General features: G+C 42.0%; 1 protein-coding gene across 3 annotated transcripts; it reads right to left on the bottom strand.

The window, feature by feature from the left end:
- Positions 1-11,163: 11,163 nt before the first annotated feature.
- On the bottom strand, positions 11,164-124,846 carry PCYT1B (phosphate cytidylyltransferase 1B, choline). 3 transcript variants are annotated; one of them, XM_049871803.1, is made up of 8 exons: positions 124,526-124,846; positions 64,147-64,246; positions 54,173-54,289; positions 42,653-42,804; positions 39,773-39,851; positions 33,086-33,228; positions 29,710-29,898; positions 11,164-11,442 (listed from the first exon to the last, which is right to left on the bottom strand). In XM_049871803.1, exons 1-8 carry the CDS (start codon positions 124,595-124,597, stop codon positions 11,230-11,232), a joined length of 1,065 nt encoding a protein of 354 aa, XP_049727760.1. In that variant the 5' UTR covers positions 124,598-124,846; the 3' UTR covers positions 11,164-11,229. The 3 variants fall into 3 exon arrangements, with proteins under 3 accessions (XP_049727760.1, XP_049727759.1, XP_049727761.1); XM_049871802.1 differs by lacking the exon at positions 124,526-124,846 and adding an exon at positions 98,664-98,992; XM_049871804.1 differs by lacking the exons at positions 54,173-54,289; positions 124,526-124,846 and adding an exon at positions 98,664-98,992.
- Positions 124,847-131,846: the final 7,000 nt, after the last annotated feature.

Raw genomic sequence — 131,846 nt, 5'->3', positions numbered from 1 at the left:
CCCGCCCGTTAAGTGTGGTGTTTTCTCATCGCTCCCACCTGCAAGCTTTGTCTTCTGCTCTCTCAGGTTCTGAAATTTAATAAATTAACGGCACCAAAGCACCTTTGTGAGTTGCTGGAAATGGACAAGGATGCTTAAATTCTTATTATCAATTGAAGGAGAAATCGGTTTTTAGATGCTCTATATCAGGACATTGTGCTCACCTTTTTTTGGAACCTGTTGTGGGCAAAATATAGGTGTTGCTTAACGGTAAACCCTTATAGGTATATTTTTCAAACTGTGATAGGGGAAAGTGGACCTGTATCGTCCAAACCAGGACACTTTTGAAAGTAAAAAGGAGCACTATTAATAACTATGCTGGGACAATGGGTGTAAACTGGGACCGTCCTGGGCACAATAGTCTAGCTGTGGTCCACCGACACCAGAGTTACCTGAAATGCTGGTGAAATGCAGATTCTGTTGTTGTTGTTAGGTGCCGTCCCCTAGGAATCAATAATCTATAATAAATACCCCAGAGGAATTCTTATAAATGTGTGGGTTTGGGAACTGCTACCATACAGAATATGCACAAGAGGAAACTATTTGCATTTTTCACGTAAGGGCTCCTGGGCCCATGACCTCTTATGAGAAACTGGGGCAGCACCAACCCCAGAATCCACTGCCTCCGAGGACATTTGGCTACTCTTAGGCGCTTCCCGAATGATTAAGAGATATTAATCTTCATGTTATTCAGCAATGTGTCATACTTTTACAAAACATTTAATGGTGTGAGGGCGTCTTTATTATTATTTCGCGTAAGAGTCACATAGCTGCTACTTGCATATTTACCATTTAAAAAGTTCTAGAAACTTTCAGGCAAAAAACTTGGCTTTGAATGATTCTGGGGAGGGCTAGTGTCAAGAAAATCAGCATGTTTGCCTTTGTTCTACCAACCAGCGCTGTTAACAGAGCCTCACTTCCCTCATCTATAAAATTAGGGTGTTGGGCTACATGAATTCCAAGGTTCTTTCCAGGTCTAACATTTTGTGAAGCTTTCTCAAGCCTAAAATGAGAAGCAATTACTAATGAGCTGCTTTCACGTTGTGATATATTTTGCCCAAAGAATACAAAACCAGTGATTCTTGAAAGTGACAGTGGTTTTAGTCAGCATTTAAAAATGATCCATCAGTCTTTTACCAGAAGTCAGCCACTGTGCTACCATGTGATCCACGATTTGGGAATGGCCTTTTTGTAGCAGTTGCTCCTGCCCTGCTTTGATATTTGTAGAGTAGGTCCAGATTAGACTTTAAAGGGGCCTCCAGCCCAGATCCCCTGACTCCAGGAAGCTGCTGTAGAGCGTCACACTTCAGTGTACTTTTTTACTTCCTTGACTCTTTCCAAATGACTTAAGAATCCATGTTTCCCAATGATTATCTGCTGATAATATTTTCAGATGTTTACTTCATCATGGCATGTTGATGTATGCTGTGATCACATGAATAAATCATAAGGCAGCGAGCTGGAGGGGCTGCCCTCTGGAAAGGGCGTCTGTAGACCACCACCCTCCACTAGAACTGTCCCAGATGAAAGAGGTGTTCCATGGCTGCTGACCAGTATGGTTGCCACTAGGCGCCTGAACATTTGAAATGTGGCTAGTGCAGCCGAGGGATGAGATTTTTCATTTAATTGTTATTAAGTAGCTGCAAGTGGCTCCCATTAAACCCTTGCTGTCGAGTTGATTCGGACTCATAGCGACCCTATAGGACAGAGTAGAACTGCCCCATAGGGTTTCCAAGGCTGTCATCTTTATGGAAGCAGGCTGTCTTTCTCCCTCGGAGAGACTGGTGGATTTGAACCACTGACCTTTTGGTTAGCAGCTGAACACTTAAACACTGGGCCGCCAGGGTCCCTTCACATGTGGCTAATGCCAACTACATTGGGCAGCACAGCTATGTACAGCCATTTCACTCTGTTGGATGTTTCTTTGTTAAAGAACATTGAGCGCCCATGTTAAACAACACTGAGTACCCATTTTCACCAATCGCAGAGCTGGGTGCTTAACAGCAACCTTGTCATTTCGAAATGTTGGTCTGAAAATGAATCCTTTGCCCTCTGCCCATTGATCACACTTTCATCAATGTAATAGTCTCTCTTTGGATAAGGAAATAAAATGATACGTAGACCTGTTGTGGCCACGTGGCAGATCAATTCTTGTCTCCTCCGTGCTACACAAGCCATTGACCATTAACACTTTTGAATCCAGTTACTCTCCAAGCCACACTTGGTTCCCTGTGTTGGAGTATTACTATAGCCCAGAGGGGCTCAACCTGGCTCTACATCGAAATCTCCAAGTCCTGGGCTTCACTTCACAGCCATTCATTCCATCAGAGGGCCTCTGGAAGGTATTTAAGAGTTCACTAGGTGATTCTAACATGTGACAAGGTTGAAGACCCCTGATAAAGGCCAAACTATGCACTAGTCTTTGAGAAAAAGCTAGAGAGTAGGAAGCAGCAAATCCTGTCTCCCTGGCACAAAGTGGGCCTAGAATCCTTGCAATTTTATTGAAGTTCTGTTGAACGGGTAAATGGAAAACACTCCAAAAGGAAAAAAGGCCTTGTCGGTTTGGATTTGGGGCAGCCAGGCAGCCTTGCTGTTTCCTTCTGTGCAAGAAACTCTAAGCTAAGCTAATGCTACTCATATTATTCCCTGGCATTCTTGTCCAAACAGAATTTGCCAGTCCTCAAACACAATAAACATGTTAATGATTTCCACAACAGTGATGGGTGCAGAAGCTCTCGACAGTTCCTTGGTAACAGCCTAATATAATAGTGTAATTATTTCTTAAGTTAGAGATAATTATTGTCACCTTAGCACAATAATTGGAGCAGAGCTTCCTATATGACAACTCTTCTCCTAGAGCTTAAACTGGTAATGAAGTAACAGTTTATGAGAACAAATAAATGCCCCGTTATTCAGGTGAGAGAGGCCAGTCAGCTACCGTGCAACCAAAAAATCTAGGGTGAGACCTAGAACTACTATCTCATCCATAAAACAGCTTCTGTCCAATTGTTGTTGGGTACTGTCGAGTCTATTCTGACTAACAGTGACCTCCTGTGACAGAGTAGAACTGCCCCATAGGGTTTCCTACGCTGGAATCTAATGAAGGAGCCCTGGCAGTGCAGTGATGAAGCATTCAGCTGCTAACTTGGCAGTTGGAACCCGCCAGCTACTTCTAGGGAGAGAAATGTAGCAGTCTGCTTCCATAAAGATTACAGCCTTGGAAACCCTATGGGGGCAGGTCTACGCTGTCTTGTAGGATCGCTGTGAGTCAGAATTAACTCAATGGCACACAGCCACAGATCTTTCCGGAAGCAGATCACGAGATAGTTCTATCACGAGATATTTCTACCACGGAGCTGCTGAATGGATTTGAACTGCCAACCTTTCGGTTAGCAGCCGAGTGCTTAACCATTGCACATCCAGGCCTCCTTTTCTGTCCAATTAGGAGAGTTTAAACTCTACTGTGTGAAGCCCCAAGCCTATTTGTCAAGGCCCTCGAGGACAGAGTATGTGTCCATGACTTTGATAGCTCACCCAGAGCCTTACTATCGTTCACTGGTCTAGCTAAGGGGTGACATCGTCAATCTCTTCTGTTCAGCACATCCAAAGAGTGGTTTCTAATAAATAGAAAATCTACTTTTTTTTTCATCTGATTATTCCATTTTCTCCCACTCTGAGTAAGAGATGGCAATCTTTGCACTCTGAAAAAGTCAGAGCACTCTTCCCCCAAAAGATTAGTAAAATAATTGTAAAATTCTGTTTGATGAAATCAGAAGTGTCTGTGGCCAGAAATACGGACTTTTTACCAAGAGTTTAGTATAGTCAAAGGTAGGACCAGTCGGGAGAGACCAGAGCTGAGAGTCAGGCTATTCAACTGAAATGGGGGGTTGGAGGGGGAGTTGTGTCCTCCTTAGTCTTTATCTCCAGCACCTAGTGACTCACTCAAATGTTTATTGGATACTTTAGACAGGAATGTATGGCAGACCTTAAATTATAATGAAGATTCAAGCGTATGACAGGAAAATAAGTTACTCTACAAAGGAGCATGGTTTACCTTGATACTGGATGGCTGGAAGTGAGCCCAGCTTCAACTGGCTGTGGTCAGCATCCAAAGAACGAGGGGGAAAAAAAAAGCCAGGAGGAGAATAGGCAAGAAACAGATTGTGCCTATTAGCCAGAAACAATATCCCTGGCCTTGTTTCAGTAGGAACTTCAAGTACCAAGGACTTTGGTCAGCTGCCCTTACACTTGTCTTCTTGGAATGGCCAAGTGTGGATTGGCAGATAGGTACAGGGAATGGGATAAGGGGGTTATTAAACTTCCTTCCCTATCGGCCATAGCTCCATATTCATGAGTTGAGGATTCAACACTTTCTTCCCTCGCAAAGCAATCAGCATTTTTATTTGGGTCAGACATTTCCCATTATCTTGTGCTTCTCTTGTGGGGATCAAGACTCTAGAGAAACGTTTGAGCACATTCATCACTAGTAGATGTAGGAATGTTAAAAAGGACATCAGTCTTTCTATTTGCATGAAGGTTACTCTTCCTCAACTCTGTCAGGACCTGGAAAAGAATTCAAGGGCTGTGGCCGTTGTCCCCAATCACCTTGTGGTAGACAGAATAAATGACCCTCCTCCTTTTCTTTTTCCCAAAGATGTCCGTGTCCTAATCCCCAAACCAAAAAAACCCAGTGCCGCCGAGTCGATTCCGACTCATAGCGACCCTATAGGACAGAGTAGAACTGCCCCCATAGAGTTTCCAAGGAGCGCCTGGCAGATTCAAACTGCCGACCCTTTGGTTAGCAGCCAAAGCACTTAACCACTATGCCACCAGGGTTTCCAACCTCCTAATCCCCAGAACCTGGGAATATGCTCTGTTACATGGCAAGGGGGGATTAAGGTTGCTGATGGAATTAAGGTTGCGAATCAGCTGACCTTAAAATAGGAAGATTATCCTGGATTATCCAGATGAGCCCACTGTAATCACAAGGGTCCTTATATGTGGAAGAGGGAGGCAGAAGAGTGTCAGAGTGATGTAATATGAGAAAGACTGGATCAGCCATTGCTGGCTTTGAAGATGGAAGGGGCCACAAGCCAAAGAATGCGGACAGCCTCTAGAAGCTGGAAAAGCAAGAAAATGAATTTTCGCCTGGAGTCTCCAGAAGGAAAACAGCCCTGCCGACACCTTGACCTTAGCCCAGTGAGGCTCGTTTCAAACCTCTGACCTCCAGAACTATAAAATAATAAATTTGTTTTTAAGCCACTAAGCTTGTCATAATTTGTTACAGCAATTGGAAGCTAATACATACCTCTTCAACATCTTTCCTCTATCATTCATCCCTGGGTACCAGATAACAGAAACAAATGGAAAAAGAAGCAGTGCCTCAGTTGTGTTAATGTCAATTTGTGAGCAGGCATCTTGTCAACATGTGTCTGGTGGGACATGACTACCAAACCAGTAAGAAAGACTGGTTATCTCCTCAAGCTGTCTAATGGGTCATGTCCTGCTCCATGCGTGGCAAGTGATGCCCATAGGTTTTCTTTTGGACTTGGAAATTTTAGGGTGACAGGTCATTTGCAAGTGTAGTAAGTTGAAAAGTTCCCTGTAAAAAAGTTTAAGTATCCCAACTCTTCCTGGAGGTATGGATTCACTAATTCTTTTAAAATGGAAGGTTACATAGCAAATCTTACAGTTGTGTCAAATCCCTTCATCAGAACTCTGCTTTTATGAATAGAGTAACCTTGAAGATAAACTCACCCCTCCCCAAAAGAAAAAAGATTGTGAAAGTGAGAAGACTAGAGATGGCATGTAGGAGACAGTACAAGTCAACCCTGCTTTGACCATTTCTCCTCTAGTTTCCCATATTTGGTCAACTGCAGCTGAGATTCAGCAGTATGGGTGTCTCTTCTAGAATACAAGTTATGGCAGTGCAGAAGAGCCTAGCATAAGGGTCAGTTAGCACCCACAGATATTTATGCTTTTAATGATACTTTCAGATTTTGTTGGTAATTTACTGGTTTTTACTTGATGTTTTCTTAAAGAATTTGATCACCGGGTATACTTTGGTGCTTAGGGACTGTCCAGCTCTGTCTGAAAAGCATCTCTGTGAGTCTTTCTATCTAATAGGCTGGTAAATACCTGGAATACCTGCTGAATATCTGGAGAAGTCACTTAGACATTTAACTCCAATAACCAATAAGGACTTCAGTACAAGTGTGTATGTGTGTGTAAACACTATTGATATTGTACCTTTTTTCTGGGGCTCTGTTTATTAACAAAGGCTAATTCTCCTTGGGGGCAAATATCAGCGTCCTTAAATATTACACCTTGTTTTATTACTCATTGGGGCTGATTGTTTTTCCCTTGAGAATACTTCCTGAGGTATCATGGAAGTCAAGAAGAAATCTGTTAACTGTTGCTCTAAATACAACCTGTCAAGAATGTGTTTGATCTGTGTGGCAAAGCCAAGTAATGTGGTACTCCGTTTCTAAATTAATGCCCCTGCTGACTACGGGCCTGGCTCTATTTCTTCTAGAGTTTAGGCTAACGTCAGAACTGTTACCATTTCAAAGAGCTATACCACTCCAGATGGAGTTAATGGAAGCTCCTACACTCCGCTAGTGGAGGCTTGAGTGCAGTGATTCTACAGCTCTCAAGTCGTCGGCAGCTGCCTTCACTGTTGACATTTGGGATCCTGATTGAGCATCTCCACCTCCATCTCCCTCTCTGCCTCCAGCTGATCAGAAGAGCTTTTCCCAAGGATGGAAAAGTGGCCAAAATGGCTCCTTCCCAAAGTTTAAGTACGTTTGAAAAGCATTCTGTCAGGTAGCAAAAGTAGAAGGTGAATGGAACCCAAGAGGCTTGCATCTTGATGCTTGAGACGTGGAGGTTGAGGCATGAAACCAGTCACTGATCATGTCAGTTGTGGCAGCTCCAAGAGGTGAGAGACTCTCCAGCTTCCCACTTAGTGAGAGTTGAGCACTTTTCCTGGTTGCTCAGTGACAGCTTTAAGGCTGGGAGAAGCTTGGGGGAAATGCAGGCTACCTCAGAAAATCAGAGTCCTTCACAGGCAAAGGAGACCTCCGAAACCATTCAACCCGTCATTTTACAAAAGCAGCCACTAAGGCCAGAGACGTGGAGTGTTCTGTCTAAGGTCACAGAGCAAGTTCACGGTAGAGCCTATAGTTCAGTTTTCCTGACTGGCTACCACATGATCCCTAGTTAGTTTTTACCTCATGTGTAGATCCTTTGGCAACTCCAAGACTTTGGCCAGTTTGCACAGCACAGAGTCGGATCCTTCGGAAGTGCTAGGGCCATAGCTGTCAGAGCCATGGGCAGGGACAGCCAGTGGGCCGGAACAGCTGCTATAATGCCTGTGGTTTTCCATGACGTGCTAGAGCTTATAAATAGGAACACACAGAAGCACACTTTGAAGAAACACGACAAGCAAAAGTGCAATTCTGCATCCCTTTATTTATAAACAAGTTGGGAATGTTCCATTTGAGAGCAGGAGTAGGGTCGGAGTGGGGAGGGGGCTGATTCCAGTAGTTTGCATTATTCAGCACCAGAGCAAATGCTTGGGTATAAGGTCGTGCTTTAACCCAGACACAGGGTTGTATTCTTGTCTTATATGTACAGCATATCTTTATGAATATATGCACTTTTATGGCTTTGTCCCTGGACACATCGCAGTGACACAACAAAAAACTCAAGTTTAGAGAGTAGGATAAGTTGCAAATGCCTCATGACCTAATTCTTCTTCCAAAATCTGACAGCCAAGACTAGTGCTGAATGGATGCCTGAGAAACGGGAACATCTCTGCTAGACAGGAGCTCATCCGACTCAAGTGAGCCAGTGACGCCGTCTTGCACCTCTCCCTGGGATATGACTGGGGGCTAAAATCAACCTGTGCTCCTCCTGTCCCTCCCTCAAAAGATGAAATCATAGTAACTAGTAGCCTAAGGCATGGAGCTCTGGCTCTTCCACCCAGAGCAAGTCAGAAGCCAGATTTGTGTCTTGCTCCTCTTAAGGTTGTCTTTCCCTGGCCTTTGTAAGGTCCCAGCACACAGGAGTGGGGCTTGCCAAAATTAGGGCGTTCAATGTGACTATGACATTCCAATGCCACCCTCGTTTCTTAACTGGTAGTGGGGCGAACATTTGCTTTCAGGGTCCCCCTAAGGAGTATGTGGCAGCTAACGCTGAAGTGCTGAAATGAGGAAGCTAGAGAGGCAGGGAACCCTCATCCTGCAACCCTACCCACTAACCTTAAGTATAAAAAAAAAACCCCAGTGCCTATAACCATAAGTATAGGTGATAGGAATCCTTCCTTCACTTGTTAGCCCTGCAGTGTTGATACTTAAAAAGGGAGCAGAAAACAGCTCCTCACCTACAGCCCACACGTGCTTCAGCCCCATTTTTCTCCCATCTTCATGACCTGCTCCCTTCCACAATCTTAAATTGCTGTCCTCTAGCCCTCCTTAGTCTGAAGCTTCCTTGCCTTTCCATGGCAAAAAGAATCTCTTTTCCATGCTTTTCATTTCTGTTTACCTCTCCAAGCTTGTATCATACTTTCTACATCTCCCATTCCAGCCTTAACTCTCGGCCATTACAATTGATTGACCAACCCAAACAAAGAGCAATCTTATCTCCTCCTGGGAACTGGGGGGGGGGTGGTGGTAGGCGATCAGAGAAACTGGGAAATGACCAAGAAGTATCAAAAGTTGGGTTGGAGAATCCCCCCTGTTCCTTTTCAGTAAACTTGTAGCCTTAAGAGAGTGGGGAGGTATTGTTGGAGGTTGGGAAAGGATGGAGGGTGAGATTTAGAACTCACTTGCGGGTTGTTCTGGCTCATCCTCGGAATATCCCAGGTGTTGGTCATTTTCCATAATTGGCAACAATGGTGGCACTGAATCTGATAAGTCATGTAGGTGGCACCTGTCAGTATGGTATGTAAGGCCTGCGAATATTTAATCAGTCTGATACATAAACCCACACTATTTGCTCTAGAGCAAGAATCAGGTAAAAGTGGGTCTGTCTGCCCTGGGCCATGGAGTAAGGGCATAAAAGGCCTCCCCAAGAAAGAGTTTGATCTACAAAGTGAGGTCCTGAAATGGCTTAAGAGAGAAGATTTTCTTTATCTCTCTTTCCTCTCTTCAGGCACCTCTTTTCTCTTCCTTTGTTCTTACCACCTTCCCTTGCCTACTGGCCACCTCATCCTTTTACTGCTACAAGTGTAAACCAGCTAAAATGGGAGGCATATGTGCCCATTCATCCTGGATGCATAATAGAAGACAGAGACCAAATGGGCACAATAGAAGAATAGGGTTCTTGCCTCTCTCTGGAGAGAGACTGCATTCTGGGCCTTGACTGCAAAAAAGTTTCTTCTCACATGCCAAGTTCCTGCCAGTCCTCTGCCCTGCATGAGTGCTATACAGAGGTCTGGAGAAAGTGCCAGGAACAAGGGGATTACAAGCCAACTTAACCTCACAGTTTTGCTTCCCAACAAACACCATTCATCTCCAGGTGGGCAGGGAGGTAGTTTGACCCCAACGCAAGGGGGAAAGATATGCCACCTTCCTTCACTGGGTGCCCCTCTTGTCACCTAGAAGGTTGGTTCCCAAAGCTTCTGAAAAGGGTGTTGCTGTCATAAGAGATGCTGGGCTCTGCCTACAAGTTGTTGCTTTGGGCCTGTGCTCAGGCCCCAGCTCTGTCTCTGGCTTTGCTAGGATAACCAGCCAATGCCTGTTTCTACCCAAGAGTCTGGCTCTAAACCTTGACTCACGTGAAAAGAAAGTCTTGCTCATTTCCTACATTAAGGAGGAGTAACTTCAAAATAACTCAGTAGGAATGCTTACAGTCTTCATCCCATTTGGCAAACCTGGGGCTGGGGAATAACTACAATACCACCTAGACTACTGAAATGCTGAGATTGTAACTGGTGTTCTCACAGTTCTGTGTAAAACTCTTCAGAGCCTCCTTTCACCCACAAGCGTTATGGGGAGGCCACGAGAACAACATACTAAACATTTCTATGGGAATCCAGGATGAGCTTTTGATAAAGTGCCCAAGTCACAAGGGAACCAGGTAGTTCACGGGTTTCAGCTGGGTATTAGGATGGAGAGCAGGAGAGGAGCATATCGTAAAATGCCATCACCATATATTCATATTGCATATTGTATACACCCCGGATGGCGTGTTTGGAGCATATATAGAACAGATACGTGCAGGTAGCACCCCCTATTGGCATACTATGTTGTTTGGTATGTCAAACTGTTACTTGAGGTCTATGAAACTGTTAAGTGATCAGAAATGGGAAAAGCCATCCCATAATAGCATCCTTTAAGGAGTAGCTTCAGGAGACATTTACCATTGGCCAAACTTGGGGCCAAAGCAAAGCAGCTCCTGTTTTTAAAATAGATATAGGCTGTTTTTCTTGGTTGCGTTTCCCAGAGATTACTTTCTGGGAAACAGTGATGTCAAACCCATGACGAAAACGTACAACTAGGAGTGCATTAGGCCTTATGTAGAGTCCTCCTTGACAAAACTGTCCTGTGACTAAGAAGTGAAGCTTCACACTAGGTGACCTTTTATACCTGGCTGAAAGCAAGGCTTTTTGTCTACAGGCAACATTCCTGGAATTGGAAAGAGCTGATGCATTGAGACAGCAGGTCTCAGTGGCTCAACTGAGAAGGCTGGAATTTGTCTTTCACTTGACTATTTCAGAAGCACTTTGCCACCTGTATTAGAAAAAACTTTATTCTGGCAGAGCTGGGGTGGTGGGAGGCAACGTGCAGGGCCTTTATGTAGCCTGAAGTAGCAGGTTGAGGGAACAGCCGCTTCCACTGCTGGTTTACTTGGTGTGGATGGGTGTAAGGATCAAAGCAGAGAACACCCTACTTAGTGCATGGCTCCCTGTGGCACTCTTCTGCTTTTCTTAACAAGGTTAAAGTAGAGCGATTCTAGATGATGCTAAGAACGTTAGCATCACCTAGAACGGCGCTAGCTGGAGCCCTCCATGCTGAGCCCAAGTCTTGGGTTGTATGGAGAACTTCCTCACCAGAGTGGCCAGGATCTCCCTGCTGAGCTGCAGCTTCTGTGACTATTACCTTCCCAACACCACCCAGGCATCCCGCGTAACCCCACCCTCCTCCCACCCTGTGTGGCGTGCCTCTTGTCATCTGCCAGCAGCCTTTACTTCTCATCCTCGTCCCCCTCACTCATGCTGCTGATGGAGGCTGAGGCTGCTTTGGGTGAGGAGGGGGGCGAGGTTTTGTTTGGGAGCCACGGGAAGGTGGGTGATGGGGAGCGCGAAGGGGAGCGGCTCCTGGTTGGGCTGTTCATAGGGCTCTGCTTCGGGGATAAGGCCTGAAGCATCCGGCTACTCCGCTCCTGGAACATCTGCTTCTAGAGAGACATTGGAGAGAAGGTGCCTGTTAACAATCTGAGGTAACAGAGAAACAAAGTGGAAAGGCAGGAAGGTGAGCCACTACCCCAGAACAGTTCTAGAAGGGTGCGCGTGCACACCTGTGCCCACAAACACAGACCTGTATGACATTCCACATCTTCTAAGACCATCTATGCTGAGCAATTGAGTGAAATTCAGGGGCAGTGGGATGTCAATACGTTAAGATTACCGTCACTGCTGATTCTTGAGGCCCTTTCCTTCCCTTCTTTTCTTCCATCTATAAAATTTAACTGAGTGTCTATTATTTGCCAGGCAAATAATACTATACTAGGTACTGGAGGGGTACCAGTTGCTGTCAAGTTGATTCTGACTCACTGTGACCCCTGGTGCGTCAAAGTAGAGCTGTGCCCCATAGGGTTTTCAATGGCTGATTTTTCAGAAGTAGGTCACCAGGCCTTTCTTCCAAGGCGCCTCTGGGTGGACTCAAACCATCAACCTTTGGGTTAGCAGCCAAGCATGTTAACTGTTTGCACCACCCAGGGATGCCACTGGAGGGTTAGTAGCAAATAAAACAAAAACCCTTGTTCTCATGGATATGAGGAAGAATCAGACAACAAACTAAATCAATAAAATATGTGGTAGGGCAGGTGGAGACATGGAGATGTGAGAAAAATAAAACAAGGAGAGAGGAGAGTGAGTGGGGGCGTGAAGGTGGGTGGCAGGTGGGCTGCAATTAAAATAGGATGCTCAGGGAAGGCCTCATTGAGAAAATGCTATTTGAGCAGACCTGAAAGTGAAGAGGGAGGGGACCAGGTGAATGGGAATCAGGAGGAAGGGCATTCTAGACAGAGGGCCTCAAGGAAGGAACATGCAAGGAAGAGCAAGGAGGCCACTGTGGCTGGGGTAGAGCAGGTGGGTAGGGAGAGAGCATTAGGAGATTACCAGAGAGGGAACTGTGTCATGTAGGTCTTGGCAGCTGTTTTGAGAACTTTGCCTTTTCCTCTGAGGAGAACGAGCGTGGCATGTTCAAGGAAGAGCCAGGAGGCCGTTGTGGCTGCAGTGGAGTGAAATGGTGGTGAGAGGAGTGTGGGACATATTAGGAGGAGGTCAGGCCAGAGAAATAACGGAAGGCTGTTTCACGTAGGGTCTTGGTGAACATGTAGGAATTTTGGCTTTTACGCTGAGGAGAAGCAAAACCTCTGGAGAATTCTGAGCAAAGGAGTAACACAATCTGAAAAAAATTTTTTTTAAAGAACCACTCTGGCTGCTGCACTGGGAACAGGCTACAGTGAAGCAAGGGCAGGAACAGGGAAAACAGTGAAGAGCCCACTGCAATCAGAAGCCAGGATTATGACAGCAGCTTGGATGAGGTTGACAGCAGTGAAGATGGTGAGAAATTTTTGGATTCTGGGTTTATTTTTATCAAAAACCAAACCCATTGCCATCGAGTCAATTCTGACTCACATCGACCCTAAAGGACAGAGTAGAACTGCCCCATAGGGTTTCCAAGGAGTGGCTGGTGGATTCAAACTGCCAACCTTTTGGTTAGCAGGCATAGCTCTTAACCACCGTGCCACCAGGGCTCCATGTTTTTATTAAGGTGTGATTTAAAAGGTGTGATTTACTTACAGTAAAGTTTGCCCTTTTTAGTGGACAGTTCTGTGAGTTTTGACAAACACAGTTGTGTAACCATTACCATACTCAAGGTATAGGAGAGTTCCATCAGCCCCCAGATTCCTTCAGGACCCTTTGTAGTCACCCCTTCCTCAGCCTCTGGCAACAGATCTGATTACTGCCCCTACAGTCTTGCCTTTTCCAGAATGTCATACAAATGGAATCATGCAGTGTGTGGTCTGGCTGTATTTTGAAGGCAGAGCTAACAGGCCTCACTGGCAGATGGGATGTGGGGGGAAGAGGAATCAAGTGATTCTAGGAGAAGGACTTAAGTGAGTCTAGTTTCTGGCCTAGGAAACTGGAAAGCCCACAATGCCATTCACTGGTGTGGGGAAGGCTGCCAGGGATGGGGGTGGAGGTGGCAGGCGGTTCTGATGGTAAAATTAGTTTTCCTGTTTGGGACCTCAGGTGACTGTTGCCCTGTGCTATCAGAAATAAGCCCTTCCCTGACGCTGCCCTTCACCTTCTGCGAAACCCTCATTCAGGCCCTGAGTCCCCAGCTACCAGGCCTCCCAGCTGACAGGGTCTTCTGCTCTTTGCTGGTTGCTTGGCTCCCAGATGCTCTGGTCCACCACTTCAGAGCACTCTGCCTTGGGGCTCAGCCCTCAATTCTTTTGATTTCTCAGTCCCCGGCAACTTGGTCCAGTCTTCTGATCCTAAACTGGTCCTAAGAGTCAATTCTAATACTAGCCATTTTGGACTTGGCTTGTTGTCTGGGTTATTTATTTTACAAACCATTACAGAGACTCTCTGGGTATCAGGTGCTGAGCAGGAGGGAGGGAAAGAAGAGGATCAAAGAGATGGTGATGTCTGAGCTGAGTATTCCATATGCACAGGAGCAGGGAGTGGGAGATGGTGCGTGGGCCCACGCCAGCTGGTAGGGGACTTGCTTTCCAAGGAGGTGGACCTGAGTACAGAGTCCTAAGTGCAAGCAGCTTGGTGTGACTAGAACCTCGGGTGACTGTGGGGTTTCCAAGAGCCCTGGGAGGATTTTAATCAAAGGAAGAGTGTGACCAGATTTGTGTTTTAGAGGTATCTTTGGATAAGAGCATAAAAACAGAGAAAGAGACCATTAAGGAAAAGAATGATGTTTGGCTACATAAAAATTTAAAACTCCTGCACCTCAAAAAATATCATAAGATAAAAGGCAAAAAAAAAAGGGGGAGGTAAGTTTTACATTTAACTATAAATTATGGATCTTAGTATATAAACAGAGCTTATAAATTAAATAGGTAAAAAAGATGGAAACAACCTAAGTGCCTATCAAGAGATTAATGGATAAACAAAATGCGGTACCTAAATACAATGGAATACTACAAAACCGTAAAGAATAATGATGAGTTCTCAAAATATATTATAATGTGGATGAATCTGGAGGACATTATGCTGAGTTAAATAAGTCAATTATGAAAGGACAAATACTATATGATCTCATTTTTATAAAAAAGACAAGAATAGATATACATACAGAAATCAACATTAATTGGTGGTTACCAGGGATGGGAGGAGGAATCACTTTCTAGATAGTAGACACTTGTTATATTCAGTAATGGAAAAGATAACACCAAATGTGGGTGAAGTGTGCACAGCTTGAGCAAACTAAACGATGTCACTAAGAAGTACACAAGAATAAGGGACTTTTTTGGTAAATGTTATAACATACAATTTTGAAACAACAGCAACAACAACCAAAAAATATGTGCATGGTTACATAGGTAGGTAGGTATATGTATGTATATGCGTGTGCATGTATAGGCTGCTAACCAAAAGATCGACAGTTCACGGCAGCATGTTGTCAAAAGATCGACAGTTCATGGCAGCATGTTGTCTGCTTCCCACTTTTGCCTTTTTGAACATAAGGCGAATAAGACTTTCTTTTTGCTTTAAAAAAGAAAAAAAAATAACAAAAGATCGACAGTTCAAATTCACCGGCTGCTCCTCGGAAACCCTATCAGGCAGTTCTACTCTGTCCTATAGGGTCGCTCTGGGTCAGAATCAACTTGATAGCAACAAGTAATGGGTATAACCAAACCAGACCCTTTGCCGTCAAGTCAATTTCAACTTAGAGCGACCCTATAGGACAGAGTAGAACTGCCCCGTAGAGTTTCCAAAGAGCGCCTGGCGAATTCGAACTGCCGACCTTTTGGTTAGCAGCCTTAGCACTTAATCACTACACCACCAGCGTTTCCGGTAATGGGTGTAGGCATATGTATATACATGTTTCTATGTGTTTTTTTTTTTCATGTGTTGCATATAATTCATGTATAAGAAAGCACATAGGTGACACAGTTACGGATACTCCTTAAAAAAACTCCTTAGACATAATCAAATACCTCTCGGGATTGATTTACTGGGTTTTTAGGCTTAGGACCATAGTCTCGTGGGACAACTCAGTCATTTGGCATAATATAGTTAATAAATTTTATGTTCTACACCCTAGTTGTGTGAGTAGCATCTGGGGTCTTAAAAGCCTGTGAGTGGCCATCTAATATACAACTATTGGTCTCTACTCATCTGGAGCAAAAGAGAAGAAGGAAACCAAAAGCTCAAAGAAGAAACTACGCTGTAGGACTAATAGCCTGCAGCAACCACAGCCTCATCCACCCTGAGACCAGAAGAGCTAGATGGTGCCCGGCTACCACTACTGACCATTCTGATTAGGGACACAGTAGATAGACCCTGATAGAACAGGAGAAAAATGTAGAACAAAATTCAAATTCTGAAGAAGTCCAGACTTACTGGGCTGGTTGAGACTAGAGGAATCCTCAAGACTATCACCCTGAGAGACCCTTGAAACTCTGAATTGAAACTACTCCCAGAGGTCACAATTCAGCCAAAGTAACAGATTGGCTCATAAAATAAACAGTATCACCCATAAGTGCTGTGCTCCTTTAAAAAATTATCTATATGAGCCAAGTGTTCAATATTTATTCTAAAACAAAGGTGAGAAGCGGGGGGAGGGAAGCTAGATTAATGGAAATAGAACAAACAGCAGGCACAGAAATGAGAATGTTGACACACTGTGAAAAATGTAACCAATGTCACTGAACAATTTGTACAGAAATGGTTAAATGGGACCCTAATTTGCTGTGTAAGCTTTCACTGAAAACACAATAAAATATTATTTAAAAAAAATAAAAAGGTAAGAAAACCTTCATAGAAAGTGGGCTATGAGTGATAGCTAAAGGACAAACAAACAACAACAACAAAAACCAAACCAGTTGCCATCGAGTAGGTTCTGACTCATGGTGACCCCATGTGTGCAGAGTAGAAATGTGCTCTACAGGGTTTTCAGTGGTTGATTTTTCAGAAGTAGATTGCCAGGCCTTTCTTCCAAGACAACGCTTGATGGACTCAACTACCAACCTTTCAGTTAGCAGCTGAGTGTGTTAACCATTGGCACCACTCAGGGACTCCAGCTGAAGGACACAGGGTTTCTTTTTGACATGATGAAAATATTCTGCAATGACTGTGGTGACAGTTGCACATGTCTGGAATTATACTAAAAATCATTGAATCATACACTTTAAATGGGTGGATTGTATGCAATGTGAATTAAATATCAATAAAACAGTTTTTAAAAAAGTACTATCCAAAGAAATGTTTTCCTGCTATTCATATTCATATACCAAAAAGAATTGGTCAATGTTCAACCATTTCAAAAGGTGGCATATGATCAGGAACCAATAGTACTGAAGGAAGAAGTCCAAGCTGCACTGAAGGCATTGGCAAAAAACAAGGCTCCGGGAATTGACAGAATATCAATTCAGATGTTTCAACAACCGGATGCAGCGCTGAAGGTGCTCACTCGTCCATGCCAAGAAATATGGAAGACAGCTAACTGGCCAACTGACTGGAAGAGATCCGTATTTATGCCTATTCCCAAGAAAGGTGATCCAACCAAATGTGGAAATTATAGAACAATATCATTAATATCACACGCAAGCAAAATTTTGCTGAAGATCATTCAAAAACGGCAGCAGCAGTATATCGACAGGGAACTGCCAGAAATTCAGGCCAGTTTCAGAAGGGGACGTGGAACCAGGGATATCATTGCTGACGTCAGATGGATCCTGGCTGAAAGCAGAGAATACCAGAAGGATGTTTACCTGTGTTTTATTGACTATGCAAAGGCATTCAACTGTGTGGATCATAACAAACTATGGGTAACGTTGCGAAGGATGGGAATTCCGGAACACTTAATTGTGCTCATGAGGAACCTTTACATAGATCAATAGGCAGTTGTTCGGACAGAACAAGAGGATACTGCGTGGTTTAAAGTCAGGAAAGGTGTGCATCAGGGTTGTATTCTTTCACCATACCTATTCAATCTGTATGCTGAGTAAATAATCCGAGAAGCTGTACTATATGAAGAAGAACAGGGCATCAGGATTGGAGGAAGACTCATTAACAACCTGTGTTATGCAGACGACACAACCTTGCTTGCTGAAAATAAAGAGGACCAACGAGCAACATCATGATAAATGGAGAAAAGAATGAAGTTGTCCAGGATTTCATTTTACTTGGATCCACAATCAATACCCATGGAAGCAGCAGTCAAAAAATCAAAAGACGCGTTGCATTAGGCAAATTGGCTGCAAAGGACCTCTTTAAAGTGCTGAAGAGCAAAGATGTCACCTTGAAGACTAAGGTGTGCCTGACCCAAGCCATGGTATTTTCAATTGCATCATATGCATGGGAAACCTGGACAATAAATAAGGAAGACCAAAGAAGAATTGATGCCTTTGAATTGTTCTGTTGGTGAAGAATATTGAATATACTGTGGCCTGCCAAAAGAATGAACAAATCTGTCTTGGAAGAAGTACAACCAGAATGCTCCTTAGAACCAAGGATGACGAAACTGTGTCTTACATATTTTGGACATGTTGTCAGGAGGGATCAGTCCCTGGAGAAGGACATCATACTTGGTAAAGTAGAGGGTCAGCGGAAAAAAGGAAGACCCTCAACGAGATGGACTGACACAGTGGCTCCAGCAATGGGCTCAGGCATAACAATGATTGTGAGCGTGACACAGGACCAGGCAGTGTTTCGTTCTGTGGTACATAGGGTCTCTATGAGACGGAGCTGACTCGAAGGCACCTAACAACAACAACAACATCCAAAGAAAAGTGGGCATGTGACATACAGGCAATTCACAAACACAGATATATAAATCAACTACAAAAAGTGTTCAGTACCTGAACATTTTGATCAAATAGTCTATAGAAGAATTCTGATCAAAAGGGGGAAAATGTAGAACAGAATTTAAAATTCTCATGCACCCCAGACTTCCTGGAGCCATGAAGCTTGGATGAACCCCTGAAACTACTGTCCTGAGATGATCTTTAAACTTTAAACCCAAAATATCCCCTGAAGTCTTCTTAAAACCACACAATAGTTTAGCTTAACTAGTAAAAAAGGTCTGCCTTGAGCATTATGCTCTTTTAAGAACTATCTATATGGGATCAAAGTGACAACAGCAACTCGAAAGATTACGTAAGAACCTTAGGGGGCAGTGAATTTATGTTAATGGGGGAGGAATAACTCAGCAAAGGAGGGTGAGAATGGTTGCACAACTCAAAGAATGTAATCAACGTCACTTGTACATGTAGAAACTGTTGGATTGGTGTATGTTTTGCTATATATATTCTCAACAACAACAAAATAAATAGAGAGAGAAGCTTTGGGTTGTGTATTACTCATCTATATTTTCTATTTAGCCAAATTTGTGGAATCTAAATGAGTAACACAGAGGTATGTACTGCCAGTCAGGATTCAGCATTATTCTTATTCTATAGAGTGTTGAGAAACCCCGATGGCATAGTGGTTAAGTGCTATGGCTGCTAACCAGCAGTTCAAATGCACCAGGTGCTCCCTGGAAACTCTATGGAACAGTTCTACTCTGGCCTATAGTGTCGCTATGAGTCGGAATCGACTTGACAGCAACGGGTTTGGTTTGGTTTTTTAATAGAGTGTTTCATTCTGTTGTACATAGGATCACTATGAGTCGGAACCAACTGGACGGCACCTAACAACAACAACAACATAGAGCCATACTTCTGAAATGGTATTCATTAAAAAAAGAATTCGCCTACAAAAAAAAGTGTTCAATACCAGTAGTAAACAAATGCAAATGATGGAAATGACGTAACTGTGTTATCAATCACATTGCTAAAGTCATTTTTTGTTTTTTAATTTGTAATGGCCAGTGTTGATGAGGGTGAAGAAAAAGGATCACACTCATGTACTGCTGGGAGGGGGAGATGGTAAAATAGTAGCACATTTGGTAAAAGGTGCAAAAGCTGCTTTATGGAGGAGATAATCAGCAATGTGAGTAAATATTTATTATGTCCACGGATGTTCATTGTACTGTCGTGACAGACGAAACTGCAAACTCCTGAAATAGGTTTGAGAAATCTTGTACGACTCCGAGACAATATAATACGCAGCTGATGAAAATCAGGTTCTTCAAGAATATTTAATAATGTGAGAAAATGCTCACGAGCTATTGCGAAGTAAAAATGATTTCTGAAAATGTTCTGCAGGGTCCCAATTTTGTAAGAGGAGCATATGACAATGAGGACGGAAAACAGTTTGGGGCGAGACCCCAAAATATTAACAGGGGCTGCTCTGAGCCATGAGGCTGCAGGTGATTTTTTATTCTTTTACTCACTTTCTAATATTTCTATCATGAACGTATATTACTTTTATCATCATAAAAGAGAAAGAAAGATAACTCGGGTAACCAAGGCAAGGAGATCAGGTGAGAAAATATTAAGGCCTGAGGTACGTCATCAACCCCCTCCTCCCAACATCCCACTCCACCCCCCACACCGCACTCATTTTCCGTTTACAAGCTCTGTTGTTGTCGTTAGTTCCTGTTGGATCGATTCGGACTCACGGTGACTCATAATGCGTCCACGTGTGCAGAGTAGAACTGCTGCATAAGGTTTTCAAGGCCATGATCTTTCAGAAGCAGATCACCAGGCCTTTCTTCCGAGGTGCCTCTGGGTGGGCTTAAACCAATATCCATTTGTGCCACCCAGCCACCTTAATTCACAAGCTCTAGCCCATGACTTTGTAAAAGAGTCCCAAGCTTCCTCTAGCAGGTATAATAATATAGAGATGAGTTTCTGATCGTGAAGACTCTTTCCAGATTTAAAATTCCATAATTCTACAGGTACACCAATTATTTGCTTTCCATTAAGGGTACTGATAATTCTGCCAATAGACATCCAATCTTCCCCCAAAATCAAAAAAAAAAAAAAGTACAGTACAACAGCATTACCTTAGATTGAGCCCATTTATGAGACAAAATCAGACAGCAAAAGGATCAGGCGGCCTATTATTAACAGCCACATTTAAAAAAAATCCTTGAACTTCTAGCAGGGACTTTAAAATATGCGTTTTTATGACTGTAATCTTTGCATCTATTTTTAGTGGCAGCCATTATAGCCCTCCTGTTGTTAATCGTCAGCATTTCCATTAGAAGCCCACTTTCTAAGGAATCTACAACTCATCTATTGTAGTTGGGCTCAAGCTCTGTTGTTGTCGTTAGTTCCTGTTGGATCGATTCGGACTCACGGTGACTCATAATGCGTCCACGTGTGCAGAATATTTTGCCAAAGGGGATGAAAGGATTTGAATCTTTAATGATAAACAATGGTGTCACACTTCAGAAAATGTGATATCTATCCCAAACACCTCTGCCTGGGTTGGCAGCTCTCTGGTCTGTTTCTGGTGTCATTTGAAGGGTGGTTCCCCAGCAAAGAAGCTGAATTGAATAAGGTCAGGAGACAGTTTGTAATGAGCTTCCTGGGAAGAAAAGCACTTTAGAAATATAATAAATAATGAAGACCACGGCCTGGCATTTCCAAAGAGAAAATGTATTTAAAGTCCGTCTTTTCCCGTATTAAGGGGTTTCCATTTAGAAAGTTCCCCCCTCCCAAGAAAATAATCCCATTTATAGTCCTGTCCATATGAAAGTGATTTTCTATTTCCCTCCTACAAAGTTTTCCCTTTTAAGAAGTTTTTAATATTGAGCGAGGCAGTAAATGTCTTGACAGATGCCTTTGAAAGGTTTCAGTATTTGAGATATATTTTGGCATGTCTGCCAAAAGAAAAATGAAAAAAAAATCCTAATTTCATCTGGTTTGGGCCTCTGGTAAGCAAGATGTAAGGCAAGGGAGAATTTCTGTTTCTGTTCCGGCCATATCGATAACCAACAACAACTAACCCTTACACAGTGCCTGAAGCCTGCCAGAGTGCTTGTTCTAGGAGCTTTGAAACCGAGTTGTCAGAGAGTTGACTCTGACTCATGGTGACCCTGTGTGTGTCGGAGTACCACTGTGCTCCACAGGGTTTTCAATGGCTGATTTTTTTTTTAGACGTACATCAGCAGGCCTTTCTTCTGAGGCACCTCTGGGTAGACTTGAACTTCCAAACTTTCAGTTAGCAGTCAAGCATGTTAACTTTTTGTACCACCCAGGGACTCAAGGGCTTTAAAGTATGAATCAATTTAATCCTCCCAACAACTGTAGGTGACAGCTATTCTTATCAACCGCCTTTACAGATGCCCTGACTGAGGACCAGAGGTGAAGGAACTTGCCCAAGGTCACCCAGCTAGGAAGTAAGCCCCTGGCCATGACCACCTCTCTCATAATTGCCCACTTTCACAGTAAGACGCTTTTCCTGCTTGCTCACATTTTACTTGTGCATTTGTTTAAAGACAAATTTCTGAACCCACTGCCAAGATGTCTCAAGTGGAAAGTCTAATTGAGATTCACAAACTTACATATCTTTTCTCAAAATCAAAACAGTCTTAAAATTGGGAGTGGACCTCACATTATGTAAATCTGTTCTTTCAAAAAACGAGCATACCGTATGGTTTTTTCAAAAAGGTAATCTCATATTGTTGCTGTTGTTAGGTACCTTCGAGTCGATTTCGACTCATAGCGACCCCATGTGACAGAGTAGAACTGCCCATAGGGTTTTTCTAGGCTGTAATCTTTACGGGAGCAGATCGCCAGGCCTCTCTCCCATGGAGCAGCTAGGCGGGTTTAAACCATCAACCTTTCAGTTAGCAACCAAGCGCTTAACCATTGTGCCACCAGGGCTCCTTATCAGATGGCAAATGCCTGTTTGGTTGGCACAGGCATTTACTAGACTGATTGGGGTAAGGGGTAGTCCATGGGTCCGAGGTAAAGCAAAAACTTGCACCTAACTTAAGATCATTCTCTCCTGGTGCTCAAGAAAAGGGTCTGCTTCCACATTGTAAAATAATATGGAGTCACTTCATTTCAAACCAAAAGGTTGGTGGTTCGAACCCACCAGCCACTTCTTGGAAACCCTAGGGGGCAGTTCTATGCTGCCCTATAGGGTCACTATGAGTCGGAATCGACTAGATGGCAATGGCTTGGTTTTTTTTGGCTTGTTTGTTTTTCCATTTCAAACAGGAAATGATTTTCTGTATTTGGAGTCAATGAAGAAATATAGTGGCAGATCATTCAAAATGACATATATTTTTTAAATCAGCATATATGGGTTTTTTTTTTTTTATATATGGTTGGCGTTGGTTCTAATGTTTAAATAGAATGTGTCTGATTGGGAATTCAGAACCGCCAAACAAAAATAACAGTTTCACTAGGAAGGCTCTACCTGAAAACCAAACTGTGACAGCTGATCCAGCATCCCCTGACCTGGTTCCTTGACCCTCAAGCTCTGGATGGGTTGCAGACCACCTTCTGAGTATGAGTCAAGACTAGTTATACCAGTCAAGCAAGTAGTTAAATAATTAAAATAGCAGGGGATGACATTGCAAAACAGTATCTTGGGCTCTGACAATCCACCAAACAGACTGGATAAGTGGGAACAGAACAGCAAGTGAAAAGGAGACTGCTTGCTTCCAATTCTCAAACACCATCGTGGTAGGCAGCCTCCAGGATGGCCCCCAAAGGAATTGAGCAAATAGAAGCTAGAATTTCTGAACTTGAAGATAAATCACTTGGCACTAACATATTCGAAGAAAAATCAGATAAAAGAATTTAAAAAAATGAAGAAACCTTAAGAATCATGTGGGACTCTATCAAGAGAAATAACCTACGAGTGATTGGGGTACCAGAACAGGGAGGGATAACAGAAAATACAGAGAAAATTGTTGAGGATTTTTTGGCAGAAAACTTCCCTGACATCATGAAAGATGAGAAGATATCTATCCAAGATGCTCATCGAACTCCACATAAGGTAAATCTTAAAAGAAAGTCACCAAGACATATTATAATCACACTTGCCAAAACCAAAGATAAGGAGAGAATTATAAGAGCAGCGAGGGATAAAAGAAAAGTCACCTACAAGGGAGAACCAATAAAAATAAGCTCGGACTACTCAGCAGAAACCATGCAGGCAAGAAGGCAATGGGATGACATATTTAAAAAATGGAAGGAAAAAAATTGCCTGCCAAGAATCATATATCCATCAAAACTGTCTCTTAAATATGAAGGTGAAATTAAGACATTTCCAGATAAACACAAGTTGAGGGAATTCGTAAAAACCAAACCAAAACTACAAGAAATACTAAAGGGAGTTCTTTGGTTAGAAAATCAATAATATCAGGTATCGACCCAAGACTAGAACACTGGGCAGAGCAACCAGAAGTCAACCCAGACAGGGAAATCCAAAAAAAAAAAAGCCCAACACAGGGTAACGGTGATGTTATTATACAAAAGAAGACAACATTAAAGTAATAAAGAGGGACTAAGAAATGTAATCATACACCTTCCACATGGACAGGAAGATACGGTGATACAAAGAAATAAAAGTTAGTTATAAATTTAGAAAAATAAGGGTAAATAATAAGGTAACCACAAAGGAGACAAACTATCCTACTCAGCAAAGTAAAATACAAGGGAAAAATACAGACTCAGCAGAAACAAAATCCACAACAACAAATATGAGGAAAAGACAATATATAAAGAAAATCTACTCAGCACATAAAATCAAGTGGGAAAAACAAGCTGTCAACACACACAAAAAAAGACATCAAAATGATGGCACTAAATTCATACCTATCCATAATTACCCTGAATGTAAAAGGACTAAATGTACCAATAAAGAGACAGAGAGTGGTGGAATGGATTAAAAAACAAGATCCATCTATATGCTGCCTACAAGAGACACACCTTAGACTTAGAGACACAAACAAACTAAAAGTCAAAGGATGGAAAAAAATATATCTAGCAAACAACAATCAAGATGGCCCCCAATGGTTCCCACCTCCTTGATGGTCACACCCTTGTGTTGTTGTTAGGTGCTGTCGAGTCAGATCCGACTCCTAGTGACCCCATGTGCAACAAAACACTGCCCAGTCCTGTGCCATCCTCACAATCGTTGTTATGCTTAAGCCCATTGTTGCAGCAGCCACTGTGTCAGTCCATCTCACTGAAGGTCTTCCTCTTTTTTTTGCTGACCCTCTGCTTTACGAATATGATATCCTTCTCCAGGCATCGATCCCTCCTGACAACATGTCCAAAGTATGTGAGACATAGCCTCGCCATCCTTACTTCTAAGGAGCATTCTGGCCGCACTTCTTCCAAGGCAGATGTGTTCATTCTTTTGGCAGTCCATGGTATATTCTATATTCTTTGCCAACACCACAATTCGAAGGGATCAGTTCTTCGGTCTTCCTTATTCATTGTCCAGCTTTCCCATGCATAGGAGGTGACTGAAAAAGCCATGGGTTGGGTCAGAGGCACCCTAGTCTTCAAGGTAATATCTTTGCTTTTCAACACTTTAAAGAGGTCTTTTGCAGCAGATTGCTCAATGCAATGCGTCTTTGGATTTCCTGACTGCTGCTTCCATGAGTGTTGATTGTGGATCCAAATAAAACGAAATCCTTGACAACTTCAATCTTTTCTCTGTTTATCATGATGTAGCTTATTGGTCCAGTTGTAAGGATTTTTGTTTTCTTTATGTTGAGGTGTAATTCATACTGGAGGCTGTGGTCTTTGATCTTCATCAGTAAGCGCTATAAGTCCTCTTCACTTTGAGCAAGGACGTCGTGTCATCTGCATAACGCAGGTTGTTAATGAGTCTTCCTCTAATCCTGATGCCCCGTTCTTCTTCATGTAGTCCAGCTTCTTGGATTATTTACTCAGCATACAGATTGAATAGCTATGGTGAAAGGATACAACCCTGACACACACCTTTCCTGACTTTAAACCATGCAGTATCCCCTTGTTCTGTCCGATCAACTGCCTCTTGATCTATGTACAGGTTCCTCATGAGTACAATTAAGTGTTCTGGAATTCCCATTCTTTACAATGTTGTCCATAATTTGTTATGATCCACACAGTCAAATGCCTTTGCATAGTTAATAAAACACAGGTAAACATCCTTCTGGTATTCTCTGCTTTCAGCCAGGATCTGACATCAGCAATGATATCCCTGGTTCCACGTCCTCTTTTGAATCCAGCTTGAATTTCTGGCAATTCCCTGTCAATATACTACTGCAGCCACCTTTGAATTATCTTCAGCAAAATTTTACTTCTGTGTGATGTTAATGATATTGTTCGATAATTTCCGCATTCAGTTGGATCACCTTTCTTGGGAATAGGCGTAAATATGCATCTCTTCCAGTTGGTTGGCCAGGTAGCTGTCTTCCAAATTTCTTGGCATAGACAAGTGAGCACTTCCAGCTCTGCCCCTGTTTGTTGAAACACCTCAATTGGTATTCCGTCAAGTCCTGGAGTCCTATTTTTCGCCAATGTCTTCATTGCAGCTTGGACTTCTTCCTTCAGTGCCATCAGTTCCTGATCATATGCCACCTCCTGAAATGGTTGAATGTCAGCCAATTCTTTTTGGTACAGTCACTCTGGGTATTCCCTCCATCTTCTTTTGATGCTTCCTGTGTCATTTAATATTTTCCCCCATAGAATCCTTCACCTTTGTGTAGTCCCTATAATGTACTAGGGTTGGTGTGTGACCAATAGAATACAGCAGAAGTGATGGTAGGTCACTTCCAAGGTTAGGTTATAAAAGACTGTGGCTTTTGTTTTGGTCTCTCTTTCTCTATCACATGTTGAAGAACTGAGGTACCCAGCCAACAGCCAACAAGGAACTGAGGATTCCAGCCAACAGCCAGATGAGTGAGCTTGGAAGTGGATCTTCCAGCCCTGAATGACTACAGATCCAGCTGAGATCTTGAGTCATAACCACCCAGCTAAGCTGTTCCCAGACAACTGACCCTCAGAAACCGTGTGAGATAATCACTGTTTGTTGTTTTAAGTCACTATGTTTCAGGGTAATTTGTTACACACCAATAGGTAAGTAATATAGCCAAGGAAACCATGATTTCCACTTTCTTAGAAAGCCTGAAGACAGCAGTAGAATAGAAGGCAGAGAGTGCCTGCCCTGAATCTAGATGACCTGGCCTGAAGTGCCATTTTGGCCACTGGCTTTGTCACAAGGCCTTAGAGAGGTCTTGGTAGACCTGTTTCTCCACAATGTCATGCCCCAACCAAACCAGAGTGAATTACAGTGACTACAACCCATGGGAATTCTTATTGTGAAAAATACAGTGTTATCTGTGAGAAGGAAACCCTGTGGCAGAGTGGTTAAGAGCTATGGCTGCTAACCAAAAGATCGGCAATTCCACCAGGCGCTCCTTGGAAATTCTATGGGGCAGTTCTACTCTGTCCTATAGGGTCGCTATGAGTCAGAATTGACTCGACAGCAGTGGGTTTGGTTTTTGGTTTATCTGTGAGAAAGAAGCCTCCTCCTGGGCTCCTTCCCAGAGCTTCTGAACTCCTGTGAGATCATGGGACAATTTCATAATTCTTCTAGGCCTTTGTTTCTTCATAAAACAACTATGAAAAACCTTCTTGTGTGGCTAAAATAGATAGAGTAGATGTGAAAGGGCTTTGGAAAAAGAGTTAAACCTGCTGCACAACTTCTAAACAATAAATCACCATCATCACCATCATCATCACCACTTTCTACTCAGAGATGGAGTGTAAGGGTTTGGATTTTACATCACAGTCCTTACTATCAAATATGAGGTCTTTTGGGGAGACATAGAGACTCTACAACACAAGGAGCAAATGCAAGTGCTCCCTGGGGCCAGGTGGGCAGCATAAATATGTGAATCAGGCTGGGTAAGTAAGGGATAGCGGGGAATGGTAGGACTGTGCCCTCCCTAAAAGAAAGTTAGAAACATTGTTGAGGGCCAAGCAAATCAAGTCAGCCTGCTGAATTTGATCCACCAAACACCAAGTTGCAACCAATCCCTTATATGCAGCAACACAAACAATAAAAGGCTAAGGATGTGTGTGTGTGTGTGTGTGTGTGTGTGTGTGTGTGTGTAGGATTTAGGCCTCACCATACATTTTTTATATATTTTGCAGATGCTGGAAGGTTCTGTGAATAGGTCTTCATCACACACCCATCCTTCCATTCATTCATACATTTATTTATGGAGAACCCACTATAAGCTACACACTATGCCACACATACCAACCCCCATTGTGCCAAAATTTGTACTTGAAATCCTATTTTGTGCCTTTCCAAGTTTGGCTTATTTGCATCAGTACTGTATTTGCAGGTAATGCAGACCCTCTATTTTAAGAAATGAGTTCCAGTCCCAAATCCACAAATAAAGAATTATTATAATAATAGCATATTCATGAAAAGCAAATTACTTATCTTGGCGTTTAACATCCTTGTAACTATTCCTGTACTTTTAATGTCAACAGAAAAAAAGTAATGTCTAAGTCTGGCTGATACAGTAAATTAATGTTAATAACAGTTTTGACACTAATAGCAAGTTTTAGAAAAGAAAAAACCTCCAGTCTCTAAGCTGGGTTTTCATTTCTTAAGACTCACCTCAGCTCACTGTCACCAAAGACTCCCCTAGAACAATTCTGGCTACTATTTCACCTTCACTGAGAGCCTGAAAAGACTAGAATCTGTAAAGGTTTTATGAAATTATATGTCTTCCCTGCCTTTGCTCACTCCCACTGGGGAAAATATCCACCCCTTTGAGTTATAACACCAGGGGGCTTCTCAGCAGAGACACATTTCTGGACCCCTGTAAGCAGATGAGTGCCTATATGGGTTCATTAAAAATCACTGGCTGTTTCTTCAGAGCTTAAAAATTCATTGTAAGCAGTGTGGACTATTAAAATACACACTAGGTTGATGGGAAATTTCAGCCTTTATGTTATCAAGACCATGGAATCTCAGAGGATATGGCCTAGGCTTTATTTGTCTTTGTGTTCTTCCACAGTGTCGTGTATAGAGTAGGTACTTAATAAATGAATTAAATTGACCTGAGCTGAAATTTTAACAGGCCCAGAGAAAACGAAAAGGAACCCAGTCCCTGGGCCTTACCCTTTTGCCAGCTCTTTCTAGTAGTCATTGAAGACTCAAGCACACCCTTGCAAACCTCTCACCCTCCTTAGACAGCCAATAGGATATGATTGGTCTACAGCACCCACCTCCATAATCACTTAGAGGCCGCTAGGCTTTAAGCAAAGCATCTCTCCCAACTTCCAAACGTTGTTCTTTTTCTATTACTAATTGAGTGTTTTACCGTTAGATAATCCTATAATGAACGAGCTCAAACGAGCAGAGAGGCAGGAGTGACAACCCATCAATAAAAAAAAATTAACTCAAAGTAGATTTTGTTAGAGACTTCACATGTCATAATAGGAAATCTGGGCTACTTAAAATCAAGGAAATCAAATAGAATCATCTCTTTTTGTTTTAAAAGGAAAGTTAGCTTTAAAAGTATCTCTTCCATAGAGCCCCATCAACTCTGGTGAAAATACTGGTTATTTACTCTGGAAATGCATGCACAATAGGGATACCAAAGGGGTACATGATGATTGCTAGAATTTTCTTTTTCCTTTCCATAGTTATCACTCAGTTGTCTGTAGAATTTAGGCAAGGAGACCCCCAGTACATTTTATCTTTAATATTTAGATCATGGCTTCAGTCCCTAAGGCTTTTGTGTCTTATCCCAACACTTGCATGCCATGGAAAAGTAGGGGGAAATCAAGGCACAGATGCGGGGCAAAATCCCACCTCTTCTCTATCTTCCAACAAGTGAAAGAGAATGGTTCCTGACAACAGAAGAAGACCAAGGCAGCTACGTTTGTGTCTTCCTCCCCTAAACATAAATGCCAGTGGTTGGTCCAAGAGCCTGTTGTCCATGTCTTGCAACCCAAACTCCACACTGCCAGTGACCCATTTCACCCTTACCCCCATGCTCTGCATCACCTCCAACTGGGGAGATAGGTGTGATTTATGGAACCAACCCCTGTAATAATTGACATTCAATGAGGACCAAATTGGCTTCCAAGCTCTGGACAAGAACTAGGAAAAAAGACCAGAGCTGGCTTTGGGTTCTGCTGGGTGCAATATTGAGGGGGAAAAGCAGAAACTCAATAAGGAATTGACATGGACTTAAAGTCAGTCAGGCTTATGGCCAAAGCAGAGCCTGCACACGGGACTAAGATAAGTGACACCCTTGAGTGGCTCCCTGAAAAGGAAAAGAAATTGAAAACATTGTGGGGCCAAGTGAAATAATTACATACCCATGCTCCATCTGGTCCAAACAGTTCTAGGAAGTTGCCAATGAATTCCCTTGACTTTTCTTCCCACTTTTGAATTAGATCATGACTCTTTTCTTCCACTCTATTAACAAATTCCTTTGATCGTTCCTCCACGTTTTTTACCTTTTCCTTCATCTTATCTACCTGGTTCTGGAAACGGTACTTCTTCTCCTGGTCAAAAATTGAAGGAAAAAGAAATGGATTTATCCAAGAGGGCATGAGATCATTCATAATCATTCACACTAATGATCACATTTTATTTCAACTTGTATTTGTTCCTAACCTGAAGAGTCAGGATGTTGCCATTTCCTAATTAAGGGGAAGGCAATTTGTAGGGAAAGTCATTTGTCATTAGCTTATTTGGGTATAGAAGGGAAAGTACAAGTGGTTTTAATGTTCTCTTTCTTTTAAACCTCTATGAGTTGAATTCACTTATTTAAGAGAGGAATCAAAAATATGTATTTACCCTTTATTATGGGTAGATATTGGGCAAATATCTCCACTCAATCCTGCTGGGACCTGGACATAAGTGAATTTTACGCAGAATGGCCAGTCAGAGGCTACCTGAGTTGTCTCTTTATTGGAACACTGTTAAAACGAATATTGCTTGAAATAAGTGGGCCATTGGCTGGGCCTTAGAACCCATGTGTTAGACTGAAATTTTTATTTTAATGATATTTTCCATTAGAATAATTGAATTGCACCTATTTCCTTGGTGATCAAGAAAGCTTTTACTCTGATAGCATCTCTGGACTGGGATTTTGTTCTTCTTATAGTCTTTATGCAGCACCTTCGTGCCTGGAAGCCATCATATGTTGAACAAGTCAGATGTCGCCTCTAAACCTCAGTTTCATCATTCATTAAACGGGGATAATTATCATACCTACCTCCAAAGGGGTGCTGTGACAATTAGATAATGCATGTAAAGTACTTGTCACAAAGCCTGGCATTTAGTAAACACTCGAGGTGTATTGACTGTTTCATTACTATTAAATGGCAGAGGCGTTTAGTCTGTGTCACCTAATAAGGGTTGTATCAAAACCATGAAAATAACATGAGACAAAGGGTCTTCCTCTGGGAAATCATGATTTTTTTTCCCCCTAAAGGGGTAAATAAAGCTTAACATTTTTCTTTACTTTATGGGACTAAAGTTCATCACAATTTTTGAGACATCTGGAATATTGTAAAACTGGGTCAGGATTCCTTGACTCAAACCTTCCAAATCTTACTGAGGCCTCAGTCAGGGTGGGATGTGAGCTATATGTGTTACCAACATGTTGTTGTATGCCATCGAGTCGATTCTGACTTATAACAACTTATGGAACAGAGTTAGAACTGTCCCATAGGATTTCCAAGGCTGTAATCTTTACGGAAGCAGATTGCCACATCTTTCTTCCACGGAGCAGCTGATGGGTTTGAACCACCGACCTTTTGGTTAGCAGTCAAGCGCTTAACCACTGCACCACCAGGGATCCTTGTTACCATGTATATATATATATATATATATATATATATATATATATATATATATACACACACACACAGGTGTGCTATGGGAAGTCACTCAGTCTTCCACAACTTACATGTGAACTTGGGTGAGTTGTTCAAGCTCTGTGTTTCCTCACCTATATGTTGGAAATAGTCATTACACCTACCCCATAACCTTACCATGAAGATTAAATGAGATAATCCAAGTAAAACACTTAGATCAGCGCGTGATAAGCTTTGATCAATGTTGGCTGTCGTCCTTATATTGTTCACTGCCATAGTTTATTCTGCACTGGAAATAGTTATGTACAGTTCTCAGGGGCAAGATTGAGTAATAAGCACTAGACTGAGGGTTGGGAGATTGGGAGGCTGCTGGTGCCTCCATCTCTATTTGACTTGAGGGATCTTGGCCAGCTGCCTTCTCTGAGCCCAGTTTTCCTCTTCTCTAAATCAAGGGAATTGGACTGGGTGACTGACCCCCATCAGGTCCCTGCCAACTCTAAGGTTCCATGATTCATATACACACCCATCCAACACATTTGATTTCATCCCTGAGCTGCAGCCAGGTTTGTTGTCACAAAAAGGCAACAAGCACATCCACACTGAATGACACGGTTCCTTGAGCTAAGTGGCTTATCTACAGACCGTTTAAAGAGAGTGAGCAATCACTTTTGGAAATGGCTCGCCATGCTTGGATGGTTGACTGAATTCAATTTAAAAAACAGACAGTTTAATTTATTGAAATAACCAGGGCTTTATTCTCTATGAGATACCAAATAATCACGATGACTGAATTCTTTTCAGCCACTTGTTTGGGTGACACTCGAGCCCAGCATTTTCTGTTTTGTTGCCTGGCTGGTACGAAACCTCAAAGCCTGGAGTCTCAGGGCTCTCTGGCTCTCAAGGACAACTAATAACCACTGACTCTACAATTAATGGCCCCTTCCTATTTCGAAGGTTCCGATGATCAATTGTGTAAGCCGCTGGGTCATTATGGTTGCACATAATTGTAAGTGTCTGGTTTTCTAGACAAACCGCCCTTTGCACATACAGTATCCATTTTTTTCAGGTTGCAATTCTGTACGGGTGGAGAGTTCTTGTTTTAATCAAAGATAGCAGTACCTCGGCGCCCAGGCAAATACAGTCGTCCAGACTCACTAACATCACCTTCAGCAACTGCGGCTGCCCTTTTTGGTTTTTAACAGCTTGTTTTGCTTATTTTAAAGATTGTTTTAACAGTTACTCTATTATTAAACTAACAGCAGCTCTGTGGGAACAATATGGCAGAAATACAAAAGGAAGCCAAAGACTTTAGGCTTTATTTAAGCAGCTGTAATTTCGCTTGGCAATAAAAAACGGCGGTTAAGGTTTCTCATGAGCATCTGTAAGGCCTTCATAAAATGAAATTGAAAAAAAAAAACATTAAAACCAGAAAGCATTTTCTCTGATTTGAGCTTTTCATTACCTCTGCCCTTCTCTATTCCTTTTTGAGCAGAAGATAACTTTTGCCTTGCACAAGGCATAGATCTCCCAGAAACCCTTCATCCGAATCTTGAGAACTCTGAATAGGGAGGTTGGGGTAAGGGGAGGGGAGTGAGGCAGTTCCTTTATCAAATGTGAACCTCACAATTTGTGTTCCTTGGCTAACTTATGTTACCCCTTTGGACACTTGTTTACTCGTCTGTAAAATGGGGATAATAAAACATCATTGGGTTGTTATGTGGGTTAAATGAAACAATAAATGGAACATGTTTAGAACACTGGATGGCATGCAGTTTTTTTTTTTTTTATTAGGCACTGGATAAGCGTCAGTGGTGGTGGTGATGGTGTGATGTGGTGGTCCTCAGAGGGTGTGGGGCGGCACACTTACATTTATAAAACTGACATTCAGCTCCTTGGCCGTGTACCCTCTCTGGAGATTGCGTCGAGCATAAACGTCATAGTCACGGACAATTCTGGTGATGATGTCTGATGTTGAGATGCCTTCTGTTCTCTGCGTTGGAACAAACATTCCTGTTCAAATAGGAAAGAGGAGATAAAAAGGGAAAAACTAAGATCGCCATTTCCTTAATGGCACCCCTTTCCAGGACAAAGTTGCAACCAAGTGCCAGTGAAGCCCTAGTTGATTCCACCCCTGGACCCAGCTGACTCTTTCAGCTTCAGTGCTGTACCCTCCTCCCTATGGAAGCACTGCATGTTCACCATCCTGGACACGTTCCCCAGATACACCAGGCACTCTCCCAGCTCCTGACATTTGCTCATGCCAAGCCCTTCCTTTTCTGCCCTGGACACCCCTTCCTGCCCACATCAGCTGCAAAGTTCCTCCCATCCTGCAAGGTCCAACTTCAAGGTTATGCCTCTGGCAAGTCTTTCCTAATGTCACCAGGCAGAATCCACAACGTAGAGGACATAAATTTGTCTTCCATTAACCAAAGAATTTTTTATGTCTCTTTGCTTGTAGGAAGTGAACGTTTTGAAAGCACGGGTTATGCCTTAATTGCCTTTGCATCTCTAGCACCTAGCTCAGTGTCCCTGTGTCTAGCACATGGGCGGTGCTTGCTAAATGCAAATTGACTGAGCAAGTGAATGAAGGAGGGATAACAACTGAGTCAATGAGTCAGATCATGGCAACACCCCTTCTCCCCCCAAGGAAGTCTGTATCACATCATAGCAGGAAAAGACGAAAACGTAGACCATTTTTGTTGCCCCTGATCTAAAAACATGCCAGTGGGGTGCTAGATGATTTTATCTCCCGAATTACAGTCTACTCTGCATGGTGATTTCACCACTCAAAGGCTCTTTCATCGAGAATATGTGGGGTTGAGTAAAAATAAACAAGCACAGAGAATCCCAAGTCCTAATAGAGCTTCTTTAAAGCCCTCAGACATGTATTTGGTGTACCAATATGGGGCCGTAAAGAAGTCACAAATATTAACAAAAACATGAATTGGGTTTATGCTCTTACGTCTGTTATCAACCGAAATACCACGTTGGTAATTGAGACCTTTCCGCCCCATATCATTACAGCCCCTCAGTCAGAGACACCAGGTATAGGTCAGTGTGATAGACAGACTGGGGACGAGGGAGCTGGGGTCTCTCTTTGGAGACTTGGGAAAGTCGCTCAAATAACTTAAGAAGGCAAGCTATTTAACCTCAGTTTCCTCAGCTGAGAAATGTTGTGGCTAAACAAAATGACCTGAGAATCATCCCTGCCACTTCCTTCTCCCTCACTCCCCACATCCAGTCAATTTCCAAATCACCAATCTACTTCTTAAGTGTCTCCCCAATTCATCCACTTTGCTCCATCCTCCATCCTAAACCAATCCAACACCATCTTGTTCAAAGATTACAGCAATAGCCTCAAAACCAGACTCCAGTGATGCCGTTTTTGTCCCCCTTCTGGCAGACAGTGGTCAGAGTGATTTTTCTAAATGCAACTCAGATGCCCTGCTTGGAACCCTCCACAGGGTTTCTACTGTCCTCTGGATTTAGATTCGAACCCTTAACTTCACTCTGCAACAGCTTGCATTAGTTCTTCCCTGTGCTCCTCTCTAGTCTCCTCTAAGACCCCATCCCCTTCACTCCCTAAACCAAGGCCCCTGTGCTGCATAACTGCAGAGGGCACCATTCTCATTGTTGCCCACTGGAACTAGGCAATAGGCTGGTCCTGCCTCGGCCCAGCCACCCTGGACTTCTGCAGTGTCCTGGAAGGGCTGCCTCCCGTCATCTCACTCTGCCACAGACACACATACTCTACCTGGTCAACTCTTGGTCATCCCTTGGGTTTCAGCTTTGGTGTCACTTCCTCAAGGAAATCTCTCAACTCCAGATGAAGTCTTCCTGTAAGTTATTCCCTCGCAATGGCCTACTGCTCTTTTCCTTCAAATACTCCAAGTCTTTATAAAACAACTTGTTCAATAACCATCTTCCCCATTTGACTACAAGCTGCATGAGGGAAGGAAATGGACCTGTCTTGTTCTCTTCTATATTCTCAGCACCAGATGACAAACAGGCGCTATAGGAATGTTTATTGAATGAATGACTAGATGAATATTGATCTCTACGTGCCCTTTCAAATCCAGTTCTCTTTGATTCTATTGACATTTGTGAATTTTTCAGTCGTGTAGCCCCCACTAGGGTGTCCCTTTGGAGATTTATTTCGATCATCTGTACACTCACAGTTTGTGTCAGCAGCAGGGTGGTGGTACTGATGTTAAAGAAACAAAGCATCCAATTTCTACTGTTATGTGGCAAAAATTTCTTTTATCACCTTCTAGGAAGCCGGAATCAGACATGGGAAACCAAATGGAAGGCAAAGAATGCAAACATCCAAATGCATGGACATAAATAGCACCCAGACTGACCTAGCTGTGCAGGAGGCTCTGGTGAGTGTGGGAACCCTGAGTGATGGGCATGGGAACCCTGACAACACCCCATCTTGATGAGACCAGTGGGAAGCTTTCCAGGGGTAGGGGAACTCTATCCCATCTTTCAGCAGGCAGGTATTTCACCTGCACCCCTGCCTGCTGAAATATTAATAAGATTTTCTAGCTACTAACTAAATGGTTTTAACAAGTCATTTAGACACTTATGACATGAGCTTATCCTTTCTATGAAGTCAGGGAAGGTCTCCGTGACTGAATAACAAAGTGGAATTGGGGTTGGTGTTGGGGAGAGATTTGCTTTGGCTGGTTGGGAGGTAGGTCTCTGAAAGAAGCCAAGCCCTCTGCTGATATAATGAGGCACCCAGCTTCCTCCAAATCCTAATTATTGCTCTGCTAAAAATATTCAGTAATGAGCATGATCAGAGAACCTTTTTTATCATGCCTTTCAGAATTGCAGCATTTGGTTATGGAGCTATTTTAAGCAGCAGCAAAGCACATGTTAATGAAGGAAACTTTCAACAGTAGTAGGCAATATTAGAATGATGATGAGTAATGTGGACCTTACAGTCTATTTAATTTGAGCTCCAGCTTTTCATCTAGCTTTGCTAGAGGAGCTTGACATGTAGCTCTGACAAGTAGAACAGAGTGCTATAAAATTCACGCCCTTGATATCTCTGGCTTCATTTGAAGTGATTTTTGACTTTTGAAATAAATCACGATTAGAGTATAAAGCCAAATGCGGTTACTCAGGCAATTTCTGAGCATCTTTCTCCCACAATGAATACTCTGGCCTTCTCTACCTGGGCCCCAAACACATCTCCACTGTGAATCCCCCTCCTGGTGAGAAATCAGTAGAGCCAATTAAAGGACCACAAAGAAGTATCTTTGTGCCTATGATTAGTCATATATAGTAAGTAAAATACCAGCTGACTAATTCAATTTAGAAACAGGGACAGGGGTGGATTAAAGATGGCCACAATTCCCTTCCCCTTGAATCTGGGCTGGCCTTAGTGACTTGCTGGTAACAAACAGAATGTGGCATAAGTGACACTGTGTGACTTCCAAGTCTAGGTCAGAAGAAGCTTGCTCTCTGAAAGCTCCCTCTCAGGATGCTCCTTCTTGGAACCCAGTTGTCATGCTGTGAGAAGCCAAAGCCACATGGAGAGGCCATGTATAGATGCTCCAATGACAACCCCAACTGAGCTCCCTGCTGACAAAACACCATCAGCAGCCAGCCATGTAAATGTACCTTCCAGGACCCGCCAGCCCAGTCGAGCCTTCAGATGACTGCAGCCCCAGCCAGTATCTGACTATAATTGTTTGAGAAACCCCTAGCAAGAACTACCCAAGAACCTCAAACAAAGCCCTAGCTGGACTCTTGATGCATAAAATCATGAGCAAATGACGATGGCTCTTTTAAGTTGCTAAGTTTAGGAGTAATTTATCATGCAACAATAGGTTACCAGAATAGGGATGGTGGATTTCTTAGAGTTGGAAGAATGTTGGACCTGTTCCTATACCTAAACAACTGGAACTTGACATTTTGCTCCCTAAAATCAGGAAAGCAACTTATTCTTAGATCACCAGAGGCCACTCACCCAGAGATAAGATAACTACCAAATGCTTTGTTCCTATACTACAAGTTAGCTGAGGAATGATCACCCCAGGAAACACCCATTCAATTAACCCTGGGGGTACATCAGCTGAGCCAGGATCTCTGGTCTAGATCTTTACCATTCTGTATGAGGTCTAGGGACCTGCAGCATCTAACAACCTGGGAGTTTGTTAAATATGGGAATCTCGAATCCCACTAGACCTGCTAATCTGAATCTGCATTTTATCAAGACCCCAGAGGCAATCTGTCGTCCATTAAAGTTTGACAAGCACTGGTCTACACCAGCTCCTTCATGGCCATTTTAGGGAAGGAGCAGCTGACTCACCGCTCAGATTTTAGGAAGACTTAAAAGGATGTTAATCGCCCCATGCCATAACTCATCTCAACGTAGCTTACACCTCAGCTAGTTTTTTCACCCCCATCCCTCCCCTGACAGCGGTCCTCAGCAGCCTTCCAAGTCTGGAGTGTATGGGGTTTCCTTTCTTAGAACGCCTTCAAAAAACAAGATTGGAACTTGAGACTTACAGGCCTGCTATTCTTGTCTAACGCTCCTGACCCCTGAGGGGGGCCTTTCTAAGAGGATGGGACAGACTCAGCCACCAGCCCTGCTGGGGTAACATGGAGCTTCCCCAGCTAGCACCAAAGGATGTGCATCAACAAAACCATCATCAGGGATAATAAGTACATTACAGACAACAGAATCTTTTTCTGAAATATCATCCAAAGTCATCTTCATTTCTGGCGAGTCTGGCTGCCCTGAGGCCTGTCCCCACTGACACTGAGACCTCCGTCACTTCAGGGGGAGGTAGATGCAATGGAGTCTACAGGAAACCATGTTCAGCTTTTGACATCTAAAACAGTCTCTTTCTAAAGGTCAGTTAAAAAAAAAAACAAGACTTTCACTTGAAAGAGCTAGACTTTGACGAGAACAAAAAAGGGTTTTATAAATCCCAGAAGTGTCCCTTTAATTATTAAGAACCAGAGGCTGACCGGACTCGGGATACAGTATAAGCCCTGGAGTGGGGAAGACACAGAATTAACAAAGGGGTAGTTTTTGCCCTCCAGGAAAAAAGTCCCTCCTAGGGCTGAGGGAAAAAGCCTGGTGAGGGATCAGGAGGTGAGTGTAAGTGGAGCCTGTCCCCCGCCCCAAATAAGATCCAAATCCCAGGGGCAGAGGTGGGGGAAAGACCCCTTTAGAAAGCCCAAAGCATAGGGGCTTGCATTCTGTTTCCCACCAGGAGTTTTGGTTCTGTGCCAACAAGAGGAGACCTCAGTAGAGTGAGTGTTCCTGACAGCAGGCAGGTCAGACAGGGCGTGATGTGGCTCCCTCCCCTCCCACTGCCTGTGTTTCCCTTGCTCTCCAGGTTATGGAGGACATGTTAAACTTTCCTGAAGACCCTCTAGAGGAACACAGAAAGTAGGTGAGATTTCAGATCAAGATGATTGCTGGGTGGATCACTGTAGCACAGGGAAAGAAATCCTGCAGCAGAGGCTAAGACCAGGACAGACCAAAGGGGAAGGTGGTTGGGGAACAGATGGAGAAGATGGCTGATGTCAGAGGGCTACGATGGCGGAGGGAGCGGGACATGGCCAAGCAGATCTTGATACCCCACAATGATGCCAAGGAGGGGATGGGAGACTGGGTTTGGTGACCCTTAGGAGCCCATCCTACCTCAAGAGCCTGAAAGTCCATGAGTAGCAGGAAAAGGCTGAGGGAGAGAATAATGGGAGCTCCATGGGTGGAGTTCCACAGGCTCCAAGGAATGGGGGAAGGTGGCACTGATGGCAGATGGCAAGAGGGGCAGCTCTAGTATAATGGATGTATTAGACGTCTTGACGTCCCGAAGTAAAACATAAGGTAACTCGCTAGAGTATCTGTACCATGCCAGATAATGGTTTGATGTACATATGAAGGGATATGTGGATGTACATACAGTGCCTATAGATTAAGTGTATAGTAAACAATAAAAAAGCAGAAAATAAACAAAACCATTAAAAATCTACTCCCGCACCTATCTTTAGCCAAAATATCAATTCCAGCCCATTCCTTCCCCAAACTCTGACCTTAACAGAAATGCTTAGTGACAAAGGTGTCTGTGTCAGCTTCCAGAAGCTTGGGCACACATTTGCCTCCTAGGACATCACTTATGAGTTTCAGGAAGGAAATACTTTACTTGATTCTGTAAATGTTTACCCATTCTATCTTTGCCTCCACATGTGGTACCTGAGGATATTACTATCATTTCATTGCGAAGACTTAATTGTGAATGAGGAAAGTAATTGTTCTTTAACCAATAGGGTCCTGTGATTTTGGTCTGATGAACCCTAGAATCGAGCCTCAAACCTGAAGTTGAGTACTTTGGTGCTCAGGTTAATTCCTATATAAATGCCCAAATGGTGTCTTCGCATATGTCAACAAAGGCTTGTAGAGGCTTCTCGGAAGACACCTGAAATTCCTATGCCCTGTATGTATTTGTTGCAGCTCTAGGGCACATGTCTCTTATTAAACCCGACAACTATGAAGCAGTGGACAGGTGAGCACAGGAGAACTCCTCACCTGCTTCCTTTATATGCTTGTAAACATCATCAGAGCCAGCAGAGGAATACGGAATGTCATCGTGGGCCACAAAGTCAATCTGTTAAGAGAGAGAAGAGTGACGTCGCCAGTGAGATGGATTTAAATGAGTCGGAATCAACTGGATGGCAACAGGTGTGGCGCCCCAAAATGCCTTTTTGAAATAAGGCATTTGTGTGTTAAATGGATATTGTGTGTCTGAATCCTTGCCTGAAAGGTATTTCCCACTGTCTCCATTTCATGAGATAATGGAAGCTAGACGAATGAATGTTTGTTTCCTCTCCTTTCTGGTCCCTCTTTCTTCTCCTGCCTCTTACAGTGGGTTCTCTTGGCCTCCTGTTAAACGTTCTCCTTCAGAGAACTCATTCATTCTTTAGATTTTAATCACCTCTGCTAGGATGAGGAACCCAAATCTCCATTTCCTGTCCCATTGATGGCAATAGGCCCCTGAGGCTTAGGTCATATTTTATACTGTGAAAATGAACTACATGTCTCTCTTCTCATTTGATCCTCACAATCACATATTACTATTTCAGCTGGAAGATAAGACTGCTGAAACAAGGAATCTTGTTAGATTTGTCCAAGGTAACACAGCTTATTAGTGGTTTCGGACAGGGGATGGGCAGTTGGGGAACCAGACCAGGCTTTCTGAATTTGCACTGCAACCCTTTTCTCTGTCACCACCTCTTGCTGTCACTTTAAAGTCAACCTATCCAGACTTTAGTTCATCTTTCTGTAAACTGGTGCCCACTGCCAATGGCATCTCCACTTTTCCTCAACCCAAAACCTTGGAATTGGCCTTGTCTCCCAACTTCCTTCCATAACACACTGATCAGTCACAAGGTCCATTGTTGTGAGTGTGTGTGTGGGTGTGTGTGTGTGTGTGTGTACACGTGTGTGCACATCCATCACTTCCTCTCATTGCTGCTATACCAAATCCAGGTCCCAGGCTGTCACCCATATTATTTCCACCAACTTGTATCTAACCTTCCTCATTGTAGGCTTTCTCCCCTCTAAGCCAGCCTGCTATCACATGGGGAGTCCTCTTTAAACAGTTTCCTTCTTGTCACCCTTGTGCCTGTTGATCTTCACTGGTTCCCTGTTCCCTACTAACCCAACCAATCCCATATAAAAACTCCTTGCCTGGTTTTCAAAGCTCTTTATAATGAGGCTTAACTCCACCTTGAGAGGTAGTTTACAGTAGTAGTTTAGATTGCTTTGGTATGGTTCCTGTTCCACCATTTACTAACTATATAACTCATAAGTTGTAGTAAGGATTAAAGCAGAGATTCTCAGCCTCAGTGCTAGTGACATTTGGTGCCAGATAATTCTTTGGTGTGGGGGCTGTCCTGTGCATGATAAGATGCTAAGCAGCACCCCGGTCTTTACCCACTAGATGCCAGTAGCACCCCCCTAGTTGTGACAACCAAAAATGTCTCTAAACAATGCCAAATCTCCTCTGGGGAGGCAATTTCACATCTGGTTGAGAACCACTGGATCAAATTATATAATATACATGCATACATACCCATTGCTGTCGAGTCGATTCTGACTCATAGCGACCCTATAGGACAGAGTAGAACCGCCTCATAGGATTTCCGAGGAGCGGCCGGTGGATTTGAACTGCCAACCTTTTAGTTAGCAGCCGAACTCTTAACCATTGTGCCACCAGGGCTCCATAATATATATATATATAAGTGCTTAAACTGGTACACAATAAATGTTAATTATTATTATTCAATTTTTTATTACTCAAATTTAGATCCTCCTCCTTTCCAATGTATAATAATAATAACAGTTACTTCTCAGGGTAGCCATGAGTTTGAATGTGATCATGTAATAGTCAAGCACTTAGCACAGTACTGGGCATGTGGTAAATATTTAATAAATGACAGCCATCATATTGTTATTAGCATCTCCCATCATGCCTAGCAGAAGTTGTGTGTACAATAGATGCTTAGTAAAAATGTGTTGGTGATTGCTGGATGCAAATCATATTGTAGTTTTTCCTCTTTCTTTTCATTCTCGCTGGGAAATTGTCTCCTCTGCTATTACCCATGCACATTTATCAGTGTTCTCTATTCTCTTCCGCACCGTGGGTTTAAAAATAGAAAAGAAAACTCTTTGAACAGCTTAATCTTATTTTTTTGTACTGCTTATGAAAGGAAAGAATAGCTCCTAATGTGGGGCTGGTCGGGAGACACAAAGCACATAATTTGATGCAGATCAAAAGAATTTCTCATGTTTTCAACTAATAAAATCTTATGTCAGTATGAGCTGTTTCTCAGAGCCACATAATCATAGAGATAAAGTTTGTTCCTTGAAGGCTGACCCCTGACCTTCGGGCTAAGATATCTATTCATTTGTTCCATGAAAAATGATGCCAGTGAACCTATAAGCACCAATGAGGATAATGATGATGATGATGACAATGGTGGTGGCTAGCATTTTTGAAGCTCTTGCTATGGTGCCAGTGTTCTAAGTGCTTTGCTTAGATTTTATCTCATTAGATCCTCAACACAGCCTCTGAGGAAGGGACTATTATCATTCCATTTTACAGGTGAAATAAGTGAGCACAGAGGGGTTCAATATCCTGCTCAAGGTCCCACAGTTAGGGAGGGATAGAGGCAACATGTGGACCTAGGTGGTCTACCTCCAGAGCACACACTGGAGGAAGTGAAAGGACTGTAGTCCCCAGGCATGTGTGGAAGAGCGTACTGCATCAAGTGACGATGCCACACAACGGTTCCTAAGGTTGCCTCTTTTAAGAATCTGAAGACTCTTTGGGTTTTCTTCAGAGTAGACTGCAGGACCTAGATTCCCTATCAGGCTACTTAGAGAATGTGGATGAATGAGAAGTACCTTGTGTTTTTCCAGAAACTCAGGTGTGAGTGTCCATGGAGCATCTCTGATGACTTCGTCCACATAGCGACAGTGTCTGAGAGCTTCGTATCTTTCTGCTTCATTCATCACAGTGAAACCCTTGAATTTGTGGGTGAGGTCATCACTGCAGACTGAAACAGACAAACGTGTGAAATGCTATTCCCAGTCCAGACCCTGCTCACAATCACAAGGGTGCAGACCTGGCGTCTTCAGTAAGACAAAAGGAGCACAGCATAATCAAACTCAGTTTTTTTTTTTTTTTTTAAGGGAACGAGGGATCAGGAGAGTGAAGCAAGCTGAAATCCACTGGCAATTCAGAATTTCATTTCGGTGCTAATTACAACTGTGGTTTTTATTAAAAGTATTCTCCACACTACCTAACGCAACTTTCATATCTTTATTTCCCTATTTCACCCTTTAGTGAAAATTACTAATCAGAAATAAAATGAACAGACAGAGAAGGAAGAGAGAGGAGAAGAACCAAGAGGACTGAATTATATAAGGTTTGAATGGTCAGTTCCAATTCTTGTACTACATCATTGTTCTTATTAACCCAAGTGTGATTCATGTGTGCTTGCACACACACACATATACACACACACCTATACGTACACACATGTACTCATATACATATACAAACACACATACATACATACACGTACTCAGGCACACACTTCTGTTGCCTGGGTTAAGGTCCAGTCACTACACATCAGACTACAAAATCAAGAGGAGAAAGTCATAAAATTCAAAATCCAGTCTAGCAGAATTCATCTTTTCTACATCTCTTATCCTTTCTAGATCTCAGGTTACTAAATGTTCAAATGGGGTTAGTAAGTATCCTTCACTATCAGCCTTAGAAGGAGCCCTGGTAGCTCAGTGGTTAAAGCAATTGACTGCTAACCTAAAGATCGGCAGTTTGAAACCACCAGCAGCTCCGTGGGAGAAGGATGTGGCAGTCTGCTTCTATACATATTTACAGCCTTAGAAATCTTGTGGGGTCACAATGAGTTGGAATCAACTCGATGGCAGTGGGTTTTTGGCATCAGCCTTAGAAGGAGCCCTGGTGGCGCAGTGGTTAGGCGCTCGGCTGCTAACGGAAAGATCACAGTTGGAGCCCCCCAGCCTCTGGGGGAGAAACACACAGTGGTCTGGTCTGCTTCCGTAAAGATTCACAGCCTTGGAAACCCCATGGAGCAGTTCTATTCTGTCCTATAGGGTCGCTATAAGTTGGAATTGACTCGATGGCAACAGGTTTGGTTCTTGATCAGCCTAAGAGAGGATTTATATAAAAATATTTTGAAATAAACTGAAAAGTAAATAGTATCTATTATCCCATCCAGAATGTGTTTTTTGGGTGACGAAGGCAGCTTTTCTAAGGTTTCCCACATGTCCGGAAGAAATACCATTATGGGTACAATCCCTGTTTACCAATACCAGTGAGGATCTGGTGCTCAGAACTACTCTGACTGCTCCTCAATATGAGTTTTTTTTCTTAAAGATATTATGTATATACAATAAATTCACAGATTTTAAATATACAAGATGTGTTTTAAAAACAGAAATGTGATCATTTTCTTAAAATCAAATCATGACCCACATCCAGAACCAAGTCTGGCCACGCCCAACATCCTTTGGGAAACCTACTGCAGCCCTTCCCGGATACTCCTGTCTTCTATGGTCCTCCTAAGTCGCACTGGTGGCTCAGTAGTTGAGTGTCTGGCTGCTAACCAAAAGGTCGGCAGTTTGAGTCCACCAGCCGCTCCTTGGAAGCCCTGTGGGGCAGTTCTGCTTTGTTCTCTAGGGTCATGACGAGTTGGAATCGACTTGATGGCAACGAGCTTGGTTTTCTTTTAAGTCGCACTTACAAGCTGAAGCCAGGACAAGGTACAACCTAAGTAATTCCTAGAATAGGCAAATAAATCGCAAGCTCTACACAGAAGAACCATTTTGTTCCAAGCAATTGGTGGTTATAATGGGGAGGGAAGGGACAAAGGTCTTCTAGAATTGCCTCTGAGACAAGGTCCAACAAATGGCCACTGATATGTATCATTCAAATTTACATACGTTTGAGGCAGATGTTCTCTGCCTATCCATTTGCCTGAAAGATGCCTGGACAAACAGGAATTAAAGGAATAGGGACTACTCCTCCCAACTCCAGACTGCCTTCTGGATATTAGAAAGTAAATGTGTCCAAGCCCTACAGACTTTTTAAAACAATGTTTTATTGTGTTTTCGGTGAAAGTTTACATAGCAGTTTAGGTTCCCATTCAACAATTTCTACACAAATTGTTTAACGACATTGGTTACATTCTTCACAATATGTGAACATACTTGTTATTTCCATTCTGGTTGTTCCATTTCCATTAATCTAGCTTCCCTGCCCCCTTATCTTCTCATCTTTGTTTTAAAGTCATTGTTGACTGTTTGGTCTCATATAGGTGATTTTTTAAAAGAGCACAGTACTCACAGGTGATATTCTTTATTTTGTGAGCCAACTTTCCATTCAAGGGCTAGTTTCGGTTCCTGGTTTGAAGAGTATCTCAGGGCAGTAGTCCCAGGGAGTCCTCCAGTCTCAACCAGTCGGTAAGTTTGGATTTTTTAAAAAAGAATTTGAGGTTGCGTTCCACGTTTTTCTTCCATTCTATCAAGATCCATCTATTGTGTCCCTGATCAGAACGGTTGGTAGTGGTAGCCAGGTACCACCTAGGTCTTAGGGTCTCAGGGTAAATGAGGCCATAGTTCACGTAGACTACTAGTCCTGTAGATTAGTTTCTTCTTTGAGTCTTTGGTTTCCTTTTCTCTTTTGCTCCGGATGAGTAGAGACCAATAGTTGTAACCCCACAAACTTTTTTTTATTGCACTTTAAGTGAAAGTTTACAGATCAAGTCAGTCTCTCATACAAAAACTTATATACACCTTGCTACTCCTAATTGATCTCCCCCTAATGAGACAGCACACTCCTTCCCTCCCACTCTCTTTTCGTGTCTACTTGGCCAGCTTCTGACTTCCTCTGTGCTCTCATCTCCCCTCCAGACAGGAGATGCCAACATAGTCTTATTTGTCTACTTGATCCAAGAAGCTCATTCTTCACCAGTATCATTTTCTGTCCCATTATTGTCCAGTCCAGCCCCTATCTGAAGAGTTGGTTTGGGAATGGTTCCTGTCTTGGGCTAACAGAAGGTCTGGGGACCATGACCACTTCTAGTCTCAGGCAGACCATTAAGTCTGGTCTTTTTACATGAATTTGGGTTCTGCATCCCACTGCTTTCCTGCTCCCTCAGGGGTTCCGTGTTGTGTTCCCTGTCAGGGCAGTCATTGGTTATGGCCAGGCACCATCTAGTTCTTCTGGACTCAGGCTGACGTAGTCTCTGGATTATGTGGCCCTTTCTGTCTTTTGGGCTCATAATTACCTTGTGTCTTTGGTGTTCTTCATTCTCCTTTGCTCCAGGTGGTAACCCCACAAACTTTTGATTGTTTCTCCCAAACCTGTAATCTTCCTCATCTCAGTAAATAGCAATGCAATCCTTCCAATTACTCAGGCCAAAGCCTTGGGGTTATCATTGACTCCTCCGTCCTCCCACACTCCGCATCCAATCCATCAGCAAGCTGCTGGATCTGCCTTCAAAATGTACCCAGGAGCCATGGACTTCTCAGCACCTCCACTGCTTTCATCCTGGCCCATTAACCATCTCTCCCATGGATTACTGCAGTGGCCTGGTATCTGTTCTCCTGATAGCCTTGCCCATCCCCCAATAACCTGTTCTCATCGACCAGAATCATACTGTTAAAACCTGTCAGATCATGTTATTCCTGGGCTCAGGACCCTTCCCATCTTCCTCAGAGTAAAACCCAAAGTCCTCCAGCAGCCTACAAGGCCCCTATGAGATCCATATCGCCAGCCTACAAAGCCCCACAAGATTCACACTTCTGCCACTCCTTGCTTTTCTGAACACATCTCCTATTGTATCAGGGCCTTTGTACTTTCTGGTCCCTGACTCTGGAACAGTTGTACTCCAAATATCCCTAGGTGTCACTCCCTCTCTTCCTCTCCAGGGAAGAGTCTTCCCTACCATCCTATTCTAAATTGCAATCCCACCCCCACCACTGGCAGTACCCATTCCCTCCTCACTTTACTTCTTGTCATGGCACCCATCATCATAGAATTATCTTATTTAATTTTGTTGATCGTTGGTGTTCCCCTACTAAAATGTAAGCTCCCTGAAGGCAGGGACTTTTGTCTGTTTCACTCTCTGATGAACAGTACCTGGCCATAGTGGGCTCTGAGCAAATATTTGTTGAATGACACATATAGAAGCTCAATAAATGTTTATTATTATTATTAAATGACTAATTTCTTTTATAAAGATCAGCACAAAGCTGGTTCCTGTGAGGCAGAGTTTAAAGATGTCCCAAATGTCCAACTTTTCCAAGCTGCTGCACCACTCCATCATCTCTAACATCAACTACTCCCTCTCCCCTCAGCACTCTTCCTCCTGTCTTTGGGTTCCCTAATTCTCTGCAACGTCTCACAGAACGCATGACCTTTCCATATAAAGGAAATGGCTCATGTGGTTGTGGAGCTGGCAGGTCCCAAATTCATGGGTCAGGCGTAGGCTTCTCCCAACCCACGTGGATGCAGGAGCTGATGAGCCCAAACTGGCAGTTCAGACCACAGGCTGCTGGCTCACAAGGCTGCGGAAGCTGGCAAATCAGGCCACATGATACGCTGCTGGCCTGAGAGGCTTTGAAGCACAGCGAATCCCACAATCAGCAGGTCAGACAGCAGGCCTCTGGGGAAGTCAAATGATTATGAACTGGACATGGAACCCAGATGCAGAGAGAGAGAGAGCCTCACAAGGACAGGCACATGTATCTTAGATGCAGGCCACACCCCAGAGAAGGGCATAACTTTAATAAGGGTGGGGCTTGAGTCACACCCTCCTGCAAGGCTGTGACCCAAGACACACCTTATGCCAATCCTGCCTCATCAACATATAGGGGTCAGGATCCATAACACATAAAATGGAAGACAACCACACAATACTGGGAATTGTGGCCCAGCCAAGTCGACATATAACCCCAACCATCACAGGTTCCACATACCTTATTTGCATAATTGCACTCAATCATTGTGTGTGAGTCACAAAGACCATAGCTAGAAGGGCCATATTAAGTAATTCATTACACTGCAATTATTTAAAGTAATAAAAAAAATAATAGATGTGTATTTATCCATAGACACATTTCAACAGCATACATGCAAATAAGAGACTGATATGTCTCTAGATACATGTGTATAGGCATATCTCCCCTATACATATTTCCCAAGATATTTTCTATTATAGCATTCTGCACTACAAACACACCATCAACCAGATGACTGGTTGGAAAACTTTGATGAGTATCAGAATCACCTCAGGAGCTTGTTAAATATAAAGATGGCTAGGCCCCACTCCCTGAGATTTTGATTCAGTGGGTCTAGAGTGGGGCCCAGGCAGCTCTCTACTTGACAAGCTTCAAGGGATGATCCTGATGCACACAACATTTGAAAATCCCCGCAGCATACTATGAACAAGTTGAGTAAAGAGCCATGCCTGTCTGATCACCCATCGCACCCAGCAGTTGGGAGCAGGTAGTAGGGCCATGATATCTATGTACTGATTCACTGACTTCATTTGCTTTTGACTTCATAGATAGGAATTATTTATGGGCCTAGCTATACAATTTTAAAATTGATCTAAGCCTTTCAAATGTTCTTTTAGGACTTAATTAAAATACTACCTCAAGAATCATATTGAGCAGAAATGGATTTCAGATCCATCGATTTTCTATTTTAAACATCACAAAACTAGGACGATCCATATCCTCCCCCCTTTTGAACTTGCACCTGAGCAATTTGGTATAACTTCTAGATGACTGAGATAATGGCCTCCTGACAGAACACAAAGAAAACAAACATCCTGTTTATGCCAATACGGGGTCCTATTTTCATGTCCCAGGAGTGACCTCAAGAAGCAGCTGAACATGCTGACCAGTTATTGTCTAAACATTAATTACGCCCAAAGCAGCACTGTTGTTCTTGAGTCTTGGCAAATGCACTCTGACAACCAGATGGAGAACTCTGGATAGTGGTGCTCAATGGATGAATTCATTGAGCTATCTGGGACCTCATGCTGCAGCTAACCTAGCCTGGCAGATCACTATGCTCAAAATGAAATATTACCAGTAACTGCAGCAGAGAAACATATAATATAGGGGTTAAATTTTGGAGCCAAACAGACTTGGGTTCTAATCCCAATTCTACTACTTCTTACTGGGGAAGTTACTCAAACTCTTGAAGCCTCAGTTGCTTCATATTTAAAACGTGGTAAAACTACCGAAAGTGATCTATACATATGATGCAATGCGAATCCAAATCCCAACAACATTCTTTAATGAAACGGAAAAACTAATCTCCAACTTTATATGGAAAGGAAGGAGGCCCCGAATAGCTAAAGCAATATTGAAGAACGAAGTAGGAGGCCTCACACTTCCCAGTCTCAGAACTTACTATACAGCCACGGTAATCAAAATAGCCTGGTACTGGTTAATGACACACACATAGACCAGTGGAATAAAATTGAGAATCCAGAAGTAAATACATCCATCTATGGGCAGCTGATCTTCAACAAAGGGTAAAAAATCCATTCAATGGCAAAGAAATAGTCTCTTTAACAAATGGTGCTAGCAAAACTGTATATCCATATACAGAAAAATGAATCAGGACCCCTACCTCACACCATGCACAAAAACTAACTCAAAATGGATCAAAAACCTGAATGTTGAAGCTAAACCTATAAAGTTCCTGGAAGATGACATAGGGTCAAAACTAGGGGACCTCATTTTCAGGATAAATAGTCTGTCAAACAAAACTAAAAATGCACAAATGACAGAAGATAAATTAGATAGCTGGGACCTCCTAAAAACCAAATAATTGCTCTCATCAAAAGACTTTATCAAGAGAGTAAAAAGAGAACCTACAGACTGAGGAAAAATCTTTGACAATGGCATATCGGATAAGGGTCTAATCTCTAAAATATATAGAAAATTTCAACAACTCAACAACAAAAAAAACAAACAATCCAATTAAAAAATGGGCAAAGGACATGAACAGATACTTCACGAAAGAGGGCATTCAGGCAGCCAACAAACCACGTAGGGGCACAGTTACGGAGGCTGTCTAGACATATCCAAACAACTTGTGGGACTGGTTTACTGGCTTAAAAGGCTTGGGACCATAGTCAATTGGCATAACATAGTTCACAAAATTAATGCTCTAGATCCTTGTTTGGTGAGTAGTGCCTGGGGTCTTAAAAGCTTGCCAGCAGCCATCTAAGATACAACTATTGGTCTCTACTCTTCAGGAACAAAAGAGAATGAAGGAAATCAAAGGCTCAAAGAAGAAACTAGTCCATGGGACTTATAGCCCACACGAACCACAGCCATTTCTAACCTGAGACCAGGAAGAACTAGATGGTGTCCAGCTACCACTACGGACGAATAGAAGGTCCCAGATAAAATGGGAGAAAAAAGTAGAACAAAACCCAAATTCCTAAAAAAGGTCAGACCTACTGGACTGATTGAGACTAGAGGAACCCCCAAGACTATCACCCTAAGATACCCTTTGAACTTGGAATTGAAGCTATAATAGATTGGCTTATAAAATAGACAATAGCACCTGTGAGTAATGTGTTCCCTTGAACAATTAACTATATGAAGCCAAATGGTCAACATTTACTCAAAAGCAAAGATGAGAAGGCAATCAGGGGAGGGGAAGCTAGATCAATGGAAACAGAACAAACAGAATGGAAATAATGAAAATTCTGACACGTTGTAAAAATTGTAACCAATGATGTGGAACAGTTTGTATAAACATTGTTAAAGGGGAACCTGATTTGCTGTGTAAACTTTCACCTAAAAGTCAGTAAAATATTATTTTTAAAATGGTTCTTTCATGTAGTTAACAGTAAGCATTTTTCAGCTATTCTCAACACTCATACTGAATCCTAAAAATGGCTTTTCTCTTGTAGTTAAGAGTAAGCATTTTTCCCCCCAGCTATTCACTTCAAAATCACTTAAAAAAAGCCAAAGGTGTATAGGTTGGTACTGCTGCTTCTTAAAAATGTAACAGGAATATTTTCTGGAATTAGCAAAATTTTCAAAATGCACTGGAATAAACACATGGATAAAATATTTACATGGTCTTTTCAGGTTTCATATGCATTATTTAGGAAAAAAAAAGGAAGTTAAAAAGCTAATTTGTCAACTCACATCATAAAATATCTATTCCATTTACAGATAATCCTTATCCCATTTCAGCTTTTAAAATGCTTATTATTTTCTACCTCCTCACAACAAAAAATAAAATTATATGCTGCGAGATCAATTACTTTTTTAAGAGTATATGCCCTTTTCTATTATTAAATGCAAAGGAAAAGTTTAATTGTGATGTCTAAAAAAGATAATTGTTATTTTTGATTTATATATTTGATTATATTTAATTATTCCCAAAAGCCAAACACTAGAATTTGATACACACAAATACACACACACACACCCCCAAAACTTAGAGAAGGGATAGCATGCCTTTTTATTATGCTCCTCTCTTTGTAAATATCACAATTTTATGTATAAATTATATTGCATTACTACAAATTAAGCACATCGATGTATTTTGTTTATAACTTACTATATTAGGTCCACACTATTTTAATCTTGGCCGATTCTATTTTATACAATGCATTCTGTAATGCATTTCTCAGTGGTTTCGATGAAACTTCTTGAAACACAGTAATATAATTATGTGAGCTGAAAAGCAAAATCATACTTTTCCTAGGTTTCTAGGTTTTTAGTAGGTTTAACAATGAGGATTGGCTTTGCCAATTAGGTTAGGTGGTATTTTCTGCATATTTAGTAAGCTGAAACTGCAGCCTCAAGGATTTGTTTTAAAAAAGAATATTTAAAGCACATGATAAAAGCATGTTATCAAAAATTGTTATATTGACAATGATATAATGAAATGACCAACATTTCCATTTCCCAACCCTTTCTGAGTGTGTCTGTTTGAATAAGTTGTTTTCAAGTAAAAAAGCAAGAGTTATAATTCAGAGTTATCTGATAAGTCTTGGTAAAGCCTTTTTGTTATACTTCCCCAAGAGGGAGAAAGCAAATGACTCTGATGACTTGGTAACAAATCCTTTTGCAGGTCAGATCACTTTGAATCCATTGTTTCCAACAAATGTGAAGGAGGATCTTAACATATTGGCATGTGCTAGATGATTAAAAAATATTTTTGATGACAATAATAAATTATTTTTGCGATTTTTGGCAATAAGAACTCAAGGCAGGAAAAAGTTAGTTCCTGCCTTTGGATGGAGCAGTATTGCTTCTAGCATTTGAGTTATGGAATGACTAGGTGGCTCCCTTTGCCATGGCTGCTAAGACATTTAGGATTTCTTGCTGGAGTTTTTCTCCTTCTCTTCTGCTTTAATTCCTGGCCCTGAACTCCTGTCTATATTAATTGCTCTGAGTGTTAAAGCATGTGTGTTTTTTATGGCAAGCCTCCCCAAAGACATGCAAATCGGTAAAATATCATATCCCTGTAGCTACCACACCTTCTTTGCTTGTCCTCACGTTATTGTCTTGACTGGTGGGAAGAACGCTATACAAGGAAAGGTGTGTGTACTGGCTTCTGCATGCCCTCCCTTCGTTCAGGTCTCTGCACAAATGTCACCTCATCAGAGAGGCCTCCTGACCTTCCTATCTAAAACATCTCTCCTTCATTCATCCAGTCACTCTTTCCTCTTGCCCTATTTTATATTTCCTCATAGTACCACGGCTACATATTTACTAGTTTATTGGGCATTGTCTGTCTCCTCATTGGAATGTAAGCTCTATGAGGGTATAGACAGTCTGTTTTGCTCATGGCTGCATCCCTAGTGCCTGGCACATTGTAGGAACTCAGTAAATATTTGTTAAATGAAGGAATCAGTCCATGAATCAGTGAAACCATTGTGGTGTAATGACATGGAAAGCTGCTGACATTAATGAACTGCCTCCTTCAATTTACAAGAATGTACTGAAAGCTGAACATTTCCTCTGATCTTACTTTTGATGCATTAACCCAGGGCCATGGCTGGTGATCCTGTTAACTGTGACCGGCATCTAGCCACCTCTAAACTTGAGTCACCAAAATGACCAAAGCCTAAACATTACAAAGGTCTCTCTGTGGACCTATCAGCCTGGGACCAGGCTCCAGGTGGTAGTGCTCACTTGAGAAATGGTTTTCCACTCAAGATAAAGGGAAGTGAGCAAGTGAAGTGTTTTCTGGCTGCCTTGGGTTCCCTCTGATAACTTGCCCAGTAACCAATGCCTTTCACCATTTTTTCCTTCTAGAAAGAACACCATTCAATAACCACGTGGTCACCATCCCCGGCAAAAGCTACAGAAGGGTTTCTCTCAAATATATGAAAGGTAGTTTTAAACTTGCAGATGACAAAATACTTTTTAAATACATATACAGTCTCTTACCAGCACCTTTTTTTCTCACATTAGGTCTGAGGGTTGATGGTGCCTAGTTCATGTAATGGAAACCCTGGTGGTGTAGTGGTTAAGAGCTATGGCTGCTAACCAAAAGGTCAGCAGTTCAAATCCACTAGGCACACCTTGGAAACCCTATGGGGAAGTTCTACTCTATCCCATAGGGTCACTATGAGTCAGAATCAACTCGGCGGTAACGAGTTTGGTTTTTTTGGTTTAGTTCATGTAATGCCACCAAAACTGATCACAGCAGATGGACATACTACTTCTGGAAGCTACAAAAAAAAAAAAACAAAACAAAGACCCCTCATAATTACATAAGGTGAGATGCAGGCCTCCCTGGTCAAGCATTGTCCCTTTGACCCAAACTGAAATACGCAGGCCTTCTGGAGGAGGAAAATTGCAATCCGCATCTAACTACCCTTCTCTCTCCACAAGTCAGTGCTTTCATTGCAAGCCAAGGTCATCTGGGCATATAAATCTCTATTTCTCTAAAACACTATGCACAACATTGGCCTAAGTGCCGTAGGTCACACTAAGGAAAGAGACAATGACCTTCTTTGCCCTTAACCATCCTGAATCCCCTCAGTTCTCGAAGATTTGAAATCAGAACAATATTGCATTTCTAACCTTCTCAAAAATTTTAGAAACATAAATTGGATCATGCCTCAAACCCAAGGAGAAGGGCACTAATGGAGAACACGAAACAGTTGCCCTTGGTGGTATTGTGAGTCTCTCCCTCTTGGAAGATGAGTGCTGTACGATCCCATGATGTAATTTCCCTTTTGGTTTTTTAAACGTCCTTTAAAATGTCAGACAGTGAACAAGTGAGCCAGTCTGGGCTGAGTTGGAAGCATTAACAACATGAGATTTTAAGATTATGAAAAAGTTTTCTGGAAAAAGAGAAAATGCACATCTTACCTCCTACCAACAAGTAGCTGTTGGGGAACAGTGTTTTTGCTTGCATAAGTGCCCTTGCATGACCTGAGTGGAAGAGGTCAAATATTCCATCTGCGTACACCCTGACAGGCCTGTCAACTGTAGAAGAAAGAAAACATTGTCAACAGAATAGTAGAAAAGGAATCCCAGTTACCTGATTCTTCCATCAGTCCAGGGCCCAAGAAAGTTTACCTGGATAAGATACAATCTCTGAATACTTTCAGTTTCATATTAGTACATGAAACTAATTTTTAAAAGAGGTTGTTCTGAGGACATCAAAAAAACCAGTTGCCATCAAGTTGATTCCGACTCATAGTGACCCTATAGGACAGAGTAGAACTGCCCCATATGGTTTCCAAGGAGCGCCTGGTGGATTTCAACTGCTAACCTTTTGGTTAGCAGTGGTAGCTCTTAACCACTACGCCACCAGGGTTTCTGAGGACATCAAAGCAGAATTAAAAAATAATAATAACAAAATTAAGACAGAACAAGAACACACATTTTTAGCCAATAGGAAAGACAAATGCAAAGCACTGTGGAGTTTTCTGAGCTGGTAGGTTCAAACTAACCAGGCATAACCAGAGAGTCAGCAGTCAGTCCAGCAGGAATATCAAGGCAGGAGTAACTGAGAAGCTCAATGGAAACAACAAATGACTTCATCCTTGAGTCTGGAAGTCCTGAATGAAGACCCCTGAGCCTGCTCATACTCTCACAAAAGCCAGTTGGGTACCTTTCTTCCCAACTCCGAGTCACATAGGGTAGCCTGAAATCAGCCATGGTAGAAATATTTACACCACGGAAACTGGCAAATGCTACACATTGGGGCTTATTTCTTCCAAGAGGATTGGTTCTTAAACATTTACCAGCAAATCACTGCACAAAGGTCACTCCCTAACCTCTCTGGTATCATGAGAGATGGAGGACACATGCCCAAAGGGAGGAGAGTCAGGGTGCAAAAGTTGCATGTGGGTGTGGTGTTCAGGGTTAGAGGTGAGCAGCCAAAACCACAGTCTTTCCTAGAAAGGTCAAGAGTGACAAGGGCACAGCAGGTACTTTCACAGTGGCATATGGTGCTCTGGGCAGCGCCATTCCATAAGCAAGAGGGACACACTTCTCCGAGAGACCACTCTAGAAACTGCAGGATGACAGTGCTGTTGAGCCAAGGCAAAGACGCATGCCCTTCAAGTCAGAGGGAGAGATCAATGGGGGTTGGGGCTCCATCAACCTGGTGGATGAAGCAAGTCACAGAATTATTCTCTTTAACTTAGAGTGGGAGAAGAGGGTTGCAGCTCTACTGCACCCCCATCCTGATAGTCTGGAAGATGCCTGCTACATTTGTTGAAAACTTCCATATATTTTACCAACTTTTACATCTTTCTGACTTCTCAAAAGAGAAACGGGAGAGTGAAAATTCAAGAAGAGGATCCAAAAAGGGATGGTCGGAGAAAGAAGAAGTTTCTCATATCAAAGTGCTCTTGTCTTAAGCAGCCCTGCTACCTCTTCTTCGTGGTTACAAACAACACAGAGACCTGCTGTTCTTGCATTGAGAAGAAGGAAGGAGACATAGGTGGCCACAGCGGTGTTCTTAAAAAAGGAATATGAAGGCTACCAGTTCAACATGGCAAGCTGAACACAGAGATTTAGCTCTGCTTCCTCTTGAAACACCACAAAAATTACAGAAAAAGAGTTTTGAAAAAGGGTATGAGCCTCCAAAGGCAGAGAAAACAAGAAAGGTAATGACAGTGGGTTAGAGATGTCAACAACATTTTGGAAAGTTGATTGTCATGTGGTACCTGGAGAGAACAAGAATCAGGGGTGGGGATAGGTAGGGAAAGGGATCGCTGGTTTTCTTTATAAGCCTGAGAGTCCTATTGGCTTTTTAAACTACATGCATGTCTTATATTAATTTTATAAAAATTAACTTTTTAAAAAAGAAATAAATCAATATAAGCTTCTGTTGAATGATCTTTCAGCCTTAGATTTTAAATTGTGATTATTTCTTGATACAGGACAACCTCATTAATTTGGAACATAAAGAAAAATGAATGTTACATTAATAGATTCAGATAGTACAATGTTTCTAATAAATTAAACTTCTCTAATAAAAAAAAACCCAAGAGACTTTATGTCAGGTAAGGAATTGCAATTATTTCCAATTATACACCATTTTGAGCAAACAGAATTGCCTTTGCAGGATTACACTGTATTCTAAATAGGGCACAGTAAATAGAAAATGCTTTGAAATAACAAACTGTCTAATGAGGGATCCTTGGTTTCAATGCTCTTATTCAATTTGAATTCAACTGAGGAAAATTTGTTTTAAGATATAAACCCCAGGGGAAAGCAGATGGCAGTTTTGCAGAACTTTTTGTTATTGATTCAGAGGTGATCAAGATAAATCAATTCAGGAAGCAGGGAGGAAAGAAAAGTAAGGAAAGATGACATAATTACTGAGAAAAAGACCATTTAGTAAATCTTTGAAGAATATTTGTGGAGTTGATTTTGCAATAAGCTCACTTTTAAAAATCGTAGTGTGTCAGCAATTTCCAGACTCTGGGAAACTCTACGGGACAAAAGAAAAAAAAAAAAAAGAACCCAGTCTCTTCAACAAATAATCTTCAAGGAAAAAAGAGAAAGAGAGATGGAAGAGGGACCTATAGGTTTAAAAAGATTTAAAAGATACATAACCAATTATAATGTGTGGACATTATTTGAATTTCCGTTCAAACTATAAAAATATGATGACATAAGACAGCTGGAAATTGGAACTTTGGCTATTTGATTATATTAAAGAAATCAATGTTAGCTTTTTGGGTGGGATAATGGTAAAGTGGTTATGTTTAAAAAACAAGAGTCCTTATTTTTTTAGATATATATATATAGAAATATTTATGGATGAAATGATAGGAAATCTAGGAATTTATTTCAAATAATTCATGAGGGGAGAGCAGATGGGGGTGTATTTGGGGCAAGGCTGGCCATGGGGATGCATGACACATAAATGTTCATTACATTGTTCTACATTTGTGTATATTTGAAATTGTCCGTAATAAAACTTGTTTTTTGATGGAGTGTGGCTTTTTTAGTTTGTACGTTTGTTTTGACCTTTTGTTTGGACATCCTCTTAGGCATCTGAAGACTCTCTATAGCATCTACGTGGGGAGCTACTGGCCTGTGAAGCTGGAGGTTTGACAATGATCACAAGTCAGAGCACAACTATTCTATGGCTGTGGTAGACAGACTCTAAGGTGGTCTCGAGGTGCTCCCAGCCTCCTGGCATTCATGCCTTTGTGTAATTCCTTCCCCTTGAATGTGGGTGGGACCTGTGACTTGCTTCTAACCAATAGAATATAGCAAAGGTAATGGATATTATTCCCGTAATTATGTTACGTTGTATAAGATGCCATCTTGCTAGCAGACTCACTCTCTTTCTCCCTCGATGGCTTTGAAGAAGCAAGCTGCCACGTGCTAACAGGGCTTATGGAGGGGGCCGTGTGACCCGGAACTGTAGGTGGCCTCTAACAGCTAAGGGTGGCCTCTGGCTGAAAGACAGCAAGAAACTGGGGCTCTCAGTCTTACCAATGCTAGGAAATAAATTCTGCCAACAACCTGAGTGAGATTAGAAGTGGATCCATCATCAGTCAAGCCTCTAGACAGAATTGAGCCCTGGGAAGTATCTTGATTGCAACTTTGTGAGACCCTAAACAGAGCACTCACCTAAGCCAGGCTTGGACTCCTGACTTGTGGAAATTACAACATAAAAATGTATGTTCTTGTAAGCCACTAAGTCTATAGCCATTACTTATGCAGTATAGAAAACTAATACAATCTTTCTGCTCACAAATTATTATACATTTTAAAAGAGATTTCAAGAAAATTTCTGTTTATCTTGAATGGACAGAGGAAAGCATATCAAATAAATGTGATCTGGAAAAATACATGTCTGTATAAAAAAAAGTATACCACACATTAATTACCAGGATTCAAATACCATATTTTATGCAAATAACACACACCTTCTATGTTTGTTTGGGAACAACCGGTTTAGCTGCTCTGAACTACCTCCTCAAACATCTTGTTGCCTTTCTCAAAAGCAGACCTTGCAAAGCTAACTCGGCCTACCTTCCTCCTCACATCCCTCTCTTGAAGATTACTCTTAAAGAGTGCTATGGTCAGGAGCTCAGCTTTTAACACAAACAGGTTTGAGTTCAACTCAATTTACCACTTACCAGAAGTTCTCACGGAGTGGTCTTCTGACCAGTAGCATCAGAATCACCTGGGGACTTGTTAGAAATGCAAATTCTTGGTCCCTATCCCAGTTGGACAGAAGGCCTGGGCCTAGGCATCTGTGTTTCAACAAGCCCTTCAGGTGATGCTGATGCAGCTCAAATGTGAGAACCGCTGCCACTTGCTAGCTGAATGACCTTGTCTTAAGCTGGGTTCTCTAGAGAAGAAAAACCAGTAAAGCGCATAAAACCAAACCAAACCAAACCCTTTGCCGTTGAGTCGATTCCAACTCATAGCAACCCTATAGGACAGAGTAGAACTGCCCCATAGGGTTTCTGAGGAGCAGCTGGTGGATTCGAACCACCAACCTTTGGTTAGCAGCCAAGTCCTTAACCACTGCACCACCAGGGCTCTGTAGTAAAGCATATAAATGCATACTATAGAGAGATTTATATCAAGGAAATGGCTCACACAATTGTAGAGGATGGAACATCCCATGTTCGTGGGTCAGGATAGAGGCTTCTTCTGATTCATGTAGCTGCAGGGGCTCGTGAACCCAAGACTGGCAGGTCAGACAGCAGGGCTCTTGCTCACAGACTGTGAAATTCAATGAATCCCAAGATCGGCAGGCAAGACAGCAGGTAAGCTTCTAGCTCAAGTCCCAAGAACCAGAGGTGAGATGGACAGGAGCCAGCTGCAGGATCCAGAGCAAGCTAAAGCCCACAAGCCTTGCCAGGAAGTCCACTTATATTCGATGCAGGTTATACCCTCAAGGAAACTCCTTTTCAACTGATTGGCTGTTCACAGCAGATTCCATCATGGAGGTGATCACATTATATCAAATCTCATCATGGAAGTGATTACATCATTACATTGCTGTCAAACTACATCATAACTGCCAAACCACTGAGAATCATGGCCCAGCCAAGTGACACACAACCTTAACGATCACAGTCCACCCTTCGTCAACTTGGCACCTGCACACATCTCTTTAAACCATACATAATCTCCGAATAAAGACAATTATAAAGTCATATTTGCACCTAACATGATACAAACACACACACAATCAAATATGTACTAGCCCTATTTACATCTTATATTTTATAAGTAAAGAAAACAAAAATATTTGATGCATACATACAAAGCAGAAATACTCATAACAATTACAGTCCTTGTTTCTGCAACCGGTCACATGGCTGTAACTTGTATTTAGAACTACCTTCTTCTGCCACCCATTCCATATTCCCTTCACCCTCAGCAAGAGTCTCAGCTGGTCGCAGTTCTTTGCCTGGTGGGGTGACCCAAACCTTCATTCCTGAAGGGTCTGGGCCATTAGTAGTCATGTCAGAATTGGGTTGCTGTAGTTTTCCATTGACTTTAATCATAGGACACGGTAGTATTAAGAAACACCCTAAGGAATCTCCTGCATTGCAGACATAGTATTCTTTACCTCCATTAAGTAATAGCAATCCAATTTCCTCCTGGTAATCAAGATCAATCACACCAGCCAATATGGTAACTCCCTTCTTTGCCCATTGATCCAGAGACATAAGGAGCCCAAAGTGGCCAGGTGGCATTCTTAGCTTCCAATTCAATGGAATCAGTAATGTGTCTCCAGGTGGGAGCATTCCTCCCTTTGGAACTAAGACCTCTAGACCAGCAGGGCATAAAGTTGTGGGAACAGGAAGCAAAAGTTTTGTGGGTGCATCACTAGGGGTAATAGTGAGTGGTGCCACTCTCATTTCCACCCCTTAATTCCTGGACCCATGAATCCTGGCTATGGGAGAAACCACCATATATTGGACGCTGGCTTAGAGTATATACAGCCTCCTGGAGAACACTGCCCCAACCCTGTAAGGTATTGCCTCCTAGCTGGCACCGTAATTGTGTCTTTAGAAGGCCATTCCATCATTCTATCAAGCCAGCTGCTTCAGGATGATGGGGAACATGATAAGACCAGTGAATTCCATGAGCATGGGCCCACTGCCTCACTTCATTTGCTGTGAAGTGAGTCCCTTGATCTGAGGCGATGCTGTGTGGGATACCATGACGGTGGATAAGGCATTCTGTAAGTCCATGGGTGGTAGTTTTGGCAAAAGCATTGCGTGCAGAGAAGGTAAATCCATATCTAGCAGATCTATTCCAGTAAGAACAAAACACTGCCCTTTCCATGATGGAAGTGGTCCAGTGCAATCAACTTGCACCAGGTTGCTGGCTGATCACCTCAAGGGATGGCGCCCATAGAGGGGACTCAGTGTTTGTCTCTGGTGCTGGCAGATTGGGTACTCAGCAGTGACTATAGCCAAGTCAACATTAATGAGTGGAAGTCTATGTTGCTGAGCCATACATATCCTCCATCCCTGCCACCATGGCTACTTTGTTCATGAGCCCATTGAGCAATGACAAGAGTGGCTGGGGAAAGAGGATGACTGGTTTCCATAGAATGTGTCATTCTATCCACTTGATTATTAAAATCCTCCTCTGCTGAGGTCACCCTTTGGTAAACATTCACATAAGACACAAATATTTTCACTTCTTCAGCCCATTCTGAGAGGTCTATCCACATACCTTTTCCCCATACCTCCTTGTCTCCGATTTTCCAATCATGTTCCTTCCATGACCCTGACCATCCAGCCAAACCATTGGCCACAGCCCATGAATCAGTATACAATCAAACATCTGCCCATTTTTCCTTGCAAGCAAAGTGAACAACCAGGAGCACTGCTCGAAGTTCTGCCCATTGGGAGGATTTCCCTTCACCACTGTCCTTCGTGAGATTCCAGAAAGGGGCTGCAGTGCTGTCATTGTCCACTTCTGAGTAGTGCCTGCATATTGCACAGAACCAACTGTACACCAGGCACGAGTTTTCCCTTCCTCAGTCAACAGATCATAAGGAAATCCCCATGAGGCTATAGGTGCAGACTGGGATACGGAAGGTAATGTGACAGAAGTGGAGGCCATGGGCATTTGGAGCACTTCCTCATGCAACTTACTTGTACCTTAAGGTCCTGCTTGGGCCTGGTCTCATATATACCACTTCCATTTAATAATGGAGTGCTCCTGTGCATGTCCAACTTTATGATTCTATGAGTCAGACAACACCCAGTTCATGATGGGGAGCTCAGGCTGCATGATGACTTTGTGTCCAATGGTTAAGCATTCAGTCTCCACTAAGGCCAAGTAATGAGCCAAAAGCTGTTTCTCAAAAGGAGAGTAGTTATCTGCAGAGTATGACAGGGCTTTGCTCCAAAATCCTAAGTAAGGGTCTACGCTGTGATTCACCAATAAGGGCTTGCCAAAGATCCCAAACAGCATCTCTATTTGCCACTGATACTTCAAGCAACATTGAATCAGCCAGATCACATGGCCCAAGCAGCAGAGCAGCTTGCACAGCACCCTGAACCTGTTGCAGAGCCTTCTCTTGTTCTGGGACCCACTCAAAACTAGAAGCTCTTCAAGTCACTTGATAAATAGGCCAGAGTAGCACACCCAAATGAAGAATATGTTGCCTCCACATTCCAAAGAGGCCCACTAAGCATTGTGCCTCCTTTTTAGTTGTGGGAGGGGCCAGATGCAATAATTTATCCTTCACTTTAGAAGGAATATCTTGACATGCCCCCACACCACTGGACTCCTAGAAATTTCATTGAGGTGGAAGGTGCCTGAATTTTTGTGGGATTAATTTCCCACCCCCTGGCATGCAAATGTTTTACCAATAAGTCCAGAGTCATTGACACTTCTTCCTTACTAGGTTCAATCAGCATAATGTCATCAAAGTAATGGACCAGTGTGACATCTTGTGGAAGGGAAAGGGGGTCAAGGTCCCTGCAGACTAAATTATGACATAGGGCTGGAGAGTTGATGTAGTGCTGAGGTAGCCAACTGAAGGTGTATTGCTGGCTTTGCCAGCTGAAGGCAAACTGCTTCCACATTTTAGGTACCTGTTAGAGTAGCACCCCACTCCTGGTACCAAATGTCTTGGGCTAGGTTCTCTAGAGAAGCAAAACCAGTAAAGCGTATAAATACATATATATAGAGAGAGAGATTTATATCAAGGAAATAGCTCACACAATTGTAGAGGCTGGAATATACCAAGTGGGTCAGGATAGAATCTTCTTCTGATTCAGGTAGCTGCAGGGGCTTGGGAACCCAAGATTGGTGGGTTAGACAACAGGGCTCTTGCTCACAGGCTGGGAAGATTGATGAATCCCAAGATCGGCAGGCAAGACCGCAGGTAAGCTGCCAGCTCAAGTCCCAAGAACCAGAGGTCAAATGAATAGGAGGCAGCTACAGGATCCAGAGTGAGGAAAAGCCCACAAGCCTTACCAGAAAGTCCACTTATATTCAATGCAGGCCCCATCCCCCAAGGAAACTCCCTTTCAACTGACTGGCTACTTACAGCAGATCCCATCATGGAGGTGATCACATTATATCAAATCTCATCCTGGAAGTAATCACATCATCATACAACTGCCAAACTACATCATAACTGCCAAGCCACTGAGAATCATGGCCCAGCCAAGCTGACATGCAACCTTAATGATCACACACCTTGTGCCGAGTCACAACTTCTCTAAGCCTTAATTTCCTAATCTGTGAAATACTAAAAGTACTAACCACATAGAGTTTTGATAGCAAAGGAACTTAGTACATAGTAAGCACTTAGTAGATATTAGTTATTATTATCCGAGCAAAGCGTCCTTTGTGCCACGGAGTACTTTAAATTTGGGTTATTGGCTTTTTGCAATGGCGAGTGGGAAACATTGAGTTAAATGGCTCAAAGGTTACCTGCTCAACTCATCCTATTTCTCACTTCGTTGCAATCAGCTGGAACGCCAGTCATTTACTCCTGCACAGCTCTCTACCTTGTGCCTTCGCTATTTCCTGTTCTGCCTGCCCAGAATCCCCTTCCATTTTCTGCCCCGATAGTCCAAATCTTATTTCTCCCAAAAGTATCATCTCCAGTCGCCTACCTCCCTGAAGTCTTGCCTGACTGCTCCAGGCCAAATGAATGAGCCCTTCTGGAAACTTTGGTTATTATCTTATCACCTGTGTTGCAGGACTTAACCCCTAAACACATGCATGCATTCTACTGGTGGTTTTTATTTCATATCTAGTTGTCTTATCTCTTTAATTATAGTGAAAGATCTTCGGAAACAGAGATGGTACCCTAAAATTCTTTTTAAAGCTCTTCCCTATCCATCCTCTGGTATGTACTGAAGGAGTAAAGGGATGAACAAACTTCCATAGCAGAGCCCAGTCTCTCTAATCTAAGGCACACTTGGAGAAACGCTTTAAAAACACAGACTTTTAAGAATAACAATTACAGTAGTTTAAGTTCGTATAAGTCTTCACAGTTTAAAAAAATGCCTTCATACTTTTAACCAAATCTGGTTCTCACAAAAAACGTTGTGAGCGGGAATCACTGTCCCCGTTTTGCACATGAGGAAACAGATTCAGTTCACTTTCGTGGCTTGCCCAAGGCTGAAGAACTTGTAAATGGCCGCGCTGGGGCCCAAACTCCCATATCCTGCTGCATCTTTTACTTGGTTACTTTGGTGGGTCCATTTTATCACTGCTAGCGTTTTTACTCTTCTTGCACTGCGTTCTAATCTCTAAACCCAGCCCTCTGATCAAAAGAGCATGCTGCTCGAATAATGATGGGCCCTTCCATACTTTAGATGTCAAGACAGTGCCCATTCGAGGAACAAGAAGTAAAGCCTCACCTGGTGTTCCTAAACGGGCCTGAGCAATGGTCAGTTTTTCATGGGGAGCTTGGCACTGGCAGCTGGTTTCATCTGCAAATGGGGCAGGTGCAGTCAGGGTCTAGAAGGGAAAAAGAGAAAGGGAACAGAGTCTGACAGACTTTCCATTGGCATTAACTTCCCCTAAAATTTTCTTTCTTTTGGTTACACACATATGATTAAGAAGCAGAATGTACCCGCTGAATCTTTTGGAGAAATATACTATTAGAAATAAAGACAGGGACATCATCACTAAAATCTTTTTTTTTTTTTTTGACTGATGCATCAGAAATAAGGAGCTCTTTGTTGCTTAGGTACCGTCGAGTCAGTTCCAACTCATAGCAACTCCATGTAAAACAGAATGAAACACTGCCCGGTCCTGCGCCATTCTCCCAATCATTGCTATGTTTGAGCCCATTGTTGCTGCCACTGTGTCAAATATATGCCAGGTACCAGATGAGGTACTCTGGATATGTTATCTCTTTTAGGATTCACAACACCGTATGGAGGCGGTATTATTAGCCCTAAAAAAATTTAGCCCTATTGCACAGAAAAGGAAACTAGGCTTAGTGGGGTTAAGAAATATGCCAAGGTATGAGCTTGGAAAGTCACAATGCCCAGCTTCAAAAGTTTCATAACCCACGAGGGCAGTCTTCAAACATTTAGACTCACCTGCACGCCAGGATACTCAGCTGGAAGGAATGCCATACTCAGAAGTATAGCATAACATCTTTATTTCACACCCACCAGCCTGGCCAATCACAAACTCTGGTGTCTCTTCAGTGCAAAGGCCAAGGCCGTTATCCGTGCCTCAGGAAGGCCTAAAAGCACAGCAATTCTGGTGGGCTGCAGATAACTGCTCCTGAGGTAGCTCCAACAGCCACCAAGGGCTTCGAGGCCCCGCCCCAGGCAGCTTGGGCTGGGCCCTGGGGAGTGCTGTGAGAAAGATGTAGTCACTTGGAAGCCTGCCCAGGAAGTGGCCCTGCAGTTTTTAGTCAGCCTCTTAAAATGAAAACCTCACTCTCTCCAGGCAGAGGAAAACAATGTGAGCAGTATCTTTGTAAACAGGGCAAATGCAACCCAGACTTGTCCATTTGTAGTCCTTGAAATATGTCACTGCCACCGTTGTCACTACACCATTTTTATTACTTTTAAAGCTGAAGTGAACTAGTCCCTATAAGCATTACTCATATTGTTACATGAATTGTTTCTTAGAGATGGAGACTGGTGTTTCTTAACTTGGGAAGACTCAACTGAAGAATGATCCATACGCTGGAACAGGGGCTGTGATCCACATTTACCTTCTGCCTCACTCACTCACACATATGCTAGGCAGTCTCTCAGAAGCTGGGGATAGAAGTAGGAATGAAACCACCCCTGCCCTTGAGGAGCCCCCAGCTCTCCTCAGCACTTTCAAGACCATTCTTTGCACTGCCCCCATCCCCTCTGCTCATTGTAGTACCATCTACCCTAGATGCCTCAGTGTCGTTTGGAGACCTCCCAGCTGCCTGAGTCTTCCTTAGCCCCACCCTTTCCTTCAGGGCTCTGGAAGCTGGCCAAGACTTTGGAGAAGGATTCAAGAAACTTGAGTCCATTATTGGTTCTTTTTCAGATACAGTAAGCTGACCTTGTGGGCTATGGTGGACAAGAGCAGCATTTGTAATGTGGCAAAGAGGTTCGGTGACAAAGAGCAGAGTCTCTGTAGCCACAATGACCTGGGTTCAAATCCCTTTTCCAGCACTTACCAGCTGTGTATTCTAATTCGGCTGTTCTGGCTGAAAGGAACTGACACTTTAAAGATTCAAGGCTACCCTGGCACAAAAACTGTGGAAAAGTAAGAAAGGAGCAGAGCTTGCCACAAGAGCACCACAGAATGCTCTGCGCTCACTCACTCTCTGCATGTGATTTTTTCTGTTCTACCGCATTTGCTCTGTATCCTTCCACTATATTAAAGGCTCTGCTAACCTTCCACTCCCCCAGAACTTTAGCTTGAATATGGCCCAGCATGGTCTCCTCAGCTTCCCTTCACAACACTCATTCAACAACTATTGATGGAGCCGTTGGACTCCAGCTCCTGTTCCTTCCAACTTACTGCTTCTTTCCGTGTTTCTCAATTCAAATTTCCAAGGGATAATCTGATTGGCCAACCTCATCTTTTCAAACCAGACCACAACCACAACTGGCTGGAGTTTTGGATCAGGTGCCCAATCCAGGGCCAACCAGCTTGACTGGTGAGAAGAAGAGGAATGGTGAGGGAGGTCCTGGGTGTCCTGTCGTCGCTCCTTTGGCAGGAACTGTAGGTGGGATAAGCAGCCCTGGTGGCATAGTGGGTAAAGCACTCAGGTGCTATCCAAAAAGGTTAGCAGTTCAAAGCCACCAACTGCTCTGCAGGAGAAAGATATGGCAGTCTCCTTCCATAAAGATTACAGCCTTGGAAACCCTGTGGGGCAGTTCTCAACAGCAATGGGTTTTTGGGTTTGGGTAGGTGGGATAAAGAATGTATTTGACTGCATGCTCTCAAAGCAAGTTCTTTAATTAATTTGAACGTTAGTTACATCTGTAAAATGGGTATAATAGTACCTATCTTGCAGGGTTGTTATGAAAAATAGAAATAATATATGTAAAGTGCCTGATACTTGATAAGTTGTAGCAACTGTTAACACTGCTATTATTATTCATTAGTATATATCATAATATGTAATATATATATATATATATGAACAAATCTGTCTTGGAGGAAGTACAACCAGAATGCTCCTTGGAAGCAAGGATGGTGAGGCTATGTCTCCCATACTTTGGACATGTTGTCAAAAGAGATCAGTCCCTGGAGAAGGACATCATGCTTGGTAAAGTAGAGGGTCAGTGAAAAAGAGGAAGGCCCTCAACGAGATGGATCGACACAGTGGCTGCAACAATGGGCTCAAGCATGGCAACAATTGTGAGGATGGCACAGGATTGGGCAGTGTTTCGTTCTGTTGTGCATGGGGTTGCCGTGAACCAGAACCGACTCAATGGTACCTAACAACGACAACAATATATTATGTAGTTCCCCCATAGAAAGAAGCACATTGACTAATGAATAAATTTTCAGGACACCACCCACTGGCACATAGGATTAGCTTACATTAGTGATTCACATTATGCTTTGATATATGTGGCCAGTGAAACTTTTTCACAGTATCTAAAATAAATTACTATTTGGAGATCTTTTGTGTGCTAGTCACAAAGTTTATTAAAGTGAAGAGGTATTGCTGTTTTCCAAGAAACATGTATTCTAGAAGGTGTGAAATCTGAGAATTAAAACAGAGATATAGAAAGTGGTAAAGAAAGAATAGTTATTCAAAAGTGAAGAAAAGGTTTATATGCACTGTGCATTTTGTCCTTAATTACTGTGGCCTGTTGTGTGCTGTCCAATCAATTCCGACTCATAGCAGCCTTATAGAATGGAGTATAATCTTCATGGGAGCAGATCTCCAGGTCTTTTCTCCAGCAGAGTCGTTGGTGGGTTCAAACCACCGACCCTTCAGTTAGCAGCTGAGCGCTTAACCACTGTGCAACCTGGGCTCTTTGTGGCCTAGAAGTAGGAAATAAAACTAAAGAGATAGAAGGCAGAGAGAGTTCACTGGCTTGTGTGTGCATGTGTGTGCACGTGTGTACTTGTGCACATGCGGGCGTCTTTACAACAGTTGACATGATGAAGATGCATTTCTTGTTATGTACAAGGCACTGTGCTTGGAATGGGAAGAATACCAAAATAAACAAGCCACAGCCTCGCTCTCAAAAACATTGCCTCCTCCAAAACCAAAAAACAAACCAAACCCAGTGCCGTGGAGTCGATTCCGACTCATAGCGACCCTATAGGACAGAGTAGAACTGCCCCCATAGAGTTTCCAAGGAGCGCCTGGTGGACTCGAACTGCTGACCCTTTGGTTAGCAGCCGTAGCACTTAACCACTACGCCACCAGGGTTTCTGCCTCCTCCAAAGCGAGGCAGAATACCCACTGGGTTGAGAGGCAAGGCTCTGCCTTCAGGAAGGTCTTGGTTAAATCTCAGCTACCACCAACCATCTTTGTGTCCTGAAGCAAGATTTTTCCCGGCTGAACACCCCAGATCATAAGACAAAAGTCCTTCCTCTGTTAGCCAGAACAAAGCCTTTGATTCCTAAGGGGTTTTTCTGCTACTTAAGTCCCACCCCCTCCACCTGTAAGGGGCAACCCCAGGACTATGGGTGTAAGATAGCTAGCTAGAGGTTCAAGTGAGGGGCAGAGACTGGGCCAACCTAACCTCTGGGCCATCTACTAGTCTCCAGGGGCTCAAGGCCCTCATCTATTCCTCACCATTTGCCAGAGCTGGAATAGTTCCAGGGATCCTCTGCTTTGGTCTAAGCCCTGCATGAGACATAAAACTGAGGCCAAAAAACATAATAGCTACATCTTTGAGTGCCTACTTAGTGCCATGTATCTATCTACACGCTAAACCAAAAACCAAACCCACTGCCGTCAAGTCGATTTCAACTCTTACTGGCCTTATCGGACAGAGTAGAACTGCCCCATAAGGTTTCCAAGGCTGTAATCTTTACGGAAGCAGACTGCTACATTTTCCTCTGGCAGAGTGGCTGGTGTGTTTGAACCACCAACTTTTGGTTAGCAATTGAATGCTTTAACCACTGTGCCACCAGGGCTCAGAGCAGTGCGCAGCCCCACCACGGGGTCAGCATCTATATGCTAAGTACTTTAAATGCATTAGCTCATTTAATTTGTACAACAACTTGAGGTAGGTACTATTGTTATCTCCACCGAACTGCACAGTACACGTGTCTTCTACACTGACATCAAGTGGCACCAAGAAGCAACAGCAGATCCCTGAGACTCAGTTACCTTTTTGGCTCTCTTTGAACTAAGGATACCCTTAGGATTTTTAGACAGTTAGGAGGGAGAGACCTCAAAAAAGGAGATACTGGACTTCCTGATAATTAGAGAAGAGAAGCTCAAACAATTAATTGAAAAAAAATAAAGGCATGTGACCATATGTTTACCCGGACTTTAGTGAAGCAGGTCAGATGACTTACATAGAGTTACTTGCAAGCCTCAGGTTAGTCTCTAAATCACCCAGATCATCACACCATCGAGTGTTTATTAGCACATGATATGGGTTTAATATGACGCTCGGTGTTTAGAGGGTGGATAAAAGGAGGAGTGAGTAAGAAAGAAAGGAACAGAACTGGCTCTGGGGCAGCAATTCTCAAAGATGAAGGTGGCCCTTTAGAATGGGAGAAGGTATTAGTTTGCAAAGGTATATTCACTTTTATAACGATTTTATATTTGGAAAGACAATGTAGTCTTCAAAACGCAAATCATGGAAATCAAGCTTCTAGACTGGTGGAGATGATCAGAAGATAGACTCTCTTGCCATAGGAAGTCGTATTCCAAATCTGGAGCCAAAGAGGCACACGAGATTTTTGTTTAGCAGAAGAAAGCAAGGATTTTAAAGGGTTAAGAAGCCCTGGCCCTATGCCCTGGCCCTCAAATGTGCAAGGGCCTTGCCAGACCACGGATGTGGAGCTACACTCAATAAAACTTCTTTCTACCTAATTTAAGGTTTCAAAACATCCAGTCATTGCATGTGAATATGTTGCCTATTTGTGATGCAAGTTTTGGTTATGTAAACTGTACCATAGTATATTGCCATCAGGTTTTTTAAAGGGGAAGACATTATGTATTGGGGCTTTTCATTTGCAGAATCTGTTCAACTGGACGGAAACCCTGGTGGCGTAGTGGTTAAGTGCTATGGCTGCTATCCAAAAGGTCGGCAGTTTGAATCTGCTCCTTGGAAACTCTATGGGGCAGTTCTACTCTGTCCTATAGGGTCACTATGAGTTGGAATCAACTCGACGGCAGTGAGTTTGGTTTGGTGGGTTTGATTCAATTGGACATGTCAAGTATTTACTTGAAACAAAAGCTATGGGGTACTACACAAAATATACAATGCAAACATTACTTGAGTGCAAAAAATGGTTGGTTGAATCTTTTACTCATGCAATCCGTATCACTGGCTGACAACTGGACCAATCAGACAACAACCTAATCAACCAGTCAGAACCCAGCATAGTACTGCTGACGGTAATGGCTAATGACAGAGGTGCCTGTTTGAGCTAAGCTATCAGAAAGAACTTCCTAACTACAGTGGGGCAATCCAGTCAGACAGGCATGGGTTCAAATCCTGACTCTGTTATTTAGTATCTATTTTTAATTTGATTTTTAGAAAATTGTTGGTTCTTAAGCTCTCTAACCTTCAGTTTCCTCATCTGTAAAAGGGAGATAATAAAAGGATCTGTCTCATGGAGTTGTTATGAGGATTAAATGAAATAATGTATGTGTGCTGAATAGCTGCTTTTTGCCATTCCAGAATGCATTCTCTTCCTACCCTTCTCTACCCTCCTCTGTATAGACTGCACCAATGGGCTCCGTTGCCCTTCTGCTTCACATTTGGTTGGGCCCGTGAGGCGCACACAAAACACTGGAGGATAGGTGAAGGGTGAGCTCAGGGTATTTGTTTCCCTGGCTTCCTGCCTGCCAAGAAGCAGTATATTGGTTCTGATCTTTTTACCAAAAGCCACAGCTTCTATCAGGGGCCTTCTTTATAGAGCACACTCTAGGGTTCTGGTAACCACACACTTCCCTTGACCCTTCAGGCCTAGAATTGGAAATCCCCTATGTTTCTAGCCAGGGTACTATATTATCCCTTAAAGTCTCCTTAAACCCTGCCCACACCTTTCTAAATAGTCCCTTTATTAAACTCTTCAAATTTCCTCTTTAGAGTGAGCCATTTGTATCTTGACAGGACCCTGACTGATAGAGTATATATGACACTGAGTATGCTGCCAGGCTCAATAAACGTTAGCTAACAAGTGTTGATGAGGCACGTGAGGAGCACAGAGATCAATTGAAAAGTGAATTACCCATAGTTAATAAGGTTACAGCCATCTCAAGAATGTCTTCCAGTAGGAAAAAATTTTACAAGGACAGCATGTTTTTAATCAAGATACACAAAAGAGACAAAAGCAAGGCTTCGGAAAGAACTGACTTCTCCCTTTTGCCTCAGACCTCACCAGTCTGAAAACCACAAACTCAAAACTACAAAAAGACATCGTAATCTCATCCCTCGGTCTCATATTGTGAGGTTTGTATTTACTCATCTCTAGGCATATTTTTAAAAGCATGATTTAATTTGGTTCAGAATGTTTTAGTCTTTTGACAATAGAGAGGAGAGAAACAATAGATCTTTGGATTGTCCACAGACCCAACACACATGAATCATTGGATTCTGGGACCATACCATAGATTACGTAGTATCTCAGATCAGGCAGCTGGCACAAAGGACTCACTAACAGATGCCACTAGAGTGGAGGAATAAGAGGCTCAGTACATGGCTCAGCACCAAGCAATATCCATTTTGCATCTAATTAAGTGCGATATGCACATATTATAAAATAATAGCCAGCATTAAAAACAATAAGACATATATATGTACTAACTGGGAGTAATTGTTAAGTCATGTAACATATGTATACGTGTTATATAGTATGATCCCATTTATGATTGGGGAAAAAGAAAAGAAAATTAGGTAATTGTGTAGAAATGGTCTAGAACCGCATTGTCCAATACAGCAGAAGACCTGTGGCTATTGAAATTTAATAAAATTTTAAAATTCAGTTTCTCGGTCACACTAGTCAAATTTCAAGTGCTCAGTAATCACATGCAGGTACTGTATTGGATAGAGCAGATAGAGAACATTTCTGTCATCACAGAAACTTCTATTGGACAGAGCTGGCCTAGATGGACGCACATCAAATTGTTAACTAGGGTTATCTCTGAGGAAGAAGATGGCATTGGGAGAAGAAGTGAGGGGATTTTTTCACTGTTTACTCCATATAGGTCTGTTACTTTTCTTTTTTTCAACGACAACACACTTGTGTGATGTATGTAATTAAAAAAATTTTTAAGAAATATTTCCTCTTCTGTGAATTCAGAGATGCCAGAAATTTAATGAACGCTCAGGCGCCACAAATGTGGAAAAATAAAAGGTGTCTAATAGGAAAAGAAGAGCGTTTTGAAAAATAACAACTATTATCTACAAAGTGACTGTTAAATTATACAGGTATATAGAACATTTAAAACTCATTTGAACTCAGCTGAGCCATATGGAGAAAGCTCTGAAGAAAGGGCATTCTAGGAAGAGAAAACAGCAACTGCAAAGGCCCTGAGGCAGGAGCATGCCTGGCTTCTTCCAGGAATAACAAGAAGGCCAATGTGCCCGTAGGGAGCAAACAAAAAGAAAAAGTAGGAAGTGATAGAGCCAGAGAGGTAAGACCATAAGGAAGGGGATGGGAGACACTCAATTGTATGGGACTTTTACTCCCCCGCCCCCCCCAAAAAAACCCACTGCCATCGAGTCCATTTTGACTCATAGAGACCCTATAGGACAGAGGAGAACTGCCCCATAGATTTTCCAAGGAGGACCTGGGGGATTTGAACTGCCGGCCTCCTGCTCAGCAGCTGTAGCACTTAACCACTATGCCACCACGATAAAGACGCTTTTTTCACCCTGAGGTGGATGGGACCCATTACAGAGTTTTGAGCAGGGAATGACATGATCTGACTTAGTCTTAATGGGACCACTCTGGCTGATATGCTGAGAAAAACCACTGAGGTGTGCGTTACAATAACCAGGCAAGAGAAGATGGAGGCTGGGACCAGGGTGATAGCAGTGGCGGCGGTGAGAAGTGGTCAGATTCTGGAGAGGTTTTAAATAAATAAAATTTGGAATATATTGGATATAGAGTGAAAGAATGTGAGGAGTGAGGATCACTCCAACATTTCTGGCCTGAAGAACTGGAAAGATGGTGTTGCCATTCCCTAGACGTGGAAGATACTGGGGGAGTAGAGCAGGTTTGGAGGTAGGAGGGACAGGGGTGAGGAGATCCAGAATTCCATTCTGGATTTGGAAACACATAGTGGTGACGATTGCACAACATGGTGAATGTAATTAATGTCACTGAACTGTCCACTTAAAAATGGTTAAAGTGGCAAGTTTATATATAAAACCACAATAAAAAGAAATTCCATTCAACACATTTGGTTTGACATGCCTATTAGATCTTCAAGTGGAGATGTCAGAGAGGCAATTGGATGTACAAGTCTGGAGTTTGGGAGAGAGGACCAAGCTAGGGATACAGATTTGGAAGCTGTCAATATATAAATGATATTGAAAACCATTAGACGAGATTCACTCATTCAGTCACTGCATGAGTGCAGGTAGACAAGGGGTCCAGGTCGGCGGATGAGGAGGCATCGTATGTTTACGTTCAGTCTACCACTACTATGGGAGCTCCAAGAAAGCAAGGACTTGGTCTGTCGTAGTTATTGCCCTATCCCTACTCCCTAGGGCAATACCTGGCATATAGAAGGTTCTCAATACATATTTGTTGAATGGAAAAATTTAAAGTCCCAGGAGAGAGAATGATTATTGATAAAGACAAGAACACTTTATAAGAAAGTAAATACACTTATCAATGTTTCATAACTTTTTTCTTATCATCATCATAATACATATTATAGAAAAGTCGGGAAAATACAGAGAGGAAATGAAAACTGACCAATAATTCTACTTCCTGGAGGCAACAATTGTTAACACCTTCTATATTTCTTTTCAGGCTTTCTGATGTCATATACACATACTAACAGCTTTGGAATCTTACTGCATAGACAGGTGTTTTCTTTCATCCACTACATCATGATTATTTTATCATGACATTAAATAGTACTCAACCTCCCTGATTTTGATAGGTATAAAACATTCTACTGAGTAGATAAAACAGTTTATTTAAATATTTCCCTATTATTGAATACCAAGTTGTTTATAGTTCACTAATATAAACAACATTCTAAACATAATTCTGAACCTCTGATTATTTCCGTAGGATAGGCGCCTAGTTGCTGAATTACTCAGATCAGGGGTCTGAACATTTTAAAACTACATATCTGAAGAACATTTTAATGCGTATTGGTAAATTACCTTTTTGAAAAGCTGTACCATTTATACTCACATTACAATGTATGAAAGCACTATCTTGCTGCCATCTCACTGGCATTGAGTATTATCTTTGTCAATTTTATAGACCAAAAACATGGCATCATGCTGTTTCAATTTGCATTATTTTGATTACAAGAAAGATTGAACATTTTCCAAATGTTTATTAGGCACTTGTATTTTCTTCTGAGAATAACCTGTCCTTTGTTCATTTTTTTCTCTTGTCAAGAATAAGTATTTTGAAGTTAGTTAAAAGCAAAACAGTAACACAGTTAAAATTATCTTAAATATCTTAAAACAGTGCATTTTCCCAACTTTTTTTAGAGTCACCTAATAAGAAGTTCATTTTTTAAACCAGTGTGTGGACACCCACATCTAGGTCAGGCTAGTAATTACTGCCCTTCCAGCAATCAAGGATCAGAATTTTCATTATGCCCTAGGGGTATAAAAATTAGGCCTCCTTAAAAGGCTAACCACCAATAAACCATAACTCCCCCAAAGTGCCACCTTCGAACCCCACAGCAGCGAACTTCAAACACCTAGAAGACTCTGAGTACTATAATAGACACTTCGTTGATTCTAAAATGTATGCCTTTCCTCATATTTTAATATCTCTGAGATTTGGAAGTGTCTTATAATGTTCTCTTAAAATCAGTGTTGGCCATTTTTCACATTGTAACATCTCTGAAGTCAAAGTGTGGCATTACAGTTAATGGCATCTTAGATTCATGAAATGTATAGGTGCTATTAACAATAGAAAAAAATCACCTTTACCTAGAGATTAAAAAAAAAAATCCGTACTCTAAATCCATTTTTTCTTAGGCAGTCGAACTTAAGGAGTTTATAATGAACATCAATCATGATCTGATATTTTATTCATATCCCACCTCCTTCCCCAAAGGACTTGAGGTGACTTTTAAAAAATAACATTTGAAAGTTTAAAATCATAGTTGCAGGATCTGGGGTAAAGGGGAAAATACAGGTTTAAAAAAAAAAGGTCAGGGGTTGGTGAGGATATAGAGAAATTAGAACCCTCATTCATTGCTGGTAGGAATGTAAAATTGTGGAACACAATCTGGAGGTTCCTCAAAAAGTTAAATATAGAATTGTCATATGACCCAGTAATTTCACTCCTGGGTATAAACCCAAAAGGAATGAAAGTAGGGACTTGAACAGACACTTGTACACCAATGTTCATTGCAGCATTATTCCCAACAGCCAAAAGGCGGAAACAACCCAAGCGTCCATCAACAGATAAACGGATAAATAAAAGGTAATATATACATACCCTGGAATATTATCCATCCATAAAGAGAAATGAAGTCCTGATACCTGCCTTGACATGGATAAACCTTGAAAACATTATGCTAAGTGAAATAAGTCAGCACAGAAGGACAAATGTTATATGACCCCACTTACCTGAAATAGCTAGAATAGGCAAATGCATAGAGACAAAAGTTTATTCATGGTTACCAGGGACTGGAGGAAGGAGGAATGGGGAGTTATTGCTTAAGGGGTACTGAGTTTCTGTTTGGGGTGATGAAATTTTTGGAAATGGATAGTGGTGATGGTTGTACAACATGAAAAATGTAATTAATGTCACTGAATTATACACTAAAAATAGATAAAAAGGGAAATTTCGTATTATATACATTTTGCCCCACCAAGTATCTGTCAGTTCATTGTACTGTGGTGCCTTGCATGTTGCTGTGATGCTAGAAACTTTGCCAATGGTGGTTCAAGTACCAGCAAAGTCACCTATGGAGGACAGGTTTTGGCTGAGCTTCCAGACCAATACAGACTAGGAAGAAGGACCTGGCAGTCTACTTCTGAAAAAACTGGCTAGTGAAAATCTTATGAATAGCACCAGAACATCATCTGATACAGTGCAGGCAGATGAGCCCCTCAGGTGGGAAGGCACTCAAAATACGACGGGGGAAGAGCTGCCTCCTCAAAGTAGAGTCGACCTTTATGATGCTGATGAAGTCAAGCTTTCAGGATCTTCATATGCTGGTGTGGCAAGACTCAAAATGAGAAGAAACAGTTGCAAACATCCATTAATAACTGGAACATGGAATGTACAAGGTATGAATCCAGGTAAATTGGAAGTAGTCGAAAATGAAATGGAAAGCATAAGCATTGATATCCTAGGCATTCTTTAGCTGAAATGGACTGGTATTAGCCATTCTGAATCAGATAATCACATGGTCTATGTTGGGAATGAAAAATTGAAGAGGAATGGCATTTCATTCTTTGTCAAAAAGACCATTTCAAGATCTATCCTGAAGTACAATGCTATCAGTGATAGGATAATATCCATATGCCTACAAGGAAGACCAGTTAACAAATTATTATTCAAATTTACACACCAACCAGTAAGGACAAGGATGAAGAAATTGAAGATTTTTACCAACTTCTGCAGTCTGAAATTGATCAAACACATAATCAAGATGCATTGATAATTACTGGTGATTGGAATGCAAAAACTGGAAACAAAGAAGAAGGATCGGTAGTTGGAAAATATGGCCTTGGTGAAAGAAATGATGCTGGAGATCACATGATAGAATTTTACAGGACAATGACTTCTTTATTGCAAATATCTTTTTCAACAGCATAAACGGTGACTGTACATGTGAACCTCACCAAACGGAATACACAGGAATCAAATCAACTACGTCTGTGGAAAGAGATATGGAAAAACTCAATATTATCAGTCAGAACAAGGCCAGGGGCTGACTGTGGAACAGACCGTCAATTGCTCATATGCAAGTTCAAGTTGAAGAAAATTAGAAAAATTCCACAAGAGCCAAAGTACGACCTTGAGTACATTCCACTTGAATTTAGAGACCATCTGAAGATAGATTTGACACATTGAACACTAATGACTGAAGACCAGATGAATTGTGGAATGACATGAAGGACATCATACACGAAGAAAGCAATTGGTTATTAAAAATACAGGAAAGAAAGAAAAGACCAAAATGGACGTTAGAAGAGACTCTGAAAGTTGCTCTTGAACATAGGGTAGCTAAAGCAAAAGGAAGAAATGATCAAGTAAAAGAACTAAACAGAAGATTTCGAAGAGCAGCTTGAGAAGACCAAGTAAAGTATTATAATGACATGTGCAAAAAGCTGGAGATGGAAAACCAAAAGGGAAGAACACACTCAGCGTTTCTCAAGCTGAAAAAACTGAAGAAAAAATTCAAGCCTCGAGTTGCAATACTGAAGGATTCTATTGGGGAAAATATTAAACGACACAAGAAACATCAAAAGAAGATGGAAGGAATACACAGAGTCACCGTATCAAAAAGAATTGGTTGATGGTCAATCATTTCAGGAGGTAGCATATAATCAAGAACCGACGGTACTAAAGGAAGAGGTTCAAGCTGCACTGAAGGCATTGGTGAAAAACAAGGCTCCGGGAATTGATGGAATACCAATTGAGATGTTTCAACAAATGGATGCAGCACTGGATGCACTCACTCGTCTATGCCAAGAAATTTGGAAGACAGCTACCTGGCCAACCAACTGGAAGAGATCCATATTTGTACCCATTCCAAAGAAAGGAGATCCAACAGAATGTAGAAAGTATAGAACGATATCATTAATATCACATGCAAATAAAATTTTGCTGAAGATGATTCAAAGCAGTCATCGGACAAGGAAGTGCCAGAAATTCAAGTGATTCAGAAGAAGATGTGGAAGGAGTGACATCATTGCCGATGTCAGATAGATCCTGGCTGAAAGCAGCGAATACCAGGAAGATGTTTACATGTGTTTTGTTGACTACGCAAAGACATTCGATTGTGTGGATCATAACAAATTATGGATAACATTGCAGAGAATGGGAATTCTGGAACACTTAATTGTGCTTATGAGGAACCTATATATAGATAACAGGCAGTTGTTCAGACAGAACAAGGGGATACTGAGTGGTTTAGAGTCAGGAAAGGTGTGCGTCAGGGTTGTATCCTTTCACCATTCTTATTCAGTCTGTATTCTGAGCAAATAAGTCCAGAAGCTGGACTATATGAAGAAGAACACAGAATAAGGATTGGAGGAAGACTCATTAACAACCTGACATATCCAGATGACACAACCTTGCTTGCTGAAAGTGAAGAGGACTTGAAACACTTATTGATGAAGATCAAAGACTACAGCCTTCAGTATGGATTACACCTCAACACAAAGAAAACAAAAATCCTCACAACTGGGCCAATAAGCAATATCACCATAAATGGAGAAAAGATTGAAGTTGTCAAGGACTTCATTTTACTTGGATCCACAATCAACAGCCATGGAAGCAGCAGTCAAGAAATCAAGCGACCCATTGCATTTGTCAACTCTGTTGCAAAAGACCTCTTTAAAGTGTTAAAAAGCAAAGATGTCACCTTGAAGACTAAGGTGTGCCTGACCCAAGCCATGGTATTTTCAACTGCCTCATATGTATGTGAAAGCTGGACAATGAATAAGGAGGAATGAAGAACTGACACCTTTGAATTATGGTGTTGGCAAAGAATATTGAATATACCATGGACTGCCAGAAGAACAAACAAATTTGTCTCGAAAGAAGTACAGCCAGAATGCTCATTAGAAGCAAGGATAGCAAGACTTCGTCTCACATATTTTGGACATATTATCCAGAGGGACAAGTCCCTAGAGAAAGACATCATGCTTGGTAGAGGGTCAGCAAAAGAGAGGAAGATAATCAATGAGATGGATTGACACAGTGGTTGCAACAATGGGCTCAAACATAGCAACAGTTGTGAGGATGGCAGTGTTTCATTCTGTTGTACATAGGGTCGCTATGAGTTGGAATTGACTCGACGGCACCTAATAAAATAATGATAAAATATATTTTACCACAATAAAATTAAAAATAAACATTCTAAAGTTAAAAAAAAAAAAGGCAGGGATGAAATGAACACACAGAAATGCATACCACTGTCCACTACATTTCAGAGAGGTGAGCCACAAAAATGGCTTTAAACTCCCAGCAGGCAAAGCAAAGAGGAAAACAAAATTCATATTGTCCTTAAGCAAAAAACAAAACAGCTATTGAGGAGAAGCACAGCATTTCCTGAGCTCTGAGAGAACTTTCTCCCGTGGTGCCTCATAAAGGACATACTGGATGACGCTCTATTGACACTGACATGACCCCCCCCCCACCCTGCCCCATAGCGCCCTCCTTGCAAGGCAATGCTCCAGAACCAAATGCAGTTCCAAAAAGCATTTCTACAAGGGGCTAAACCTGAAGTTTAAAAAGGCAGCCCTCTCCCTGACAGCTAGATCCAAGGGTAAGATTTAGAACACTAGACCAGCCTTTTCTGAAGGGGATAAGCAAGGCAATCCACTGAAAAGCAACGCTTGTGCCTATGTTTATTTTTCATGTTAAAAAAGAAGAAAGAAAACATTACTAAGATCTAAGTCTAATATGGAGTCCCTGGGTGGTGCAAATAGTTACTGCACTTGGCTACTAACTGAAACGTTGGCAGGTCCAGTCTACCCAGAGGTGCCTCAGAAAAAAGTCCTGGCGATCCACTTCTAAAAACTTACCCTTAAAAACCCTATAGAGCACAGTCCTGCTCTGACACACATGGGGTTGTCGGGAGTCAGAATCGACTCAATGGCAGCTGATTTTTCGTTTTTAAGTCTAATATATGGATTTACACTAGTGCTCTGCTCTGTCACCATAAAGTATGTGAGATGTCCTAAAGGGAGCGCGTGGGAGCTGGACAACGGAGAAGGGCGGTCTGAGCCAGCTGACATTTTCACTTGCTTTCATCTCATTGCAGTATATTGCGGTTCCCCTGTGCCCAGGTAAGTGCTTTTGTGGATTGTATTATCTAGTTTTCACTAAACCAGTGCTCACAAGATCAGCAGGTGGCTTGCTTGAAACAGTTCCTGCAAAGACATAGGAAATCAAAAATAATGCTAAGAAAGCAAGCACAAGGTGAACCACAAGAAAACGGCAGAGCTGACCCCTCTACTCCTGTGTGAGTTCTGCATCAGCCACATGGCCAGGTATGAATAATGACGACCTTATCAGATCTAAGCTGGATCCAAAATGATCCCACCTGAGACTATTTGAAATCTTTGCTACCGTTAGAGTTGAACCTCACGCTGAGCATATATGTACGTTGATATTAGCTAATAATGGTATGAAGCTGTCATAATTACCATGATACTTAAAAATGAAGCATCCAGAATGCAAAGACAAACCTCTATGATTTTTTCAGCACTGTTTCAAGTCATGTGACACTCAATCCAGTAATTCACGAAATACTGCTACATGCAATGATAAATGTTGAGAAGCCCTTCTTGAGTGTCCTTAAATTCAACAGAGAAAACCCAAACATCCCATACCATTGGGGAAACACTTGCTCTTTCTGCCACAGTAAAACTGGCTGCTCTAATTGGTGGAAAAAAATTGATGTCAAACTAAAATGCACTCCTTTGTCAGCAAATATATTTAGAAGACATATAGAAAACATTGCTGAAGATTTGAAGAAACAACCATTAGAACAAATTATGGTGTGTGGGAGGTTTGCTATGCAGTTGGATGGAAGTACAGATATTTCTAACATGTCTCAGCTTGAGGTATTTGCTAGATTCTATTTCAATAATAAAACACATTTTTTTTTTCTGAGCCACTAAAGGAATGATGTTCCAAAGAAGGTATAGTCTGCGGAGTGGATGGCTTCTTTGATAAAAATAATATTTTATCGGAAGATCGTGTAAATGTAACTACCGATGAGGGTGATTGCTTTGTCCTTGCCCTCCCCCCGCCCCTCAGATCTCCCAGCTATTTCGGAAATGCTTCTCTGTCTTCTTCTCATGGTCCTTCCGCTTTACATGATGTTCCTCAGGGTTCCATCATGGAAACATCCTGGGGGTAAAATAGACTAATTTAACCAAATTTCATGTGGAGATAGGCAGATAGAAGGAGAATTCTAACAGCTTTAATTACAGCTCTTTTAACCACCCCCCCCCCACACACACACCAAGAAAAATTTAATAGGATGGCCAAGGGTCAGTTATTTTCTAGAATTAGCCATGTAACAGGATTACCGTGAGGCACTCTGGTGCCATATCCATCCTCTCCCTTTTTAGTCCAGAAACTGTCTGATTGGGAGGCCAGGCCATTGTTAGAAAAAGTACATAAATCAGGCACCATGGATTTTAATTCACAGCTTACCTTATTAGTGAGGGACTGATCCTAGAAATAAGGCAAGTTTATTTCAAGGAGTCACCTAGACTTTCTTTGGGGCTGGGTATACTGCCCTCTGCAAGGACTGAGCACATTGAAGTTAAGGGCCAAGAGGTGTAATTTTAGGTAGAATCTGACACCGTTCCCTAGGGTGCTATCTATTAGATCACCAGAGTTACCTGGAAATGGGAAATCTGCTGTGGAGTATATTCGCTGCATTACTGTGCTCAGACTATCTTTAAACTTTTTATTGAAGAATAACATACATACAGAAGAGTGCACCTATCATTACGTGTATGGCTCAGTGAATTTTCAGACTGAATATGCCAGCATCCAGATCAAGTAACTGACTATTGCCAGCACCCCAGAAGTCATGCTCCACCCCATGTCCTTCCACGATCCTGACTTCTAACATCATAGATTAGCTTTGCCTACTTTTGTACGTCATATAGGTGGAAGCATGTAGAGCATATGGTTTTGTGCCTGGCTTCTTTCATTCAACATCACTCTTGTGAGACTCATCCATATTTTTGCGAGTGGTTGTAGATTCTTCAGTCACAATGCTGTGTAGCATTACATTGTGTGAATATAATAATAATAATAAAAAAAAAAAAAACCAGTGCCGTCGAGTCGATTCTGTCTCATAGTAACCCTATAGGACGGAGTAGAACTGCCCCATTGAGTTTCCAAGGAGCGCCTGGCAGATTTGAACTGCCGACCCCTTGGTTATCAGCCATAGCACTTAACCACTATGCCACCAGGGTTTCCGTGACTATAATACAATTTATTTATCCATTCTACTTCTGATGGGTATGTGGGTAGCTTGCAATTTGGGGTTATCATGAATAATACTTTTAAGAACATTCTAATACTTGTCTTGCCATTTGTACAGGTCTCCCAGGAGTGGAACTCCTGGGTCAAAAATATTTACTTTTAATTTCCAAATTAATTACAAAGAGCCTGGACATCAGAAATGCTTCCACTTCTGGTCCTGAAAGTAAAAACTGTGATTTCTAGACACGGGAGGGCTAAATATACAGCATTTCTCGAAGCGCATCCAAGCACATCTTGCTTCCAAATCATCTGGGAGCTTCAGCAGGTGAGCCTTCGCTCACTGATGTTTGAGAATTGTGCGTAGTAGAAACGAGGAGCTTGAGAAGTCAGACGAACCTAATTTTATCAGTTAGTATTTGATCTTTGGGAATACCTAAATTTTGGTTTCCTTTCTTATAAAATGGGGAATAATAACCTGTTGCCATGGAGTCGATTCTGACTCATAGAGACCCTATAGGACACAGTAGAATTGCTCCATAGGGTTTCCAAGCAGCGCCTGGTAAATTCGAACTGCCGACTTTTTGGTTAGCTGCCGTAGCTCTTAACCACTACGCCACCAGGGTTTCATTCTTATTTCACAGGTCTGCAGCCTGGCTAAATGAGATAACACATATAAAGCATTCAGTACAGCGCTTAACACAGCGTGCACTATAAATAGTTGCCCTATTCCACCATCTGCCCATGGAGAAAAATGAGTGAATGAGACCTCTAGCCCTGAGCCCAGTAGAAAACAATTACCTTATAACTAAACAATTTGGAGGCCCAGTAGAATTTATGGTATGACCGTGCCTACAGCCAATATTAGGCGCGTTAGAGATGAAGCACAGAAGCGTGCGTGTACTAGGGATAGGCTTTCAACATCATTTAGTTGCCAATAGGCTGTACAAACCATTCATGATGCTTCTATTAACCTAATATTGTTGTTGTTGTTGTTTTTCTCAAATGCCGGTTCCAATAACACTCTCCATTCTTTTACACTGATGGCAGGTTCAGTATGCATGAGTTACCAAGTCAAAAACAAAAACACCAAGTCAAAGACTTTGGCGGGAGGGAGGAGATTACATGAAAATGAATCCTGCTCAATGGACTAGCCCCGTGAGGCCCTGCACATTATTACACAGGCGTACATTGCCAGGGCTTGTTGCTTTATTTTCTAATCACTGTGTTCTCAAGTCTGCCTTCAAGATTGTTGAGTGCTAAAACTGTCTCTTTTATCCCCAAGCAAGGTCAGCTTCCCCAGCCTCCCATACAACCTGGTTCATGCTGGGATAAAGAGGAAGGTAGGAATGCTAAAACAATAATGCCATGGTCTGAGGCCAGCAACGGGTAATCAGATCCTAGCAAGGCAGAGGCTGTACCTGGGAGATTATTGGAAGAAAATAGGTCTAGCTTGCAAGGATTTAGTTTGTTCCTACCTTCCTCGCTTTCTCCTTTTTATCCTGCCCCCATGATCAGCCGGAATAAATCTTCCTGTACATTTATTCCACTAAGGGGCACTGAGAAGCTTGTACAGGCACCAGCTAAAGATGCGAGTTTCAGAACTATGGCCTGACCCAGTGTTGGACTTTATTTAACCCCAAGTACTATGCTTAGATGGATAACATCGGTTAAAGAAGGACCCCAGCATTCAATGCTATGCTGCCATGCCTCAAAGAAAACCCAATGTTTCGAATGTCAGTGTTATGAAATAGCTAAATTAGGAGGCTATTGTTCACTTTAAAAATAGATTCAACATAGGTTTCTTTAAACAATGAGTAGAACATTCAAAATATGATTCCACATGCATTCAACCTTTCTGAAGAATGCATCTGAAGAATAAAGAGAACAACAGAGTGGTTTGCACAACATTAATAAAAAATTCCAAAGTGCTTTGCGAACATTTGTTATTCATATTGAGGCAATGTGTCTTACCATATGTCATTCAACCTGTTGTTACTCCAGATTGATAAAACCCAAGGAGGTGAGGAGTGGGGCAATCCTGACTTTTGATAGGAACATCAGGTTAAACAGAGCATAAAGACATGGACCATGCTCTGTAGCTATGGAAGCTAATATCACAGTCTTACAACTGGAGAAGATTGTCTATCCAACCCATCATGAGTGATAGAATTGAGGTCCAGAGAAAAGTGATTTGCTTAAGCCCACACAATAATTCAATGCCAAACTAAGACTAGAATGAGACTGTGGGCTCCAGCGAGTAGAGACCAAGTTCGTTGTATTTGTCTCATGGGTAATTTCACTGCGGCCAGTCCTATTCACCCTAGAATTCCAGATCTGGATCTGTCTAATAGGGGTTGGCTTGGAGTCCCAGAGGCCACAAGTGAATAGACTCATATCCTCTAATCACTACCACATCTTATCAGGAACCAACCCAGCCCTTCCATCTCTCCCTATCCCCAGACTGGAGGCCTCCAGAGAGGAAATACCCTGGGGCTGGATCCGACTTCCCAGGCTATCCCAGAGTTACACTTCAACACCTGTCAGAACCAAGTGCCTGCAACTTTGCCTCTACCTTCACAGAGAAAATAGAAGCTATCAGATGAGAGATCTTCAACTTTCAATACCCTTCCACTTATAACTTATTTTTATCTAAACCCATCCTTGCCAGATTCCTTATCACCACAGTAGAAGAGTTCAAGCAGGAGCTGTCTCTCTTCCTGCTTGAAGCCAATCTTCTTCCACTTTTAAGAAGATTCTGCCTTAAAAGAATGAGCCAATGAAAAGTTTCAATATTTTGGATGGATAGGATGGAAGGAAAGAAGGAAGGAGGAAGAAAAGCTAGCTTCTCTCAACCCTAAACCCTGATTTATCCACCTCTGGGTACTATACTATACAACTTCACTCACCTTAACCACTGGTGGCGCAGTGGTTAAGCACTCAGCTTCTAACTGAAAGGTTGGCGGTTTGAACCCACCAGTTGCTCTATGGGAGAAAGATGTGGCAGTCTGCCTCCTTAAAGATTACAGCCTTGGAAACCCTATGGGGCAGTTCTACTCTATCCTGTAGTCACTATGAGTCAGAATCGATGGCAACAGGTTTGGTTTATGGGTACTATACAGAGTCCCTGGGTGGTGCAAATGGTTAAGTTTTTGACTACTAACCGAAAGCTTGGTGGTTTGGACCCCTCCTAGAGGCGCCTTGGAAGAAAGGCCTGGTGATCTACTTCCAAAAGGTCACAACCTTGAAAACCCTATGGAGCAGTTCTACCCTGCACACACAGGGTTGCCATGGATCGGAATCAACTCAATGGCAACTGATTTGGTTTGTTTGGTTTTGGGTACTATACACTGTTTCTCCTCACAGTGAAGCTTCTGCCTCACAGCCTCCTCAACCTACTGCCATCTGGCCTCTGTTTCCAACACTCCATGGAAACATCACCATTGACCTCTCCTTTCTAAATCCAAAGACGACTTTTCCTTTTTATCTCATTTGATCTCTCTGCTGCATTTGGCTCTATTGGACATTCCCTCTCCCTTAACTCCTAACTTTTAAGAAATACTTCTCTGCCTTCTTTTCATGATCCTTCCTCTACTGGCTCTTTGAATGATGCTCTTTAGAGGTTCATCTTGTAAAGATTCTGAAGTAAAGTGGATCAATTTAACTAGATTTTATGTAGAGATAGGCAGATATAGGGAGAATTCTAATCCTCCTTTAATTATAGCTCATTTTCCCCTCCTTAAAAATTTGATAGGGTCAGTTATTTTCTAGAATTAGCCCATAGTAGGATTATCTTGGAGTTCCTGGATAGTGACAACAGTTAAGTACTTGGCTACTAGCCGAAAGGTTGGTGGTTCAAACCCACCCAGAGGCGCCTTGGAAGACAGGCTGGTGATCTGCTTCCAAAAGGTCACAGCCTTGTAAACACTGTGGAGCACAGTTCTACTCTGCACACATGGGGTCATCATGAGTTGGAATCAACTTGCTGGCAACTAACAACAACAACAACAGGATTATTCTGTGGCACTCTTGCTAGCTAACCATTTCCATTCACTTCTTTCATTGCCCAGAAACTATCGTGCTCAATTTCACTCCCATCTCCTCCATGCTAATGTCTCCTATATCTACATCTCCAACCCAGACTTCCCTCCTGAACTCCAGAACTAAACATGAATTAGACATGTCCAAGTGCAATGTGAAATGTATTTATCATTGTGCAGCCTCCGAGTTCATCCTCCACAGGGCTGGGTAGGTGTGTCTGAGCTCCCTTTAAAGCCACATGGGCTATTGAGCACTCGAAATGCAGCTAGTCTGAATAAAGGTGTGCTGTAAGTGTAATATGCACACAGGATTTCAGGCTTAGTATGAAGAAAAGAGTGTAAAATAGCTCAATAATTTTTCAATCAATTACATGTTGAAATGATAATATTTTTGATTTCTTGGGTTAAATAAAATATATTATTAAAACGAATTTTACCTATTTCTCTTTACTTTTTTTAAATTCGGCTACTGGGTCAACGAAAGCAAGGGAAACCCTCCATAAAATGAATTGACACAATAGCCAGAACAATGGACTCAGACATACCAATGATCACGAAGATGGCACAGGACAGGGAAGTGTTTCATTCTGTTATACGTAGGGTCTCCATGAGTCAGAGCCAACTCAACGGGAACTGACAACAATAACTGAAGTCCCTGGCTGATGCAAACAGTCAATGTGCTTAGCTGCTGGCTGGAAGGCTGGAGGTTCAAGTCCACCCAGAGGTGGCTCAGAAGAAAGGCCTGGTGATCTACTTCCAAAAACTGAGCGATTGAAAACCCTATGGAACACAGTTTTGCTCCATGAGCTGGCATCAACTCAACAGCAACTGGTAATGTGGCTACTAGAAAATTCTGAATTACATATGTAATTGCACCGTATTGCACCGTATTCCTATGGGATAGCACTGCTCTAGAGGCTGGAATGCACCACTCACAATGGGGACTCAAGAGTCCCTCAGAAATGAATGGATCCTTTCCATGTCCAAAAATACATTTTTGAATCAGCAGTTGCATCTTTTCTTCAAATGCAGGGACTTGTCTTCACTTGGGGGTTAGGTTCACAGAGTACTCCCTGCTGAGTAGTACTTCTGCTCAACGGATAAAATACAGCTTTTGAGAAGGTCTAATATATTAAAATCAAACTTATAAAAAAGCTCTCTTAAGGGGTTTCAGCATCCTGGCAGGCTTCCACATTCCAAACTACCACCTTCTATGAAGTGGAAATAATCTTCAAGGGCAGAGTGTGGATTCACTTCCTGTCTCTCGACAGCACCTGGTGCTTTGCTGTGTATAGAAGTTGTTAAGCTTCTGTGGATCCTGTTGGTAGGGACTGGTAGGCAACTAAGTTTTCTGTTACCTTCTAAAGTCCACCACCGCTGAATATTTTTAATCCCCCTTACTGCCTGAATGAAGACATATGCACCCTTCGGATTTATATATGCTCAAACACCAAAATAAAATTAAAAACGTACCCATACTCTTATATTGGATTTAGTTTTACTTCTTCTATGAGTTTGTTGTTGGTATTAGGTGCCACCAAGTCTACTCTGACTCGTAGTGACCCCATGTGACAGCGTAGAACTGCCCCCATAGGGTTTCCTAGGCTGTAAAAAAAAAAAAAATTTTTTTTTTAATCTTTACAGGAGCAAATCACCAGGTCTTTTCTCCAGAAGAACCTCTGGTGGGTTTGAATCGCTGACCTTTCAGTTAGCAGCCAAGTGATCAACCGTTGCGCCACCAGGGTGTGCATATAAGGAGTTTAGCATTAGGCAAGTGGGGGCTGGGGGAAGTGAAAGAACAAATTTTTAAAAATGGAAGAAATTAATTCATTGATTCCATGCTCAATATGCCTCTTATCAATCTGCAAGAAATGGATGTTGCATTTGGACTGAGACCAGCAGGAAGATGTCTAATAATAACCTTGGGCAGAATTCCAGTTGACCACAGTAAATGCCCAAGGAAGCTCATGCCTGTTTATTTTCACCAACACAGCACATTAAGAGTACCTCACTTTTAAAATGTATGCTCCTCCGAGTGGCTAAATAGATGGTGATACTACTAAAGGAATGCACTGATGTTTCCAGAAATCTGGTCATCTTTTTGAGCACTAGCGGGTGAGTGGCCTACCTCCCAGCTGACATAATGCGCCTTCTGCAAGACAGCAGTCTCTTGGCACTGCTCCACTTTGAAGTCAAGCCCCAAATGAACTGCTACTAACATGGCATATTGAACCAGTCCTTTTTTTTATTTCCAAGGCCTTCTCGGTTGATCCATAGGACATCCATCTTCATGGAAGTGGCTATTGTAGGCTAGAATTATAACTTCCTTCTGACAGCAGAATACGCCCTTAGAATAACTTGACATAGGTTATTAACCAAATCCTCAAGCAGACAGCTTTCAGGGTGGCTGAACCTTGTTAGAAAGAGCCTATGGAGCACCCACTGGGCGCAGAGAATTTGTCTAGGCCTAGTTTGAGGATTGGGGAGCTATAAAGATACAATCTTTGCCCATAAAGAGTCCTTATCCCTCAGGAGTTAGTTCTCCAAAAAGGGCTGTAACTTCATACCACCCAAGGCCACTCAGCTTCTCTTCTTGATAGTCAAGCCTACCAGTTACTCTGCATCATGTTTAAGCAGAAAAATAGTAAAGAACTAAAAACAGGTCAAGGATCAAGAATAAATACTGTAACAACAGAAAGACTTCGGAGAAACATCTCAAACCCAACACCAGGGTAAGGTGGAAAGGGTGATAAGATTACATTCCTAAGATAGAGATACTATCATAAAACCTAGATCGTTTCCTGTGGTTTCTCTACCAATTTCATCTTTGGCATTATTTTATTCTACTCCTCTCCTCTCTTATCATTTCCTCCAATGAAGAATTAAAAAAAAAAAAGTTGCCGTTGAGTTGATTCTGACTCATAGCAACCTTATAGGACAGGGTAGAACTGCCCCATAGAGTTTCCAAGGAGCGCCTGGTGGATTCGAACTGCTGACCTTTTGGTTAGCAGCCATAGCTCTTAACCACTACGCCACTAGGGTTTCCCAAAGAAGAATAAAGCAGGTGAAAATACTACATATATACCTTTCAGAAAAATGTTGCCTGGAAACATGATTCAATCCTATCCTTAATATCATTACCAATGTTTATTTAGGTATGACACCTTCCCTCTCCATTTTCTACTAATGTTAAATAAGCCAGTTAATTCAATTTAAAGATATCTGGAGGAATTCTGGGAAGATGGCACTGTAAACAAACCATCCTTCTGACCCTCCCCTACATATACAACAAGAAGTACAAGAAATGGGTGCTCAGCTTTGAGGGACTCTAAATTGGGAAGCAGAGGAAAGCAGCAGGGAACTGCAGATAGACAAGAATTAACAAATCAACAACGAGTCGCATACGGTAGGAAAATTGCTTCTTCTTCCACCATCCTTGCCCCCTCCCCAGCCATGTGGGCTGCCAGCTGCTGTGAACTGGGGTAGTGGCCCCATAAAAAGAACCTGCTTTCCTGACCACCACAGCCCCTGCCTGTGCAAAAAGACAGGACCTCAAGCTTCTGCCCTAAAATCAACAAGGCAGACCTCCCCAGGAATCCCTTTGGAGTGTGCCAGTGCCTCCCCTACCCAGACACTGTTGGTCACAAGCCTACTGCAATTGCTACAAAAGGCTGCCTGTGCAGTGGAGTCTGCTCTCATAGTCAACACTCTACCTGCCTCCCTGCACACCCCATAGCTCAGGCCTCTGAAACCAAACAGAAGAACCTCCCAGGGAGTCAGTTCTGGTCTTTCTGTTTCCCCTTTCAGTCAGTAAGGAAACCCTGGTGGTGTAGTGGTTAAGTGCTATGGCTGCTAACCAAGAGGTCAGCAGTTCAAATCCGCCAGGCACTCCTTGGAAACTCTATGGGGCAGTTCTACTCTGTCCTATAGGGCCGGAGTCGGAATCGACTCGACGGCACTGGGTTTTTTTGGGTTTTTCAGTCAATAGTGAGGACTGCTGCTGACTGAGGCTGCTGTGTGCTAAGAAGCAGAGATCTTTAATGGAAGCTACACCCACACCCAACATACTACATGGAGGGCTCTGATGGCCACTAGGCAGACCTCCCTGGAGGTCCATTTGGAGCGTGACATCCCCTTCCCACCCAGACACTGTCACCTGCAAGCCTGCTGTGAATTGCTGCAGAAAAACCCTGTAGTGGAGTCTGAGTCTGCTCCGTCAGTCAGCACTCTACCTGCCTCCCTGTGCACTGCATAGCTCTGGCCTCTGAAACTAACAGGACAAACCTCCCTGGGGGTCAAGTGGGGTTAGTCTGCCCCCACTTCCAGTTGGCCTGAGGACTGCTGACTGAGTCTGCTGTGTGTTAGGAAGCACAAGTCTTGAGTGGAGGCTGCACTCACAGCCCACAATCTACCGGGGGGAACTCTGATAACAACAAGGCAGACTTCCATGGGGATCTGACCAGAGTGTGACACCCCCACCCCCTCAGTAATTGCTGGTAGCCAGGCTGTTGCAAACTGCTACAGAAGACCCCTGCAGTGGAGTCTGTCCCCACAGTCAGCACCCGACCTGCTTCCCTGTGCACCCTATAGCTCAGGCCTCTGAAACCCATAGGACAGACCTCCCTGGGGATCAGTTTAGGTCTTTCTGCTCCCCCTTACAGTCGGCACTGAGGACTACTGACTGAGATTGCTATGTGCTAGAAAGCAGACATCTTGAGTAGAAGCAAACATAACACTGATACCCAAACCAGACAAAGATACCACAAGAAAAGAAAACCACAGGCTAATATCTCTTATGGATAGAGATGCACAAATCCTCAACAAAATACTAGCAAACAGAATCCAACAGCATATTAAAAGAGTCATACACCATGACCAAGTGGGATTTATTCCAGGAATGCAGGGATGGTTTGACATTAGAAAATCAATCAACATAATACACCACATCAATAGAACAAAGGAAAAGAACCACATGATCATCTCTATGAATGCAGAAAAAGATTTGATAAAATCCAACACCCTTTCTTGATGAAAACCCTAAAGACAATTGGAATAGAAGGGAAATTCCTCAATATGATTCAGGGCACATATGAAAGGCCAGCAGCCAACATTATATTTCATGAAGAAAGACTGAAAGCTTTCCCCTTGAAATCAGGAACAAGACAAGGGTGCCCACTCTCACCACTTATATTCAATACTGTTTTAGAATTCCTAGCCAGAGCAATAAGACAGGAAATAAAATGTATTCAGATTGGAAAAGAAGAAGTAAAATTATCTCTATTTGTAGATGATATGATCCTATATATAGAAAATCCCAAAGAGTCCACAAGAAAACTTTTAGAGCTAATAGAGGAATTTAGCAAAGTTGCAGAGTACAAAGTCAACAAACAAAAATCAATTGGGTTTCTATACACCAGCAATGAGAAATCTGAAAGGATAATTAGGGAAACGATTCCATTTACAATAGCATCTAAGAGAATAAAATATATATGAATAAATCTAACCAGGGACGTGAAGGACTTATACAATGAAAACTCTATAACACTGCTGAAAGAGATTAAAGAAGACAAATAAAAGGAAAGATGTTCAATGTTCATGGATTAAAAGAATTAATATTATTGAGATGTCAATACTACCTAACGTGATCTATAGATTCAGTGCAATCCCGATCAAAATTCCAACAACCTTCTTTACAGAAATGGAAAAACCAATCCTCAACTTTATTGGAATAGCAAGAGACTCCAAATAGCTAAAACAATGTTGAAGATAAAAACAAAGTAGGAGGGCTCACCCTTCCTGATTTTATAACATACTATACAGCTACGGAAACCCTGGTGGCGTAGTTGGTTAAGTGCTACAGCTGCTAACCAAAAGGCCAGCAGTTAGAATTCACTGGGCGCTTCTTGGAAACTCTACAGGGGGCAGTTCTACTCTGTCCTATAGGGTTGCTATGAGTCGGAATCAACTCGATGGCAGTGGATTTGGTTTTTTTAATTTTATACAGCTACAATAATCAAAACAGCCTGGTACGGTCTAACGATAGACACATAGATCATTGGAATAGAATTGAGAATCCAAAATAAACCCACACATCTGTGGTCAACTGACTTTTGATGAGGGTGCGAAGTCCATTTGATGGGGAAAAAGAATCTCTTCAATAAATGGTGCTGGGAAAATTGGATCTCCACATGCAGAAAAATGAAGCAGGATCCATGCCTCACACCACACACAAAATCAAATTCAAAATGGATTAAGGACCTAAATTTGCAAACTAAAACCATAAAATTCTTAGAAGAACAACTGGGGGCAACACTATCAGGCCTAGCTTTCAACAATGGATTATCTAATATAATAAGAAAAGCACAATCAGCAGAAGACAAAATAAATAAATGGGACCACATAAAACTTAAAAATTTTGTTCATCAAAAGACTTTACCAAAAAAGTGAAAAGACAAACTACGAACTGGGCGAATATCTTTGGAAACTATATATCTGATAAGAATGTAATACACAATATATATATACATAAAACTTCAACAACAAAAAGACAAATAACCCAATCATGAAATGGGCAAAGGGTTTGAATAGACATTTCACCAAAGAGGACATTCAAATGGCCAGCAGGCATATAAAAAGATGCTCAGTGTCATTAGTAATCAGAGAGAAGCAAATCAAAACCACAATGAGATACCATTTCACTCCCACTAGGATGGCTAAGATTTAAAAAAAAAAAGCAAAATAACGAATGTTGGCGAGGATGTGGGGAAATTGGAATCCTTATTCGTTGCTGCTGGGAATGCAAAATGGTACAGATGTTATGGAAAACAGTGTGGCAGTTCCTCAAAACACAAAAAATGGAACTACCATATGACCTAGCAATTCCACTCCTAGATATACACCCAAAAGACTTGAAAGCAGAGGCTCAAAAAGAGACTTGTACACCAATGTTCATTGAAGCACTATTCACAATAGCCAAAAGGTGGAAACAACCTAAATGCCCATCAACAGATGAATGGACAACAAAATGTGGTACATACATACAGTGGAAGACTACTCAACCAGTAGGAGAAATGAAGTCTTGATACATGCTACAGTATGGATGGAGCTTGAAGACATTATGCTGAGTGAAATAAGTCAATCACAAAAGGACAAATATTGTATGACCTCACTTACATAAAGAGAAAAGAAAAGGCAAATGTATAGAAACCAAAGTTTATCAGTGGTTACCAGGGGCAGGAGGGAGGGGGAAAAGGGAGGTTAACGGTGATGGAAAAATTACACTGATTAAGGGTAGAGTTGCACAGTTGGTCATTTTAATTGCTGTCAATAAGTTGTACACCTGTATAAAGGTGAACTGGCAAAAGTTGTGTGTTAGATATATTTACAACAATGACAAAAAAAAAGAGGAGCTGCTAAAGCTGGTTATGTACAACCAAACACCTGCTGGGATTTTGTTCCTTGGTTTGAAGATTTAGGGTCATGGTTTCATGCGACATCCCAAGTAATTGGCCTTATAACATGTTTAGTGTTTCTGTTCTACCTCCTAGTTTGTTGTGTAGTGCCTGGGGTCTTAAAAGCTTGCAAGCGGCCACCCAAGGCACAATTGGTCTCTTTTTGCCTTGAACAACAGAGGAAGAAGGAGAGTCAGGAACAGGAGGAGAATATGGAATGTGTGGCTAATTCCCTCCTTGAACAACTGTGTCCTTTGCCATGAGACAGAACTGGATGGTGCCTGGCTATCATTACTGAACATTTTGATCAAAGATTCCATACAAGAATCCTGACCAAAATGGGAAAAATTGCAGAAGAGAATTTCAGATTCTCATGGACCCCAGACTTGCTGGAGCCAAGAAGGTTGGATGAAGCCCTCAAAATATTGCCCTGAGATAATCTTTAAACCTTAAATCAAAAATATCCCCTGAAGTCATCTTAAAACCAAATAATAGTTTAACATATCTAGTAAAAAAAAAAAAAAAAAAAGGTCTGCTGTGAGCATTATGCTCTTTTAAGAACTACCTATGTGGGATCAAGGGGTCCTGGTGGTATACTGGTTAACTGCTACAGCTGCTCATCAAAGGGTAGGCAGTTCGAATCTACCAGCCACTCCTTGGCCTAGGGTTTCTAGGGGCAGTTCTACTCTGTCCTATTGGGTCGCTCTGAGTCAGCATTGACTCAATGGTAATGAGTTTGGTTTTTTTTGAGGGGGTATACGGGGTCAAATTGACGACAGCAACTTGAAAGATTAGGTAGGAACCTTAGAGGGCAGTGAGTTTATGCTAATGAGGGAGGAACAACTCAGAAAAGGAAGGTGAGAATGGTTGCACAGCATGAAGAATGTAATCAACGTCACTGAATTGTACATGTAGAAACTGTTGAATCGGTGTATGTTTTGATGTCTATATACATTCTCAACAATAACAACAAAATAAATAGAATTTAGAAAAAAAAATAAAAATTTTAATTTTTTTTAGAAAAAAAAATGACCTGAAAAAAAATAAAAAGATATCTGAATACCCACAATGCCAGGCCCAGTATTAGAAATCAGGGATACAGTGGTGACAGACAACTTTCTCCTCAACATCCATCTGGGAAACTTGGACTGGCTCTTCAGGGAGTTCAGCACGCTTTCATTTATGCCACAATTGCTCCTGGTAATGCACCTCTCAACACACTGTGCCTTTACGAAAACTGTATCAAAACTGTTTATGTGTCAGTCTCTTTTTTCTGGAGTCTCCAGACCAAAAACTACATGAGCTCTCAGAGCCCAGCACATAGTAGGTTTTCAAATCAATGTGGGCTAAATTCAACTGTATCACAATGGATACCTTTCACTGTAAACCATATATGGACAAACACACATAAACCCAGGCACAGAAGCACTGTACACACTTTTTGCTCATGTGCCATGCTTAGAGAGAGCAGAGTTTATAACAGAAGGTTTAAATAAAAACTGTATTTCTAAACACTGACATCAGTTCACATTCAGAGCTTTGAAGCAAAGTTTTATGGCCCTTTATATACCGAGAAATTTTCTTTTCCAAATCTACCAGCTGCTCCTTGGAAACTCTATGGGGCAGTTCTACTCTGTCCTATAGGGTCGCTATGAGTCGGAATCGACTTGACGGCAGTGGGTTTGGTTTGGTTTTGGTTAGGTAAAGTGAGAGGGAGTTTGGGGACCCAGTGTGTGCCTTAGCTAATACAATTAGAGCCACTTTGGTAATTGCTACTTTTATAAGAGTCCTGTTTCCTCGAAACTCTCTGAATTCAGGTTTGGTAACAACTGGGAGAAGGAGTCTAGCCTTGGTGAAGAATCTAAGCGTGGGATGTCCTCCTTAAGCAAAACTAAAACAAACCCATTGCCACTGAGTCAATTCCAACTCAATAGGACAGAGTAGAACTGTCCGCATAGAGTTTCCAAGGAGCAGCTGGAACAGCCGACCTTTTGGTTAACAGCTGAGCTCTGAATCACTGCACCACCAGGCCTCCCTAAGCAGGTCCCTCTCAAATCCTTCAAACACTTTCCATAGTGAGCTAAGCAGCCACACCTTGATGACTGTGGCTGGGCCTCAGTGACCCACGTGTGATTTGGGGCAATATGCTTGGGTGCTGGGAGAAACACAGAATTTAGAGAATTTGAGATATGAAATTTTAAGAAAGCTACAAGACCAACCTCACCAAAAAACCAAACCCGTTGCCGTCGAGTCAATTCCGACTCATAGCGACCCTATAGGACAGAGTAGAACTATCCCATCTGGTTTCCAAGGAGTGGCTGGTGGATTCAAACTGCTGACCTTTTGGTTAGCAGCCAAACTTAACCACTGCACCACAGAGCTCCACAAGATCAAGAGAAACTACTAATATCCATAAGTAGAAATGCCAATTTTGCATTTTCACTTGCCATTCATTTTTCTTCAACAAACTTGGTTATTAAGTACTTAACATGTGCAAATCATAAGCAAGGCAAGTTGGGCACTGAAAGGTAAGTCTAAATTTAGATCACACCCTTACAGTGGTCAAATAAAGCTTGATGATGAGACAAAGGGAGCTTCAAAAAATTTAATGGTGGTTTATAAATTGATTGCAGCCCCTATTCAAACAGAACCAATTTTCAGCAGCCCATGATAATTAATGATGAACAACATGGAAACATATTATCAAAGGTAGATCGAATTAATCACTTCACCAGTTCAACTTCTGTACATCCCTATGGTGCCTGCAAACCCTCACATACTTTAATTCAGAACCGTCAAGAAGATGGCAAGGGCATTAATCTCACTCAAGGCTCAGTGTGTTGTAGGGGAAAGATCTTCCACTTTGTAGGTCTAGAGCTCTGGGTTCAAATCTCATCTCTGCCCCTTGGTAAACGTGTGACCTTGAGGAAGTCACTTACCCTCTCTGAACTTCAGTTTCCTCATTTCTAAAACAGGCAGGGAGTTGGGGAGGGTGGGGACATTGCCAGCTTTGCATGGCTCTTGTGAGTTATCATGGGGATGAGCTATCACAAGTGAAAGTGAAAAGTAACTTGAACTTTCTTCCTTCCCTTGATTTCCTCTGCCCACCTCTCAAGTAGAAACAACCAAGGAAGAAAAGAGCTAAAAGACAAAAAGGGAAGGAAAAGAAATGGACACGAGAGACCGGAACTGAATGCAGCCTTTCTCTCCTCTGCCCTTTACCTCCATCAGGAATGTGTGTGATGCAAATCTGAACACTGGGTTTACTTTAAAAAATATTGGGGGTGCTCTTGTAACAGATTTTTTAAAACTTTATCATGGTAAATTACACATAACAAAAAAATTGCCATTTTACCCATTTTTACACGCACAATTCAGTGGCATTATCACTTTCACCATGTTGTACAACCATCACTCCTATCCATTTTTCAAAAGTTTTCCATCACCCCAAGCAGAAACTCAGCACCCCTTAATTGAAAGAGATTTTTAGTGGTCAATTTTTTTCACTGCTGAATTGTGAATTGTTTAGTGGCTCAGAGGAATCCCTTAGTAACAAACTAATTGGCATGGCTTGTCTCCCATGAGAATATAGATACTACATTGTGCTATGTCCTTCAGTAAGTGGCTTAAGTTCTGGGAGCTGTTATTAAACTACGCTAAGAAAATAATTTTTTTTTTAAAAGGAAACAGTGAACAAAAGTCCATAGAGTTCTAATACCACTTCCTTTGTTTTCTTGTTTTATAGGAAGTTGTTCTACGTCTGCCTTTGAACCCTTGCTAACCCTTTTAAGAAATAACATTCCCATAATGGGCTGGCCTACCAATCTATGAGCCCTTATTTTGGGGGGTGTCACAGAAAATGCCACATCACACAATCCTTAAAAAAAAAAAAAAAAAACTCTTCGCAGGGTCAAACTCCACAACCAATCAAAAGATTCCACGTCATAACTTTGTCTCAAGCCTTAGAATTTGGGTTCGGGAAAATCGCTAGAGAGAGTCGAACTAGTGTGCGTCTTAGATTTGGGGGCTCAAAGAGAGGTCTCTCCAAGTCCCACAAGACTTTAGACCACATAAAATCCACCACCCCTTTGGTGTTTTTGATTCCTTGGAGGACATGCGTTGAGGTGCCTGGGAACAAACTTCCACATCTACTTAGGGGACCATGACCAGTGGCAGGGAAACTGATCAAATTGGGAAGCCGGTTACTGAGACGGAAGAAAGCGCTTCCATTCCTTGAGAGTGGGTCCTCTCAGTGCGCGGTTCCCACACTTTCGTTATTAAACATATGCAGCCCCTTTTTCTAAATAAATGTAGCTCCCCCAGATTCCCACTCCCTAAAGAGAAACCCTCACAGCACCCTCCGGAGATTTTTACAATTCATTTAAAAGTCACAGCATTTCTAAAGGTATCACTGAAGCGCTCTTGCTTGTTTATTTTTAAATTGTCAAATGAAGGAAGTTTTTGCTTCCATGTCGTTCTATTTTGTCCAAAATTGGCATTAGGCACACAAAATCAGTTGAGGACAGTATCATTCCTTAGCTAGGATTTTGAACTTAACTAGGGACCCTTCGCCAAGCTTTGAGAAGAAAACCCCATTTGTAAATTACACTGTAGGGTTTTTTTTTTCCTCTCCCCACCCCCCCGACGAAAATCCACCTACCAGGAAAAAAGCCATCCCCTCCTCCTTTCTTCCCAAGGTACAAAAACACAGCCATCCCCGGCAGCCCGTTTCCGACCCAGCCAATACAATAATGCTTTGTAAACTGAGAGCAGCGCCAGGTTGAGAGGCGAAGTCTAAACAGCTGAGGATTAGGCGGTAGCTACATTTCATTTACAGGAAAATCCCCTAAGCATCGTTTTCCTCGCTGGCTGGAGGAGCCTAAGGAACTCTTTTGCGCCATAGCCACGCATACATTTGCATCCTTTGTCTTTACTTACCAGTCGAGGCTGTGGGCATGTGTGCTCTATTTCCTCCATGGTTTCTGAGGGAGGCTCATTGGAAAGGGATTTTGGGATACCTGTTTCTGACTCAGCATCAGTGGTGAGTACTGGCATGGCCAGCAAACGCTCCCTCCAGCTCTACACAATCTGAGTCTCCTCGCAGACGGAGAATGTTTTCTTTGTCACGTATTTTTGTCTCCTCTACCCATCCCCCTTCTTCTTCCCTTCTTTTTGTCTTCCCCGGGGGCAGTAAAGGGGTTCCCCCCCTCTTCCCTTTCTTTCCCGGAGAAGCCAGAGGCAAGGCCTCAGTTTATCACTATAACAACCAGCCGGCTCTGGAGCGGCGGGTGCGGAATACAGTATCCTCATTTGTATGGAGCGCGCTGGTTGGCTACTGTCATCATAGAACCACTCCGCCGGGGAGCGGCTGCGCCCCATTGGCTGGCCGGCCGTGCCCACGGGGCCTGAACTTGCTGCTTTTGTTTCTTCTGTTTAATTCAGTTGCGAAGGTCTCGGGCCATTCTGGGCTAGGGACCCTGGCTGCACTACCCAGATAAGATAAACCCGCTTCCTGAGGGGCCCAGGATGGCTGGAGAAGAACAGAGCAGACCTCCACTGAGAAAGGACCGGGTCCTTGGCACGAGAGAACGATGTGCTGTAGTCAGAATAGTTGCCAAATAAGAGTCACCCTGAAGACAGTGCCACTTTGAGCCCAAACTCACGGTGCCCCCAGTCGCTGGCTTGCCTCGGAGGGGTTCTCAGGGCATTCACGGTGGGCACCTGGGTGTTCACCCCCTGGGCTACACGCGACACTAGCCCTAAGAGATTCCCGGGGACCTGGTGTAGCCCTGGGGCCTCCCGAGGAGAAGCTTTGGGGGAGGTTAAGTTTGTCTTTGACAGCCTGCCTCCCCCCTCTGGCTGCCCTCCTTAATCTCTTCCTCCCTCAACCACTTTCCCTTCCCAGCTATTCTGAGTTTCCTCAAGGAAGTTTTGCTCTTGTCTACCCTTCAGTACACTATTACATGCACTGGTGTGTTATCCCTCTGTTCTCGTTTTACCAGTTCTGGGTCCCATTTCCTAAGCACCCTGCTCTCAGCCAAATGCTGGCAATCAGAGAAACACCCCAGAGGGGATGTTAAACACTGATGTGCCTTAATGTCTAAACCGTCCAGGAATATCTTCATCTTAAGAGGGGTGTTCAGAAGACCAAGCCCTGGGGGCACAGTGATTACTCCTTCAGCTGCTAACCAAAAAGGTTGGCAGTTCGAATCCACCAGCTGCTCCCTGGAAACCCTATGGGGCAGTTCTACTCTGTCTTATGGGGCCGCTATGAGTTGGAATCGACCACAATGGGTTTTGTTTTGGTTTTGTTTTGTTATTTTTGTTTTGTTTTTCTGGTTCTGAAGACACGCATTCAAAGAAAAGAGCCTACAAAGGTATTTGTTCTAGTGAAATGTCACTTTTAATAAACATTAATTAAAAAAACAATAATCGCTAGCATTTATTAAGCACAGGGCACAGTGTTAAACACTTCACCTAGATGTTGTTTAATCTTCAAAAGACCCTAAAGCGGTAGATCCTATTAAAAAAAACCATTGCCATCAAGTCAATTCTGACTCATAGCTACCCTACAGGGCAGAGTAGAACTGTCCTATAGGGTTTCCAAGGAGCAGCTGGTAGGTTTGAACTTGCAAACTGCCAACCTTTTGGTTAGCAGCAGTAGCTCTTAACCACTGTGCCACTAGGGCGCCGTAGATCCTATTAGTATCCCCATTTTATAGGTGAAGAAATTGCAACTTTGAGTAATTGCTCAGAGTCCCATAGCTTGTAAGTGGTGGAGCTGGGGTTTGAGGGATTGGGGGGAAGGGAGCAGGGATGCAAAGGGTGTTGGAGAAAAAGCACTTAGGTCAGAGTCCTCTTCAGACAAGTCCCTGAACTTCTATACCTTTCATTTTTACCTATAGCAGTGGTTTTTATCCAAGTGTGGCCCTGAACCAACATCAGCATCCTCTGAGAACTTGTTAGAAATGTGAATTATTGGCCTGATGCCAGACCCGATTGAGTAGTCTGGGGTGGAGCTGGATATGTGTTTCTAACAGATGTCCTAGTGATGCTGGTGCTGCAGGTCCCCGGACCATACTTTAAGAACCACTAATCCAAAGGATGGGATAAAATACCGGACCTGCCTCCCTTAGGGAACTGTGGGAATCAAATGAGATAGCATGTGAAGCACTTTGCAAATTAGAATGTACTATGATAATGTAAGGGGATACTGTTTTTATAACTTCTCAAATAAGCGAACAGGGATAGCCCTAAAAGAGGGAAGGGAAAAGGCATTCTGCAAGCAAAGATTTACACCGTTGGACAGTTATAGACCCTGCCACTTTAAATCAGAGCGACACCACTTAACAGTATTATTACTTATGCCTGACGGAATTCCAGTGATTCAGAGAATTCCGATGATACCTGGGTTACTTAAAAAGGGGCCAGTTTCTTCCTACCCCACCTGCCCTCCTGGAAGCACAAAACACCTCAAGCTTCAGGTTTAGCTCTACCAAGCCCTGCAGTACACTTAGGAGCGAGCCCCTTTCCCATCAAGTGCAGTATGCAACGGCTTGCCTTGAGCAAGATATGCACAGGTTTAATGGGTTTCATTACATCAAAGATGAAATTCTGTACTGCAGATTGGTGGGAAGGCACAAATGGGCCTGTGTGTAGCTTGCTTATTGGGTAATCCAGCCCTGTGTGGGGGTGAGATTGTTGTATTCTCATCTCAATAATTTCTTTGCCTTAGAGCAATGATTCTCAAAATGTGGTCCCAGAGGAGCAGCAGGAGCAGTCTTGGGAACTTGTTAGAAATTCTCATTCTCCATCTCAGACTTACTGAATGAGAAGCTCAGGGGGTGGAGCTCAAGAATCTGTGTCTCAATAAATCCTCCAGGTGATTCTGACACACGCTAAGAAAGATTGAAAACCAGTGCCTTAGAGCCACATGTTTCCATTGGAAGGCATCTAACCCCATATCTCCCACTGTGGCCTGGGCCACTGAGCTGCCCATCAGGTACCTAATTGGTCTTCTGGGAATGGGAGACTCACTTAGTCACTTGCCTGTTTAGCAGAGTCCTAATTTTAATGTCTAGCTGGCTTCTTGTGAGCCTCTCTTGCCCAAGAGCCTGGATCATGCTCTTACCCTCCCTCAGCCAGGCTGCTTTCCTTTTCTGTCTCTCCTGTCCTCACCCTCCCTGCCCCATTGAACCAAGATGTTGCCTCTGCCCAGGGATGAATTATCTTCATTGTGTCACCTGTCAGACCCTCAGCTATGAGTGCCACCTTGTACTAAGTCCACGTCACACCTGACACATATTCATCCCAAGTCCTTGAACCTCTAGAATGAATTGCATTCCCACTAATCTTACTCCAGCCTAGTCTTGGCTTTTTCCCACCCCTCTCTCCACAGTCCAGTGGTTGAACCTCAGCATATCTTGAAGTCCTAATGGCACAACTAGGCTCTTTTAGGCACCAGGGTGAGAGGGATCCTTATCAGATCCATCCACTCTGACCAGAGTCTTGGTTGCTACTGCAGCCTGATTGGAGAACTTCTCCTTAATAATATCTGGATGGGTTATTTTAACTCGGAGCCTTGCGGTGCTATCAAGATGAATAGCTGGGAATGACCAGTTAATTCCACACTATGGAATTAAATATTCCACAACTCTCTAGGGTTTATGTATGGGCAGAGAGTGACAATAAAACCCACTGCCGTCGAGTCAATTCTGACTCATAGCGACCCTATAGGACAGAGTAGAACTGCCCTGTAGAGTTTCTAAGGAGCGCCTGGCGGATTCGAACTGCCGACCTTTTGGTTAGCAGCCGTAGCACTTAACCATTACGCCACCAGGGCTTCCCAGTGACAATAAAGGGATAGTAAAACCCAAAAACCAAATCCATCGCTGTCGAGTCGATTCCGACTCATAGCAACCCTATAGGACAGAGTAGAACTGCCCCGTAGGGTTTCCAAGGAGTGCCTGGCGGATTCCAACTGCTGACCTTTTGGTTGGCAGCTGTAGCTCTTAATCACTAGGCCACCAGGGTTTATTGGGGTGATGGAAATGTTCTGATGAAATTATTATGGTAATGGTTTCACTTGGAAATTTATCTCAAAGAAATAATCTGAGAAGATGCAAAGATTTATGTACAAAGATGCTTAATGCAGAATTATTTATAAAAGGCAAAAAAAGAGATAATTTAGAGCAATATCAGGAATGGTTAAAAACAAAATATATCCATATAATATAGCATTGGCCATGTATTAAGAGTCATGATTTTGAAGAAATTCTAATGTTATGGAAACACGTTAACATTATACTGCCAGGTAGGAAAAGCAGACTATAGATTATGATTTAAAAAAATGATCTCAATTATGTAATATGTTGTTGTTAGGTACTGTCGAGTCAACTTCGAGTCATAGCAATCTCATGTGACAGAGTATAACTGCCCCATAGGGTTTTCCAGGCTGTAATCTTTATAGGAGCAGATCGTCAGGTCTTTCTCCTGTGGAGCCTCTGGGTATCTTCAAACCACCAATCTTCCCATTAGCAGCCTAGTACTTAACCATTACTCTACCAAGACTCCTATGTAATATGTACATGCATAGAAAAAGCACTGGAGGGAAATATATTAAGATGTTAACAGTGAAAACTTTAAACTGTGGGGTTATGGTGTTTTTTGTTTGTTTTCTTTTTATGTTTTATCGCTATAACAAGTATTCAAAAATGAGCACATATTGCTTTTTTAATCAGATAAGAATGAACATTACACCCACCCACCCATACCTGAAAGGTGTCAAGGGCTGGACATGAGGGGTGGGGCAGGCAAGTGAGCAAATAGAAAGGTGCGGCAACTCAGTGACAGAAAACAAGAAAGCTGAAACTGAGGAGCAAAGCTGGGAAAGGGACCTATCTCCCCAAGCACAGACCTATCTCCAGTTAGCAGAAGTGGAGAAAATGTGTTGGAGGCAGGCTGTTCAGAAAATTCCTAGGAAACACTAAGGGATAGAGCGCCTCAGCCTTGCAACCTCTGTGTCAGTACTGCTCCTAACAAGCACCATCATTATTATTTCTGCCATAAATTGAGCTCCTCTTATGTTTTTTTTTTTTTTTATGTTCTTTTAGCACTATACTAGGTGCCTGTTGGAGTCCCTGGGTAGTGCAAATGGCTAATGCACTTGACTGCTAGCTGAAGGGTCAAAGATTTGAGTCCACCCAGATGTGCCCCGGAAGAAAGGCCTGGTGATCTACTTCCAAAAAATCAAACATTGAAAGCCCAATGGAGCACAGTTCTACTCTGACATGCGTGGGGCCACCAAGACTTGGAATCTACTGAATGGCAACTGGTGGTGGTGGGGTAGGTGCTTATCATGGACTACCTGTAATCCCTATAACACTTAATCCAATAGATGTAGCCACCCCACTTTACAGATGAGGGAACCAAGCCATAGAGATATCACTTTAGCTTGGAAGAGACCTACAAATGACATGTAGTCATCATTCTTTATACAAGTGGTCTTTACATCTACAATACCAAGTTGTTGAAAATACCATTCCTAAAGATCTGCACAAAAGAACTAAAATAATCTAGTTGTAGCAGATACTGTTCAAGACCTGCCTTACCGTTGCCAAACCTGCATCTCTCTGCTGAAGGACTTTCTCTGGCCATTGGGAACCCCTTCCCACCCCACCCCCACCAATGAAGCAGGTCAGAGAATTAGGCCAGAGAATTAACATCCCACACCCCAAAGAAGCTCTCAGTCAATGATTAATGGGAGTTGGTGCATAAATACCCCAATTCCCTCCTCCCTCAAACGGGATAACTCTGAACTGCATGATCTACACTAACTCCCAGAGTTCCCCAGTGGGATTACGTGCCAATTGGCCGTACTAGTATTTGCTCGACAGTGCACTCTGTATTGGTTGCCTTCTTTTCCTTGTCTCACTTGTCCAACCCCTCGATGGGTGGTTCCTAGACTAACCTTCCAAATAAACTTCTTGATTTGAATCCTTGTGTCACTGGCTACATCTGGGGGCATCTCAAACAAGACACCATTCCAGTGCTCCATCATGAAGTTCTAATATCTGTTTCTTATGCCACAATACCTTCCGTGTCCTCATCACGGGTGGATAAAAATGAGTCATAACACCACATATAAATATCTTTTAGCCTATTTTTTAAAGTTGTTGTTAGGTGCTGTGGAGTCAATTCTGACTCATAGCAATCCCATGTGACAGAGTAGAACTGCCCTGTAGGGTTTTGCAGGCTGTAATCTTTTATTTTTTTTTTATTGTAATTTAGATGAAAGTTTACAGAGCAAACAAGTTTCTCATTAAACAATTAATGCACGTATTGTTTTGTGACATTGGTTGCCAACCCCATGACATGTCAACACTCTCCCCTTCTCAACCTTAGGTTCCCTGTTACCAGCTTTCCTGTCCCCTCCTGTCTTCTTGTCCTTGCCCCTGGGTTGGTGCGCCCATTTAGTCTCGTTTTGTTTTATGGGCCCATCTAATCTTTGGCTGAAGGGTGAACCTCAGGAGCGATTTCATTACTGAGTTATAAGGGTGTCTGGAGGCCATACTTTTGGCCATACTCTTCAGCCTCTGTCAGATCTAGGCTGTAATCGTTATGGAAGCTGATCTCCAAGTCTTTCTCCTTCTCCGCAGAGCTGCTTAGTGGGTTTGAACAGCCAACCCTTCAGTTAGCAACCAACTGCTTAACTGTTGGGCCACCAAGGTTACTTTGAAGCTTTCTCTTATTTAAAAATAACCTTCCCTTCTCTTCTATTTTCCAATCCTTAATCTAGGCATGCTCCTAGAAATTTTATATACATTCTATAATAATATTAGGACAACTCTCCTAAATTAAAAAAAAAATTAACTATAATCTGTATGCCCCTAACCAAAAAGACCAAACCCATTGCTGTCGAGTTGATTCCGACTCATAATGACCCTATAGGACAGAGTAGAACTGCCCTATAGGGTTTCCAAGGAGTGGCTGGTGGATTCAAACTGCCAACCTTTTGATTAACAGCTGTAGCTCTTAACCACTGCGTCACCAGGGCTACCGTATGCCGCTATGTATATTATATTGCTCTTAATATTTATCAAAAAGGCCACATGTAAAACTTCCTTCATCACTCCTGATGTCACTATTTCTTCCATGTTTCCTTTTTCTTTTTTATTCTTTTTTTTTCTCACTGCCTCAGATTTACCAGACAAGGAATTTATTACAAAGAAGGAAGGGGGATGGAAAAACCAGGGTAAAGTTGATGGAAGAATTGAAGATTTCCTAGAAGCTGTTATTGCCTCCTATAGAATTTTGTTACTTTTACAAGCTCTATTTCAAACCACATTCCCAGTTGTCCAAGTGTGGCTTAAGGTTTAAGGGCCTAAAAGCTGACATACTCCAGAAAAAATTCCACCATACTAAGAATAAAACCCATGCATAAATCCTTTTCACCCACTCCAGGGAAATCATGGTAATAGGAACATCTTGCAGCATAAAGCATTTCATCCCTCACCTGGTGCCTTTGCACACTGAAATCGATCATAATAGCACTCTGAGATTGACATGTTTTAAAACTGAAAATTTTCAAATGAATAAAAGATTTAGAAGTTAAGTGACTTGAGCAAGGTCACACAGTAAGTGGCAGAAGTATCACTTGAACCCAGGTCTCCCAAATTAAAGTCTAACCCTCTTTCCCACAAAACTATACTGCCTTCTTCATGGATATAGTTAGATTTGCTTGATTACCAAGGTTACTGAGCTAGCTCATGCTTATCTCATTATCCAGTATAATCTCGTCATCCTTTTTCTATTTAATTCATATAACATGAAGCATTCTTCACTTGTATTCATTTAGTTCATTTCACTTCTGTGCAACCACTGACTTGGACTCATTGTAGGTGTTTGAATGTGCTAATGACAGAAAAATTAACACAGATGCATTGCCAGATTCACCAGTGGTAAAGAGCGAGGCTGGTATATAGGCCCATAACCTGTCAAGACCACTAGAGAAAAAAATAACGGCTAGACATAAAAAGTAGTCTTAGGGATCAAAGATTCCATAGAAGAATCCTGATCAAAAGGGGGGAAAATCAGAACAGAATTTCAAATTCTCATGGACTCCAGACTTCCTGGAGCCATGGACGGTGGATGAACCACTGAAATTATTGCCCTGAGATAACCTTTAAACCTTGAACTAAAAATATCCCCTGAAGTCTTCTTAAAACCAAACAATAGTTTAGCTTAACTAGTAAAAAAGTTCCGCCTTGAGCATTATTCTCTTTTAAGAACTGTCTATATGGGATCAAAGTGACAACAGCAACTTGGAAAATTAGATAGGATCCTTAGGGGTAGTGAGTTTATGTTAATGAGGAAGGAACAACTAGGAAAAGAAGGTGAGATTGGCTGCACAACTTGAAGAATGTAATCTATGTCACTGAATTGTACATGTAGAAACTATTGAATTGGTGTATGTTTTGCTGTGTATATTCTCAACAACAAAAAAATTTTTTAAAAAGTCTGTGGAGGAAAAAAAGTAGTTTCAGAGCTTCAAAACTTGTATTTTGGGGAAAAAAAATCAAGAAGACAGAATGAAACTGCTTTATTTTATTCTTAAGATGGGTTTTCTTTTTTTTCCAACTTCTATAATAACCAAAAAAGAATTGACATTCTCTCAACCAATATTTATTGAGTTTAAGAACTGTCTTAAGGCAACCAGACAGACCAGACATGGCAAATCTACTGCCTACGGCATAAATGAAATACTGCTAATGAAATGTCATCTTACATCTTATGTTTAAAAGAAATAAATGTATGACGTAAGTCAGAGAGTTGGGCAGTAGGGGCTCTAATCCTTAGCACTCATAATGGTTGTGCTCGTGTTTGTGAAGGGCCTAAAAGAGATGTTTGTTGTTTGTTCATTTGTTTCTTTATCAAAATGGAATGTATTTATCTAAATACTGATGATAAAATCAGTCATATATCATATCATATTTTGTTTTGCTGTAGCAAAACAGATATGGTGGCAGCTTTTTGCATAAATTAAAGTTGCCCTTAGCCAGAATAAGTCATTCTTATTGACATTAGCAGCTACGTAGTCAGTAACGAATTATTGTTGCTATTACTTGGTGGTATTTATAAACACTTTTATTTTCTAAGTGTTTTACAATCACTTATTGTCTAATTAATATCTAATCATCTGTTTACAAGTAATAATCACACATGTAGCACAGTTTAATCAAAACTCCCAGTGCAGCCATCATCATACTCATGAATGCTGCGTAAATTTTGGTCTCTCCTTGATGGGTTTGGGTCCAAACACTCGGCTAAAACAGATAATACAAAAAAAAAAAAAAATGAATAAAGATTTCTCGCTCGGATTTGGGGATAATTTGGATTCACAACTTTTGAATGCCAAACATACTATCCGAATGTCAGTGAATAGGTAAGAATATACGTAATTTTAAACACTTAATGGCTCAATTTCATGCACATATGTCATTTTAATTTATTTAATCCACAAAATGGATGATAGTTTATGATACATGGACAAGGCCAGGCACAGACTTAACACTGGAAATGTTGGTCACAATCACCATTTCGATGATTTTAATGAAAAAGATCAAATGTAGCGAAGGTAGCTCAGGGACCTTGGATGTTAATAATTTAACCAGGTTCAAGTCTAGACCAAGCTACGACCAGTAGAAACACCTGCCAGTCTTAATTATTCAGCCTAAGTGGATATTCTGCTGTCTCCCTTCAGTCTCTCCAAGTGGTATTCTATGTGCAATTATGGGCACCATGAATGGTTGTTTTGTTTTGTCTTTTATAAGCAGGTGAACAATATTCAGATTTCTTCAAGGTCTTTTCCTTAGGATAAATTTTTCTACAAGTAGAATTGCTGAGTCAGAGTACTTGCTTTTTTAAGGCTTTTCATACATTTTTTTTTAATATCGTTTATCAAATTGTCCTCCAGAATGGTTGAAGGAAGTTACACCTCTTCAGACACTCCTAAAGAGTAGTCTTTCTTTTTTTAAGCTTTAATAACATATTTTATTTAACCCAGTATATGGAAAATATTTCCACATGAAACCAATAAGAATTTTTTTTTTTCGGAACGTTGAGTGTCAACGAATTTTTTTTAGTTGTGCTTTAGATGAAGTTTTTTAGAATAAACTAGCTTCACATTAAACAATTAGTACACACATTGTTTTGTGACATTGGTTGCCAACCCCATGACATGTCAACAGTCTCCCCTTCTCAGTCTTGGGTTCCCCATTACCAGCTTTCCTGTACCATCCTGCCTTCTTGTCCTTGCCCCAGGCTGGTGTGCCCATTTAGTCTCGTTTTGTTTTATGGAACTGTCTAATCTTTGGCTGAAGGGTGAACCTCAGGAGTGAGTTTAGCACTGAGCTAAAAGTGTGTCCGGGGGCCATACTCTTGGGGTTTCTCCAGTCTCTAGCAGACCACTAAGTCTGGTATTTTTTTGTGTGAGTTAGAATTTTGTTCTACATTTTTCTCCAGCTCTGTCCAGGACCCTCTGTTGCGATCCTTGTCAGAGCAGTCAGTGGTGGTACCCAGGCACCATCTAGTTGTGCTGGACTCAGTCTAGTAGAGGCTGTGGTAGTTGTGGTCCATTGGAGTGATCTTTCCCTTGTGTCTTTGGTTTTCTTCATTCTCCCTTCATTCTCCCAGATGGGGTAAGACCAGTGGAGCATCTTAGATGGCCACTCACAAGCTTTTAAGACCCCAGATGCTACCACAAGAGTAGAACGTAGAATATTTTCTTTATAAACTATGTTATGCCAGTTGAGCTAGATGTCCCCCAAGACCACGGTCCCCACGGGCTTCAGCCTAGTAATTTGGTCCCTCAGGGAGTGTGGATGTGTCTATGGAGCTTCCATGACCTTGCCTTGGACAAGTTGTGCTGGCTTCCCTAGTATTATGTACTGTCTTACCCTTCACCAAAGGTGCCACTTATCTATTGTCTATTGAGTATTTTTCCCTCCCCACCCCTCCCCTCCATCGTAGCCATCAAAAATTGTTTCTTTTTGTATGTAAACCTTTTCATGAGTTTTTATAGTAGTGGTCTCATATGATATTTGTCCTTTCACAATTGACTTATTTCACTCAGCATAATACCTCCCAGATTCACCCATGTTGTGAGATTTTGCAGATTCATCATTGTTTTTTATCACTGCGTTGTGTGTATGTACCATAATTTGTTTATCCATTCATCTGTTGATGGGCATAAGAGTGGTCTTTCTTGGTTATTGATCTTCCATAACCAATTTTCTTCCCTTTTGCTTTCCCACCAGATACAATTTGCTGTACTGCCACAAATACTGCAGGAGCCTGAGAATTTTACCTGGGGCCTATTGAATGTGGTACAAATGGGTGGGCTTTATTGGCAAGCGAGTGATCAGGACTATCTGATGCCACGCTGGATAAATTCATTCACAAACAAACTACTATTACAACTCTTGGGCTTTATACTAAAAAATTCTGAATGACATGGTCTCCAAGATGGCTCTTCATCCTGCAAAATCTGTTTTTGGAATCTATGAATGCTTGAGAAGTGTTGGGTTTAATCTTCTGTATTAATTTCCTATTGCTGTTGTAACAAATTACCTTTTTTTTTAATGGCTTAAAACAACTCAAATTTATTATCTTACAGTTCTGGCAGTCAAAAGTCTGAAATGGGTCTCACTGGGCTAAAATCAATGTATTGGTACTGCTGCATTCCTTCTGGCAACTCAAGGGGAGAATTGGTTCTTTGCCTTTTCCATCTTCTAGAGTCTGCCCACATTACTTGGCTCATGGCCACCTTCCATCTTCAAAGCCAGCAATAGTATCATTTTAACCTCAACTCTCTGTCCTCAATCTCCTTCTCTAACTCTCCTACCTCCCTCTTTCACTTAAAAGGACCCTTGTGATTACATTGCGCTCACTGGGTAATCCAGGATATTCTCTCTTTCTCAAGATCTTTAACTTAATTACATCTGTAAAGTCCCTTTTGCCATGTAAGGTAACAGATTCATAGGTTCTGGGGATTAGGACTTGGACACCTTTGGGGGACCCATAGCTACCTACCACACCTTCCTTAGCATGCATGAGCTGGACCTGTTGTCTCATCTCCATATATTTTGATCATACCGGATAAAATCTGCATGTACTGTAGGAGTTGCTACTGTACTAGTTTTTGGTTGTTGTTAGGTGCCATCAAGTTGATTTTTGACTCATAGCGACCCCATGTGGCAGAGTAGAAGTGCCCCCATAGGGTTTTCTAGACTGTGATCTTTACGGGAGCCGATCGCCAGATCTTTTTCTGCTGGGTGGGTTTGAACCGCCAATCATTCGGTTAGCTGCTGGGTGCAATATTTACTAATCCATGAAATCCTATACGTGTCAAGCACAGGCACCACGCCCAGTTTACAGATAGTAACACTGATGCTCAGTGAGGTGAAATAATTTGCCCAAGGTCAGACAGCTGGCCAGTGGTGGAGCCAAGTTTCAAACTCGGGTCTGTCGAATGTCAAAGCGCCAGCTCATTGCATGCTGCTCCGTATCTCCGCACTTCCCATGCTCTGCTCGTCTTGCTATCTTTGGATAGCTTTCATGTTGAAAGCTTTTCATTTAGTTTATTTGACATTTAATGATACAACCTAGCTAGATAAAACCTTTTATTGAGCCTCTATAAATCTCATATTTGACTCATTCAGTAGGTGCCAGTGGAGGATGTCATCATGAAACACACATTCAAGATGATGTCTCCACATCCTCTAATAAATCCTCCAAAAAGTAGCATTGGACAGGCTCTTTTTCTGCATACAAGCAGAAGTGGATGCACCAGGTTCTCTTCTCTGTGAGTGAAATGTAAACCTCTGAATAATAACAAGCCCACAAGTATATCAAATACCTTATTTTCAAAAAAAGAAAGCATAACAGTTTCTGTGTTAGCCTAACAAGTTCATGTCTCAACGAAGTCCCTCCTCGTCTCTGCCTCACTCCACAAAGTTCTCAGCCTTGGTGGTACATTAGAATCACCCGGGGAGCTCTCAAACCCACCAGTGTCAGGTTCCCACTCTGCAGACTTTCTGGTTTAATTGGCCTGGGAAGCAGCATCAGGACTTTTAAAAGTTCAGTACCACTGTGGTGAAGCAGAGTTGATAAGAGTATTTATTTACAAAATTTTAAAACTTTAGATGAAGGTTTACAGAGCAAACTAGCTTCTCATTAAACAATTAATATACATATTGTTTTATGACATTGTTTTCCAACCCCACGACACTCTCCCTTCTCCACCTTGGGTTCCCTATTAACAGCTTTCCTGTCCCCTCCTGCCTTCTAGTCCTTGCCCCTGGGCTGGTGTGTCCCTTCAGTCTCATTTTGTTTTATGGGCCCATCTAATCTTTGGCTGAAGGGTAAACCTCAGGAGTGACTTCATTACCGAGCTAAAAGGGTGTCTGGAGGCCATACTCTCGGGGTTTCTCCAGTCTCTGTCAGACCAGTAAGTCTGGTCTTTTGAGAGACTTTATTAAGACATGGATTTTGATTAAGCTATTAAACCAGTATCAGTTGCCATTGAGTTCACTTTGACTCGTGGCAACCCCACGTGTGTCAGAGTAGAACTGTGCTCCATGGGATTCTCAATGGATGAGTTTTGGGAAGTAGATCACTCGTAACTTTTCCTGAGGCATCTCTGGGTGGTCTCAACTAATTAGCAGACTACTGTGTTAACCACTTGCATCACCCAAGGACTCCTCCCAAACTATTTTTAAAAAAAACAACAAAAAAATTGCTATCGAACTACACTCCACAGGGTTTTCAAGGCTGTGATCTTTTGGAAGCAGATCTGGTTAGCTGTCAAGTGCTTAACTGTGGCACCCAGGGACTCATTAGGTCCTTTTCTTTCCTTCTTTTCAAGAATCTCTACTTCCTTTGCCTCAAGAGAAAGAAACTCCTTTAGCATATGTGTCCCAAGAAGCTGAGCAGCTGGCTAAGTAAAAATCTTCAATATGTCCAAAAGCAACCACTGTAAACACCTAGTCTACTAAAGTGCCAGGTGAGAGGGAGGCTATGTCAAATGGCTTACTAATAGTGCTTGTGAGGAAATACATACAGTCAATGATCTGCCACAGAATTCCATCCTTGCTACTTGAGTAAGCAAGAAAGCAAGGAGCACTGGTGATGCAATGGTTAAGTGCTCAGCTGCTAACCAAAAGTTGGTAATTCGAACCCAGCAGCCACTCCACCTGGTGATCCTCCCCTGTAAAGATTACAGCCTTGGAAACCGGGGTGGGGTCACTATGAGTCGGAATTGACTCCACGGCACACAACAACAAGCAAGTAAGTAAGCATAGGATAAAAGCACACCTTAAAAGAGAAATAATCCTTTATTTCTATAAAATCGTCTGCGTAAACTGATCCCACCATTCAACCGCAGGCACTCAAAAGAAGCAATACCATCGTTGACACTGAACCATGGCAGTCCCCAGCACGTATAATACTACCATTGGTGAAAACATTTTTGGAATAATCCTTTTGAAATTTTCATCATGCCAATTTTATAAGGCCACTCATGAAAATAAAAATATTCATGTGAATATGTGAATTCTATTGTCCTTAAAAAAAAAGAAAAGATAGAAACTGTCAAAAGGACTCATGTGCCAACTTGAAAAGACTCCTGCCAGCTAAAGAGGGAAAGTTTAAACATCGATAAGGATAAGAACTGCAATGGATTGAAAACCATCAAATGCATTTAAACCTATGAGTTTGTAATCCTACCAAAAAACAAAAATCTTGTTTGTGTCCATTTGAGGATGTTGGGGAACAAACACATTATTTTTTGAAAACCAAGAACTAGAGGGGCAAAATCAAGCATTTGTCTTATCTTTCCTATACAAACTGTGCTTCTGGGTGATCAAAATAGTAGGTGAAGGGAAGGGTCTCATTTTAGAATAAGTAATAATGAAGGTATGATAGCATTAGACTATCTCCATTTTATAACCCAGAATGAATGATTGAATCTAGGCATTGAACATCAACTGCTAACATGACAAAAAGACAGTGTTTGTGCTACCTTCTGATAGAAGTACATGCACCACCTATGAAGTAATCTGCCAAGTAAACAGAACCTGAATTTGATCAAGCCTCTAGACCCAACACCAATTTACAGGAAATACAGAAGGAACAGAGGAACATGTTGACACCACAGGGACGCAATCAGTGAAATCCAGATTGTGGGAAAGTCTATAGGACAAACCTGGTTTCTTCAACCAAAAAATTGTAAGAAACCTATAGATTAAGCAAGTTCTAAAAGACATTATCAATCAATTGCAATGTGTAGACCGTATTAGTAGGATCCTAATTCAAAAACCTATTCAAAAATTGCAACATTTATGAGACAATTCAAGATATGCATAATGTCTGGATGTTATGAAGCAATTGTTAAAAAAAATTTTAGATATAATAATGGTACCGTGTTCATGTTCTTTAAAAAAATTATTTTAGAAATATATACTGAAATATTTGCTGGTGAAATATGTTGTTTAGATATGGGGAATGGACAGGGCTCATGGCAATTGTACCCCCCAAGGTACGTTCAGGTGTGTCTGGGGACATTTTTGGTTGTCACACCTTGGGGCGGGGAGGGTGCTTCTGCCATCTAGTGGGTAGAGGCCATTGAATGCCGCTAAATAAACAGCTTACAATGCATAAGACAGTCTTTCACTGTAGACTCTGCCCTGGCATCCTGACGACCTTGAACATGTCCATACAGGTTACATAGGCAATAACTTAAACCCGAGCTCATCTGAGTCTTGGCAGGACACTTTGCAGTCTTTTGGGAACTTGATAGGATGGGAGGCATGTGAGGAATCACTCCAAGGTATCTCCTACTTGACTCCCTATCTCTCCCAGAAGGTTGTCAAGAGCCAGTTTCTCATCACCTCCGGGTTCTGTTAAAGTATGGGACTTTCTGCCTCATGCCCCTCAGTATAGAGCTGCAGAATGGAAAACCACTGAGTTGCAATCTACAGTGGGCTCCTCAGCAATGGGAGTTGAGGTCATCCAGCCCCTTTTGTTTTGGTGGTATCTTTTTTGGTGTGTGGGACAAACAGCATGGGAGGCTGGGACCCTTGGCTACTGTTTCTTTTGCTGTCTATGTAAGCGATAAACTGTCTAAATCTTAAAAAAGCAACTCATTGTGTTTTACCAGTCTAATCAGTCAGATATTGGCCCTAGCCTTGTTTTGTGTGTGCGCTTGACACATGCAACAAAGAATTCTGAGGCTGAGAAGTCCCAGTCTAGGTGAAACAAGATTGGTCTTGACTTGATCATTGTTGAAGCTAGTTGAGGAATACATGAATGGTACAAATGGAAATATGCTGTTTCATCTAATTTTGTATATGCTTGAAACCCACCATAATAAAAAAAAATTGTATTTAAAAAAATATAAAAATTGGCCACCTTGCTTTATGGGATGGCTGGCACTTTAAGTGCATATATAAAAAAAAAAAAATTGGCGTTTAGTCAACTCTGACCCATGGTAACCGCCTGTGTGTCAGAGTAGAACTGTGCTCTGTAGACTTTTCAATGGCTGATTTTTTTCCCCAAGTAGATCACCAGGTCTTTCTTCCAAGGTACCTCTGGGTGGACTTGAGCTTCCAACCTTTTAGTTAGCAGCTGAGCACGGTAATCGTTTGTGCCACCCAGGCACTCACTGAGGCATTATGCAGAAACTTCCTTGTCAAATTTCTAGCTCCACTACTAAATTATGAACTGTGTGTTCTTGAGCAAATTGCTTAACCCCTTTAAGCCTCAGTTTCCTCAACAATAAAATAAGGTTAACAATGCCCTGGAGGGTTTGTGGGGATTAAATATAAGTGTTTGGCTTTATTAGACTTTGTTCCTGTGTTCTTTATCGGACTTTCTTCCTGTGTTCTTTTTGTCTGCTACTTTTCAATACAGAAATGCAAAGGGCCCTTCTTGTTATCTGGACAAGCAATTTTGATCCAGTCAGTTTCTTTTCAAATGATTCCCTAGAAAATGTAGATGGCCCTGGTATGAAATGTTTCAGTCTAAGGGTCTAAAGCAGCAAGCCTTGGAGGGTCCCAGATGGGGGTTGGGGAGTGAGAAGGAAAGTATGTTCTCAACTGAGGACATTTAGTAATCTCTGGAGATATTTTTGATTGTCATGACGAGGAGGGGAGAGATGCTACTGGTATCTAGTGGGTAGAGGCTAGAGATGCTGCTAAACATCCTACAATGCACAGGACAGCCCCACAACAAAGAATTATTTAGCCCAAAATGTCAATAGTAAGTACCAAGTTTGGGAAACCCTAGGCTAATGTGACCAAAATTCCTTGATGAAGCTTTTCCTGAGTAATTAACTTTGCCTTTCCTTGTTCTTCTTACCCAACACATGCAGGTTATTAACAGCATGCTCAAGAGAAATCATTCAAAATGTGATTACTCTAGCTCTGTGACCCTAATTTGTTATTCATTTCTTTACGAGAGAAGAAATCTGAGTCGTGTTCTGATTTTACGGCCTTTGAGTTTCAAACAGCAAACTCGAAGCATGCACTGATTATCTTCTTAATTAATAGACTGTGAAGGCAGGGCATCACTTTATTAACTAGTGGAAAGGATGTGCCATCTTCCGACACCTCCACAGTCTTTATTCCCGACTGTTATGCCAATAAGCAAGGATTAGAATGAAGGGGATGCAGACACTGCTTCCCAGACAGAGATATTTCTCTTGTTAAAATAGCCCATCTCTGTTTAGATGATGCCTGCCTACCAATTAAATAGAAATCATTATGTGTAATTTGCCCCATCCCCTTTTAAGTGTCAGGATATTTGAGGTCAAGGCACATGTCAATAATGCTAAGGGTGAGAAACCCTGCTTTAGGGCAAAGATGGGTCTTTGAGACAAATAACACAAAAACACGTAAAGGATTTGAATAGATATTTCTCCAAAGGAGTTATACAAATAGCCAATAAGCACATGAAAAGATGCTCAACATTATTAGCCATTAGGTTGAAATACAAATCAAAACCGTAATGAGATACCACTTCACACTCACTAGGGTGGCTATAATTAAACAAACAAAGAAATGGAAAATAACAAATGTTGACGAGTATGTGGAGAAAGTAGAACCCTCATACATTTCTGGTGGGAATGTAAAATGATGTGGCCACTGTGGAAAACGGTCTGGCAGTTCTTCAAAAAGTCATATAAAGAGATACCATGTGATCCAACAATTCTACCCCTAGGTATATACCCAAGAGAATTGAAAACATACGCCCATAATGAAATTTGTACACAAATGTCATAGCAGCATTATTAATCAGAGTCACAAAGTGGAAACAACCCAAGTGTCCATCAACGGATGAATGGTTAAGCAAATTGTAGTGCATCTATACAATGGATTATTATTTGGCCATAAAAAGGAAGAAGTGCTGATACATGCTATAACATGGATGAACTTTGAAAACATACACTAAGTGAAAGAAACCAGACACAAAAGACCACATGTTATATGATTCCATCTATATGAAATGTTTAGAACAGACAAGTCCATATAATAGAAAGTAGATTAGTGGTTGCCTAGGGTTATGGGTATTGAAGAGGAATGGCAGGTGACTTCTAATGGGTACAGAATTTTGGGGAGGATGATAAAAATGTTCTAAAATTAAATTCTGGTGATGACTGCCTAACCCTGTGACTATACTAAAAAACATTGAATTTTATACTTTAAAATGTGGATTTTATTGTATGTAAATTAAATCTAAAAGAAAGTGTCTTTGAATCTCCAGAGTGCCTACCACAAAGCAGGCGCTCAGTAAATAATGCAGTAAACCTGAGGCATAGACAAATACAAAATTATTTCCTTCCTGTCCCATTAGGGACCTTTAAGCGATCTCCAAGTTAACCAACGGGCAGAATTAACCACTGATCTCCATTTCCTCTGAGAGTCCTGAGAGCACTCTGAATGCTTCTGGCTAGTAGGTAAGTTACTCTTAAGAATGCTTCCACCAGTGAGTTGTACATTTTCCAAGAGTCAGCTAAACTGTTTCCCAAACCTGTTTTTGCCCATTGTTCTTGTAATTATATAATTTAATTAAATATTACAGAAACTGAGAAAACGATGCAAAGAGTTGTTTTTAAGAACACACAGTAGTTTGTTTTGGCGAGGCAAGATACTGGCATGTGGCTTTTAAAAGTCAATCAGAAATGGACAAATACCGGATGACCTCACTTACATGAAAAGACAAGGGTAAGTAAATATGTAGAGAGAAAAAAAATTGCTGTTGAATTAGGTGAGAATAAGAAAACTGTAAAACATAGGGAGCAAAATTGTAAAAAAAAAATCTGTATTCATAGTCTTTTGAAAATGTCTTAAGTTTTCACTTCATTTAGAATAAACCAAAAATGGAAATAATAGACACCGCATATGCATCTGCTTAATGAAAAGAAGACAACACGGAGCTCTAATCAGTGACCCAATCAAAGGATTGTTGAATTAATAACATATTTATTTTAAGTTGAAATAAAATGTTTAATTTATGTATTTATAATTTTTTAAATGAGCCCCCATTATAACCGTTGTTTTTCTCTAATTAACTGAACTACCGGTCCCCATTCCATAAGGTAAAAAGGCTTTTACCGTGCTTCCTGGTGATTATAGTTCTCTCCTACAAAGCTCTTTTATTAATTCTCCATTTTTGTCTTGAATTCTTTGTGCTATTTCAGAAAGTCCTTCAATTGCTATCTCAAGGAAAGGCATAGTAACCACATGGAAAAGAATTTATGGGACAGGTATTGTACAAGTCTTACCCATCTCTCTTGGAGGCTCATCCAGCTTCTGCCCATCTCTGGGCAAGCTGAGGAAGAGTTGTGGAAAGGTGAATCTGCTGTCTGTGGTATCTCTAAGCAGGTCCAACCTGGCCTTCAGATATCTCAAACCTATAGTAACCCTATGGAACCTGGGTAGCACAAGCATTTTGTGATCAGCTGCTAACCTAAAGGTTGGCAATTCAAACCGACCCAGGGGCTCTGTGGAAGAAGGGCCTGGCAAACTGTTTCTGTAAAGATTACAGCCAAGAAAATCCTGTGGAGCAGTTCTACTCTGTAGCAGATGGGGTCACCATGAGTCAGGGGCTAACTCAATGGCAGCTAACAGCAACAACACAGCAACCCAAGGAGTCTGGCAGGGTTTGGGTAGAGAGCCTTGTGAACAGTGATAACAACATCTTTGTTGTGTTGATGATAACGTCAATCAATTTAGAGCCTAGAGTCAAGTTGAAGTTGGCCCACTCAACACTGATCCATGCTTTAAAGGCTGGATCATCCTCCTAGAAATGGCTCTACACGGACAAACTCAGGCCCCTCCCTGGAAAAGGAGGATATAGTATAAACAGCTTTTTTTTTTTTTGCTCTTGTCTTTGTTTTTTTTTTTTAATTGTACTTTAGATCAAGGTGTACAGAACAAACTAGTTTCTCATCAGTTAGAGCACACATCGTTCTATGACATCGGTTAACAACCCCATGACATGTCAACACTCTCCCTTCTCAAGCCTGGGTTCCCTGTTTCCAGCTTTCCTGTTCCCTCCTGCCTTCCAGTCCCTGCCCCAGGACTGGTGCACCCCTTTAGTAAACAGCTATTTAAATTCCTTTCCTTTAGCCAACAAACATTTACTAAGCACCTACAGTACATCAGAATCCATGCATCCAAGATGAATAAGACAGTTTCCACTCTCAAAGAATATATAGGGCAAGAATATGTAGGACAAACTCTTAAAGATTTTTTTTTATAAATACGAAAATATGCTGGCACTCTTAAAAATTCTAATCATGCTGGTCTTTGCTTTCAAAAGAATTTATTATTTACATCCTTCTGTACTTTTATTTATGACTTAAATAAATGAAATTAAGGGAAACAGATTTGAAAAAGATATTATTTTTCTCTTGTCCTGGGCCATAATTTCCAATTTTTTAATTCGTTTTTCTCTTTCCTTGCGTGTGTGTGAGAGAGAGAGAGCGAGAGAGGAAAGGAAAGAGATTTATGGAAAGACGAAGAGAACATTAAAATGTTCTAATAGGCTGGAGTGAGACTGAAATAAATACTATGTTTTCACACTATGAGGGCTCATTATGAAAATGGGGCAAAATTAATTTTCATGTCAGTTCCAGCATTTTCTTTAACCCATAGTAGTTGAGAGCTGGCACCAAGTCCCTGTGAATAAAGGACAAAAATAAGAGAAACCGCTAAGATTCATTTTCTCCCCATATTTCCCAGCACTGGAAAGACCAGGGAAACACCAGATTCACAACAGATATTCACAAGTCTAGCCTCTCAGGCCACATCTTTTTCAATGCTAATTGAGCCATTTCAGGGAGCCCATGGGGAGTTGGAAACCCTGGTGATGTAGTGGTTAAGCACTATGGCTGCTAACCAAGAGGCTGGCAGTTCAAATGCACCAGACGCTCCTTGGAAACTCTATGGGGTGGTTCTACCTTGTCCTATAGGGTTACTATGAGTAGGACTTGATGGCAACTGGAATTTTTTTTTTATAAGGAGTTGGAAGGAGCCCTGGTGGCGGAGTAGTTGAGTGCTTGGCTGCTAACCGAAAGAAAAACCGGCGGTTGGAACCCATCAGCAGCTCCGCAGGAGAAAGATGTGCCAGTCTGCTTCCATAAAGATTACAGCCTTGGAAACCTGACGGGGCAGTTCTACTCTGTCCTATAGGGTCGCTGAGTTGGAATCGACTCGATGGCAGCAGATTTGGTTTTCTGTTTTTGGTGAGGGGTTGGAGAATATGTAATTGCCAAGGTCTGCCTCAGAGGACCACAGCGTATGGGAATCTATGGTTCTACAGAGGGAAATTGCTGTAGCCTAAGATTGTTGATGCTTAGCACTTGTAGTCCCCTTTTTAGCAGATGATTTCAGAGACTCTACTAGCAAACTCTGATGAGTCTGTATCCTTAGTCCTCAAGTGAGTTTCTATTCAGAGTTGTTAAAATGGGAGAGTAGTTTTTGATCAGGTAGAATTTTTCAAAGCTCTGTCCTTTTGCAGGTTGCTCAGAGAAAAATTCAGGAATTTTTTTTCTTTTAGGGACCCGGTTCAGATGTAACAGGGGTGGAGCATATGCTCCACCTGTCAGTAATGTTCAGTGAGAACTATCAGAAGAGCAGCCTAGGGCAGTGATTACACATCTGGTAATTGAGTTAAGAGGATGCATGACCCCTGGATCAGCCTAACATATAGTTTCCAAAAGAGACAAAGGCCGTATTAACCGAAAGCTGTGCAAATACATGCCTGTTCCCTTAATATTAGGGTTCATGTGCAGGAATTACAGAGAAATGAGAGGAAAGAAGACCTAATTATGTTTTGAAACGAAAGGTAAAAATGTAATATCTACTTTCCCTTTTAGTGGTTTTAAAAAAAAATGCTCAGATATCCGAACTTGGTATATTTGGAGGATTCTCCATGGCTTAATTCTCTCCAGATGAAGACTAAATATTTAGTGTACATTTACATTGTTTCTATTAATTTTTCTGTCTTTGTTTCTGGCCCACAGACTAGGGATTTTCCTTAAAGAAAACAATGAAGTGACAAGTCATATTCTTTTAAGCTTACTGCTAAATTGAGGAGTTGGGTTTTATTTTTGCAAAAATGGCATTAATCTTTGGCATGACCAACCCAAGCAAGCTGCTAAGGATTTAAAAATGGAAGTGCCCTTTTTCCCTAAAAACTCAAAATGATCTCTTTTATCCTATTACCTAGAACCAGTACCCCCCCCCAAAAAAAAAAAACACCGAACCCGTTGCCCTCTAGTAGATTCTGACTCATAGCTACCCAATAGGACAGAATAGAACTGCCCCATAGGATTTCCAAGGAGCAACTGGTGGATTCAAACTGCAGACTTTTTGGTTAGCAGCCGTAGCTCTTAACCACTGTGCCACCAGGGCTCCAGAACCGGCACAGTACCTGGCAAACGTGCCCAACAAAATATTTAAGGACTGACAGACGGAACTAATGACTGGCGTCGAGGGGGGGCAGCCAAGTTTACCAACCAGCTCGCACTTCTCAAGGAGCTGGCAGATGTCGTTTTCAAACCCTGAGGCCTGACCACACTCTTCCCCCCGTGTGAATGCACAAGAGTCATCCGTCACAAACAGGAAGGCCTTATCAAACCATGAAGAGTGGGCAGCAAAGACTGGTGAAGGGAAGAAAAGAAACTGGATGCAGTTTTCCATTTGATCCATGTGTTCTCAGTAGGAAATCAGAGTCTACTCCAAATGAGGGGGAACTGTCTCCGTCAGTCAATCAACAGATATTTATTGAACCCCGACTATGTGCCATGGCTGCTAACCAAAAAGTGGGCAGTTCAAATCCACCAGCCGCTCCTTGGAAACTCTGTGGGGCAGTTCTACTCTGTCCTACAGGGTCGCTATCAGTCAGAATGGACTCGACAGCAACAGGCTTGGTTTGGTGTTTTACAATGTGCCATAGCCTTGATGGTGCAGTGGTAAAGAGCTCAGCTGCTAACCAAAAGGTTGGCAGTTTGAATCCGGCAGCTGCTCCTTGGAAATCCTATGGGGCAGCTCTATATAGGGTCGCTATGAGTCGGAATCGACTCAACAGCAATGGGTTTTGGGTTTGCTATGTGCCACTCTCAACGTGGGGCCCACAGGAACACTCTTTCTAAGGAATCACCAGAGAGAGTGGAAGAAGTGAGGGCTTTGGAATAAGATCTTGAGCTAGCAAAAAAATTCAGTGTGAAAGTATTTTATGCTACCAATTTACCTTATGATCCAAAGGAAAAAAAGGGAGGTAAATCAGTAGTATAAAATGATTTTATATAAAATTTAGAAATTGCAGAAGAGTTGCTAGAAAAAAACTAGGCTAACCACCTTATTTCCTACCAGAGCGTGTGGATTCAAACTGCCGATCTTTTGGTTAGCAGCCAAAGGCTTAACCACTGCGCCACCAGGGCACCTTAGGGGATCCTTGTTTTAATGAAGAAATAAAATTGATGTGTAATTATCATATCAATTGCTTGTATATAAGTGAGTGCTTCTGGAGTTATTTGATGGTGCTTAAAAATCTTTGGTCTCCGAAGTGCCTTTAACAGTCTCTTGGAATCTTATCTATATTACTAATTTGTAGATCAAAGTTAACTTGGTGCTATGCAAATCAGGAGGCGTCAAGTGAGTGAGATTTCACCGTAAAATTTAAAATTTATATTACTTGTAACAGAGCTGCAATATATTTGAGGACATGTGTCAACATATCTAAAAGAGACATTATTATCCACCATTCCGCGATGGTGGATATAGTCTTTATCTGCACTGTCTAAATATGGAAGCTACTAGGCACATGTGGCTATTGAGCACTTGAAACGTGGCTCAATAAACCCATTCCATTTAACTGGGAGAAACTGAGGCACAAATTAGCTGGATAGGATAGTAGTTAGAAGTTTGAGCCCTTTTGTTAAACATAATCAGATAGAAATAAGGCATGCAAAGTACTTAGCAGAGGGTTTAGCCATGATTGTGATAATAAATCATGGAATTGGGGGATCCACGAAATTAGAGGCCTTAGTCTGTTTTTCAATTAACAAAAGGTACTTTTTTTTTTTTTACTGACTGGAGTAGGAATGATATTTGCATTGATTAATTCTACAGGACGGAAACATATAAAGATTATTTCATTTTCCCATCTCTGTATCAGTCAAGAACTGAATCGAGTTCTTTTAACATCACATCAACTCTGTTTTTGGAATGAGGCACAAATTAATTAATTAATTAATGACCAAATAAGTGCCTCCTGATTCCCCCATTCACTGAATAAGATGAACCGGTAAAGCTCATAAGTCAACATACAAGTTTTTCCAAATCTGAGATCACATGGAGGCAGTTTACCAGTCATGTAGTTCAAGTGTCCGGTAGATGCGGACCTAGACTACTTCAGTAGGCATATGGTGCTTAAACCAACCATCCACAGCCACTCCAAAGGCCCTGGGGAGATTTTGAAGGACAGGGAACAGCAGGGTTGGTATCCTGATGGCTGAGAAGCCACTCTCAGGAGAGGGTTCCGTTAAGTAGATTATGTTATCGCTGAGAGGCTTCTCTGACCCTAAATCTCTTCTCCAAGTCATCGGGAGTCCCTCTTACCAGTTTGCCCCACCGCCTAAACTTTCTCCTTCTAGAACTCATTTGGTTTAGCAAAGCTTCCCTCAATATGCACATTCTCTTGGCGCGCGCACACACACACACACACACACACACACACACACACACACAAAGCCCACCTAAGGTGGTCCCAGTTATGTGACAGTTGGATAGCATGGATTCAGAAATGGGTGTTCTAATCAGGACTTGGTGACACTTCTACTACCACAAGTTCTCATTGTCTAGGCTAATGAATATTTTGTTAAAACATTTCTCTAGTGCCCTGAGGCTTCCAACTGCATAATTCTTTGCTTTGAACCACCTACATTTCCTCAAATTGATTTTTTTTTAATAGAACAAGAATTTGTTTCTCTCACCCAACTATCTCCAGGGAGCTCACAGACTCAGGGAGGGGATAAAGAAATATTAGCCACCATTTGTTTTTCTTTACCACCTCAAGATTTTTTTTTAAGATAGGATAATAAATATTTCCATTAATTCTATTAATTAGCACAGGTCCATTACACATGCAAATACATAGGACTTTACTCTTTGAACCTATTTTGATATTTAAAGAGGCAAAAAAAATCTAAATCAATAAGAAAGTATCTAAATTACCTTGCGATAAAATTTGGGAGTGCGATTGTCCCTGGACTCTTCATCCATGGTGCATTCCTGGTGGCCCACCATGCCCTCCTGATCTTTTCCTCTTCTCTCAGATCCTCTTCCCTTCAGAGTGCTTCTGAGTCACAAGATGAAATTTTTGTTTCTCATTTCCAGAGCACTTGGCCAGGGTCAAGTCAGCTCTCTATGCCCAGTGCTTGAAGATAAGCTCCCAGGAACTAACAGTGTCCCAGTTGTTGAATAAGCAGAAATCCAAGTTGCTGGGTGCTCTTGCTTTATTTACCACAACCCTCCTCTTGCCACCAATTGGCTGTTGTTCACTGACAATTGCTGTGCTCCAGACCGGCACTATGATGGCCTGTTGTGCTAGGACAGGCAGGTTGGGGTGTAAGCTGAACTTGTGAAAAAGGCCATTGTTTCATCTACCCTGTCCCTCACTGGAGCTATGGCAACAAATTCCGTTGGTGAATTAACTATGTCATTGTGTGCTGGCTCAACTGCTTATGCTACTGGAATGACAAACATTTCTCTCTCTCTCTCTCTTTTTTTCCCCAAGATAAAAAGTGATCAAGACCTTGAAGTGTTAATATACAACTCAGCACTTTCTTTAAATGGGAGAATGAAGTCTTTCAAATGTACTGTAATTGATTCTAATAAACATTTTATCCCTTCGAAGAAGCTATTCTGAGCATCACTGATAATGAATTTGTGCATTTTAACAAGGTAGAGTCTCCACAATTTGTGTTAAGGTAATTTCCCCTCAGATAACTCTGTCTGTTGAAAGAACTCTTTAAATATGCACGTCCTTGGGACTTCCTGAGAAAAAGATTCTTTTAAATCTGGCTGCACTCAAGTGCTATGGAAACTTTGACCCAGAATCATACTTAGTTCCAAAGGAAGACTGGGGTCACCTGAATTCACCTTACCCTACTAAAAATTTCCCATTCTAACAAGAAAACTCTTAGTAGCTTTCTCCTATCTTCCAATCTCCAAGACAGTAAAACTTGTTCTTATCAGTCAAAGGCTGTTTTCAGCCTTTCCATCTGTCCACTCACTCAGTATCTTCTCAGCCCAGGTGTTATCCTAGTTGCTGGGGGAGCTTTGTCAGTGGATAAGCGGCTAGCTTCCTAGCGTGGTTGTGTGTAGTGTGCCAACTTGGTAAACTGGAATCCTATTTCCCAGAATTCCGTTCCTTTATGGTTCCAGGTTAGAGTTGGCCAAAACAGGAATTTACACAAAATTCAGAAGGCAGGAGAGAAGCAGCAGCCATTACTTTCCAAAGCATGTTGTGGCTAGGCGTGGTGACAGGCAGAGGTGACAGCGGGTTCCAGCTTGTCTTCACTCTCCTTTGCTCTGGGTCCAGCTCTTCTTCCTGACTGCTGACTCTGTTGGCCAACAGCAGCCCCAGGTCCACCACCGGACATTTGCCTGCAGACCCACAGAGGTAGGAGCAGCTTCCATAGGTTTCCCCTGGCACTTTCTCTTGGCAGTTCCATTTTGATGTTTAAATGTGCTGGGCTTCTCATCTCAGGCTCACAGGTGGGCGACTTCTCTGATCCTCCAATCTCCTCCTGGGCTTCTACTTCCCCAGCCTCTCTCACAACAGTGCCAGGTCTAATTCCTATGATAAGTCCCTTCCACCACAGCTCATAATGCTTCTGCTTCCCAGATTGACCCTGGACTCATTTTTTCCAAATGGTACAAGGACTGTTAGGAGAAAATCCTCAGCATGGGCAAAGTTTAGACCTCATAGAAGTTGAGTCTAAAAGCCTCTGAGAAGCCCAAGGAAATAGATATTATATTCGTATCAGATCTCTCCCCACAGTTCCCTATAGTCCTCACCCTGCAAAGCCTCTTTATAGATTCCAGCAGATACCCCTTCCTTCTTCCCTCCTGTGACTTCCCCTCATCCCCCCAAAAAAGGCTGGGATTGGCCACCAGAGGTGAGCCATGCTTCAAGCATGGGTTCCAAAAAAACCCCACACTGGTTGCCATCAAGTCAGTTCTAACTCATACCAACCCTATAGGTACAGGGTAGAACTTCCCCATAGGGCTTCCAAGGAGCAGCTGGTGGATTTGAACTGCCAACCTTTTGGTTAAGAGCCAAACTCTTAACTACTGTGCCACCAGGGCTCTAATGAGTTCTAAGTAGTAAACTTAAAGGGAAAAACAACCCAAGTCCTGGGCACATTGTCTCCTCCAGAGTGATTCACTGGCTCCATTGAAATGATACTCTGTGGCAACATAGCACAGAACTTAAGGTTTCTGGGACACTAACCAAAGCTGGTTCAGCTGTCAAGAAAACATCATCTACCTCTATTTGCACTGGTTTATTCTTCTCCATAATGGAAAAAATTGTTCTTGTGTCATCAAGGCCCAATGGTTCACAAGAGAAGCCTGTTTTGAAATTGTCTCTTGTCATGTCTTAGATGCATTTGATACATTTGACTATACTTCCAAACTCCTTGCCTCACATCCACAAGAAGAATTACTGCCAGTCTATTCTCTCAGTTAATCCCTGCTTAGAGTACACAAGTATTTTGTCACCAGTATGAGAAATGTTAAAAGGAAAAGTTTTGATTAATTATGACTTTAAAGCAAATAGAGCTGGGACAGGGCTACCAGTACAACTATATACTGTATTCTTATCGCAGACCTAGTCAAGTCAGTGAATTAAGTCGTTTGCCCTTGGAGTACTGAGGTGCCTATTATCTGAACACTTACTGGTGGCTTTCTGGGGTCTGCTCTACTTTCGAGAGTCTCATGAGCCCATCCTTACCAGTTGCCATGGAGTTGATTCCTACTCATGGTGACCTCATGTGTGTCAGAGTAGAATTGTGCTCCATAGGATTTTCAATGGCTGATTTTTCAGAAGTAGACTGCCAGGACTTTCTTCTGAGGCACCTCTGGGTGGTCTCGAACCTCCAACCTTTTAGGTACCAACTGAGGGCATTAACCATTTGTACCACCCAGGGACTCTGAACCCATCCTCAAGAAAAACAGAATGTCCTGTGGTCTACCACAGGGGGTGTGCCAGAGCTCTGAGAGTTGCGCCAGTGGGTGGAGCCTAGTTGTCCAGGCCCACATAGTTGGAATTAGGACAATAAACCTCAGCTATTTTTTTTTCACACTATGGGGCACCATGTATAAATTAGGAAAATATGCCCTCTGTGGCCGAAGGGGCCCCACTTGATGAGGAGACGGAAGGTTGGATTTTAGCCCCTATTTGCCCACTCTGCAGGGAGCCTTTGTAACCCATGATCCTCAGAGAAAAGGGAATTGTTAGGGAAGTGTCATGGATTGAATTACGTCCCCCCAAAAATGTGTGTATCAACTTGGTTAGGCCATGTGTGGTTGTCCTCCATTTTGTGATTGTAATTTTATGTTGAGAGGATTAGGGTGGGATTGTAACACCACCCTTACTCAGGTCACCTCCCTGATCCAAGGTAAAGGGATTTTCCCTGGGGTGTGGCTTGCGCCACCTTTTATCTCTCAAGAGATAAAAGGAAGGGGAGGCAAGCAGAGAGTTGGGGACCTCATATCATCAAGAAAGCAGCACCAGGAGCAGAGCGGGTCTTTTGGACATGGAGTCCCTGTGCCTGAGAAGCTCCCCAACCGGGGGAAGATTGAGGACAAGGACTTTCCTCCAGAGCCGACAAAGAAAGAAAGCCTTCCCCTGGAGCTGAAGCCCTGAATTTGGACTTGTAACCTGCTAGACTGTGAGAAAAGAAATCTCTCTTTGTTAAAGCCAACCACTTGTGGTATTTCTGTGATATCTAGCAACACTAGATATCTAAGACAGGAAGCAAATAGCTTCATCATGGGATGTCATAGGAGATTCACACCTGAACTGGGAGAACAAGTATCTTTACTGCCCAGGAGGTGTTCTCCAGTGTGAGGTGTGAGTGGTCTACTAGGCCTCAGTTCCAGAGCTGGTGAAGCCACCCTCCTTTTGCACTAATGCCCTGACAGCATTCTAATTTGCCTTCCAGTCACCTGGGTGTGCTCAGGATCATGGTCTTGGTTTTCATGTTTTAGAGGGCCCTGCTTAGGCTCCTCCTCTGAGGAGTTCATGGGGGCCAAAGGAAGGGGGTACATACCTGGAGACCCCCACTCACCTTCTAGAACTTTCTGGAGTTTTCTGCACAAATGTTCTGAACTGGTTCCAGGGCCTGCATAGCTTCTTCCTGGGGCCACCCTCCAGTTGCTCACCCCCAGGCAAAGGGGTGGTCAAGCAGGGACTTTTGGCAGGGAATGTGAACAGAACATAGATGTCTGAGCTGGGCTCCACTCTGTAGTGTAGAACAAGGAAGGGCTCTGTCTCTGAACCCCCACCCCCAACCCACCTTTCCAGCAGGGAACTTCCAGGAGTCCGAGAGTCCTAAATTCAAACTTGGCCTTCTAGGTCATTTAGAAGGTATCTTTGTTAAGTTAGAAGGATGGGGGAAAAATGTGTACGTGTGTGTGTGTGTGTGTGTGTGTGTGTGTGTGTGTGTGTGTGTGTATACATACACACAGTCTGCTAGCATGATTTCCTAAACTTTTAAGTATTTAGACATGGTATGCGGGCCTCCATTTACACTCTTGCCCTGACCTCACAAATGCTGTGGGCAGGCCCAGCTAGAGGTATTCTAAATCACTGTAGAAATTAATGAATTAGCATTTTCCCGTGATTTTAATTACAGTTAATTGCAGGTAGTCTGGCATTAAAACCCAGATCATTTCTGAATCTGTGAAAAAAATGATTTTCTGAACCTAAGTGGCTGAGAACTAGATTCTGGACTGAGGTGAAATAATTTACTTCACCCCTAGCATAGTTCTTGGCACAGAGTAGGTGCTTTGAAAATGATCGTTAAATGAATAACTGAATCCCTGAAGCATTTTGAAACCACCCTTCATCATTTGCTGAATGTTTGCTGGTTAACTAGGCTATTGAAACTCTTTGGCTGATGATTTCACCCAAGGCTCTTTTGGGGACTTTAGCCCCAGAATGAAGCCAGGAGACAGATGAGGACTGGCAGTCTCCTCGGTCCTGGAGGAAAGTGGCTACCCCTGCCTTTTGCTTTTCCTTATCTGCTGGAATTAGCTAGCAACAGTTCTGAAGAAGGAATGCAAAGGCTAAAAACATAGTCCCTTCACATGATGACAAGTCACGTCCAAGTTCAAGAGTAGAATTAAATATTTTGTATATTACTATTTCAAGTGGATTTATTGAGCACCTACTTTGTGCCAAGCCCTAAGCCAGGTGAAAAATAAAGGCAATTATGGCAGCGCTAGCTTTTTAGAAAAAAAAAATTTTTTTTAACGGGATCCTAAATCAGTAGATGAGTATGGTTAAATTGAATATTTCACTGACTCAAATATTCAACTTTACCATCCCCAACCCATCACTCTCTATTCCCCTTAGCCTGCTTTACTTTGCTTCATAACACTCATGACCAAGGGACATAGTATGTTTATTGGCGCATTTGTCTGTCTCCCCCAGCAGAATGTAAGGGCAGGGGCTTTGTTTCACTGCTGATATCCCCAGTGCCTAGAAAAGTGCCTGGCACATATTAAGTGCTCAGTAAGTTTTTTTTTTAATGAATGAATGCATTTGTCATTAAAATTGCACTACTTTCTTATTCGATGTGGCTTTGTGGATAGGAAAATAGTGTAAAGGAAAGTAATCTGATTTGACAGTGGGAGAGACTCCTGAAAGGAGGGGGCAGATAATGTTGAAGATGGTGTTAGGATCTGGAGAACAGCTGATGTTAAAGGAAAATATATGTATTGAGAAATTGTAGGAAACAAAGGTCTTTGGAATTGATTAACTTTCCTTCTAAGCACACGGTAGTTTAATTTTGCAGTAACTTGGTGAAACAACCCAGCTCCAAGCAAATAAATGTCTTTAAAGTTTGTTGCTCCATTACGCTACTAATAAAACTTCTCTAAGATGTTAGAGTAATAAGCCAAGTAACTCAGAAATGGTTTCGTTTCCTCTACTTCATGACAATTAGTTTAATGGATCACTGGGGTTTTGCAAGCGTTATTATCACAGAAAAACTTGCTTTCTGCCTGGTATAGAACTGATTCGGAGAAAAACTGAACATGATACCCTTGGTAATTGCTTCTTGGTATTTCCCACGGCTTTGCGTTTACCAGCAGCCCTTTCATAATGTAAATTTTTTGTTCTTGACTCTAGCTAGACCCCAGCTGATTGTATCTGTTGTGGGTTGGATTGTGTCCCCCTAAAAGATACGTTGAAGTCTTAACCTCTGGTATCCATGAGTGTGACCTTATTTGGAAATAGAGTCTTTACAGACGTAATCAAGTTAAAATGAGGTTATACTGGATTAGAAAATTTGGACACAGACATAGAGACATGCAGGGACAATGCCATGTCATAACAGAGGCAGAGATTGGAGTGACGCTGCCACAAGCCAAGGAACACCAAGGACTGTTGGCAACCACCAGAGGCTGGGAAAAGGCAACAAAGGATCCCCCTCTAGACCCTTCAGAGAGAGCATGGCCCTGCTGCCACCTTGATTTTGAACTTCTAGCCTCCAGAACTGTGAGACAATAAATTTTTGTTATTTTAAGCCACCCAGTTTGTGGAATTTTGTCATGGCAGCCCTAGGAAACGAATGCAGTATCTTTCTCCTTTTCCTTTCCCCTTTCTCCATTCTCTCACCTGCCAAAGTAAAAGGGAGTCTTGACTTTCAACTGTGAATCCTGAAGAAGGTATTTTGTGGGAGGGGCCACAAATTCAAAGATTTCTAAAAACTTCACCTCCAAATGTTCTTGTGACTGTGGACTATACAACCATATCAATTTGTGAGTACAATTGAGACACAGTTACATGCCCTGTGCAAATCTAAGGAAGGAAAGAACAACGTGCAACATCTCTAAACTTTTGATTCAGGAAAATAAACTTTAATCTCTTGAAACAAATCCAGGCAGTTAAGAAACTTCTTGCCAGGGTCGGTCTTGGAATAGAAACCAAGATGCCGATTTAGAAATGGCTTTGCTTCTCTCCACATTGGGCTCCAAAGGAGAACAAAATGTTGGGTGGCTCAGTAGCAAGGTTCTAAACTCCTTCCTGCATAAATGGTAACTCAGCAGACATGCCAAAGAAAGAAAATTCTGTTACCATAGAATGCCGCCGCCCTAGCTGGGGTGAGGAGGGAGGGGACCATCTGTTTTGGCATGGCATTAGAATCTGGGATAACCAAAAAGCAAACCCGTTGCCGTCGAGTTGATTCTGACTCATAGCTACCCCATAGGACAGGGTAGAACTGCCCCATAGAGTTTCCAAGGAGCACCTGGTGGATTC

The sequence above is a fragment of the Elephas maximus genome, chromosome X (genome assembly GCF_024166365.1).
Source record: "Elephas maximus indicus isolate mEleMax1 chromosome X, mEleMax1 primary haplotype, whole genome shotgun sequence".
NCBI classification, from domain to species: Eukaryota; Metazoa; Chordata; class Mammalia; order Proboscidea; family Elephantidae; genus Elephas; species Elephas maximus.
This window is presented reverse-complemented; position numbering and strand designations above follow the sequence as displayed.

Coding starts and splice junctions, on each gene's coding strand:
- PCYT1B (XM_049871802.1), bottom strand. CDS start 98,780: ATGCCAGTACTCACCACTGATGCTGAGTCAGAAACAGGTATCCCAAAA. Junction 42,805..54,172: donor CAGCTACTTGTTGGTAGGAG/GTAAGATGTGCA, acceptor TGTCTGTTTCAG/TCTGCAGTGATGACCTCACC. Junction 39,852..42,652: donor AGTTTCTGGAAAAACACAAG/GTACTTCTCATT, acceptor CTCTCTTAACAG/ATTGACTTTGTGGCCCACGA.